This window comes from Sebastes umbrosus, chromosome 10 (assembly GCF_015220745.1).
Source record: "Sebastes umbrosus isolate fSebUmb1 chromosome 10, fSebUmb1.pri, whole genome shotgun sequence".
Lineage (NCBI taxonomy): Eukaryota > Metazoa > Chordata > Actinopteri > Perciformes > Sebastidae > Sebastes > Sebastes umbrosus.
This window is the reverse complement of record NC_051278.1, coordinates 25,710,540-25,828,101: the sequence shown is the minus strand read 5'-3', so window position 1 is coordinate 25,828,101 and position 117,562 is coordinate 25,710,540. Positions and strand designations below refer to the sequence as shown.

The following is a 117,562-nucleotide window of genomic DNA, read 5'->3' as shown; positions in this document are numbered from 1 at the left end:
CCACAGTAGAAATACAGACTGCAGCTGTAATTCATGTGCAGGTGTTTGTTAAACAGGTAACAGGCCACAGAGAGGAAACACTGCTGCTCTACCACTGATAATAACTGTGTTTTATTAGTATTAGATCGGAGGCCAGAGGCCTCTACTATGAAGCAGGATTTGGCATTATCGAGGTAACTTCAGGGTTAAGTCAGGGTTTTCTGTACTACGAAGATGGTTCACTTCTTACCGGGGTAGATCACCATGGTAACTGATGCTGAACAGCTAACCTGCTCCTGAGCAGGTTATGTTCCAGATAAGAGATCAACTCGTATAAAAGCACCTCCTGACCAATAACAGCTCAGTGCGGTGATCGTATGATAATATTACACACATATTAATTAGTTTAAGTCATAATCCAGGCTTAAATCAACACAGTTTAAACTGACAAAAGGACAGCTGGATTTATGCTGTGGGTGTTTATCGCTTTGATTTATATTTTTTGATTTATATTTTTTAACTTCCTCTTGAGTCCGTTTCACACCGCCACAGAGGGGGGATGCAGCTGAAAGAAGGTTGAAATAATGATAGATGCCACTAGTTTCACAGGGTAAAAAGATGAGTAATCTATTCATCTATTACACTCTTAATCACTATTTATATTTAGACAAGTACACTTTACTTTTGAGTATTCCGTTAAATTAACAAGTCTGTTAATTTACACATTCACACATCAGGAGTTTTTTCTTTTGCCAGCTGTTCTTCCTGCATTTGGCAGCTTCAACTGTGTTACTTTTAGTCTGGATTACGTGTTTAACTTCTTCGTATTTGTCTAATATAGTTTACTCTTTGTATAATGTGTCTCTCTGCCTGTCTGTCAGTAGACTTGTCCATGTCTGTGATTGGTCAGATGCTGAAAACACCGCCCCGTTCATGTGAATGCGCTCATAACCAGATGGAGAAACCCTGGGTTGACTTACTGAGTTGATAACCACCTTCGTAGGACCGTTTAGCGAGATCTCGTTTGTTAGGGTTAGTTAAGCCAGATAACGAGAAGATATCCTGGGTATGTTGAACTCGCTTCGTAGTACAGGCCTCAGTTCAGGCATAAACAACTGTTAAAGCTGACTGACAGCTGATCCAGCTGTGATCAGCTGCTGCTGTCATCAGAAATGGACTTCGCTTCACGTGACGCTTCAGAGGAAAGGACGTCTCATGTCTCTAAAAACATATTTCCTCTCTTCCTCTCTCCTCGTGTCTCTTCCTCGCATCCTCCGCTCGCATCTCCCGCGGGTGGGACTAAGACGCGAGGAGAGGAGTCGAGGTGAGGTATCGAGCCTTATAAAATCAGAAATGGGAAAGGCCCATTGTCTCTTTGTCAGAGGTAGTGATAGTGCTGTCCTGTTGTTGCTGTATCTGTATAGGGGTGTGTGAATCCGCAGAAGTACCACGTCAACCTATCTGTGGGATTCACTCACCATTTAGCTTCTTCTCTTCTCAGAGTCTCTTAGAGTGGGTTAGGTCTGTGTGGCCTGCCTTCGCTGGTTCTTTTGTTTCATTTATGTTCTAGTCAGCAAAAGTACCCTTAAAAAATGAGGAGGTAAAAAAATCATTTCTGTGATCTTCTGACATCTGATCTCATCAGCTTGAACACACCTTGGAAATCATCAATGCAATGTTTTGAGTTATTAAGCGCCTATTTTGCGGCCATTTTGGAAAATGGCTGCCACGTCCGTCAGGGGCCAAATTGGCAGCGCCCCGATATCTATATCTTTTCGTGACATATAAACCTACATCTGTGCCAAATTTGTTGCTTTTATTGCAAAATGCACAATTGTTCCGAATATTTCAGCTTAGTTGCCCCACTATTACATGAGATTTAGAATCTAAATCTTTTAATCTGGAAAGAACTTCGTACTTAAGTTTGACAAGTGTTATATAAATGATTATTATTATTACTACACTAGTTGCTTAGGTTACTTATCTCTACTTTCTTATGTAAAACGAAAAATTAAGCAGTAAAACAATGGCTTATGAGATTTCTTAAAAACAATCACTGCAGCCTCAGGAGTGTGTGTAATGTGTCACTAGCCTGTCTGTAAACGACTGCCAGTACAGCGGTCCGTTGCCCACACCGGGTTCCTGTCCCGGGTGAGGAAGAGTTTATGAGAAATGTGGAGCCATCACCAAAGCCTGAGGAGCCAAGAAATATTTTACAACTGAAAACTGAAATGTTTTCAAATGTGGAGCAGGTTTGAACCGAGGCTCTGTTTGTAAATGACGAAACATACTGTGCGTTCCAAAACCCATACTACCATACTACTTAGTATGCCAGAAAAAAAGATTTCTTATGTCCCAATACATAGTATGTCAAAAGCAGTGTGCCAAAAATACCAGGATATCGTACTACATCTGGTCACATTTTACAGTATGAAAGCCAGCATGCTTTTCTGGCTGTTCTGATCCACAATCCTCTGCACAGCAGAAATATTGTATTCATACTGCATGCAACAGTACGTACTTTGTAAGGGCAGCTGCAGTGTACTAACAGTAAAAAGTAAAAGTATGTGACTTGGGACGTAGTCAGTCGTGCTGCTCCTCGTCCTGGAATGAATCATAGCTTGATAACCCCTCCCTCCTCTTCCTGCTCTCAAACACAGACAGCTACACTGGGTCCTCCCCTCTTTCCTTGTTCCCTCCCCTTCAGATCGACAGTTTGAAGGTGGGTGTAACCGACATAACACATGACGATTACATCAGAGCTCAAACTAGTGTCGGTTCTCAGGAAGTGAAACTCAGACAGTCGTTGCTACTGAGAGGTGAAATGGCGCAGAAAGGAGTTCAGCTGGACCAGGAAACCTTCTCTTGTTCGATCTGTCTGGATCTACTGAAGGATCCGGTGACTACTTCCTGTGGACACAGCTACTGCATGAACTGTATTAAAAGCTTCTGGGATGGAGAGGATGAGAAGAAGATCTACAGCTGCCCTCAGTGTAGGCACACCTTCACACCGAGGCCCGTCCTGCTGAAAAACACCATGTTCGCAGTTTTAGTGGAGGAGCTGAAGAAGACTGGACTCCAAGCTGCTCCTGCTGATCACTGCTATGCTGGACATGAAGATGTGGCCTGTGATGTCTGCACTGGGAGGAAGCTGAAAGCCTTCAAGTCCTGTCTGGTGTGTCTGGCCTCTTACTGTGAGAAACACCTCCAGCCTCATTATGACTCAGCTCCGTTCAAGAAACACAAGCTGGTGGAGCCCTCCAAGAAGCTCCAGGAGAACATCTGCTCTCGTCACAACGAGGTGATGAAGATGTTCTGTCGTACTGATCAGCAGTGTATCTGTTATCTCTGCTCTGTGGATGAACATAAAGGCCACGACACTGTCTCAGCTGCAGCGGAAAGGACCGACAGGCAGAGAGAGCTGGAGGTGAGTCAACTCAACATCCAGCAGAGGATCCAGGACAGAGAGAAAGATGTGAAGCTGCTCCAACAGGAGGTGGAGGCTGTCAATCGCTCTGCTGATAAAGCAGTGGAGGACAGTGAGAAGATCTTCAGCGAGCTGATCCGTCTCATGGAGAAAAGAAGCTGTGATGTGAAGCAGCAGGTCAGATCCCAGCAGAAAAGTGAAGTGAGTCGAGTCAAAGAGCTTCAGGAGAAGCTGGAGCAGGAGATCACTGAGCTGAAGAGGAGAGACGCTGAGATGAAGCTGCTGTCACACACAGAGGATCACAATCAGTTTTTACTCAACTACCCCTCACTGTCCCCGCTCAGTGAATCTACACACTCATCCAGCATCAATATCCGTCCTCTGAGCTACTTTGAGGATGTGACGGCGGCTGTGTCAGAAGTCAGAGATAAACTACAGGACGTTCTGAGAGAGAAATGGACAAACGTCTCACAGACAGTGACTGAAGTGGATGTTTTACTGTCACAACCAGAGCCCAAGACCAGAGCTGGATTCTTAAAATATTCACGAGAAATCACACTGGATCCAAACACAGCATACACACAGCTGTTATTATCTGAGGGGAACAGAAAAGCAACATTTATGAGACAACAACAGTCTTATGCTAGTCACCCAGACAGATTCACTGCATGGTGTCAGGTCCTGAGTAGAGAGAGTCTGACTGGACGTTGTTACTGGGAGGTGGAGTGGGGAGGGGTAGGAGTTTGTGTAGCAGTCGCATACAAGAGTATCAGGAGAGCAGGGGGGTTGAATGAATGTTTGTTTGGAGACAATGATAAATCTTGGACGTTAGATTGTGACCAAGACAGTTATATATTTCAGTACAACTATATCAATACTCCCATCTCAGGTCCTCGGTCCTCCAGAGTAGGAGTGTATCTGGATCACAGTGCAGGTATTCTGTCCTTCTACAGCGTCTCTGAAACCATGACTCTCCTCCACAGAGTCCAGACCACATTCACTGAGCCTCTCTATGCTGGACTTTTGCTTTATAACGATCATGGAAACACTGCTGAGTTGTGTAAACTGAAATAGACAGAAGTCATTTAAGGGTTAAATTCTGTGTTTTAACTCTTAAACTTCTCTGGTGTCCATCATTGTTGCTGCAGAGCTGATTTGTGTCTGGACCGCAGAGGACCAGCCCTACAAACACTAAAGTGTGTCACTGACTGACTGACTGAGTGATGAAGTTACAGGATTCATCAGCGACTGTTGCAGGTTCCTCATTGGTTGTTGCTCTTTCTAAATGAAAAGCTGGAGAACAGTTCAGTGTTTATGTTTTCTGGGGATTGTGTCAGCGGTTCATTGAGTCATTACATCGTGCTGTTGTTGTGCATGTGCTATTGTTTATGTTCGTTTAAGTTACGTTACGTTGTGCTTCGTATTGTGTTACCACCGTGCATTCACACCAAGCAGGAAGCACATTAGCAAGCCACACGTCGCTACTGCGGTATGAACCCAAAATAAACACACTGTGCTGTGATTTAATATCAATAAACGGATCAAAATGATGCCGAAATAACGACATTATGATGCCGATTAGTAAAAAGACCGAATTCATGCTTTGTCGGGTCTGTCCGCAACACAGCAAGCAAACAACTTTTAAAATGCTTGTTTTCTGAACGGAGTTCGGATCGATCAATGCCAGGCTATGCTAACATTGTAGCTACTCCATCAACACTCAACATAACGTCATCAAGCCATAAATACGACAGCGACGTTGTTGTAAACGGATCAAAAGTGAAGCCGAAATAACTACATAATGATGCTGATTAGTAAACAGTCTGAATTAATGCTTTGTCGGGTCTGTCTGCAACACAGCAAGCAAACAACTTTTAAAATGCTTGTTTTCTGAATGGAGTTCGGATCGATCAGTGCCAGGCTATGCAGCTGCTCCATTAACACTCCATCTAGGAGTAAACACGGCAGCAACAACGTCAGTGATGACATAAACTTTGTAAGTATGTATATATTGTTACACACCACTTATATGATGAATGCTTTTGATACACATGCTTTAATAAAGAAATTAAATACTGTTAACCTTGCATACTGTATGTCATGCTGATACATTTTCACCTCGTATAAAATGTATAATATACTGACTAGTAAATGTTACCATTTACTATTACTGAATGCAATTTGCTTCATTATAAGTTGTCTTTCAATCAAACATTAAGATATAAGTGGGAAAAACCTTTCACAAAACATTATAGACATAACCACTGATTATTTGTGTAACAATTTAGCCACAAATTCACATCCTGACCACGATCCATCTCATGAGTTGTTCTGTAAATGTGTGAGTGTCTTCAGGTGGCTCCTTCCTGTGTCTGTTTCACTGCTCATGATGATCTTTGTTCACCTGAACTGATATTTCTCTGCCTGAAAATGTAAACTTCTCTGTGCTCTAAATGTTTGATGCATATTTGTATATATATAGACATATATATATAGATATTCTGTTCTCACCACTTTCTGTAAAGATATCTCGAATCATATTTATTTGTTTGGCAGACTAAATGTTGTCGTTCAGATCGACGTAAAAAACGAGATACTAAGATGTTTAATGAAAACTGTAATTATCATGATCATAATCAATAAGGAAATCATTATTCTCTGTTACATCGCTGAGATTTTGCTCAAACAGACTGATTGTGTGGATGAAAATTAATCTGTACGTGAAATCATTGAACAAGAGTCATTTAACAGACTTTACTGATGGGATGTGTGAACAAACTGAACGTTTCTATAATCAATAAACAAGAATGAACTAAGTCTTTTCTTCCTGTCTTTTTTCCAGGGTGTCATACAAAGCTCCAGGCTGCTTTGGATCAGGATCACATCCTGCAATTGAACCGTTTTGTCACAAATGCTTCAAAGTAGATCGTTAAATATGTGAGAAAATTATTATAAAGATGTTTAAATATTTCAGGACAGTTTATTTTGATAACTCCTTGTTGTCAGTCAGCTGTTTTTAACCAGTAAAAGAACAGAATTTGTTGTGAAATCACACTGGATCCAAACTTATTTGGTGTTCATGGTATTCAACATCCAAATCACTATTCCAATGCTTAGTCTGTTTATTTTTTATTTTATTATATATATATACATATATATATGTATGTAATAATTATGTATAAATCCCAAAATATCCCATGAAATAAGGATCAATCCCACAACATTATTCATATTTAACATTAATTATTATTAGTTATTCTCAGATGGATTTCGCTGTTTGTTGTGTGTAGAGGTGGCTTTACTTTACTGTTTAATTTCTGGACTACACCACACTGTCTTCTGTCTGAGTGTCTTGAATAGTGTATATAGAGTAGTCTTTGTCCAAATGAACCCGTAAAAATTCACAAGTGCATATTTTTCTCTCAGTTTGGGGCTCCGTCCTCACTAGGCGCCGTTTTTCTCACCCCAAACAGAGCTCTTGGGGATAGAGCCGCCCATTGAGGGCTGTGTGGCAGTAAGAAAAGCTGTTGTTGCCTCCTGTGATCACTCATTTTAAATATCAGCGTAGCCCATCACACAGTACGGCTGCTGTCATTAAACAGTATCAGATGATATTGTGATTGAGTAATGCTCAGCAGAGCAGCAGCTTGGGAATGACTGCTGGTCAGCAGGTGGTACTATCTACGAAGATAATGTGAAATACTTTTCCTGTGATCGTTTCTTGTGTTTGAAAGTGCTTCTGTCTCCGTATATTGACTGCTGAACACGTGGAGATTCTCTCAGAAGGCGCCGATTTGGACCACAAGAGGTCAGGAGTGCTCAGTTTTAAAGTGGTCTGAGGATGTTAATCCACCAATCTGACAGCCTGAACTCATTCAGTCAAAGTCCAAGCCAAGCTTTCACATCTAGCTGTTAGTCTGAAGGACATGAATGTCATCAGGACACTGAGCTCAGTGTCGTTTTAGCTGGAAAGCTGTTTTGTTGTTTAGTTCAACTGTTAAAGTTACCAGATACGCCAGGAATATTTTTGCTGACTCGTTTTGAGACTAACTTAAGTTTGGTATTGTAGTTTACATTTTACCAATGCTCATATTTTAGACTTCAGTGGACGTCAGGTAGAGTTAGCCCCAGTTTTAGCCTCAGGCGGTCCGCAAAGACCGATAAGTAACGTACAAATGCTAGCGTTAGCGTCTGTTTTCCCTCCAGAATGTAGAGGTTGGGCTTGTTATTTGGCTCGGTACGGAGGATATACTGTAAATTTACAGAATTTTCCGTTTTAGGATTAACAGATGTCCCCGTGAATGGTACGGAGGACATCCTGTAAATCAACAGAAATTTCCATTTTAGGGGTTGAAGAAATGTCTGTTAATTTGAGGGTCACTTGCCTCTCAGCAGGCTGGTTGGGTTCATTATCTCTGAGCAGAGCCAGCTGTGGAGCCTAATTGTCCCTGATGAGGATCAGGTGGTTGAAGCCTATATCTACCCCTGGTTTCAGTGCTCAGATGCTGACTTATTAGCTGCATCTCATTTCCCGATTTTTTGCCTCCTCGCTCCTCGATCCTCTGGCTGTGACCCGGAAATCGATCTCAGCGCTCCATCTTGAAGGACATCCCAATTCCTAAAATGCATCTTGAGGAGCGAGGATCAAGGAGGCTTGCCGGAGGAGCCATGAGCGAGGATACACCAGTGTATCCTCCAGGGTATCCTTCACGGAAGTTTTTTACCGACAAACATGCCCCCTTATTGTATATTGTTTCTTGATTGGATGCTGCGCCGATCGGTTTGATCTGATACACGTCAACATCACTGGAGTTTTATACCGGAGTGAAGACACATCACAGATTAAATGTTTTATAGTTTAGTTGTCTTCTGATTCACCATCTAGTTATAATCTGTGTTAACTGTAGGTGTGAACAACAAACGGACCATGTTGATGGTAAAGTGTTCCAGCAGCAGAATGACCTGCAGGATCTCTGCTTCACACACTGCTGAAGGAGTCTGTTACTGAAAGGGCTTTATAAGCCCTGACAACAAACGGACCTCAATCAACTTTCTTCATTTATTAGAAAGAATTTTCTTTTGATGATCTGTTATTTCCCCCCATTAACTTGTATTAAGTTACAGTTAAAGTCAGAGAGAGAAGGAGGGTCTGTCTTTTACACCTTTTACATCATTTATCCTCATTTCCATTCAGTCACATGAGGCTGATAATTCCTCAGCATCGGGTTTGATATGAGTTATATCATTTACATTTTCCCTGAAACATTCAGCCTAATACATAATTTCTAGTGTAAGAATATCAATAAATACAGACACTAATATTGAATTAATAATATAAAGTTATTGTGCCAGTAGAGATGGTTCCTGGTCCTCTAAGCAGGACTCAGTCCACAGTAGAAATACAGACTGCAGCTGTAATTCATGTGCAGGTGTTTGTTAAACAGGTAACAGGCTACAGAGAGGAAACACTGCTGCTCTACCACTGATAATAACTTTAGTGTCTTTATTAGTATTAGATCAGTTCAGACATAAACAGCTGTTAAAGCCAACTGACAGTTGATCCAGCTGTGATCAGCTGCTGCTGTCATCAGAAACGGACGCCGCTTCACGTGACGCTTCAGAGGAAACAACGTCTCATGTCTCTAAAAACATATTTCCTCTCTTCCTCTCTCCTCGTGTCTCTTCCTCGCATCCTCCGCTCGCATCTCCCGTGGGCGGGACTAAGACGCGAGGAGAGGTGTCGAGGAGAGGAATCGAGCCTTATAAAATTGGAAATGGGAAAGGCCCATTGTCTCTTTGTCAGAGGTAGTGAGAGTGCTGTCTTGTTGTTGCTGTATCTGTATAGGGGTGTGTGAATCTGCAGAAGTACCACGTGAACCTATCTGTGGGATTCACTCACCATTTAGCTTCTTCTCTTCTCAGAGTCTCTTAGAGTGGGTTAGGTCTGTGTGGCCTGCCTTCGCTGGTTCTTTTGTTTCATTTATGTTCTAGTCAGCTGCTTGGCAGCGGTGTTTTAGTTTTAGTTTTTTCAACTTATATTGAGTGTAGGGAGCCTTCCTTTTAGGCCTGTTTTCATTTGGTGTTTCCCCTCTCCCTTTGAATCGCTTGCGATTTTTGTGGTTATCCTTCGGGAGTAACTTTAAGATTCCCCTGGTCCGCAATTGCGTCCCTCCCCCTGTCCCCCTGATGGTTAACTTAACGGAAAATGTCCTGGTAAGGTGTGGTGGCTGATCAGCGCAAGACCTACGAAAAATAAGAAGATTTTCTAAAATGTCCCGTGGTACCAGTCCATCTATCCCCTCATTCACAAACGTTCAGTCCTATGTTTTCCCTAACAATGCAACATTATTTTTCATACTATCTGCCTGAATATACCTGTATTCTACCTCTGTCTGAAACGCTCCGCAAAACCAAGCAAACCAACAACGTGCGCACTTTAATCAAATTTCAATCAAATTTGAGGATCCCAAAGTGTAAACAATGTGCTGCAGTATGGCAATGGAATATTTAATTGGATTTCTTTTGGTAAAACTTCGCCTCCAGCAACCCGCTTCCTCAGTTCTTGTATCATGCTGTAACCCGTCCAGCGTTTGCTGTTATACAACAGTATATACATGTTTTTAAAGTGCTATTGCATATCAAAAAAATAAAACAAAGAAATGAATCCTACTGGAGTTGGCACCCTGCCGTGGTGGATAAGCTTATGTGTCTCTTTAACCCTGTATTACAACAGGAGACTGATCTAAGTTTCCTTATAAGTTCAACCAAGTCAGCTTGGTCACAGGTTAGAGACTGGACAAATAGCAGCTCCTTTGCTCAGATTTGAAGGCCACTGCAAAAATAAAACATTGTCATATGAACCTGAAGTTCTTACTCAAACTAAAATGTTCTCATGTCATCTCTGTTAGTTTTACTGCTAGCAATACAACCCAAGGTTCTACCAAAGTTCAGTATCACTTTAACTGTGATTAGAGGTTACTGGCGACCAAGAAATGTATCCAGCGTTATCTCTGTCAGTTTTACTGCTTTATTGGTTGTCATTCTACCATGAACGCATGGGGGTGAAGTTTGACCCTGAAGTGACCATGCTCCTTTTATTTGGTTTTCATGTTTTTCTCAGGTTAAAAGCTTTTAAAAAGTACCCTAAAAACATGAGGAGGTAAAAAAATCATGTCTGTGATCTTCTGACATCTGAACTCATCAGCTTGAACGCACCTTGGAAATCATCAAGAGTCATAAAATCAGTTTTCTGCAAAGTTTTGAAATATTAAGCACCTATTTTGTGGCCATTTTGGAAAAAGGCTGCCACGTCCGTCAGGGGCCGAATTGGCAGCGCCCCGATATCTATATCTTTTCATGACATATAACCCTACATCTGTGCCAAATTTGTTGCTTTTATCGCAAAATGCACAATTGTTACGAATATTTCAGCATAGCTGCCCCGCTATTACATGACACTTAGATTTATTTTTTTCATTTTTTTTCAGTAAATCTTTTAATCTGGAAAAAACTTTGTACTTAAGTTTGACAAGTGTTGACAACTACTTAGTATGCCAGAAAAAAAGATTTCTTATGTCCCAATACATAGTATGTCAAATGCAGTGTGCCAAAAATACCAGGATGTCCTACTACAACCTGGTCACATTTTACAGTATGAAAGCCAGCATGCTTTTCTGGCTGTTCTGACCCACAATCCTTTGCACAGCAGATATATTGTATTCATACTGCATGCAACAGTACGTACTTTGTAAGGGCAGCTGCAGTGTACTAAAAGTAAAAAAGAAAAGTATGTGATTTGGGACGTAGTCAGTCGTGCTGCTCCTCGTCCTGGAATGAATCATAGCTTGATAACTCCTCCCTCTTCTTCCTGCTCTCAAACACAGACAGCTCGGACACACTCAGTCCTCTTATTTCCTTGTTCCCTCCCCTTCAGATCAACAGTTTGAAGGTGGGTGTAACCGACATAACACATGATGATTACATCAGAGCTCAAACTAGTGTCGGTTCTCAGGAAGTGAAACTCAGACAGTCGTTGCTACTGAGAGGTGAAATGGCGACGAAAGGAGATCAGCTGGACCAGGAAACCTTCTCTTGTTCGATCTGTCTGGATCTACTGAAGGATCCGGTGGCTACTTCCTGTGGACACAGCTACTGTATGAACTGTATTAAAAGCTTCTGGGATGGAGAGGATGAGAAGAAGATCTACAGCTGCCCTCAGTGTAGGCAGACCTTCACACCGAGGCCCGTCCTGCTGAAAAACACCATGTTAGCAGTTTTAGTGGAGGAGCTGAAGAAGACTGGACTCAAAGCTGCTCCTGCTGATCACTGTTATGCTGGACCTGAAGATGTGGCCTGTGATGTCTGCACTGGGAGGAAGCTGAAAGCCTTCAAGTCCTGTCTGGTGTGTCTGGCGTCTTACTGTGAGAAACACCTCCAGCCTCATTATGACTCAGCTCCGTTCAAGAAACACAAGCTGGTGGAGCCCTCCAAGAAGCTCCAGGAGAACATCTGCTCTCGTCACAACGAGGTGATGAAGATGTTCTGTCGTACTGATCAGCAGTGTATCTGTTATCTCTGCCCTGTGGATGAACATAAAGGCCACGACACCGTCTCAGCTGCAGCAGAAAGGACCGACAGGCAGAGAGAGCTGGAGGTGAGTCGACTCAACATCCAGCAGAAGATACAGGACAGAGAGAAAGATGTGAAGCTGCTCCAACAGGAGGTGGAGGCTGTCAATCGCTCTGCTGATAAAGCAGTGGAGGACAGTGAGAAGATCTTCAGCGAGCTGATCCGTCTCATGGAGAAAAGAAGCTGTGATGTGAAGCAGCAGGTCAGATCCCAGCAGAAAAGTGAAGTGAGTCGAGTCAAAGAGCTTCAGGAGAAGCTGGAGCAGGAGATCACTGAGCTGAAGAGGAGAGACGCTGAGATGAAGCTGCTGTCACACACAGAGGACCACAACCAGTTTTTACTCAAATACCCCTCACTGTCCCCGCTCAGTGAATCTACACACTCATCCAGCATCCATATCCGTCCTCTGAGCTACTTTGAGGACGTGACGGCGGCTGTGTCAGAAGTCAGAGATAAACTACAGGACGTTCTGAGAGAGAAATGGACAAACGTCTCACAGACAGGGACTGAAGTGGATGTTTTACTGTCACAACCAGAGCCCAAGACCAGAGCTGGGTTCTTAAAATATTCACGAGAAATCACACTGGATCCAAACACAGCATACACAATGCTGTTATTATCTGAGGGGAACAGAAAAGCAACATATATGATACAACAACAGTCTTATGCTAGTCACCCAGACAGATTCACTGGATGGTGTAGTCAGGTCCTGAGTAGAGAGAGTCTGACTGGACGTTGTTACTGGGAGGTGGAGTGGAGAGGGGGAGGAGTTTGTGTAGCAGTCGCATATAAGAGTATCAGTAGAACCGGGAAGTCGCTTGAATGTTACTTTGGATACAATGATAAATCTTGGGCGTTAGATTGTAAACAAGACAGGTATATATTTTTGTACAACAATATCCAAACCCCCGTCTCAGGTCCTCAGTCCTCCAGAGTAGGAGTGTACCTGGATCACAGTGCAGGTATTCTGTCCTTCTACAGCGTCTCTGAAACCATGACTCTCCTCCACAGAGTCCAGACCACATTCACTGAGCCTCTCTATGCTGGACTTTGGCTTGATTATTATGATGACACTGCTGAGTTGTGTAAACTGAAATAGACAGAAGTCATTTAAGGGTTAAATTCTGTGTTTTAACTCTTAAACTTCTCTGGTGTCCATCATTGTTGCTGCAGAGCTGATTTGTGTCTGGACCGCAGAGGACCAGCCCTACAAACACTAAAGTGTGTCACTGACTGACTGACTGAGTGATGAAGTTACAGGATTCATCAGCGACTGTTGCAGGTTCCTCATTGGTTGTTGCTCTTTCTAAATGAAAAGCTGGAGAACAGTTCAGTGTTTATGTTTTCTGGGGATTGTGTCAGCGGTTCATTGAGTCATTACATCGTGCTGTTGTTGTGCATGTGCTATTGTTTATGTTCGTTTAAGTTACGTTACGTTGTGCTTCGTATTGTGTTACCACCGTGCATTCACACCAAGCAGGAAACACATTAGCAAGCCACACGTCGCTACTGCGGTATGAACCCAAAATAAACACACTGTGCTGTGATTTAATTGCAATAAACGGATCAAAATGATGCCGAAATAACGACATTATGATGTCGAGTTGTAAAAAGACCGAATTCATGCTTTGTCAGGTCTGTCCGCAACACAGCAAACAAACAACTTTTAAAATGCTTGTTTTCTGAATGGAGTTTGGATCGATCAGTGCCAGGCTATGCAGCTGCTCCATTAACACTCCATCTAGGAGTAAACACGGCAGCAACAACGTCAGTGATGACATAAACTTTGTAAGTATGTATATATTGTTACACACCACTTATATGATGAATGCTTTTGATACACATGCTCTAATAAAGAAATTAAATACTGTTAACCTTGCATACTGTATGTCATGCTGATACCTTTTCACCTTGTATAAAATGTATAATATAATGACTAGTAAATGTTACAATTTACTATTACTGAATGCAATTTGCTTCATTATAAGTTGTCTTTCAATCAAACATTAAGATATAAGTGGAAAAAACTGTTCACAAGACATTATAGACATAACCACTGATTATTTGTGTAACAATTTAGCCACAAATTCACATCCTGACCACGATCCATCTCATGAGTTGTTCTGTAAATGTGAGTGTCTTCAGGTGGCTCCTTCCTGTGTCTGTTTCACTGCTCATGATGATCTTTGTTCACCTGAACTGATATTTCTCTGCATGAAAATGTAAACTTCTCTGTGCTCTAAATGTTTGATGAATATTTGTATATATATCTATCTATGGATAGATAGATATATATTCTGTTCTCACCACTTTCTGTAAAGATATCTCGAATCATATTTATTTGTTTGGCAGACTAAATGTTGTCGTCCAGATCGACGTACAAACGAGATACTAAGATGTTTAATGAAAACTGTAATTATCATGATCATAATCAATAAGGAAATCATTATTCTCTGTTACATCGCTGAGATTCTGCTCAAACAAACTGATTGTGTGGATGAAAATGAATCTGTACGTGAAATCATTGAACAAGAGTCATTTAACAGACTTTACTGATGGGATGTGTGAACAAACTGAAGGTTTCTATAATCAATAAACAAGAATGAACTAAGTCTTTTCTTCCTGTCTTTTTTCCAGGGTGTCATACAAAGCTCCAGGCTGCTTTGGATCAGGATGACGTCCTGAAATTGAACCGTTTTGTCACAAATGCTTCAAAGTAGATCGTTAAATATGTGAGAAAATTATTATAAAGCTGTTTAAATATTTCAGGACAGTTTATTTTGATAACTCCTTGTTGTCAGTCAGCTGTTGTCAGTCAGCTGTTTTTAACCAGCAAAAGAATATAATTTGTTGTGAAATCACACTGGATCCAAACTTATTTGGTGTTCATGGTATTCAACATCCAAATCACTATTCCAATGCTTAGTCTGTTTATTTTTTATTTTATTATATATATATATATATATATATATATATATATATATATATATATGTATGTAATAATTATGTATGTAATAATTATGTATAAATCCCCAAATATCCCATGAAATAAGGATCAATCCCACAACATTATTCATATTTAACATGAATTATTATTAGTTATTCTCAGATGGATTTCGCTGTTTGTTGTGTGTAGAGGTGGCTTTACTTTACTGTTTAATTTCTGGACTACCCCACACTGTCTTCTGTCTGAGTGTCTTGAATAATGTATATAGAGTAGTCTTTGTCCAAATGAACCCGTAAAAATTCACAAGTGCATATTTTTCTCTCAGTTTGGGGCTCCGTCCTCACTAGGCTGCCATTTTTCTCACCCCAAACAGAGCTCTTGAGGGCTGTGTGGCAGTAAGAAAAGCTGTTGTTGCCTCCTGTGATCACTCATTTTAAATGTCAGCATTTCTACCACGCTATCATGAATTAGATATATTGTAAAACTACTTAAAAGCATATACAGGCTCTGTAGAGCCACATTCTACCCCCTGACTATAACGACACTAAGTGATGGTGCATGAACCTCCAGACTCTCGTCCGGTCGAAGCTTCTTTCGACTTTTGGGCTCACGTGGTGACCGGAGGAACTCATTCATCTGTTACACAGTACGGCTGCTGTCATTAAACAGTATCAGATGATATTGTGATTGAGTAATGCTCAGCAGAGCAGCAGCTTGGGAATGACTGCTGGTCAGCAGGTGGTACTATCTACGAAAATAAGGTGAAATACTTTTCCTGTGATCGTTTCTTGTGTTTGAAAGTGCTTCTGTCTCCGTATATTGACTGCTGAACACGTGGAGATTCTCTCAGAAGGCGCCGACTTGGACCACAAGAGGTCAGGAGTGCTCAGTTTTGAAGTGGTTTGAGGATGTTAATCCACCAATCTGACAGCCTGAACTCATTCAGTCAAAGTCCAAGCCAAGCTTTCACATCTAGCTGTTAGTCTGAAGGACATGAATGTCATCAGGACACAGAGCCATATCACAGTCAGATGCTGATCTAGCGGTCCTGAACCTCGTCATCGTTATCATTACTATGAATGCTCATTTTGATCCAGAGATTTCTGTAGAAAATGTGACCGATGGACAGTAGTTCAGACACTGCAGTGAGCTTAATGGAGATTGTCTGACCTCTTGACCTCTTGACACCGCAGTGTGCCTGCTGGGGGAGAAACCAGAGATATGGCGCCGACTGATGGCGACACGCTACGAGCTTCTCTCACTCTTCTCTTTATTTTAGCTCTAGTTATTAGTTTCTCAGCACAATCTACATCTTCCGCAGTCATTTATGACCGTCAGACTCTACTGGACATCAGACAAAATGTTCCAAACTTCTGCACAGCGCCTGCGGTACTGAAAGACATTGTTAAATCGGAGGTATCCTGGTACACCGGCTACAAGCGCCGGCACAGGCGCAAACGAGGAAGACGTGGCGGGCTACTGGTGAGACTAAGGCGCGGCCCACTTGGCCTCCCATCCTGAGCATTTTGCTAGCCAATATGCAATCCATTGGCAACAAGATAGACGAGCTCCACTGCCGTATCAGTGCCCAGTGGTACATGAGGAACTGTAGTGTGTTCGGCTTTTCTGAAACTTGGCTAACATCGGACACTCCAGATAGCGCCGTACAACCGGAGGGTTTCTCCGTGCATCGCCTGGACCGCTCGGGGGACGCGACCGGCAAGTCAAAGGGTGGCGGCGTGTGCTTCCTAGTGAACAACTCGTGGTGCACCGATGTGGAGGTAATTACCTACTCCTGTTCACTGGTTCTTGAACACCTCACTATCAAGTGCTGGCCTTTCTACTCACCGAGGGAATTCCCCTCTGTCCTGCTAACCGCTGTCTACATCCCACCCCAAGCCAACGCTGCAGTAGCTCTGGAGGAGCTCCATGGCGCTATCACTGGCTACGAGAACCAGCACCCGCAGGCCATTTCCATCGTGGCGGGGGACTTTAACCACTGCAACCTTAAATCAGTGCTACCGAAATATAACCAGCACGTCAGCTGTTCCACTCGGGGCAACAAGACTCTGGACCACTGTTACTCCACCATAAAAGGAGCTTACAGGTCTATCCCACGGCCTCACTTTGGGAAATCAGACCATTCTTCCGTGCTCTTGCTACCTGTTTACAAGCAGGAGCCAAAGAGGGAGAAACCCACCCTGAGGTCAGTCCAGTGCTGGTCAGCAGAGGAAGAGCTCAAACTCCAGGGTTGTTTTGAATCCACTGACTGGTCAGTTTTCAGAGATCCTACTAACCTGAGTGAGTACGCTGATACAGTTACTGACTATGTTAAATTCTGTGTGGACACCTGTATTCCCACTCGTACCATCCGCTCCTATCCAAACCAGAAACCATGGATTAACAGCAATGTCCGCCTGAGACTAAAAGAAAGGTCCGCCGTCTTCAAAGCAGGTGATGAGGAGCGTTATAAGGAAGCCAGGTACGAGCTTAGGAAGGCCATCAAGTCTGCCAAAAAACAACACCGGGACAAACTTGAACAACATTGTAACTGTAACAATAGGATTGTTGGTTCCTAGTTGTTGTTGTTCCGGGGAACTGTTAGAGTGTGACACAGACAAAGTAACGCTAGCTGGAGCTGAATTAACATGTGGACTGTCGTACTGAATAAAGTCACAAGTAAGCAACTGTAATGCTTTAACCGTCCAGTCTGTATGGTTAGTGAAGAACGGAACAGATTGAAACATGGTGGCAGCGGTGCTAAAGTTTAGTAGCCGTTAAATGAGGATAAGTGCTGCTAGCTAGCTCATTAGCATTGAAGAGGCTAACCGAACACGGCAACGGTGAGCGGAGAAAAATAGCTGACGTCGAGATGGAAGGACTGAAACCTCCGTCAATACTGATTTTGGACTCCAACAACCTTGCAAAGATATGGAAGAGTTGGAAGGAGGAGTTTTCACTGTACATGGACCTTACCATGCCCGATGCTGAGGAAAGTACAAAAGTCAAGCTGTTTTATTACATCATCGGAGAGAGTGGAAGAGAGCTCCTGGACACGCTGGCGAGGAGAACAGTGAGTTCAATGATGGCGCTATTTGACGGACACTGTAATCCAAAAGTTAACGAGACTGTTGAGAGATACAGATTCTTAGTGCGGAACCAAGGATTAGCAGAAAACATCGACAAATATGTCACGGACTTGAGAGTGTTGGCCAGTAGTTGTAACTTTGGAGACATTAAAGACACACTAATAAGAGATCGAGATGTGTGTGGAACAAGTAGCTCTGCAATGAGGGAGAGATTACTCAGAGAGGAGAATCTGACACTGGACAAATGCCTGAAAATTTGCAGAGCTGCTGAGCTATCAAGGGAGAACAGCAAAACACTGCAAGGACTGACAGTGGAGGAAGTTCATGCACTGAAATACGCCGGAGAGAAAAGCAAAGACAATGAAATCTGCTGTAAGTTTTGTGGTAAAACACATGAGAGAAACAAGACAAAATGCCCAGCTTTTGGAAAGAAGTGTAAAAAGTGTGGGAAAGACAATCATTTTGCTGCAAAGTGCAAATCAAGAGCAGAGAACAGCAGGAAATATAAGGCAGTGCATGTTGTCTCAGAACATGACAGTGATACATGTGAGGACATTATGACCATATCAGAAGTATATGGGGACAATGAGACAATAAACCAAGTGAAAGAGAGACATAGTCAAGGACAGCAACTCTTTGCAGGAATGATGATGGACAAAACACTGGTTAACTTCCAGATAGACTGTGGAGCCACCTGCAACATCATCCCCGTACATCTCCTAAACCCAGACACACAACTGGAGCACACAGAGAAAGTGCTTGCGATGTATAATAAGACCAGGTTATGTCCGCTTGGTAAATGTAAGGTCAAGATCAGAAACCCCAGAAACAACAAACTGTACAGGCTGGAGTTTCAAGTGGTGGACCAGAACAGCAGGACTCCTTTACTGGGCAGGAAGGCCAGTGAGGCCATGAAGTTAATTAAAGTACAGTATGAGAATATCCTGGCCATTGACAGCATCGTGAAAAAACAACGGTGTCCTGTAACAAATGAGGAAAAAAGTGACGAACACATGACGATGGAGAAAATCAAGAGTGAGTTTGGAGATGTATTCACCGGTGATGGATGTTTGGAGGGTGAATATAGCATTGAAATAGACAACAGTGTGCCACCAGTAAAACTGCCAAAAAGGAGAGTGCCAGTTTCGATGATGGCACCCCTTAAAGAGGAACTCAAGGATCTGGAGAAAAGAGGGATCATTGCACCAGTGGAACGGAGCACAGACTGGATAAGCAGTATGGTCTCAGTGGCAAAGCCGAACGGGAAACCGCGGATCTGCATAGATCCAAAACCATTGAATCGGGCACTCAAAAGGAGCCATTTTCCCCTTCCTACAATTGATGACATCCTCCCAGAGTTATCAAAGGCTAAAGTATTCACAGTCTGTGATGTAAAGCACGGCTTCTGGCACGTGAAATTAAAGGAAGAGTCAAGCTACCTCACCACATTCGCCACCCCATTTGGCCGGTTCCGTTGGCTGAGAATGCCGATGGGAATAAGCCCAGCACCAGAGGTCTTCCAGAGGAAGCTCATGCAAGCGCTGGAAGGCTTACCTGGAATACACATCATTGCAGATGATGTGTTGGTCACGGGAGAAGGATGTCTCAGGAGAGCAAGGGAATGTGTATATTGGCAAGGAATGAATGAGTACATAAAGACTTTCATCTCCAAGTGCGACATATGCAGGTCAGTAGACCCAAAGCAACAAAGAGAGACATTACACCCTCATGACATGGCATACAGACCCTGGGCCAAGGTGGGTACCGATTTGTTTTTCTTTAATAACAAGGACTACTTGATAACAGTAGATTACTATTCCAACTTTTGGGAGATAGATTATCTACCAGACACAAAGAGTAGTACAGTAATCAGGAAGCTAAAGGCCCATTTTGCACGATATGGGATACCAGATGTTGTTATCTCAGATAATGGCCCACAATACGCATCTCAGGAGTTTCAGCGATTCAGCCAGATGTGGGAATTTGAACACAGGACATCCTCGCCTGGATATGCTCAGAGCAATGGGAAAGCTGAGTCGTCAGTGAAAACAGCCAAGCGTCTCATGCTGAAAGCTAAGGCTGCGGGACAAGATCCATACTTGGCTATGCTGGACCATCGCAACACACCGAGCCAAGGTCTCAACACAAGCCCGGCACAGAGACTTCTGAATAGGAGGACAAGGACTCTGCTCCCTACCAGGGACACTCTGTTGGAGCCAGAGATAACAGACAACGCACATGGACTGATACACAATAGACAGCGACAAGAAAAATACTACAACCGCACTGCAAAATACATGGACTCTCTGAAAAAAGGGGACAGTGTGAGAGTTCAGCCTTTCGAGCCACATAAGGTCTGGAGAGCGGCGAAGGTGATGAAACCTGTAAGCCATAGATCTTATGAGGTGAAACTGGAGTCAGGTGGTGTTCTGAGAAGAAATCGTCGGCACCTCAGACGCAACATGATACAACCTCCACACCTACACAAACCGGGACTGTGGTACAGACACCACAAGCGGAAGTGGTAGAGCGGGGTCAGGTGGGACACCAACACCCTGTCACTACCAGGTCAGGTCGTCAGGTTACCAGACCTCACTATCTGAGAGACTTTACTCAGTGAGGAAAGCAGGGTTTCTGGACTCTGGCAAGGCCTCTGAGAAAGGAGTAATGTTTAAAATGTGATTTCTGCTGTTTGTTTTGTTACAATGTTAAAGAGGGTTAAGCTAAAGAAAGAAAAAAAAAAAAAAAAAGAGGAGAAAGAAAAGTGTAATGTATATGCACAGTTTATTTTATTACAATGTTTGGTTATGTATATCTGTAAAGATAATGTTTAAGTGTCACAGTACCCCAGAGAGGATAATTTTATTTGTTTCCAAGTGATAGTGGTATTAATAATTAATATTCTGACTGATGTTGAGAATCTACATTTTTTGTTTCATTATAATATTGGTCACTTAGTTTGAGTAAGAGACTTTACTTCAAAGAAAAAAAAGAAAAGATGTAACAATAGGATTGTTGGTTCCTAGCTGTTGTTGTTCCGGGGAACTGTTAGAGTGTGACACAGACAAAGTAACGCTAGCTGGAGCTGAATTAACATGTGGACTGTCGTACTGAATAAAGTCACAAGTAAGCAACTGTAATGCTTTAACCGTCCAGTCTGTATGGTTAGTGAAGAACGGAACAGATTGAAACAGTAACGACGGGGACTCGAGGCGCTTATGGCAGGGCCTGAAAGCCGTAACAGGCTATAAAACAAAACCAGGTGGCCTCACTAACACCACCGCTTCATTCCCTAACCAGCTGAACACTTTCTATGCCCGCTTTGAGCATGTCATGGAGCCACCAGCACAGGGACAAATTCTCGCTGCGGATACACGCACACTCAGTGGGACAACACATCAGGTGACAGAGGCTGATGTGTGCAGAGTTTTTAAATGTGTAAAAGCAGGCAAAGCTGCCGGCCCAGATGGCATTACACCTCGGGTCCTCATTTTTACAGACATTTTTAACCTGTCACTGTCTCTCTGTGTGGTTCCCACATGTTTTAAGAAATCCATAATTGTGCCTGTGCCCAAGAAATCACCTGCATCTTGTCTGAATGATTTTAGACCCGTAACCTTAACATCAGTGATAATGAAGTGTTTCGAGCAACTGGTTAAGGCACACATAAATAACAACATATCTGCCAATATTGACCCATCACAGTTTGCGTATCGGTCTAACAGAGCTGTGGATGATGCCGTATCACTGGCTTTATACACTGTGCTAAAACATCTGGAGGGAAAAAACACATATGTCAGAATGCTGTTTGTTGATTACAGCAGTGCTTTTATAACAATCATACCATCTCTTCTAGTATCTAAGCTGACAGACTACGGCCTCTGTAATTCCATCTGCAGGTGGATACAAGATTTTCTGACAGGCCGACTCCAGACAGTAAGAGTAGGAAACAGATACTCATCTACCACAGTTCTGAATACCGGTGCTCCACAAGGTTGCTGTCTCAGTCCCTTACTGTATGGTCTGTACACATATGACTGTGTGGCTAAACATCATACAAACAGCGTTGTGAAATTTGCAGATGATACAACAGTGATAGGGCTCATTACAAATAACAATGAGATGGCATACAGGGACGAAGTGAGGAACCTGATCATGTGGTATCACAACAACAATCTGTCCCTGAATGCGGAGAAAACTAAGGAGCTTATAATTTACTTCAGGAGAATTAAAACTGTTCAATCACCTGTTGATATAAATAACACTCCTGTCGAATTTGTCAACAGCTTCAAGTTCCTAGGCATCCATATTTCTGACTCCCTCTCCTGGGCCCTGCACATCAGCTGTGTCACAAAAATGGCACAACAGAGACTGTATTTTTTGAGGTGTTTAAAGAAACATGGTATGTCCACAAAAACCCTCATCAAATTCTACCGGTCCACAATAGAAAGCATCTTAACTGGATGCATACTGGTATGGTTTGGCAACATTACATCATATGACCACAAACTCCTGATGAGGACAGTGAAAACAGCATCAAAACTTATTGGATCACCGTTACCACAGTTACAGGACATTTACACCACTCGCTGCAGGAAGAAAGCACTTTGTATCATGCAGGACACAAGTCATCCAGCACATACACTTTTCTCTTATCTCCCTTCAGGGAAGCGCCTACAGAGCATTAGAGCTCGGACCTCTCGCCTCAGAGACAGTTTTTACCCTCAGGCGGTCAGACTATTGAACAGTAGCACTAAATGAATGCATAGCTGTGGATTGTTTTATGGATGTTTTAGGTTGTTTTATAATTTTATTCTTAGGTATTTTCTTATTTATTGTAGTATTTATCAACTGTACTAAAATATTTATAGATTTTAAGGGCTGAGAGAGAGCCAGGGTAAAACGCATTTCATTGCATTCACTGTACTTACACTGTACTTTTAAATGCATATGACAAATAAACTTGAAACTTGAAACTTGAAACTTGAAACTTGAAACGAAACTTGATGAGAGGTTACTGGCGACCAAGAAATGTATGCAGCGTTAATCTCTGTCAGTTTTACTGCTTTATTGGTTGTCATTCTACCATGAAGGCATGGGGGTGAAGTTTGACCCTGAAGTGACCATGCTCCTTTTATTTGGTTTTCACGTTTTTCTCAGGTTAAAAACTTTTAAAAAGTACCCTTAAAAAATGAGGAGGTAAAAAAATAATTTCTGTGATCTTCTGACATCTGATCTCATCAGCTTGAACGCACCTTGGAAATCATCAAGAGTCATAAAATCAGTTTTCTGCAACGTTTTGGAATATTAAACGCCTATTTTGGAAAATGGCTGCCACGTCCGTCAGGGGCCGAATTGGCAGCGTCCCGATATCTATATCTTTTCGTGACATATAAACCTACATCTGTGCCAAATTTGTTGCTTTTATCGCAAAACGACAATTGTAACGAATATTTCAGCTTAGCTGCCCCGTTATTACATGAGATTTAGATTTTTTTTTCTGTAAATCTTTTAATCTGGAAAGAGCTTTGTACTTAAGTTTGACAAGTGTTATATAAATTATTATTATTATTACTACACTAGTTGTATGAAATGAAAAATTAAGGAGTAAAACAATGGCTTATGAGATTTCTTAAAAACAATCACTGCAGCCTCAGGAGTGTGTGTAATGTGTCACTAGCCTGTCTGTAAACGGCTGCCCGTACAGCAGTCCGTTGCCCACACCGGGTTCCTGTCCCGGGTGAGGAAGAGTTTATGAGAAATGTGGAGTCATCAACAAAGCCTGAGGAGCCAAGAAATATTTTACAGCTGAAAACTGAAATGTTTTCAAATGTGGAGCAGGTTTGAACCGAGGCTCCGTTTGTAAATGACGAAACATACTGTGCGTTCCAAAACCCATACTACCATACTACTTAGTATGCCAGAAAAAAAGATTTCTGATGTCCCAATACATAGTATTTCAAATGCAGTGTGCCAAAAATACCAGGATGTCCTTCTACATCTGGTCACATTTTACAGTATGAAAGCCAGCATGCTTTTCTGGCTGTTCTGACCCACAATCCTCTGCACAGTAGATATATTGTATTCATACTGCATGCAACAGTACGCACTTTGTAAGGGCAGCTGCAGTGTACTAAAAGTAAAAAGTAAAAGTATGTGATTTGGGACGTAGTCAGTCGTGCTGCTCCTCGTCCTGGAATGAATCATAGCTCTTATTTCCTTGTTCCCTCCCCTTCAGATCGACAGTTTGAAGGTGGGTGTAACCGACATAACACATGATGATTACATCAGAGCTCAAACTAGTGTCGGTTCTCAGGAAGTGAAACTCAGACAGTCGTTGCTACTGAGAGGTGAAATGGCGACGAAAGGAGTTCAGCTGGACCAGGAAGCAATCTCTTGTTCGATCTGTCTGGATCTACTGAAGGATCCGGTGACTACTTCCTGTGGACACAGCTACTGCATGAACTGTATTAAAAGCTTCTGGGATGGAGAGGATGAGAAGAAGATCTACAGCTGCCCTCAGTGTAGGCAGACCTTCACACTGAGGCCCGTCCTGCTGAAAAACACCATGTTCGCAGTTTTAGTGGAGGAGCTGAAGAAGACTGGACTCCAAGCTGCTCCTGCTGATCACTGTTATGCTGGACCTGAAGATGTGGCCTGTGATGTCTGCACTGGGAGGAAACTGAAAGCCTTCAAGTCCTGTCTGGTGTGTCTGGCCTCTTACTGTGAGAAACACCTCCAGCCTCATTATGACTCAGCTCCGTTCAAGAAACACAAGCTGGTGGAGCCCTCCAAGAAGCTCCAGGAGAACATCTGCTCTCGTCACAACGAGGTGATGAAGATGTTCTGTCGTACTGATCAGCAGTGTATCTGTTATCTCTGCTCTGTGGATGAACATAAAGGCCACGACACCGTCTCAGCTGCAGCAGAAAGGACCGAGAGGCAGAGAGAGCTGGAGGTGAGTCGACTCAACATCCAGCAGAGGATCCAGGACAGAGAGAAAGATGTGAAGCTGCTCCAACAGGAGGTGGAGGCTGTCAATCGCTCTGCTGATAAAGCAGTGGAGGACAGTGAGAAGATCTTCAGCGAGCTGATCCGTCTCATGGAGAAAAGAAGCTGTGATGTGAAGCAGCAGGTCAGATCCCAGCAGAAAAGTGAAGTGAGTCGAGTCAAAGAGCTTCAGGAGAAGCTGGAGCAGGAGATCACTGAGCTGAAGAGGAGAGACGCTGAGATGAAGCTGCTGTCACACACAGAGGATCACAATCAGTTTTTACTCAACTACCCCTCACTGTCCCCGCTCACTGAATCTACACACTCATCCAGCATCAATATCCGTCCTCTGAGCTACTTTGAGGATGTGACGGCGGCTGTGTCAGAAGTCAGAGATAAACTACAGGACGTTCTGAGAGAGAAATGGACAAACGTCTCACAGACAGGGACTGAAGTGGATGTTTTACTGCCACAACCAGAGCCCAAGACCAGAGCTGGATTCTTAAAATATTCACGAGAAATCACACTGGATCCAAACACAGCATACACAATGCTGTTATTATCTGAGGGGAACAGAAAAGCAACATTTATGAGACAACAACAGTCTTATGCTAGTCACCCAGACAGATTCACTGCATGGTGTCAGGTCCTGAGTAGAGAGAGTCTGACTGGACGTTGTTACTGGGAGGTGGAGAGGAGAGGGGGAAGAGTTTATGTAGCAGTCGCATACAAGAGTATCAGGAGAGCAGGGGGGTTGAATGAATGTTTCTTTGGATACAATGACAAATCTTGGGCGTTAGATTGTAACCAAGACAGTTATATATTTTGGTACAACTATATCAAAACTCCCGTCTCAGGTCCTCGGTCCTCCAGAGTAGGAGTGTACCTGGATCACAGTGCAGGTATTCTGTCCTTCTACAGCGTCTCTGAAACCATGACTCTCCTCCACAGAGTCCAGACCACATTCACTGAGCCTCTCTATGCTGGACTTTTGCTTGATTATTATGATGTCACTGCTGAGTTGTGTAAACTGAAATAGACAGAAGTCATTTAAGGGTTAAATTCAGTGTTTTAACTCTTAAACTTCTCTGGTGTCCATCATTGTTGCTGCAGAGCTGATTTGTGTCTGGACCGCAGAGGACCAGCCCTACAAACACTAAAGTGTGTCACTGCCTGACTGACTGAGTGATGAAGTTACAGGATTCATCAGCGACTGTTGCAGGTTCCTCATTGGTTGTTGCTCTTTCTAAATGAAAAGCTGGAGAACAGTTCAGTGTTTATGTTTTCTGAGGATTGTGTCAGCGGTTCATTGAGTCATTACATCGTGCTGTTGTTGTGCATGTGCTATTGTTTATGTTCGTTTAAGTTACGTTACGTTGTGCTTCGTATTGTGTTACCACCGTGCATTCACACCAAGCAGGAAGCACATTAACAAGCCACACGTCGCTACTGCGGTATGAACCCAAAATAAACACACTGTGCTGTGATTTAATATCAATAAACGGATCAAAATTATGCCAAAATAACGAGATTATGATGCCGATTAGTAAACAGTCTGAATTAATGTTTTGCCAGGTCTGTCCGCAACACAGCAAGCAAACAACTTTTAAAATGCTTGTTTTCTGAACGGAGTTCGGATCGATCAATGCCAGGCTATGCTAACATTGTAGCTACTCCATCAACACTCAACATAACGTCATCAAGGCATAAATACGACAGCGGCGTTGTAAACGGATCAAAAGTGAAGCCGAAATAACTACATAATGATGCTGATTAGTAAACAGTCTGAATTAATGCTTAGTCGGGTCTGTCCGTAAGACGACAAGCAAACAACTTTTAAAATGCGTGTTTTCTGAATGGAGTTCGGATCGATCAGTGCCAGGCTATGCAGCTGCTCCATTAACACTCCATCTAGGAGTAAACACGGCAGCAACAACGTCAGTGATGACATAAACTTTGTAAGTATGTATATATTGTTACACACCACTTATATGATGAATGCTTTTGATACACATGCTTTAATAAAGAAATTAAATACTGTTAACCTTGCATACTGTATGTCATGCTGATACCTTTTCACCTTGTATAAAATGTATAATATACTGACTAGTAAATGTTTCCATTTACTATTACTGAATGCAATTTGCTTCATTATAAGTTGTCTTTCAATCAAACATTAAGATATAAGTGGGAAAAACCTTTCACAAAACATTATAGACATAACCACTGATTATTTGTGTAACAATTTAGCCACAAATTCACATCCTGACCACGATCCATCTCATGAGTTGTTCTGTAAATGTGTGAGTGTCTTCAGGTGGCTCCTTCCTGTGTCTGTTTCACTGCTCATGATGATCTTTGTTCACCTGAACTGATATTTCTCTGCCTGAAAATGTAAACTTCTCTGTGCTCTAAATGTTTGATGCATATTTGTATATATATATCTATATATATATAGATATATATATATAGATATTCTGTTCTCACCACTTTCTGTAAAGATATCTCGAATCATATTTATTTGTTTTTGCAGACTAAATGTTGTCGTCCAGATCGACGTACAAACGAGATACTAAGATGTTTAATGAAAACTGTAATTATCATGATCATAATCAATAAGGAAATCATTATTCTCTGTTAGATCGCTGAGATTCTGCTCAAACAAACTGATTGTGTGGATGAAAATTAATCTGTACGTGAAATCATTGAACAAGAGTCATTTAACAGACTTTACTGATGGGATGTGTGAACAAACTGAACGTTTCTATAATCAATAAACAAGAATGAACTAAGTCTTTTCTTCCTGTCTTTTTTCCAGGGTGTCATACAAAGCTCCAGGCTGCTTTGGATCAGGATCACGTCCTGCAATTGAACCGTTTTGTCACAAATGCTTCAAAGTAGATCGTTAAATATGTGAGAAAATTATTATAAAGCTGTTTAAATATTTCAGGACAGTTTATTTTGATAACTCCTTGTTGTCAGTCAGCTGTTGTCAGTCAGCTGTTTTTAACCAGTAAAAGAACAGAATTTGTTGTGAAATCACACTGGATCCAAACTTATTTGGTGTTCATGGTATTCAACATCCAAATCACTATTCCAATGCTTAGTCTGTTTATTTTTTATTTTATTATATATATATACATATATATGTATATATATATGTATGTAATAATTATGTATAAATCCCAAAATATCCCATGAAATAAGGATCAATCCCACAACATTATTCATATTTAACATGAATTATTATTAGTTATTCTCAGATGGATTTCGCTGTTTGTTGTGTGTAGAGGTGGCTTTACTTTACTGTTTAATTTCTGGACTACCCCACACTGTCTTCTGTCTGAGTGTCCTGAATAGTGTATATAGAGTAGTCTTTGTCCAAATGAACCCGTAAAAATTCACAAGTGCATATTTTTCTCTCAGTTTGGGGCTCCGTCCTCACTAGGGCGCCGTTTTTCTCACCCCAAACAGAGCTCTTGGGGATAGAGCGGCCCATTGAGGGCTGTGTGGCAGTAAGAAAAGCTGTTGTTGCCTCCTGTGATCACTCATTTTAAATGTCAGCGTAGCCCATCACACAGTACGGCTGCTGTCATTAAACAGTATCAGATGATATTGTGATTGAGTAATGCTCAGCAGAGCAGCAGCTTGGGAATGACTGCTGGTCAGCAGGTGGTACTATCTACGAAGATAATGTGAAATACTTTTCCTGTGATCGTTTCTTGTGTTTGAAAGTGCTTCTGTCTCCGTATATTGACTGCTGAACACGTGGAGATTCTCTCAGAAGGCGCCGACTTGGACCACAAGAGGTCAGGAGTGCTCAGTTTTGAAGTGGTCTGAGGATGTTAATCCACCAATCTGACAGCCTGAACTCATTCAGTCAAAGTCCAAGCCAAGCTTTCACATCTAGCTGTTAGTCTGAAGAACATGAATGTCATCAGGACACAGAGCTCAGTGTCGTTTTAGCTGGAAAGCTGTTTTGTTGTTTAGTTCAACTGTTAACGTTACCAGATACGCCAGGAATATTTTTGCTGACTCGTTTTGAGACTAACTTAAGTTTGGTATTGTAGTTTACATTTTACCAATGCTCATATTTTAGACTTCAGTGGACGTCAGGTAGAGTTAGCCCCAGTTTTAGCCTCAGGCGGTCCGCAAAGACCGATAAGTAACGTACAAATGCTAGCGTTAGCGTCTGTTTTCCCTCCAGAATGTAGAGGTTGGGCTTGTTATTTGGCTCGGTACGGAGGATATACTGTAAATTTACAGAATTTTCCGTTTTAGGATTAACAGATGTCCCCGTGAATGGTACGGAGGACATCCTGTAAATCAACAGAAATTTCCATTTTAGGGGTTGAAGAAATGTCTGTTAATTTGAGGGTCACTTGCCTCTCAGCAGGCTGGTTGGGTTCATTATCTCTGAGCAGAGGCCGCTGTGGAGCCTAATTGTCCCTGATGAGGATCAGGTGGTTGAAGCCTATATCTACCCCTGGTTTCAGTACTCAGGTGCTGACTCATTAGCTGCATCTCATTTCCCGATTTTTTGCCTCCTCGTCTCCTCGCTCCTCGATCCTCTGGCTGTGACCCGGAAATCGATCTCAGCGCTCCATCTTGAAGGACATCCCAATTCCTAAAATGCATCTTGAGGAGCGAGGAGCGAGGATCAAGGAGGCTTGCCGGAGGAGCCATGAGCGAGGATACACCAGTGTATCCTCCAGGGTATCCTTCACGGAAGTTTTTTACCGACAAACATGCCCCCTTATTGTATATCGTTTCTTGATTGGATGCTGCGCCGATCGGTTTGATCTGATACACGTCAACATCACTGGAGTTTTATACCGGAGTGAAGACACATCACAGATTAAATGTTTTATAGTTTAGTTGTCTTCTGATTCACCATCTAGTTATAATCTGTGTTAACTGTAGGTGTGAACAACAAACGGACCATGTTGATGGTAAAGTGTTCCAGCAGCAGAAGGACCTGCAGGATCTCTGCTTCACACACTGCTGAAGGAGTCTGTTACTGAAAGGGCTTTATAAGCCCTGACAACAAACGGACCTCAATCAACTTTCTTCATTTATTAGAAAGAATTTTCTTTTGATGATCTGTTATTTCCCCCCATTAACTTGTATTAAGTTACAGTTAAAGTCAGAGAGAGAAGGAGGGTCTGTCTTTTACACCTTTTACATCATTTATCCTCATTTCCATTCAGTCACATGAGGCTGATAATTCCTCAGCATCGGGTTTGATATGAGTTATATCATTTACATTTTCCCTGAAACATTCAGCCTAATACATAATTTCTAGTGTAAGAATATCAATAAATACAGACACTAATATTGAATTAATAATATAAAGTTATTGTGCCAGTAGAGATGGTTCCTGGTCCTCTAAGCAGGACTCAGTCCACAGTAGAAATACAGACTGCAGCTGTAATTCATGTGCAGGTGTTTGTTAAACAGGTAACAGGCTACAGAGAGGAAACACTGCTGCTCTACCACTGATAATAACTTTAGTGTCTTTATTAGTATTAGATCAGTTCAGACATAAACAGCTGTTAAAGCCAACTGACAGTTGATCCAGCTGTGATCAGCTGCTGCTGTCATCAGAAACGGACGCCGCTTCACGTGACGCTTCAGAGGAAACGACGTCTCATGTCTCTAAAAACATATTTCCTCTCTTCCTCTCTCCTCGTGTCTCTTCCTCGCATCCTCCGCTCGCATCTCCCGTGGGCGGGACTAAGACGCGAGGAGAGGAGTCGAGGAGAGGAATCGAGCCTTATAAAATTGGAAATGGGAAAGGCCCATTGTCTCTTTGTCAGAGGTAGTGAGAGTGCTGTCTTGTTGTTGCTGTATCTGTATATGGGTGTGTGAATCTGCAGAAGTACCACGTCAACCTATCTGTGGGATTCACTCACCATTTAGCTTCTTCTCTTCTCAGAGTCTCTTAGAGTGGGTTAGGTCTGTGTGGCCTGCCTTCGCTGGTTCTTTTGTTTCATTTATGTTCTAGTCAGCTGCTTGGCAGCGGTGTTTTAGTTTTAGTTTTTTCAACTTATATTGAGTGTAGGGAGCCTTCCTTTTAGGCCTGTTTTCATTTGGTGTTTCCCCTCTCCCTTTGAATCGCTTGCGATTTTTGTGGTTATCCTTCGGGAGTAACTTTAAGATTCCCCTGGTCCGCAATTGCGTCCCTCCCCCTGTCCCCCTGATGGTTAACTTAACGGAAAATGTCCTGGTAAGGTGTGGTGGCTGATCAGCGCAAGACCTACGAAAAATAAGAAGATTTTCTAAAATGTCCCGTGGTACCAGTCCATCTATCCCCTCATTCACAAACGTTCAGTCCTATGTTTTCCCTAACAATGCAACATTATTTTTCATACTGTCTGCCTGAATATACCTGTATTCTACCTCCGTCTGAAACGCTCCGCAAAACCAAGCAAACCAACAACGTGCGCACTTTAATCAAATTTCAATCAAATTTGAGGATCCCAAAGTGTAAACAATGTGCTGGAGTATGGCAATGGAATATTTAATTGGATTTCTTTTGGTAAAACTTCGCCTCCAGCAACCCGCTTCCTCAGTTCTTGTATCATGCTGTAACCCGTCCAGCGTTTGCTGTTATACAACAGTATATACATGTTTTTAAAGTGCTATTGCATATCAAAAAAATAAAACAAAGAAATGAATCCTACTGGAGTTGGCACCCTGCCGTGGTGGATAAGCTTATGTGTCTCTTTAACCCTGTATTACAACAGGAGACTGATCTAAGTTTCCTTATAAGTTCAACCAAGTCAGCTTAGTCACAGGTTAGAGACTGGACAAATAGCAGCTCCTTTGGTCAGATTTGAAGGCCACTGCAAAAATAAAACATTGTCATATAAACCTGAAGTTCTTACTCAAACTAAAATGTTCTCATGTCATCTCTGTTAGTTTTACTGCTAGCAATACAACCCAAGGTTCTACCAAAGTTCAGTATCACTTTAACTGTGATTAGAGGTTACTGGCGACCAAGAAATGTATCCAGCATTATCTCTGTCAGTTTTACTGCTTTATTGGTTGTCATTCTACCACGAAGGCATGGGGGTGAAGTTTGACCCTGAAGTGACCATGCTCCTTTTATTTGGTTTTCATGTTTTTCTCAGGTTAAAAGCTTTTAAAAAGTACCCTAAAAACATGAGGAGGTAAAAAAATCATGTCTGTGATCTTCTGACATCTGAACTCATCAGCTTGAACGCACCTTGGAAATCATCAAGAGTCATAAAATCAGTTTTCTGCAAAGTTTTGAAATATTAAGCACCTATTTTGTGGCCATTTTGGAAAAAGGCTGCCACGTCCGTCAGGGGCCGAATTGGCAGCGCCCCGATATCTATATCTTTTCATGACATATAACCCTACATCTGTGCCAAATTTGTTGCTTTTATCGCAAAATGTACAATTGTTACGAATATTTCAGCATAGCTGCCCCGCTATTACATGACATTTAGATTTATTTTTTTCATTTTTTTTCAGTAAATCTTTTAATCTGGAAAAAACTTTGTACTTAAGTTTGACAAGTGTTGACAACTACTTAGTATGCCAGAAAAAAAGATTTCTTATGTCCCAATACATAGTATGTCAAATGCAGTGTGCCAAAAATACCAGGATGTCCTACTACAACCTGGTCACATTTTACAGTATGAAAGCCAGCATGCTTTTCTGGCTGTTCTGACCCACAATCCTTTGCACAGCAGATATATTGTATTCATACTGCATGCAACAGTACGTACTTTGTAAGGGCAGCTGCAGTGTACTAAAAGTAAAAAAGAAAAGTATGTGATTTGGGACGTAGTCAGTCGTGCTGCTCCTCGTCCTGGAATGAATCATAGCTTGATAACTCCTCCCTCTTCTTCCTGCTCTCAAACACATACAGCTCGGACACACTCAGTCCTCTTATTTCCTTGTTCCCTCCCCTTCAGATCAACAGTTTGAAGGTGGGTGTAACCGACATAACACATGATGATTACATCAGAGCTCAAACTAGTGTCGGTTCTCAGGAAGTGAAACTCAGACAGTCGTTGCTACTGAGAGGTGAAATGGCGACGAAAGGAGATCAGCTGGACCAGGAAACCTTCTCTTGTTCGATCTGTCTGGATCTACTGAAGGATCCGGTGGCTACTTCCTGTGGACACAGCTACTGTATGAACTGTATTAAAAGCTTCTGGGATGGAGAGGATGAGAAGAAGATCTACAGCTGCCCTCAGTGTAGGCAGACCTTCACACCGAGGCCCGTCCTGCTGAAAAACACCATGTTAGCAGTTTTAGTGGAGGAGCTGAAGAAGACTGGACTCAAAGCTGCTCCTGCTGATCACTGTTATGCTGGACCTGAAGATGTGGCCTGTGATGTCTGCACTGGGAGGAAGCTGAAAGCCTTCAAGTCCTGTCTGGTGTGTCTGGCGTCTTACTGTGAGAAACACCTCCAGCCTCATTATGACTCAGCTCCGTTCAAGAAACACAAGCTGGTGGAGCCCTCCAAGAAGCTCCAGGAGAACATCTGCTCTCGTCACAACGAGGTGATGAAGATGTTCTGTCGTACCGATCAGCAGTGTATCTGTTATCTCTGCCCTGTGGATGAACATAAAGGCCACGACACCGTCTCAGCTGCAGCAGAAAGGACCGACAGGCAGAGAGAGCTGGAGGTGAGTCGACTCAACATCCAGCAGAGGATCCAGGACAGAGAGAAAGATGTGAAGCTGCTCCAACAGGAGGTGGAGGCTGTCAATCGCTCTGCTGATAAAGCAGTGGAGGACAGTGAGAAGATCTTCAGCGAGCTGATCCGTCTCATGGAGAAAAGAAGCTGTGATGTGAAGCAGCAGGTCAGATCCCAGCAGAAAAGTGAAGTGAGTCGAGTCAAAGAGCTTCAGGAGAAGCTGGAGCAGGAGATCACTGAGCTGAAGAGGAGAGACGCTGAGATGAAGCTGCTGTCACACACAGAGGATCACAACCAGTTTTTACTCAACTACCCCTCACTGTCACCACTCACTGAATCTACACACTCATCCAGCATCCATATCCGTCCTCTGAGCTACTTTGAGGACGTGACGGCGGCTGTGTCAGAAGTCAGAGATAAACTACAGGACGTTCTGAGAGAGAAATGGACAAACGTCTCACAGACAGGGACTGAAGTGGATGTTTTACTGTCACAACCAGAGCCCAAGACCAGAGCTGGGTTCTTAAAATATTCACGAGAAATCACACTGGATCCAAACACAGCAAACACACTGCTGTTATTATCTGAGGGGAACAGAAAAGCAACATGTATGATACAACAACAGTCTTATGCTAGTCACCCAGACAGATTCACTGCATGGAGGCCTCAGGTCCTGAGTAGAGAGAGTCTGACTGGACGTTGTTACTGGGAGGTGGAGAGGAGAGGGAGAGGAGTTTATGTAGCAGTCACATACAAGAGTATCAGGAGAGCAGGGGGGTTGAATGAATGTGGGTTTGGATTCAATGACAAATCTTGGGCGTTATTTTGTGACCAAGACAATTATAGATTTTTGTACAACAATATCAAAACCCCCGTCTCAGGTCCTCAGTCCTCCAGAGTAGGAGTGTACCTGGATCACAGTGCAGGTATTCTGTCCTTCTACAGCGTCTCTGAAACCATGACTCTCCTCCACAGAGTCCAGACCACATTCACTGAGCCTCTCTATGCTGGACTTTGGCTTTATTACGGTCATGGAGACACTGCTGAGTTGTGTAAACTGAAATAGACAGAAGTCATTTAAGGGTTAAATTCAGTGTTTTAACTCTTAAACTTCTCTGGTGTCCATCATTGTTGCTGCAGAGCTGATTTGTGTCTGGACCGCAGAGGACCAGCCCTACAAACACTAAAGTGTGTCACTGCCTGACTGACTGAGTGATGAAGTTACAGGATTCATCAGCGACTGTTGCAGGTTCCTCATTGGTTGTTGCTCTTTCTAAATGAAAAGCTGGAGAACAGTTCAGTGTTTATGTTTTCTGGGGATTGTGTCAGCGGTTCATTGAGTCATTACATCGTGCTGTTGTTGTGCATGTGCTATTGTTTATGTTCGTTTAAGTTACGTTACGTTGTGCTTCGTATTGTGTTACCACCGTGCATTCACACCAAGCAGGAAACACATTAACAAGCCACACGTCACTACTGCGGTATGGACCCAAAATAAACACACTGTGCTGTGATTTAATATCAATAAACGGATCAAAATGATGCCGAAATAACGAGATTATGATGCCGATTAGTAAAAAGACCGAATTAATGCTTTGTCAGGTCTGTCCGCAACACAGCAAGCAAACAACTTTTAAAATGCTTGTTTTCTGAACGGAGTTCGGATCGATCAGTGCCAGGCTATGCTAACATTGTAGCTACTCCATCAACACTCAACATAACGTCATCAAGGCATAAATACGGCAGCGACGTTGTAAACGGATCAAAAGTGAAGCCGAAATAACTACATAATGATGCCGATTAGTAAACAGTCTGAATTAATGCTTAGTCGGGTCTGTCCGTAAGACGACAAGCAAATAACTTTTAAAATGCTTGTTTTCTGAATGGAGTTCGGATCGATCAGTGCCAGGCTATGCAGCTGCTCCATTAGCACTCCATCTAGGAGTAAACACGGCAGCAACAACGTCAGTGATGACATAAACTTTGTAAGTATGTATATATTGTTACACACCACTTATATGATGAATGCTTTTGATACACATGCTTTAATAAAGAAATGAAATACTGTTAACCTTGCATACTGTATGTCATGCTGATACATTTTCACCTTGTATAAAATGTATAATATAATGACTAGTAAATGTTTCCATTTACTATTACTGAATGCAATTTGCTTCATTATAAGTTGTCTTTCAATCAAACATTAAGATATAAGTGGAAAAAACTGTTCACAAGACATTATTATTAGTAGTAGTAGTAGCAGAAGGAGCAGCAGCTGTAGTAGTAGAAGCAGTAGGAACAGAAGCAGTAGTAGTAGTAGTAGTAGTAGCAGAAGGAGCAGCAGCAGAAACAGTAGTGGTATTAGTAATAGTTGTAGTAGTAGTAGTAGCTAGAACCTTTAAAACTGTAAGTCGTTAGACAGAATATAGTAGATAGAGTTACTCTATAGAGATTTGATTTTGACTTTTTTAAACCTGTCCTGAGTTCCCTGCTAAGATACAGTTACCTTCTGGGGCTTGTGTGTGTTGATTTCACATCCACATATGGTGTAGTGTGAGCAAGCAATGCCAAGTTTGTCTGTTATTTATCAGGAACAGTGCTTTAGATTACAGTCCGCTATATTTTAAATTGTTCATTTTCTTGCTACTCTCTGTTGGGACCATGCTTGTTGTTCTCATTTTGAGTGAGGTGATTAAAAGGAAATTAGTTTTTCTGTAATTATTCTTGGGAAGTAGCCTAGTAAAAAAAAAGAAAAAAGATGAAATGTCCTAAATCTCTTGCTTTTTCATCAAGTACAGAAAGTAGTCTCCAGTGTTAATAATGTTAGTTTATACTGGCTTTGACAGATGCATAATTAATGAAATATGCAACACCTGTGTAATTAAAAACATCTGTCTCTTGTTTGTCCACATTACAGTAGCCTACTTTTACGCACTGACATGTGTACTGCATACTGCCAATGATTAGAATGGGATTGGTTATTTCTACCAGCCTGTCCATTGTTGAATCATGTATGCTGAGGAAGGTCTTAGAATAAAGTGAAATACTGCTTAGATCTAAGTGTGCGGATATCTTTTCTATCATCTTTTGGATGTACTGACATGTTAAAATGTTATTTTTTTGTTTGAAATCAACACTTTTCTAAACCAAACTAAATCATATTTATAAGTTAAACAACAATTATGTTAAACATAGCTGCAAGCGGTGATCAGTGGGGTCCAAACACAACTCTTTTCTTGTCAAGTTTCCGACTTTGGAAAATGGTTTGATCTAACTGTACCCTGAACTTTTATTTCTTCTTCAGCGCTGACAAGTGGGAAAAATATAGACGTGGGATCTAAGTAAAGCGAGGGCCACAATGGAAATAAGTCCTGTGGCTTTCTTGTGTTTTCCTTGATGTTCTTTTAGTTGTGCATGTACATTGGTGTTGCAACCATGTAAGTGTCTTTTTAAAATGAATTGTCAAATAAACAAAAAAAGGGCTGGATGAGATTAAGATGCATTACCACTAATAGCTATTTTATAACCTGCTCCTACACCTCACTCTTTATATGGATTCATGCTCTGGGAGGTGAAAGCGTCACCTTCTGTCCAGCAGAGGGCAGCAAAGATTGTGTATAAAAACAATACGCATGGAGACCCACACACCTTTATCACAATGATGAGAAAATGGAATAAAACTCTGCATTCGTGGTCAAACAAGAAGACTATATAAACTTAGTACAAAGTATTTTATTGTAAATGTTTGAAATACTACAGTACATTTGTGGTTATACTTCTGACAAAAGGGCTAAAGAAAAAAGTAACAAAAATAAATACATCTGCATTGAATAGAGAGATATGTGATGGGTTTTGGGAACTGTTATTGAATGAGTTCCATCTTTTTTATTTTTTTATTTGACTTGAGGAATTGTCTCTGACTTTACAATATATTGCTTACTGATTATTACAAAAAGTCAAGGTTTGCCTTCTTTCATTATTATATTGTCATGAAATGGCTGCAATAAAATATTAAATTCATACTGCATGACGTCTCATTCCTGGTCAAAAGGGCTTCTAAAGAGCTTGAAAGTCCATTTTCATAATGATATCATTCCTACGGTAAATTTTCACTAATTTTTATGACAGAAATACATGTATACACAGTATCTGTGGCATCTCAACCGTGTGCCAATGCAGGAAAGCAGACTGGCTTTCTGGGTATCATAGACCACAGAACGAACAGCAATAGATCATCAAAAGCTTCATCCTCACTTCTTTTTTTTCTTCACCAATCATCTCATTTGTTTAGTCAGAACAGTGGTGGTCACAACTGAAACTTTACACCTCCAGTGCAGGTATACAGAGGCACTGTCACTCAACACAGATGACGGAAAACAGGCCCCCCAAAGATTGTCATGGTAACAGAGCATTTGAAAAGCATCATCATCCATTGGTTCACCTCATGCAATGCAGAGCCCCAAGTGTGTTAGAAAATAACCCATAAAAACAAGTTTTAAAAGACTATTCAAAAGTGTAAAAATTACTTGTCTAGCAATAAAAATACTGCTTGTTCCATTTACATCCCAACATTTGAGTTTCTGTCAGTTTAGAAATAGTTTCAGACACTAATTACAAAAACAGTGGAATGAAGGAAAACAATGCCAATAGTGTCTTAAGTACGCAGTACACAGTGTGGCCTGGAAAAATAAGTGAGGGGGAATCCCTCTGTTGTAGATACAGAAAAAAAGTGCCAGAAAGAGTTCATAGATCCTTCATATTGTTTGGTCTGTCTTTGTCTCTTCATTTCAACAGTGTCCACCTCTTCCCCAGTCTGTTAAAGCCTGTGCGTGTGTGCGTGTGTTTTGGAGAGTTCTGGCAGACTGGAATGTGCGGGGGTCTTTAGTGTTTTAAGCCAGGGTTCTCTGTCTTGGCTTTATTCTGGGGTAGAGCTGTAAAAGAGACAACAAGAAGACATGTCAACAATGCACATTTGTACATAAAATAAACACGTTCGTCATCATTACGGTTTCAGTGACTCTGGACTCACCCCTAGGAGGTTGCGGGGAATGTACCCCTCGGAGTCGCCCATGCGCGCCCACCACCATTCGATCTCGTCCTCGTCTTCTCTGCGGACGATGGTCATGCAGTCTCCCTCGCGGAACAGCAGTTCATCTGAGTTTTCACCATTGTAGTCCCACAAACCGTAGACCACCCCCCTGTTCATGATGCCCATCTTCTCTTGCACACCTAAAAGGAAAACAGATTTAAAATAATAAGCACAAAAAGATTCCAAGAGTAGTGATTTTTTGACATAAACATAGACACTGGACAGAAAATCAAAACAGTAAAAGGAACAAAAGCATGTAGCAAAAAAAACCCCAAAAAAAACATAGCTTTCACTGACCATAGAGGAACTGAGAGCACTGGGTATAGCCCTCCTCCATCTCTTCACATTTATCAGCTGCCGTTTGCATGTCGCTGTAAGTCATAGCGAACACCGCCGCACCAGACTCCACCAGGAACTTGCACACTTGCACATTGTTGCAGGATGCAGCACAGTGAAGCGGTGTCCTACAATAGAGGGCGGGTGAGAAAGGAAGAGGAAGAGGAGGCAAGAACAGAGGAAAAGGGAGATGAGAAACACTATAGAGTGAAATACTTCATTCAATGACTGGATTTTGGTGATTGCAGTTGGAGCCACTATCAGGTTTCTGTTATTAACCAGCTCAGACTGAAGGATTATGTTCAGAGTTGAGTTGTAACCTAGATGTACCGCCTCGCGGTTATATGCCTCCGCCAAGCAATCAGGTTGCAGTTTACATCCATGTCTGTCCAAAATGTCAGCACTTCATCATTTTATCTTATTAAACATTTGTGTGAAATTGTCATAATTAGGATATGAACTCTTGAGTTATGGTCAAAAATGTGTTTTGTGAGGTCACAGTGACTTTTTGACAACTAAAATTGAATCAGGTCATCCTTGAGTTCAAGTAGAAGTTTGTGCAAAATTTTAAGAAATTCACTAAAGCCGTTCGTTCCTAAGATATCACGAGAATGGGACGGACATGAGGTCACATTGACCTTGACCTTTGACAACCAAAACCTAATCAGGTCATCCTTGAGTGGACGTTTGTGCCAAATTTGAAGACATTCCCTCAAGGCGTTCCCGAGATATCACGTTCACAAGAATGGACCGGACGGACAGACGGACGGACAGACCACCCAAAAACATAATGCTTCCGACTACGACTGTCGCCGGCACGGAGGCATAAAAACAATCGACCATGTCAGCGGTGAACTTGAACTTACCAGCCGTCACTGTCAGCAGCATTGACATTGACACCAAACTGAACCAGAAACTTGACAATCTCTGTATGTCCGGCACAGACAGCGTTGTGTAGAGCAGTGATTCCTTCATCGTTGGGCAGACTGGGATCCTCCACCTGTGATTGAGAAATCACAAGGGATGAAGGGAGTTTAATTTTCACAAATTGTGAAATATAATCACTACTTTTAGATATTTTAATCTAAACTTCTATGATGGTGGCCGACTAACACGGCAGAAAAACAAGCCAAAGAAACCACTTTTATAATTATTTTTTTTTAAACAATGTATAATACATTGGAAATGTTTAAAGTGGAAAAAAATGTCTTACTTCATAGATGATTCTCTGGACCAGGTCAAACTCTCCCTCCAGAGACGAGTCCAGCAGCAGAGCCAGTGGGTTGAACTTCACTCTCATGTTGTGATCGATGCGTTCAGAGTTGAGCTTGCGCAAGTTGGTCCTCTTTCCCTAAAGACACAATCATAACTGTGTGTCACACAAATGATCTTAAACAGCCATCACGATACAGAGAACAGAAAAGTTAAATCCAAGATGTGACTGCAGAGTCTCATCCTGAGGTCTGTCCACACTCTGTTGAGTTCAGTCTGGACTGAGAGAAGAGGAGGGACTTGTTTTCCAGCTCTAAGAGCATTGCTAATTCAGTTCAGCCAGAAACAAATTCACTTATCTAAAACCATGATTATGCAACCAAATGGGTCTTAAATGGAGGTGACAAAAGGGGAAAATGGGTCATAATTCTTATTTCTCATTGGTTTGTCCTTTTGGGGTAAAACCTCACCATAAACCCACTTAATAAGTTTCACTAAGGGCTTAACAATTAGAACATGTACAGTGGCGTTTATTTACAACACAGAATGCGGGAAAAAAAAGATTTGGTATCCGCTTAGAGTAAGCAGAAAGAGGCCCATTTTCTCCAGAAACAATAGCAGTACTTGATAAGGATTATCTAATTATATAACGTCAGACCAGGTCACTGCTGTTAACTGGCAGGTCATTAAAAAGTAGAATGTGCACTAGATGTAACTCATGACCTCCCCCTGTGGGACTAACAAACAAACATGTGAAGGGATTTATTTAAAAGCACACGTAGCACAGAAGCACATAATCTATACTGTAGAATCTGTAGACTGTGGTGACACAAACAAAGATAACTGAGAGCCAAATAATATTTGTGATTCAGCAGTTTACGGCGGTGATTCATACCGGTGGCAGAGTGACCTGGCCGGTGACCTCAGGTGCCTTCATGTTAAAGGTGTCCTCTCCCAAGCTGTCCTGCTCTGCTCCACTGGGGTACGGGGGTGGTGGGTATGGGGGGAACTCTTCCAGGAAGCCTTCTGGAGGTGGAGGCGGCAGGTTGACCATTGCGTCCTCCGAGCCAGCAAGGGGTGGCGGTGGGAAAAGAGCGTCATCTGGTCTGGGGGCTGGGTGGGATGGGGGAGGCGGGGGGATAATGTCTTCTCTCATTGGGATGGCTGAAGGTGGTTTGGTCTGTTCGGCAGGAGCTGGAACGAGGACATTAGCACTGGGGATGTGAGATGGAAGATGCCCTCCCTCCAGAATCTGTCCCGTCTCTGATGGGTGGTTCTCTGCACCACTCAGAGAGCCTGGAACATGTGAGCCCTCCGCCGCCTTCTCTGCTTCCCCAGCGTAGGTGGGAGTGGTTGGTGTGGTCACAGTCTCCATAGCTGCCAGTGTGGTCTTCTGGTAGAGGAGTTTCTGAATGTTGGGCCCCGCGGGACCCTCTGGTTCAGTGATGGAGCTGCGTTTCTTCAGGGGCCTCGGGGCGTTGTAGAGCTTTTTCCTCAGGGCTTCCAGGTCGCCATCGCTCTGATGCCTGTAGGGGTTGGAAATGAAGGGAAGCAGCTTGGTGGGACTGAGGGGCCGGGGGATGCGTTCTGTTTCTGGTTGGGGGCCCTCAGACGGGCTGGGACCCACATTGTGGGCTCCATCAATCTCATATTCTAGGCCAGGGGAGCGGCGGTCCATGTAAGGGTTCTCTGGATGTAGGGATCCTCCACCGGGGATCACTGGTTTACCATACACTACAAACAAAGATAGGAAACAAGTGTCAGAAGGGGGGTCTCTCATTTAATTACCTGTTTTTTGCTCTGTTTCTCTTAAATGTCTTTGCAAAATGATATTGTATACTAGCGTGGATTACATGAAAATACTCAGAACAGACTCAGGGCTGGAGAAAAATTTGTTCCATTTCGTTTGCACAATTCCAGTCAGAAGCAGCAGGTGCGGTTGCGTATGGTGATTGCGTTTGTAAAGGGAAGATGTAACAGATGGCTTAGCCTCTCTAGCTGCTCCTCTGGTCAGTGGCGTGTGAATATTTTCTTGTTGAGTTGTTGTCAGATTTACCTTACGGTGAATATCTCTCGAGTGACACAAGATAGTAATTCTTCACCCTTGTTTACATCGCGACTCTTATGTTTAGATTTGATATAGTCGTACCTTGTTTTTTTCACTCCAGAGTTAATCTTCAGATTTAGTGTTCATTCCACTCAAAAGGATACTCATATATGAGAAACTGATATGTACACCTGAAGATTGACATTTGTACTACGTATTCTCTTTGATTTTGTGTGTTTAATTCAAAGTGTGACCTTTTTATTTCTACATGTAAACTATCTAAATGCACTGTGTAAAGGAGAATGTTCAAGTTCAAGTTACAGCTGGATGTTCTCTTACCACTGACAAATCCATTGGTGCGGCTCTGAGACCTGTTGAGAGCTCCCTGCACAACCGGCTGGTGGAAGGGCTTCCCTGAGCCAGGCTGCTGCGTGTACATGGAGTAAATGGAGCTGGCCGCTAAGGTCTGGGGCTTACTCATGCTGGCGTCTTTGGAGGAGGGCAGCTCTGGGGTGAAGGGCCGTACCGTGGCTGCAGGTGGAGTGTCCTGCTTGGGGGGTAGAGGGAGTGTCTGGCTCTGTGAGGGTGGGAGAGGGGTGCGGCCCTGGGCAGCCTGGGGCTGCTGGCTGTGGGGCTTGGCTTTGGGGAAGGTACCCGTGTTGAGACCTGGTTTGCCGTAGGGCACGACACTGGGGCCTTTTGGTTTGGTGGGAACGGGAGGAGGCACCTTGACTGGAGCTTTGGGAGCAGACTGGAGGGATGAGACGAGAGAGAGGGAGCAAATTAGATGCCAGGGTGTATTTCTGCTGCTAATAAACAGAGATTTTTTTTTTCTTGTGAGGATATAAGGACAGCGTTTCCATTCCCTCTCACCTGAGCGTCCCTGACCAGGTCATCACTGCTCTGGTTTTTGCGGAGGGAGGTGGCGGGAGCCTCCGTTGGCTCAAACATGGAAAATGGACGCACCTTCCTGTCCCTCTTCAGTTCCGTCTCGTCTATACACAAACCACAGGTAAAAGGCAGTAGTCAGTTTCGTCTCGTTTTTCAGACAGTGTGATTTTATTGAAAGACAGAACAAAAGCCCCGTTGGAAAGCTTTTGTTCTGTGGCATTACTGTTGTCACAGTCCCAGGAAGGGAGAGGCTGTATGTGCATGTGGTTTTTGCATGTGGTCATGTCTCTTACCTTGCTCTGTGTTAGATTTGGAGTGAGAGGTCATTCGTGGCAGTGTTGAAGATGGACCATGACCGTTGGTGTTGGATTCTGGACCTGAAGAGCCCCAGTCTGCCAGCTTGGATGGCTGAAGGCCTGAAGGACCCAAAGGAGAGGAGGGAGAGAAGGCAAAAAAAAAAAAACAGAGGCAGAGAGTGTTTATATGTGAGCATGTACCATATAATTTGTACATAAAAATAAAGATAAAACAAAGCACCAGTACACATAGTGGAAACCAGCTTCAGCCATTATTTATCCAGATAAACACAAAGTTCACAGAGCTGTGTGTTATGCAGGGTCACACAGAGCAAACAATCATGGATTTTTTTAAGCATTTTGCCTCCCTCGTTATTCATCATTTCTTGTTTTGGTTGACTGACTAAGACCCAGCCAGTGGCCATGCATGTCCGCAGACATCCACAGTCAGAAGAGCTACAAAAGCATGGGGCTCTTGCAACTAGCAAGATTAGCATCACGTCAAAGATGGTAAAACATGATGATTTCCATCGCAGTGCCTGCAGACTGCAGTTAAATGCTCCCTCTCAAGAGGTGTTGTACAAATACACCGTACAAACCCACACACACTCATTTTGCAAACGAGACCTGATTGGGTTGGTCAGAATCCACGCAGAATGTCAGTTCAGCTGAAGGTTATGTATTTGTTCCAACTGACCCATTTAGAGCGGCAGGAAAAGAGCTGAAGGGAAAGCTCAACAAACACGCTTTAACAAACGGCAGCAAAACAAGCAAACAGGACCAAAGATCCAGCTAGGAAATTATGAAAATATCTCATCTTTTTTCAGAGAGAATCACTCTCGTGAAAAATAAACACAACCAAACAAAGCCTTTGAGAAGCACACACACAAACAAACACAAGTGTGTACCTTTTCTCTTAGCCCGCAGCTCTTTCAGAGGCTTAAGCAAGAACATGGCTTCTGAGGAAGATGCATTCAAAAAGACAAGAAAAACAAAGTAGCCTTAGAGCTCCAGATCTCCCTTTGCTCAAGACACGCTGTTGGCTGGGCCCAGGCCGGGCCCCCCCCCCCCAGAGGGGCCACGCAGAGACCAGCACGACCCCCAGGAGCCTGTCTGATACTATGCACAACGTCCCTGCTAGAGAAGAGCTGGGAACGGGTGTATATTAAGAGCAGATTCCTCTGCCTCCCCGCCCATCCCTATCTCTCTTCTTCCCATACTGCACATCAACTCAGCATGCAGAAATAATTGCGTGCAACATCATGACAGACTGGGAAAAAACCTGTTACTTTCACTTCCTGTATTGCTCTAAATAGGAAAACAAGAGCTGATGAGGAGGTGAGAGAGGGAATGAGGGAGGAGGGGGGGGTCCCCTTCTGCTGTTGTTTTGTAATGACTAATTTTGGTGTCGGATCATTCATTTTTAATAACATAAAAGCGCGCTGCTGGCCCACTATCCACCGGGGGACTGATTTATGGCTAAGTGAGCGAGACTAGAGATGGAGCGCCTGACAAAGAATTATTGAGAAAGAGGATGGCACAAAGAATATCTTTAAGCGGGATATGTTGCTCAGGTCCGTCACTGGTTGGGCCAGACTTCGTTCCCCTCCAGCACAAATGCTAACGAAGTCAGTGGGAAGAGGGTGCTGCTGGTGTAACAACAGCTTACTCTGTACTGGCACAAAGAGACACACGCTGTGGCAATCAAAAAAACACTGGTTCACTCACTGCAAAACAAATCAAAAGTTCTTCAGAAAATGTGAGGAGTGTGGAAGAAAGAGTCCAAAGGTCACGCTCATCACAACACACCATATCCAGGAGGTAACTAGCTACCTTCTGAGCTCAGAGTGACATCGCAACCAGCAGGTGTCCCAGACTCCTCTGTTCCTGCTGGAGGCAGGACAGTCTTGTCACATTTAGATAAAAAAAGACATACCAAATTCCATGATGACATTCACAATGAAACACAGGGAACAGTAGCTGAGGAGTCTTAAGAGGTGAACATCCTCAAATTTGCAGATGACACCACTATGACGGGTCCGGTCTCTTGTAATGACGAAACAGCTTACAGAGCGGAAGTCTCCTCACTAGTTGAGTGTTGTGCTCATAACAACTTAACCTTAAAACATCTCCAAAACCACGGAGATGGTTGTGGACTTCCGCCAAAACACAGATGAGCTTCAGCCCTTAGTTATCAATGATCAGGCTGTTGACAACTCAGGAAGTTTAAGGTATCAAAGGCAGGGATGTGTGATTTTTAAAGAGTGTTTTCTCACATTCTCTATCACATTGTGGTATGGAAACTGCTCAGCCGATGACAGGAAGGAGCTTAATAAGGAAGTGAATGCATCATCAAAAATCATTGCATGTTGTCCCTCTTCCTTCAGGAAAAAAAGTTGCGTAGTATTAAGAGCAGAACTACTTGTTTCTGTAATAGTACGTATCCGGAGGCAGTGAGGGCCCTTAACTCCTCATCATCAGTTCAGTCCATGAACTCAACTTAAACTGTATCCCCTAGCGGGTCTCTTAATGCACCAGACACGCATGTTTTAATTTGCTCTGTAAAAGTATTTTCATGTTTATGCTGATGTTTTATTCATCTTGCCAGAGTATTTTTGACATGTCCATGTTGATGTGTATTTGTTGTAATGTTTTTGTCTTCGTCTACCCCTCGTAAGACAAATTCCAATTAAAGATTCATTGACACGGTAATAAATTATTGAGCCTTGAACCTCGTCTCTGGCTGCTCACCTGTGCTGGCCTTGCTCTGTGGGTCGTGGGCTGGAAGGGTGGCAGTGCCGTCTGGGTAGGCTGGTTTCACAAGCAGGTCGTGCCTCACTGGGCCCCTGGGCATGGTGGACGACTGGATATATGGGCCGACCGCCGCCACACGAGACGGACCTGACTGCTGTCCAGCTTGGCCATCTGAGGGCACCTGTAGAAGAAGATAAATAAAAGAAAATAAGAGGAGGCTGTTAGAGCAACAAAGGTCAGTGAGAGTAATCTGAAATATAGATAATAGACAGCAGAAAGAGAGAACACACTATTCAGACAGTCGGATATGGATGACAAAATGCTAAGCATAACTGTATCTGATGTTTTTTTATTAATGATACAAAAAAACAGTTGAGATTGAGATATAGATAATATAGATATAGATATAAATTGAGTATCACAGAAAGCACGCTGAAATGATTGTTAATACTGAGGCACTAATCAACAACACTAAAAGTCTGAGGCTGTAATGTTCATTATAAAACAAAGAACAAAATGGTGCGATTGATGAAGAATGGTGAGAGAACTTTACTATTCTTAGATCCTTCACACTAGAGAGGCTAAAATGTAAACTGTGGCCTGAGGGTGGTGCCAGATTGGGCTATGTTGTTACTCAAATCAAAAGGATTTATTCTGGTTAGCGTGGAAGTGTTCAAAGATTTGTAAAGCAGTCTTCATTTTTTTTTTAAGTTGTGGGTGGTGCTAGCAGAATGGGCACTACAGTTAGACACTCGACAGAGTTTTTGAGGTGTAACTGTCATGAAGTGAAGTCTGGGACAAGAGGAAAGTTAGACCTGCTGGTAGGGCTTGATCAGGATTCTCTGAGGACCATGAAGCAACAAATTTGCAATCCACCAAACAGTAACTGGGATATTTTACTCTGGACCTAAAATGTTGGAATGACAGACCAACCTCGCCATCCTCTGAGCCCTGCCTTGAACCACTCACACTGGTATTTATATTTCTTAGCAATCGCTCGGTTTAGTTACTACTGAATAACCACATTGCTTCAAGAAAAACGCATGGATTACAGTTGCTGATTTATAAAGATTTAGCTTACCCTGATTTATTAAATATTCATACCCTCTCATTTTATTAGCATGGTGCTTTTTTAGAAAACATCATGTAGTGATTTTAAAGCAGCTGGGATAGGTGTGGGTTCTCCACCTTGGACAGGTGATGAAAAATCCACACTGACACTATGACCTCTTAAATCCTGTAGCTTAATGCCTTAGCTTGAGGCGTAATTAGAGAAATCTTGAAGTCAGTAACTCTGTCATAGATACAACATTTTACAAGAGAAATTAAATGCTGTTATGCTTTCTAAACCCAACAAACAGACTGATCAACTTTCACTTTAAACTAGGGTTAAGTACTTAAACCATCTTTCAAAATACAGCTCAACTTATCAACAAAACTTATCCTGCTGATGACATTATGACAAGCTGTCCTTTAAAACAAGATGTGGCTCACTTTGCCCGTCAAGGGTTTGAAGCAAAAATGGAATCTGATGTATCAAGTCATACTGAAGAGATCAGAAAGAAAAGAGATGCATTTATTCCGCTCCAATACTAGTTTAGTTACCTGAAGATGAGTGTCTTTTGAAGCCCTCTCTTTACCAGGATAGCCATTCTTGAAAAAACAAAAGCACAAACATGCAACAGCAGTTCAAAATACCAAGTAATCCCCTTTTTACCAATCTAATATGAGCCTTTTCTAAGTGTTTCCTGTCACTAAGATGTAGCGGGGTGACTCTGGGCTGGCAGTTCTCAGACTACCTCTCTTCAGTCAGTGTGGTCATACGTGCTTGCTGGGTGATGTCAGCCAGACGCTTGCTGTTTGGTTGGAGGACAGAGCAGCTTGGATGGAGTGTGTCTTTGTGCTAGTGTGAAAAAGGCCCACTCATTATGATTCTGGGCAGGAGTGTGGGTAAATCACCTCCTCACTAGGGCCTATTCAGGCCTTCATCTCTAAAACACACACACACACACACACACACACACACACACACACACACACACACACACACACACACACACACACACACACACACACACACACACACACACGCAAATACAAACACACACCTTTCTCTGTTCGGTTCCTACTTTATTATTCATGTCAAGGGACATCTAAACAGAAGTTGGGCTTCTTTAAAGTTGGATTAGGGTGCAAGTTGCTACTTTATCTAAAGGGCTTCCAGCAGAGCTTCAGAGGGATATGTTTAATATCCAATATAGCATTTATTATTCATGTTCCTTACTTATAGGTCTCTTTAGATCTTGTACACTGCATTTGCTAAGTAAACACTACATGCAGAAAACTAAGGCTATTTTTGCATCTATAACATATAAATATCTGATGGCACTGAATACAAACAGCTGTGTGATTTGCATTACAAAGTTATGAATCAGCATTATATAACGAAAAACAATCTTTTGAGGTTAATTGGTTGAAAGTTAATTTGGTTGAAAGAAAGAAAGTTAATGGTGAAGGCCAATGAGACGCCTTAATTATGTCTGAGAGGAAGTTGATCTGATCAGGAAAACATTATAAAAGAAATTACTGAGTAGAGGAGAGAGTAAAATGACTCATGTTTATAGGAGGCTAAAAACATGAAATCACCCATCATCTAATCAGAATGATTAGGTTTTCTTTTTAGGCCACCCGTACGACTTTGCTATCCATACACAAGCATTCAACCTCAAGCAGTGAACATGTTAATTTTTCTTCTTCACAAGTCTGTTGACTCTTATTTACAGTCCCATGGCAACCTGTGTTCAAAACAACTACAGGGAAGAGGAGAGAGGAGACACCAGGCGGCCAAAACTTTAACCGCTAGTACAAAGACTGGATTATTCAGCCTGCTAATTTCTAGGATGTGTTGAATCCCGCCATGTCTTTTATCATCAAATGTGTTTTGAAAAGCCAATGTTTTTAGTAGACGGTTGTACTAAACTGATTATTCGCCTTTTCCTGTTTTGTGCAGCCAAAAAAGATAGCATCTCCCCTGACATTCCTGCCTGTCTGAGATGTCAGCCTGCACTCATTACTCCCCTCTCATCTTCAGGAGTTGTTTCTGCCAAAAGGGGACTGAAAAGACAGCTGAGTGAAGAAGTGAGAGCGTAAACTCAGATGCAACTCTGTGACATGATCGAAACAATGATCAATCCCCACCAGCTGTCTTAGACAGAGAGATCAAAGAGTGGAAAAAGAACGGATAGGAGTGGACTCCTTCGAGTGAGGGGGTCACTAGGTTTTCCCACACGGGAGATAGCTTACGTTGGCATGGGTGAGCTCTGGATGCCAGGGCATCTGAGGCTTCCGGAGGTAAAGAGAGATACAAACATCCTTTAATGTGAGGCCACTAGGGGGAGCTCTGATCAAAACCATTTCCATCACTTATTTGCAGATATGAATGATACCGTCTTCTTGACTAAAGTCACAATAACAATTAAAGCTATGTGGACACCTTTCACAAAATACAAAATATGACACATGACGGGGTACTGTATCAGGTTATGTGAATGTTTTTTATGTTGTTGTGATGTGATAATACTTACAGGCAAGTTCTCTTTCTGCTGCAGCGCTGCCTTCTTCTTCCACAGCCGATCTCGGAGCTCGATGATCCGTTTGTCCATTGCAGCCACCTCCAGGTTGCGCTTGTTCAGGCCCTCTCTCTGCTGCTGCAACTTAGAGTTTTGATCCTGGTTGAGCTTGTTCCTCAGCTGACCGCCAAGAAGGACAAGACACAAGGACAAAGAGAAGAGATGCTCATTTAAAGCAAATATAAATATTTTGGTGTTGCATTTATTTTAGTCAATATTATTTCTGCATACCTGTAGCTCCTTGTAGAGGCGGTCTAGTTCAGCCACCGAGGTCTGGTTGTCATGGAAGTTGTCCATTTTGCCATTTTTGAGCAACTCCAGCTGTCTGCTGAGCTCCTCTACCTTGGAGGCAGCCATCACTAGCTCTCGCTGCTTCTGCTGGAACAGGTTGTTCATCTGCTCTATCTCCTCCACTGGAGGTAGAGAGAAGGTGTGTGAAGATGATGGAGACAGGGAGGTGAGAGAGAGAATATCATGAAGACAGGAAAGTCAAAATAAATAAAATGTTCCATGCGTCCAGTCATACAATATTCCGAGAAGGCATCACTTCATAAAATTCACTAACTCCATGAGCTTACCCAGTTTGCCATTGCTTTGGCGCTTCTGCTCCACCTGGCCCTTGAGGGCCCGGACCTTCTTGAGCCGAGTCTCCTGGTTCTCGATGTTCTCTCGGAGGCGCTGCAGCTTCTCCTGCTCAGAGGCCTGTTGCTGCTGACGCTGCTCCTGCTGCTTCAAGTAGCGCAGCCGCTGCTCCTGGAGAGACAAAGGAGAAGGAGAAAGGGCACATGGAGCAAAGGTCAGAAACTTATGAAACAGACACATCCCTGTTAACTTTCATTTATGAGTAATCCATGGCAAAGTATGCTGTCCAAGTGTCCTCAGGCAAGGCACTGAACTACACACTCTGGTAAGATGTTAAAGGCTAACAGTACAAGGGCTGATTTTATGAATATGATTCCCCCTGTAACTCCTGAAAGCGGTAAGGAATGCATTGTATTTCAACATGCCTGGTAAAATATGGGTTAAGAAAAACATTCTGTGGAGCTAAACAGTGTTAAATGTTCAAAACAAATAGTCAGTCTTGAACTATTACGCAGTGTGCTACACGCCCGACAGAGCTCTCCCAAACAGGTTCTAATATAGCACAACACAGTCTGTATCCGGAACAGTACCAGGGGATGTGTGATAATGGTAATGCATGTTTGTTTACTTGACGTGTATTTCTGACTTGTAAGTGTACACGACTGCATGAAGCTACATTCCTTGGCTCGCTAAACCATCCTCAGACAATAGTTGTTTGAATCCGAATGCTAAAGTGGATCAAGTACACAGGTTGCCTGCAGGGCATTTTTAAGCATATTTATTTAAACAAAAGAGAAAGAGAAAAGTTTATCTTAATACGGTACATATGTGTGGATCGGCAGAACGGAAACATTTAAACGTGCCTCATCAAAAAACAAAAAATGCGTAGGAGAAAAAATGGTCAGCCATGTATTTAATTATACCACGCCTGTTTTCTGTCAAATGTCTTTCCCACCTTCACCAATAAATCCTGAGCGAAATGAGAAACAAGTTCTAAGCAAGAAAAAAAAGAGATCTTCAAATACCAGGTGAGTCGTGTGCAGTGAGAATCCAAAGCAGGCAGCTGTCTCAGGCTTCTCAAATTATAAACACTACACCTACAGCCATCACAACTCATCTAACCTGTCCATCACAACCACGACATGCACTCTAACTTAGCATCTCTATTTCCATTAGTGCGCTAGCACTTTAGTACCTTTGTTTTGTGTACCATCTCCCCACTCTCTCCCAATAACCTCCTCTTTAATCTTGCTCCATTATTTTGTCTCTCCTCCTCTGGCTTTTACTTTCATCTCCACCACTTCTACCTCTTCATCCCCTGAATCCATCCATTTCTCTAACAGTACCCATCTCCCCTTTCATCTTGCTCTCCGTCTTTACGCACCTTGGAGGCCAGGAGCTGTTGTTGAGCATCTATTTGTTGCTGCTGTCTGGCAGCCATCTCTTGTAGTTCGGCCAGCGTCATGTCCATCCGGGGTGTCGCCACCTGGGAAGAGATAAAAAGAGGGAAAAAGGACGAGAAAAGAAAACACATTCAATCTTGTGTTGTAATACACGGTGTATGTTTGTGGGCCAACCAGGAAGTTAGCATCGCCCTGGGTTCCCTCGACAAAGAGACAATGGGATTTTTCAATTGGATTTTGGATTACTGCAGAAAATAAACTCTGTGGCAAACAAACGTTTAGGGTACAGACACGTTTTGTTCAGCAAGATAATCTTCACAAATGAATACCATTTTTATGATTTTTGATGTGTGAATGCAATCGCCAGACGTAAAAAGCTAACGTTAGGCTATAAATGAATTACACCACGGTCGCATGAACGATGTATACACAACGAGGCTGTAAAGGCTAACGAGTCGGTGTGATGACGTTTAGAAGTCTCATTTAGCCACTTGTTAGCAACCGCCTTTTTTAAGACACATAAAGACTCCAAAATTCATGTATAGGTATCAACGTATTTTATGTCGTAGAACAAAACATTAAAATATTTTACGCTTGTGTTAACTACAGACCTTATTTCAGGCATCTAACTAAAAACCCATTAAAAAAAACCCATTGACTTTGAGACGAGGGAACCGGAAGTTTAAGGGTGTCATTTAAGGGTTTTAGGACTCATTCCTGTAGCACTCTATACAAGACAACAAGCGTAGCCTTGAAGTCAGAAACGCAAAAGCAGCAAAAGCAAAAACAAACACATGTGGGGAGATTAGTGGAGCAATGCCTTTACCTTCCCATCAAAACCCTCAGTAGAGGACCAGTGTAGGCCTTTTTGTGATTTCAGGATTCATAGTACAACTTCTTTTTTTTTTAAAATCAAGTGACATTCTCAACTTGATGATTATATAAACAGTCATGTCCATGTTATGATGCACTGATTAATTTTTCATTTATACACTGCAGGGTGTTTTTGAATTGAATTAATTAGTACCCTTTAGCAAATCACCAAGTTGGCTTGTTGTTCAGTATAAGGAAACAAAAAAAAACAGGTCACAGAATTTGTTAATAATAAAATCTATGACCCAAATGACGAAAATGAAAGTACAAATGGAAATATCTTGGTGATGCTGCGCGAAAACATCTTCGACCTGCAAAGAGCAAAGGAAGCTATGACTGTAACTCTAATGTTATTCCAATGAGGTGCAGTAAAAAAAACTATATAAATGAGTTCCAGGGCTTTTGTTCTTCTTCTTAAATTAAAAATAACTGAGTGTGCAAACGTATGGATAAGGTGTTGTCATTAACTGGCTCAGGTAAAATATGTCATCCTGCTGAACGTATTTCAAATTGTCTAAAAAGAAGACATTCAAACTCACCCCGTTCTCCATTCTTCTGTCTGGTGGACCCTTCACTCCGTTCCTCTTCTGGTCTGAGCCTCTTGACCCACCTGAGTAACCAACGAGACACAAGACTCCATCAGACATCACAATCTACTGCAGATCTTCATCTGAGGCGACTGCCTCCATTTAGTCCAAACCCAGAAACAGCAAACCGAGCAAACTATTGGCCTTAGCAGACAACTGTGAGAAACAACTGGAACTTCCCCCTTGCCTTTTTGCCTGTCACTGTCTCTGAAAAACAAGGGTATACGCTGTACGGCTTCCTCTGGACTTGCTGCAGAGGAGATTGTACATCAGTAGACGGCTAGGCAAAACAGACCGGCTAGTGCTGAATGATCTTAGCTCCTCTGGGAAACAACTGGGATCAGTGTTCTTTGTGACTTGCAGTAATCTCAGGATTTAACCTAATACATAACCGTCTGGCGGAGGGTCCCACAACTGTGTGTGTATGTGCTTGTCTGTGTACATGAATGCACTTATATCCAACCATGCCATTTGACAGCTCAGAGTGAGAAGGCGGGGGGGAAGGGGGGGGGACCAAAGCCCTTTAGCTTGCATAATGGTTTTAGATGACCCTTGACATACAGCATGCATGTTAAATACATGCGCTGGTTAAGTGATGGTTTGAACATAACACCGTGCTAAGGCACAATAAGTGACTAGAGTGTGAGATTACTTGGCTAGGTCAATTCAGCAGAGAATACATTTGTTCTCTGACCTAGTGAGAAAGAACACGCCTGTACAGCATCAGGAAGTGGGAACATTTCTAGGTACTCCAGGCAGGGCCGAGTACAACAGTATTCCCATAAATAATATTAACAGCACAGAAACAGGAGACCAAATGTACCTGTCCTTACTAAAAGTATGGTAACAGAAACAGTTAATACAGAACTGTGCTGCAAACACTGAGCCGAGCTATGCTAACAGTGTGGGAAAACAAGAGCAGGCTAAGATAACAGGAAGGGAAAACAGCCATCTAATCCCTGGGCCAGACTCAAGCTGTGAGGGGTAAAAGAGCTTAGTTACGCAACTGGGAGCTGAGAGGATAGCGCACGACCAAAATACTAGAGTTTTCTGTGTTCCTAAGAAAACTGAAAAGTAACAGGCTTATGACGATGTGACTGCCTCCAACAGTACGGCTAAATGAGGCTTGTTCGAGGATTTGAGGCCTGCTAATGTAAAACCCTTTCCTGGATATAGGCAGTACCACCTCCAAACCTCTGCAGTGTAAGAGGAGAGGTCGTCTGGTTCACTCGCAACAGGCTGTTAACGTAAATTTCCTTTTAACGCCAGAGTGGATGTGTGTACGTTTAGAGGCTACAGGCATCTCTGGAGTTTACTATATTGGTGTCAAATGTCTTTTCTCCGGGGATTGCCTTCAAACCATGACTCCGCCGTGATGTGAGAGAAGTGACCATAGAAACTAGGGCTTTCAACCGATTAAAATATTTAATCACGATTAATTGCATGATTGTCCATAGTTAATCGCGATTAATCGTACATGTTTTGTCTGTTCGAAATGTACCTTAAAGGGAGATTTGTCAAGTATTTAATATTCTTATCAACATGGGAGTGGGCAAATATGTTTGCTTTGTGCAAATGTATATTTGTTATTGGAAATCAATTAACAACACAAAACAATGACAAATATTGTCCAGAAACCCTCACAGGTACTGCATTTAGGATAAAAAAATATGTTCAAATCATAACATGGCAAACTCAAGCCTAAAAGGCAACAACAGCTGTCAGTGTGTCAGTGTGCTGACTTGACTATGACTTGCCCCCAAACTGCATGTGATTATCATAAAGTGGGCATGTCTGTAAAGGGGAGACTCGTGGGTACCCATAGAACCCATTTTCATTCACATATCTTGAGGTCAGAGGTCAAGGGACCCCTTTGAAAATGGCCATGCCAGTTTTTCCTCACCAAAATTTTGCAAAACTTTGGAGCGTTATTTAGCCTCCTTTGCGACAAGCTAGCATGGTTGATGCCAATGGATTCCTTAAGTTTTCTAGTTTCATATGATGCCAGTACCTTCACTCTATCTTTAAGATGGAGCCAGCATACAACCTAAAAATTGCAAGTTGCTTTATGCGTTAAAGAAATTAGTGGTGTTAAAACAAGTTTGCGTTAAAGCGTTATTATCACGTTAACTTTGACAGACCTAATAGAAACCCTTGCTCCTGCTTCATTGTCTGTTGTATGTGCAGTTGGGCTGTGCGTTGGAGATAGACACTTACCAGATTCTCTGCTAGGGGCTCGATTGTGACGCAGAAAGAAGCGCACCTCTGCCCTGTGTTGTCCCCATCGTTGGAGCACATCCAGCATCCTCTCCCCGTCACCTACAGCTCGCTCTGCAGACAGAATACATAAATACATCAGCGCTCAGGTGTGAGAAGAAAACACAGCCATAATTATATTTACATTATCATTACATTTAATTTGACACAGTTAAAAAACACGTGAAAATACCAATGTAGGTCAAATGTGCGTGTGAAGTTTGCTTAATAAAATCCTGTTTGAGCACTAGCCTGACACTGCAGGCCTACACTTTCACCGGCACCATCTGCATCTAGTTGATCTTTCTGAGTAATGACCTCGGGGAAAACAACTGTGATGTGTGTTGTCAATTGTTCTGGCTGGTACTGAGCCAAAGGGCTCATCATCCATTCCTCAGACATTTTCTTCAACCTGCTTAAGACCATTTCATTACACAAATGGACTGACACATTACAGTCAAGTAGAGGTCAATGAAACTGATCTATTATAATGGCATGACTGCAAAACAAATCAGCAGACTGATGTAATGTTCAGGTTATTAATAGCTTTACATCTAAATATGATGCAAAATGCCACTGCTGTTTTTTCAAGGAGAGTCAGCAGTGGTCTGTCTGCAGAGAGAAATGGCTGCAAAATGAGACAATCTTTTCAGACTACTTGTGGAAGTACTCAAACACAATAATTGGCACTTTCTTCACTCTTACGGCAACGTCACCATGGAAACAGCTACGAAGCCTGGCTCCTTGAGTTTTGATTCTGAATACCTCCTGACTCTCAGAGATGGGGAAAAGGGGGAAGGCATGAAATCTCGACCCCCCCCTCCTCCCACCTGAGAGATGTGGGAGATGTCTGAGTGCCTCTGTTTGTTACAGGGATTATGGGCTCTGCTTCATTTGCATTGCAGGCCCAAAAAGAGATAAGCCCTTCAAAAAGAAATCACCGAGCAGTTGACCACACAGCTAATCTCCATATATGGTCTACTTCAGAAAAGCAATTTCCCTCTAATTAAAAGGAAGACAAACAAGTGTCTGCACACTGACTCCTGTCCCTTGGGATACATCCATAATATTCCACAACCAAAACAACATGTGACGGAAAATCTCCTGTTCTTCATTGTGTGTAGATGGGAAAGGGTAAGGGTAACACTGGGTGAACTAGCACCGTCACTCACCAGATCCACGCCACATCTCAGACAGGTGGCAGTCGGCCTCTCCCGGCTCCTTGCACAACTCCACCACGTCCCGGCACAGTGTCTCCGGGGTAACGGGGACCTCAGTAAAATGCTGGTCATTGTTACTGAGGTATACTGTCAGGAACATCTGGGGACAAGGGAGGGGGGGGGAGAGAGAGAGAGAGAGGCAGATTAGATAGAGAAGTTAAATAACAACATAAGATAAAAGGAGTGTGTGTGCTTAACGTGCCCTTTACAGACATGGAATACGTAACGTTGTTGGCTTCATCTGTTTAAGTGATGGCGTTTTGTCAGTCAGACATAGGTCACTTTACATTAATGGTGCTAAATGCGATTTCTATTGCCTCCCCATGGCTCTCAACATGGCGGCGGCTGAGCCGGCGGCTCGCAGCTAACAGTGTTAACAGTGAAAACTACGGCAATACTGTTGACAGAGCTAACAGTGTTTACCTGGGGGGGAACCGGAAGGTGGGTGCTAGTGCTACGCTTCCGCAATGGCGCCGTCGCTCGGGACGGTGTTAACAGCCGTATGAGAGCAGTGCAGAGCGGCGGCCGTGAGCTAGCCAGTGGGGCACACACATGCACGAACATGCACTAAAATGTGCATGTGTGGCCGGCCTGCCCGGCTATGTCAACAAAGCACAGAGAAGCTTGAATTACAACACACAGACGGAGAGAGACTTCATTGCTCAGGTAGCCATTACTCCTCTATATCTATCTCTTATCTCTGTTCCGTACAGCTTTATTCAAACATGGCAGCACATTTACAATTCAAACTTATTTTGTCACTGAAGCATTAATGACCATCGTGAGCACGAGGGAAACTCGCCACCACCTTTGAAATTACACTACTGATAGACTATTGGCCAGATTATTATTGATTGAGATAACACATTTATTGCAGTCATTTTAGGAGGCGGTACAAGACATGCATTTAATCTCTTTCTCTCTCTGCATGTTTCACCTTGTACTGCTGCAGCCTTTACGTTAATCCGACAACATTCATTTCAGATTTGTATCGTGTTGAAAGTGATACGGACATGTTACTAGGTCCGAACTAATAAGCTCGCCAGAATAATTATTCAGACGTGAGGGTGACATCTTAAATTGCATCAGATTACCATAAAGGGGTGTGTGTGATAGCAGTATCTGTTTCCCAGCCCTCATTCCTCTGTGTCATCGGAGAAATCAGAGGCCAGCTCCCAGAATGCCATTTCACCCCCACGCCATCTAACTGCTAAATAGTGCTGTCACCACTGTGAGAGATCCCTCTATCCAAACACACACAAATACCCCTGCCAAGCACTCTCACGGGACCGACCACTGAGGACTCTGGAGACGCTGGATTTGTCAGTGTGTGACTGACAGACGGTAGAAACTGGTTTAGGACTATCTAAAAAGAAATGGACTATCTCAATGAAGATGTCACTGCTGAAGTGGAATTTCAAAACCTTCAGCTACTGCAGAAAACCCCCCGATACTGAGCAGAAAATTGAGCATCCCAAAAGCTGTAATTCCTGTCACATTCCAAACTGAAACTATAATATAATATAATTAGGGCTGTCAAAGTTGACGCGATAACGCGTTAACGCAAAATTGTTTTAACGCTACAAATTTCTTTAATGCAATCGATCTTTTGGAGGTTGTAGCAGACTTAGTTTTGAAGCTATAGTGAATATACTGGCATCATATAAAACTAAAAAACCTAAGGATTCCATTGGTACCAATGTCATACTAGGTTGTCTGGAAGGAGGTTAAATAACGCTGCAAACTTGCGCTAAATTTTAGCAAGGAAAAACTGTTTTCAGATAGGTCCCTTAACCTCTGACCTCAAGATATGTGAATGAAAATGAGTTCTATGGGTACCCACGAGTCTCCCCTTAACAGACATGCCCACTTTATGATAATCACATGCAGTTTGGGGCAAGTCATAGTCAAGTCAGCACACTGACACACTGACAGCTGTGGTTGCCTGTTGGGCTTGAGTTTGCCATGTTATGATTTGAGCATATTTATTTATGCTAAATGCAGTACCTGTGAGGGTTTTGGACAATATTTGTCATTGTTGTGTGTTGGTCATTGATTTCCAATAATAAATATATACATACATTTGCATAGTGTAGCGTATTTGCCCACTCACATGTTGATAAGAGTATTAAGTACTTGACAAATCTCCATTTAAGGTATATTTTGAACAGAGAAAAAATGTTGCAAAAAAAAAGAGAAAAAAGAAAAAAGAAAATTGCGATTACTCAGGATTAATCACGGACCATCATGCGATTAATTTGCGATTAAATATTTAATCGTTTGACAGCCCTAAATATAACATTAACATTTTACAGGAATTCTCAATCAATACTACAAGATATTGTTTATCTTTATAGTTATAATAATAGGCGTTGGGAGTCCAATTTAATAAAAGAAAGAAGGCCTATGTCAAACTAAAGCCTTGACAGTCAATTTAAAAATACACGCCCTGGAGTGAAATGTCATTTTCTGTCTATGCTATACTCTAAAACCTACAGCATACAAACACTGACAGTAAACATGAAAGTGAAAAACGGCGTCTCTGTGTAAACATTTACAGATATAAGAGGCTTTTATGCTCCCATCTGTAATCTCATCACACGATAGGACGATAGGAGAGTAAGAGCTTTGATAAGGCTGTAATAAAACCAACATTATGACATAGGTGTCCTGGGGCATGGCATGACTTCAACTTATTGAACCTAGCCCAAAAGCAGCAGCCCGAGAACTAGAATAACCTGGAAAGTGTACAGTATAATTGTTGGAATAGTATTGTTTGTGTCCTAAACTTCCAGGTTGGACTGTCAGATTTTTCTATTCTCAGTACGCTGCCGTGAACGACCGTGCCTACAGGGGCCACGGTGGGAACATCAGGTCAGCGGGGTCACGAGCACAAAGGGCTTGGGGGGGCCGAGCAGCTGCAGCCACGGTGCAGAAACAAAAGTATTCGAGTAGCTTTTGAACTGTACGGTGCACCGAGCAAAAGCACAACAGCCTCAAGATAAGTGGCTTTATTCCCCTTTTCTTCTTCAAATGAAGCTTACTGAGTGAGGGGGCATGTGACGCGTTTCCTCTGAAAATCTCCTTGGCAACGTACACAAGGTTTTTGTTTTTTTCCCGGTGATGAGGTGAAGGTGGAAACAAGGGGGTAGCGGTCTGACTCAGAGGACCTGACTCAACTGGTTTGTTCCATAGGGATGTAAATGAAAGATCCCCATCAATAGAGCGAATCAGCACAGTGAGTCATCCATCAGTAATCTACAGTAGAAAGCTGTAAACAGACCCTGTGTTTCTCACCGGCCATAGAGGAGCTAACAGCTCTGTGGTGAAAGACCACCCTGGAGAACAAAGCCAAAACCAAGACTTTTCCTTTCCTGTCTGCTTATCAGAATAATTTTACTTTTGTGGTATGTAGCTGTGAACTAAACTGGAATCAGCTAACATCATAAATTACACTGTCAGGGCCAGTAATTAAAATAAAACGTCAACTGGCATCAATTCCATGTATATATCATGTCTTCCTTAAGCAAAAAAAAAGCCATTCAGAGCTCAGCGCGGAGCAGCTGCCGTCATCACAACTTCCCAGCAATGTAGGACATTCAAATGACCCTGTTAATATTTGGAGAGTGAAAGAGAGACAACAGAGCGACGGGGGAGGGGTGGGGCGTGAGAGTGAGGAGACAGGGCACATCGATGGGAGGGGAATGGACTCTTGGGGTTGGCAATGCCTACACTAAAAGCCAATTCTCTTCAGCACTAAAGTTAATGATCCAAGGCCACCACCACCACCACCACCACCCAGTCCAAGCCTCCATCTAGATGAGCTAGCAGTCTTTGCTGCTGACCTTCATCCACCTAATGCATACGGTCACTGCTTATAGGCTAAGATTTTGCACACATGTGCAACATATACATAATTATATAAACTAATCAGGCCAATTTTCATACATCTTTGCATATTGATATTGCTTTGGGAATATTAAAAGATGCAATCTTAATAGCATAATAATTGATGGCTGACTTAACACAGCAGAAGATCCACTTTGACTTTCCATCTTTATCAAACCAGTGTGCGAAACAGATATAAATCAATATGAAGAAAAGTCTCCATAATGTCCAGCCCTACTGTAAAGCCTCTGCTAGCTTGATTAAGAGGAACTGCTTTAAGGACCTGACACACCAAGCCGACGGTCGGTCGTCGGACAGTGGGGACATCGGTGTAGGGTGTCCCGCACCGTCGGCTCTAGTCTGCCCGTGTTGGGAGTTTTTTCGGCAGTGCCAGTCGATGAGAGAAATCACTCTGATTGGCTGTTCAGCTTAAGCAAATCAGTGCACAAGAAGAGAAACGGACGTGAAGAAAGCAAGCCAACGAGTAAAGTCAAGAGGAAAAACACAGAAGGCTCTTCTCATTCTTTATCTTCATCACATCTGATCATTCCAGTACACGGATATTTTCACTGCAACATGGCTATCTGAAATGAAGCTAAGTGGTGAGTGAGAGTTGTGTGAAAATGGTCGGCAAACGCCACTTTGTTTCATGTACATATCATAACAACGACTTGTATATCCGCCGTCCTCTGTCTTCTGGTTTCCCTTTTTTGAATGACAGATACAGACTACCGTGACCTGCTGGTGTGGAGAGTTATTTCATCTCACGCAGGCACAGAACGTACGTGGTAGTTGGCTGTCGGCTGTAGTCTTTGCGGTGTGTTCGGGCGCAACTTTTTGACCAAACAAAGGCGACGTGAGGCGACGCAGCTGGCGGCCTTTGTTGCCGCAGTGCACAAGACAGTTCTATGATGTCGGGTTGGTGTGTCCCCAGCTTTAAATGATCTACCTAGACAGACAGGTGAGAAGAGTGCCCTGGCTCCCTGTTTTGACTCAGCCAAACAACTTCAGAGTTCATTAAATATTCATAGATACAACAGCGAGTAAAATTAAACAGCTCAATAACAACCTGATATTTAAAAACAGACAAACAGGAACGCACAGCAGCTCACCAGAAAGCATCGTCTTAGGTAGCCTCACACAACCAGGGAGCTGAGCGGTACCAATTTGGATTGTACATGACAATGTTTGACAAAAAATGTGCTATACTTGCCTTCTGTCTATCAAAGTGGATGACAGGAGCAACTGCTGAATTGCACTTCCTGCCTACCTGAGACAGGGCAAAGAGATCGCCCTGGGGAAGGAGAAGGGGACGAGCTGCCTCTGTGGCTGCTGCGGTTCGCGGTTATAACGATAGATTTCTAATTCCAGCACAGCTAAGTCAAAGCTGTCTCCCGGGGTTCGGGACTGGTGTGACGGCTCAGAATTGCAAACTGACAATTATAGCCGGCGCAAAGAAATGTGGCCGTTAACGCTGCAGCCTGCACTGTAGATGGTTTTAAAGCAGAGCAGCTATAAGGCTAGGTCATTGGGGCTATATCTCAGGGATTAAGTTAATCCGCTATATAAAAATATAGCCTTTCAACAGACCACTGGCTCAGTGTTACAATAGTAAGCTTAAGCCTTAAGTTTAAATATCCTTCTGGGTAGCCAAGGCCCAAGAGTATGCAGGTGTTCATTCTCATAACCAGATCTCACAGTTCAGTGCCTGGTTTATGGGGTTTAATTAGGCACTGCAGTGACTTGGGTAGAACAAAAAACTACAGTCTTGAGGGTCAATAAGAACATCTGTTCTAATAACACATACAGGAGTGTGTCTCTCTCAGAGATGAAAGGCTATAACATCAAACCCACAGACAAAAGACACTGTAATAAGAACACATCTTAGAGAGAGAGAGAGTGACTGCAGCTGGCAGCACGTACTTGACCTGCCCTGTGGAAAAGAGCTGAGAGGTTGAGAAAGAGAGACGAGAAAAAAGATATACTGTAACAGTTGTTCTGGGTTATTGCATCGAAACAGGCTTCTCTGTCAAAGATACAGTCCCTGTAGGGAGGTGCAGGACTATTATGCAATAGACAGCTACAAAGCCTACGGCCCGTAAGATGCTGATTTGGCCCTTTACTGTGTAATTTGGATACCTTCTCCCATTAAAGCCAGAGGGGCCATGGAGCAGATGCCATTGATTGCAGTCCGGAGGGGAACAGGCTTTTCCAGCCTCTCTAGTTGTTTAGACAGAGGACATGGAGATGACTTGAGTTTAAAGATCAACATTGTACCCGTAGCCAATTACAGGAAGGAATGCTGTGTCGGTGTGTGTGTGTGTGTGTGTGTGTGTGTGTGTGTGTGTGTGTGTGTGTGTGTGTGGCACTCCCACTGATCGTTCAGATAACTAACACATGCACTGCAGCAATAGAGTCGCAAAGTCTTGATGCAAATGAAGTGGGCAGGTCCAAGGAAAATTAAAAAAAAGTTAGAAGGTTGATCTTTTGACGATGTTACTTCAAGCACGCATATCAATCAACCACCTTGACACTTCACTCTCTCCTTGTGAGGGTCAATTCCACTGCATTAATCTCTCAAGATCATTGTCCAAATGCAATTGGTCCCATATTGAGTTAAGAGTGATCAAAACTGTCTGCCACTGCAGTTTCCCGTTTCCAAGAATAGACCAACCACAAGGGATTGTACTGTAATGGAATTACTCTGCAATATCAGGATAACTAGCATATGAAAGCCCATCCCGTTACGAAGAATTCACATCAATACTACTAAAAACACCCACAGCAACGACGGAAATAATTCATTACTTTAGCAATGGCATTGAAAAAAATCCAATTACTGTTCCCCGTAACATCAGCAAGTGACTAATTTTCTACACAAATCAGTTTTTACAATAATAGTACCTTTGTTTTGGTTCCTGAGGTTTCTGTCTTTCAACGCTGACATTTCGGTGTCTCTTTTTCCTATACACACACACACACTATGGTTATAACTGGAACTGCAACAAGATTATTTTCATTACCGATTAATCTTCAAATTATGTATGTCAATAACTGATTTATTGTTCACATTATAAGTATAATTCTTTGTCATATCATGGGTTGTCTATGTTGTATTTTCATTATGTGGTTATTCTGTACACACGACATCTATTGCACAACTGTCTGTCCTGAACATGGATCCTCTAACGTTGCTCTTCCTGAGGTTTCTTCGATTTTTTTCCCTGTTAAAAAGTTTTTTGAGGGAATTTTTCCTCATCCGATGAGAGGGTCGTGCTGTAAAAGTGAGAGGGTGTCGTATCCTGTACAGATTATAAAGCCCCCTGAGGCAAATTTGTGATTGTGATAGTGGGCTATACAAATAAAACTGACTTGACTAGGAGCCCAAAATGAATGCTTTTTTAATCTAACTAAGAGTCAAAATACCCAAATATAGTACATTTTATATCGTACAAAATAGAGGAAATACTCCTAAGTCAGAACCACAAAAAGTTTGATATTTTTACTCGAGAAATAACTTGAAGTTATTACTCAGTTGTCAGAATTATTAATTTTCTGTCAATCCACTGATGGAGTAACCGTTCCAGCACTATTTCAACGCAATAATCTGTTTTGGGAGGTTGTGAAGAAGCCTGCTGTTGATTTGAATTTAAAAGTTTGCCCTTCATACTTCACGCTTGAGTGTGAGGGGAACAAAAAGGTTACCTTGCTCTGTAGTAAGTAGAATTAAATATATTTTAAGCTTGTCATAGTGTTGCATGAGTCTAACATAACCCATGCATATCGTACTGTGTCGCTACGGTCCCAGGTTGACCTGATTTCAACCTCCTGCTGATAAAAGAGTGAGAAATATTCATCAATTATGTTAATTTCTTAGTAGGTAGAACTTTGCTTAGGTGAAGACCACAGTGTCGCATACTATAAACAAGCTAAATCATTTCAGTGTGTGTTAGATTCACAAGGGAACAACAATTTCATATTAAACTTGTTCCAAAGATAAAAGAGATCAATATCCGAGAGTGTGTTAATGAATATCGTGCAAAACACACCAATGAAGTTACAGTAGTACAACTTTATATACATCTTATAAATAGTAAAGCAAGTTCTGACTGTACTCCTGCCTTAGAGGAGAATGGATGTAGTCGGATCAAATGAGAGAGTGTCAGACAGGCTTGATAGAACACACTGGGATTGACTACAACATATACACAACATCTGATCTAATGCCTATGCGAGAAATGGGACAACTGGAATGTGGATAGTGAGAGGCAGGGTGACAGCAGGAGAAGATAACCGGGGCTATATCTTTGACCGTGCCTGAGGGGGTCTCACCTAAGAGGCTGCTGGACCTTCTGTCCACACACACTTTCAATTACATGTATTGCTGTGGTAAGCAAATGAGTCAACCAGGTCTTGTTGAGGGAGTCACCTCTGAATGTGATTACAGCAGGTTTGTAAGACACTGCAGCATCGTCTTCGTCTCCGCCGTTCTCCCCGCCACAGCTTCAAGAGTTGACACAGTTCCAGCATAGCAGTCCTTCAAAAAGGCGAGGCAGCAGAAAACTCCCTAATGGCTTTATGCATTATTCCTCTTCATCTCTCTTTCACTCTCTCTCACTTTCTCTATGCTGCATTTTAGGGGGGGGGGGGGTTGAGGGGGCGAGGGGAGAAAAGGTCAGGGGTGACAAACAGGGGAACGCAGGCAGAATCAGAAGGCACAGTAGCCTCATTCAGCTGCAACATTTAGAAAAAAAACCAAGCAGCTTTTACAAGCTGAAGCTGCAGCGGGCTGTGACTCTTCGATCAGGACAACCTCTTCTCTCTGTCTGCACTGCAGTACTTAGCCTATCACTTTATGATCTGCGCTCTCGCAATAGTCCTCCATTCCTACATGATGAGAGCATTCCTTCAACTTGTGCTTATCTGAGAGATAAGGGAAATGGCAGTCAAAATGATGTTGAAGGGAGAGGATGTATCCTCCCCCCCCCCCAAAGTCTTCTTGACAGCTGGAAGAAGTAATTCAGAGTAACAAGGCCACAGCAAACTGGAGGCTGTTACAGATCATACACACAGACTTAAATTACCTCAAAGTGCTATATAAATAGTCTGTCGGCTAGACTGTTGCATGGAAATTTACTGTATGCAAAACTATCTTTAATCAACACTTATTTCATGAGGGAAAGTAAAAGCCAAGCGATTCAAAATGTGGCAGACACTAATTGGCTTCCTAAAAAAATGCCCACTGAATGATGTGTTTGTGGTGTTTAATCTGCCATATGCAAAAGAGACTTTGACGAAGCAGGAGAATGGGTGATTAGAGGAGGCAGAGTACTAAACCAATGCAGGAAGTTTTTCCAGCAACCCTTTTTTGAGACTCAGGAACATTCGGCACTTTTTGTCCGGAGGAACCAGGGTCTAAATTTAGTTCCTGGGCAATAGTTTCTGTCCCCACAGAAGTCCCTGGGCCAGAGGTATAACTCACAGAGCAGCAAGTACTGGTTTCCAGTAGTATCAATATTTGGATTACAAATGATTAAAAGGTTTGACATTTAAACAAACCAGAAGAACATCCGTTCAAACATCAGTTGCACAGCAGTAAATTATAAAGAACTATGTAAGAAATGTATTGTTGTCTTGCTATATGCAAAAAACTCTGTCTCCAAAAAAGCTCTTCTTTCTGTTATCAATCTAATTTACCATTATCTTCATATGTGGTCCAAGTGCAAACAGGATCCAAGAGAAGCAACTTTTGATTCCTGACTTAGTTCCTGCTTTACCTTAAGCTGGGTTTTCACCAAAAGTTCCTGTGACTTTTAGTCCCTGGAACTACTTTTCAAGGAACAAAATGGTTCCTTCAGCCCTCTGTCTGTCTGTCTGAAATTAGTCCGCTGACATATGAAAAAGCAAGGTAAACACACTGCCTTAGGTTTTGTCTCATTGCGACGATATTTACTCCTGCATAGTATTTACGGATGCACGTTGGATGTAATGAATGAAATGCAGCAGAGGAAAATGAAACTAAGAGCGTCTGTCTCCACAGTAAATCACCTGTACTACCTTGTTAATGAATGAAGCGTTAAACGAGTTGAAGCCGATGAAGCAGCGGTGCTGTGTGTGTGTGTGTGTGTGTGTGTGTGTGTGTGTGTGTGTGTGTGTGTGTGTGTGTGTGTGTTTTACCAGTAAGCGACGGTCATCCCTGCAAACTCCATCTCAAAAGTTCCGGTACTTTCAGAAAGTACTACCCTCCAATCAGGGCCTTTTTGGGTGGTAAAAAGGCCCCATAAAATGTCCCTGAACCTTAATTTAAACCCTGGTCCCTGCGGTCGAAACGCAATGAGTTCCTCAAAAGGTTCTTAGTTCCGGGGGAAAGTTCCTGCGCTTGAAACAGGGCTTTAGTTCCTAGGACTATTTAGTGGAAAGGGGCCACATGTTTCCTAGAAGGCTGATTCCCAGACCACTATGGGTACATTTCTGAACCATGGCCTCCCCTGTTCCCGATGGCTGGACCAGTGTTTCAACCTTAAACAATGCTGTCACAATGTCCTCTCTGCTTGAAAAGAGGTCTTTCTGGAGTGGTACCACTTTAATGTGCAATTCTGCTTTTCACCTGGATTCCTCACAGATGGGAGTCACTCAATAGTCCATGGTAGGTAAGTCGATACCTGCTCAGGTGACTCGGGTGTGCCTCCTCTCAGAAACCAGGCTAATGTGATGCTAATGTGTGGCATTAGTGCACTGCACAGTCTGACAGTGTGTATCCAAGAAAATTACTTAAAATATCGATTGTCTCAGCAAATATTCTTTGTTCTGCCCTCAGGGCAATTTGGCTTAGTGTACAATATGTTATAGTACTCAGTGCTATGAAGACAATACAGAGATAAAAAGCTTGCTGTGTTGGGAGCAAAGTGTCAAGACTGTATTTTTTTACACCAATCTTTTTGGTTACAGACACGATAACTCTTCTTCTTCATCAAATAAAAGTCAAAACACTGCCCTTGAAAGTCCTTGGCTATCACTGATGACGCTGCTTACATAACCACCACGTACTCTCCCACAGACTAAACACAAAGCCTGTGGTGGCCACAGAGAAAGCCTTCTCGGGTTTCTGTTGACACACACAGCAAAATCAGGCTTCCCAGAACATCATCACGTTTTCCCACCATCAGAACACCGCCACAAAGTCTAGCGGCAGCGACATTTGTTGCGGTGAAACTGAGACATTGTACAAATGTGTGTGGTCAAAGAATGCAAAACTAAATAATGCAGAGCGTACAACAACAAAGAGTATCTGCTTGAAAAATCTACACAGTAAGCAACTCCTGTCATGGGAGAGGAATGAGGAAGTGATATGTGCCTGCAACATTTGAAATCTTGCAGAAACTTTTCCCCGACTGATGTTAACAGGTTTTGGTTTCTGTGTTTTTATGTTGCCAGGGTAGCCTATTGAATATATAATTCATCTTGACAAAAAATACACAACAATGAAATATGAGCTAATAAATCAGCAGAGACTTCAAGCCTAAATGTGGCATTAATAATAAGTGTCTGCAGAAAAAAGCCTGGTTTAAGTAGAGATAACAGCAAATCAGGGGCAAATGAGTTATACCTATGGTTCAATAATGGGTGAGTATCCCTTATCAGGGTGCTGCCACAACACAGGCTCACATACACAATGTGCTCTAAACAACGCGCTGTTAAAGAGTCCCAGCAGCTCATTGTGTTCAGGAAACAGTGACCCCTTATTTACCATCCAAGCCAGTAATTACGACACTACATTCTCACTACCCCCGAGCCCCTGGCCTGTACAAGCAGGGTCATGGGCTATGGGTGTAATTTCCAAGACAATACCTCACATCAGACATGGCTATATAGAGGCCATTTTGTGGTTATCAGGCAAACGCCAGAAGCTGTATCTCATTCAAACACACACACACACACAGATATATTCTCGGGTGACAGGATTGGAGTAAAAGGGGGCATTTACCAAGGTCTCGTGTGGCCTATAAAGAAACAGATCTTGAATGAAAACATGCAAGGGTGACATTTTATAGTGGCGCCCACAAGAACGGAGCTTGGTGATAACAAATGACCATGTGCCAGCAGCAGACTGAGGTCATGCACCAGACAGGAGTCATCCAAATACGATTCTGTCTCCACAGCTAAGATGAGATTAATTCACTGATCAAGCTGTTTTACTGGAAGCACAGGTCTGAGCAGAGACGGGTATGATTAGTAGAAACTGAGCAGAGGATTACACTGGATTGTTCATTAGTTGTTGACCTTGTTATTATTAAATAAAGTGTACCTGTGTGTTGCAAAGCGTGTGATGTAACATATTTGTTCACCAGACAGAATGGTCCAGAATTAACCAGAGAAGTTGAGACAAAAACACCAAATACTAGTGTTAACATTCAGAATAATGACCGTCCTTTCCTCTATAAACTAAACATCCTGGCAACTAGTGCTGAGCCGGTATTAGTTTTGAAACAAATACTTTATTACGCTATTAGCTGATCAACAGAATATTATCATTGTTATTATTTCCACTATTTCAACAACAGATTAATTATTTAAGTCAGTTACCAAGATGAAATGCCAACCATACTCTGGTTCCAGCTAGAGCTGCAACAATTGATCTATTAATCGATTGGTTGTCAACTACTGAACGAACTGCAAACTATTTTGATAATCAATTGGTAATAAAAAATAATCGGTTTGAGTAATTTTTTAAGAAAAAAAAGTCAATTCTGTGATTCCAGCTTCTTAAATGTGAATATTTTCTGGTTTCTTTACTCCTCTGACAGTAAACTGAATATCTTTGAGTTAAAACATGACATTTGAGGACGTCATCTCGGGCTTTAGGAAACACTGATCGACATTTTTTCACCATTTTCTGACATTTTATAGACCGAACCACTAATCGAGAAAATAATCAGCAGATTAATCGACAATGAAAATAATCGTTAGCTGCAGTCCTAGTTCCAGTTTCTACTTTTTTTCTGCTTTTCTCTGTTTTATATTATTGTAAAGTGAATATCTTTATGTTGGTACAACAAAGCGAGCAATATAAATACGTCACCTTGAGCTCTGGGAAATTGTGAAGGGCATTTTTCATTACTTTATGGCATTTCATTGAATAAACGATTAATCCAAATAAATATATTGACAAATTAATAATGAAAGTATTTGTCGGTTGCAACCCTACTTTAGGGCTGGGCAATATATCAATATTATATCGATATTGTGATACGAGACGAGATATCGTCTTAGATTTTGAATATCATAATATTCATAAGTGTTGTCTTTTCCTGGTTTTAAAGGCTGCATTACAGTAAAGTGATGTCATTCTCTGTTCTTTTATTTGTCTTTTCCCACTTAGTCATTATATCCACATCACTGATGATTATTCATCTAAAATCTCATCATGTAAACATTTTTACTTTAATAGTCAACCCTACAATATCATTTCAATATTGATATCGAGCTATATGGTAAAAAAAACAACATGATATTTGATTTTCTCCATATCGCCCAGCCCTACCCTATTTGCCATGACATTTTCAGGTAAATAAATTCTAGACAAATTAATTTTAGCTGGGTTAAATGCTTAATAGTTACCAATTCAGTAAAAACTTCTTTGAGCTTTGCTCTTTTACCAGCAAGCAGGCAAAGTCACAACAGAGAAGTAAAACTGCATTTTTTAAAAAAAGATAGTAGTATTTCTATTTGTCGGGAAGGTTATTTCTCTACAGTGAGCCAATACAGGCAGACTACTGTTTGCTGCCCTCTCTCCATACATCAAAGAAGTGCTGAGAGATAGAGGCTTTCACTGCAGCAGAAGCAATAGACCCCTGATGATGATGAGGATGGTGATGATGGTGATGACATGGCAGGAGTCCAGAGCTGAGGTTAGCGTAGTGCCATCCAGACTTGGCAGGTGCCTCTTGCTTTTGCTGTGTGTGTTGTGAGCAGGATGGATGTGTGTAGGCTATAATACTAACAGAGCGTAACAATAAATGCATCTACAGTTAAGTTAATGACTAGCTTACATGATTTAAATGGGGAATATCAACATCTGCCTTCCAAGAGGCAATTCAGAGTCCCTACATTTAACCACATCAGGCTAAAGACAGCTTTTGTCCATCAGTCCATCTTATTGCTAAATAATAATGAATGTGCTGCTAAAGACATGTAAATCCAGAGGACAGATGGTAATTTTGTAATGGGTTATGTATGAATAACTGGATGTGTTTTGTCTTTTGTCTGATGGGTCTTACTTGTCGGTCTGTCTGTCTATGGTAACAGTATGTCTATTGTATGTGTACTTTTTTTCTCAAACTGAGCTGCCTATGGATGCAAAATGAATTTATATTGAATTTAATATCATTATCATATCATTCTATGATATATATGAGTTAATAGAGGAGAAGTGAGAAAGGGGGTAGGGAAATATAAGTTTTACTTCTAACTACTTCTTTTCGTACACTATTACTCTTGTTTTGTTTGTTATTATTTTGTATCTGTTTTTATTTATTTTATGTTCGAACTAAAGTCTTTCATTCATTCATTCAATTTCAGTGCAAACTGACAATAAATGCATCTACAGTTAAGTTAATGACCAGCTTGTCAGGTAAATGTAAATTGTCCCAAGACTGGATATAGACATTAACAAGGCATTTTGACGCAGGGGACTTATGACTGGTTACATAAGATATGTGTGTGGACTAATATCCCAGAAAACAAACAAATGACATAGCTTCTAAGCACACACACGCACACAGCTGTCACAGCTAATCAACTTGACAACAGTAGACACACAAACTAGCAACCGCATCAACTTGTCTATTTAAACGTCCAGGTAACTCACAGTGGGAACAATGCGGTGATATAATGTCGAAATATTAAGCCACAGGACAACGTTGAAACTTGTAGCAGAGTAAATAAAGGTGCAAACTCACCGGCATCATCTTAGCTTCGTACCGCATTTAGCTCACCAACACAGCATGAATCCTCCACTGAAGCAGCGGCGACGAGAGCTGGCGATCACTTTATAATCCACAGAGACTTAAACACCCGCGATGGGAAAGGCTACTTTCTCCTGCTTTAAGGGTCCCGTCCTGCGTTAAAAACACACAGCAAAGCAAAGCGTTACTTCAGGTATCCAACCAACATGTACATAACACAGTAACGTTAGTAGAGTCCGTGTGGAGGACCTGTTGCAACACATAACAAGGCCTAACTTCACCACCACACTAAAGTTTCCCTTGGAGTTGCTGTGAGCAGATAACTTTCACACGGCTCGTTAAGAGCGAGAGGCAACACTAAAAACTTCCCTGTTTAACGAGTAGACTACAATTAAACCAGTTTATAAATGTAAGCGGGTATTGTTTGACGTTTCTTTAGGTTGTGCTTACCGGAGGACGCCGAGGTGATCCGCCTGAAGGTCCGTTGACTGACAGCGTTGCTCGGCAGCTCGCAGCCTCTCCCAGAGTGACGTAGAGAGGGAGGAAGCTCGCTCCAGATAGGAATTCAGGCTCCGCCCCCTTCAGGAGCAGAGAACCAGTGATGGGAAGTCCGGCTCTTTTTAGTGAGCCAGGTCATTTGGCTCAGCTCACCAAGAAGAGCCGGCTCTTTCGGCTCCCAAACGGCTCTTCATTGTACCACTTCTAGTGGAGCCATAGGTGAGAGTTGGGCAAGTAGTGAGAACCAGTGCCATTAGTCCATCCTGGAGGATGTGGCTGACTTCTGAAACAAAGGTACAACCTCTACCACTAAGCCCCTACACCTATGGCAACAGCAGCTATTGATATCTACAACAGTAGGCCTACAAGCCATTTGAGCCATGCAAACACCACAAAGCAAAGGCTCACCGGACAGCCAAAAAGTAAAAAAAAACTTATTGGAGGATATTTAAGCTGTAAAAATTAGATAGCATACCAGAAAACATATAATTCTACATCACAATCATTCAAATTGACCAAGTACATGCATTTCTTTAAGAAAAAAATTCTCCGCGAGTAAATTTTACAGCCATCTTGAAAAATGGCCGCCATATTGAAGTTAAAAATTGTTAAAACTATCAAAATAAGATCCAGCATGCTAGAAAACACATAATTTGACACCAAGATCACTGAAATCGACCAAGTAGATGAATTTCTATGAGAGAAACCATTAACGGCAGGTCAATTTGGCGGCCATCTTGAAAAATTGCCACCATTTCGGATTTTCAAGTGGCTGATCGTTTATATTTGCTAAGTGACCCCTTGGGAATCATCATGCCGAATTTGGTGCTTGTATCACTATTTGCATGATTTTTCATCTATCCGCTCCACTATTCTGCCTTTTTATAATTCAGCCAAATTTAGCGCTGTTTTGACCTATGATTAGTACGTGTGCACATATATCAACATATATATGCCGAGGGTAATTTAGTTTATTTATTGACTACACTGAGGGCGTTTTATATTTTGATAATTTATTTATTTATTGTGTTGAGTTGAATGTCCCAAGGTCTAGAACAAAGCGCTACAGGAACAGCTTTGTTCCAGCTGCAATTGTTCATTTAAATAAGTCCTAGCAGCTTTTGCACATATTTATGGCTTTTGCACATATTTATGGAAAGTTTATCCCTTTTTCATTTATTGTGTCTTTTTTGTCCTGATATTTCAGTGTTTTTTTTCTTTATATTGTTCTTGTGGCCTTCTTTTTGCTGGGTCCTGATCCCAGTAAGCCTTTGAGTACTCCTTGTCATGTTTTTGGTATGTCTGTCTCTTGTCTGTGCTCTACCTTATTGTCAATACGGATGTCATCCTCTATTTTTGCTGCAAAACAAATCTACCTATGGGTACAAATAAAGTCACCTGAATGTGCTACTTATTTTGTACTGTAATTACCTTGTGCCTTTTTCTACCTTTTTTCTTTTCTTAAAGCTGACTCGGTGTAAACTGCTCAGAATTCCAATGCACTTAGGTGCAAATGGCAAATAAAACTCTTGAATCTTGAATCTTGAATCTTGAATATCACTTAAATTATTAAATATAATTATACTAAACCTTATAATTTCCAGAATATCAAAATTTTACATGTCGCTTCCTTTCCGACTGTCACTCATCTTGTCTGCTATTCGCGCACCGCACTCCTCTCTCTTTCTCTCCTCCTCTTCCTCCTGCTCTGTACCTGTAGACCATCAGCGCGCCGCCCACCCCCGCCCCTCCCTGCTTGATCCTTGTCTGTCATCACCTGATTGGTCGCACGGACGTCATTAACACAACATTCAGTCACAGTCAGTGCATAGAGTGCCCGTGGCGCGGAGAAGATCGTCCTATTATTCTGCCTTGAATTAATTAAAGAAAAAAAAAACGGACGGCTCTCGGACAGGAGCCGGCTCGCATCGTTCACTTAAAAGAGCCGGCTCTTTGAACCGGCTCGTTCGTGACCGATACATCACAAGTCCGGAGTAAACACTGCCCTTTACACTCACTTATAGGAAATAAAAGTACATTTTCACTTAAGTATACTCTAGGTCGACATTATTCACTTGGATAACAATATTCTTAGCAGTAAATGAAACTTACATTAAAAGCAGAGATCAACCTGAGTTGAATCGGAGACAAGTAAGAGGTCTAACTCTGCTCGTATTTGACAAGTTGAAAGCTAAAGTTGAAGTGGGTGGAGTTATGGCAAAGTGATCCTTAAAAAAGTAAAACTTATGGAACTTCCATACTTTACATGTAAACCTTTAACATTTTTATGTGGAATTAAAATACATATTTACAGAGTAAGTTATGTGTATTTGCAAATCGCCCTGTATTTTTGTAGATGTGACTTTACACAACACAAATACAAAAATACATGTTTGTGGGTAGTGAAATATATGCAGATAATTGTACATATTTGTGAATTGTCTTCTGTGGATTACAACTATTATCTACAGATCTGCTGCGGTACCAGTTGGACAAAATTCTGTTAACAAACAGGAGGAAAATTACAAATGTCATGTGGCCCATAAATCCACAGGAAGCGATCTGCAAATGGCAAATATCATTCCACGTGTAGAAATAGATGCACAAATGCGTAAATATCACTTTACATGTAAACCTTAAAATATGTATTTACAGAGTAAGTTATGCGTATTTGCAAATCGCCCTGTATTTTTGTAGATGTGACTTTACACAACACAAATACAAAAATACATGTTTGTGGATAGTGAAATATTTGCAGATCATGGTACACATTTGTGGAATGTCTTCTGTGGATTACAACTAATAAAGTCCAATAAAAACTTCCATACAGAGGTAGCCTATACTTTTTGTCATATCTCACAGGTGCTTTATTCTGTCGTTCCAAATTTCCAGTACTTTATACCCCAGGACCCCAATAGAACAGATAGATAACATGTTTGCCATGGGTCCTTATTTAAAGTATCACACACTATCAGGGGGTGGGGGCAATCTGTCATTCGTTTTGGAGGAGACAGACACAGATGCAGCAGACAGTTTTTCTTCATGTTCTGTAATTTCGTTTTACACAATATGCAAATTAACTGTAACTTTCCTAAAATGCATTACAATTTTGCTATGATGGTTGTTTCTTACAGTAGATTATTCTTGAGGTCCCCAGGGACCCCAATTATAACAAATATGTTGGTAGGATGAAAGGATGAAAGAAGGTTAAAGTATGACTGTTACACTATTATACATTATATCATTAGATTAAACCAGGATTTTACTGTTGTAGTGGGTTGAGGTGAAGCTCATATTTAAATATTTTGTATAGGACTGCAACTAATGATTATTTTAATTATTAATCTGCTGATTATTTCCTCCATTAATTAAATTTCTGACATCTGAGAAGCTGGAACCATGAAATTTATTTGCATGACAAATTACTCAAATTATCAAAATAGTTGCCAATTAATTTATCATGTAACAGTTTGATAGGAGTCACATTACGGTTTAATTTATGACTTGTCAAATAATTGAATTAGATGATGTTTGACAGATTGACTCCATTTACTTTTTAATAGGGTTTGGTATACATCCAAATCTTCATTAACTGGCCTACCTATAAATCCATCTGAAATGTTAAAAGATATGTTCATATTTTTTCAATGGTATCTTAATACAATACTTTTATGTACAATGAAAGGGTTGTTGACTGCTATAACTGTTCCCTCTGTCCATATTGACTATGAAGAGAATCCTCTCTAAAGCAATTTCAATGTAAGATAACATTTTTTTATTTATTTAATATTTATATACATTTTATTCTGTGTAACATAACTTTGACAGTCTGAATTGGACAAATCAAGTGGGTATCTTCCACCCTTTTTGGTATGAAATTCCCTTTTTGTGCTTCAGTGGACAGTTTTTCCTCACTAAGCCACAGCAGAGGGATGGTAACGATGATACTGTTTTAAGACAGACTTGAAGCTATCCTTTAATTCCCCATATCTTCATTTAAATTATGACTAATATGAAGGCTGAATTACAAAGCAGGCAACTACCCCAGGGTTCCCGAGATCCTGAGACCCTGAAAGCTCCAGCCTTTACTGTTTGTGTCAACTACTTTGTGCTAATTTAATGTACAATTTGTTTGGGAATATGCGTTTTTCACAGAAGACATTTTGACATGGCACAGTAGAAAAAGCACAGGTGTAGATAATACAACTAATTATGTCTGACTTCCATTTAGCCGCTTCGTTATTGTGCATGCAGGTTCACTGTCATGTTTACTGATTACAACAGAGCTATCGTTAATGTTAGTAACACCTGCGTTTTTACTAAGATTACAAGTCACTAAGTCCTATAGCTGGATTCTTCTAGATGTTTGCAGGGGACAATATAATAAGCACATCTCTTGGTGATTGAATCAATTTGACATTGTTCTTTCAAATTTGACCTTCAGGCTGTAATGACTACAATTCAGAAAACAACTGCTTGCTAGTGAGATAAGAGGACAATCTACTATGGAACCCTAACACATACAATATAAATCAAATAAATGATACACTATAATATAAATACTTCTATGAATAAATAGAGCAAGATATAGGCTATAAATAAACCAGTAAATTGAGAAATAATTTGATGAGCTGAAAGGTGTGGGGGTGGTTACTGGTGACTCCGCTCCGCTGTCATGAAAAGTGACATTAGGAAATAAGTGTCTTTGTGAAAAAAAATGCCATTACTGAATAAAAACAGACTTTTGAAAAGGGCATTTTGAAATAATAAAAATAATGAAATTTAATTTCTATAAAGAAAATGATGAAATAACATTTCACAATGAGCTGAGGTTTAATAATGTATAATTCCACAATGTATTGATTCATGTATGTAATTTATGTATTCATAAATATAGATTCAAGATTCAAGATTCAAGCCCTTTAGTGTCATTGTGTAGTACAACTTAATTAGATTGTGACAATCCCATAGGTGCTAATGAAAAGATAATACAATAATGAAAAAGTCCAATGTAAATATAAAAAATATAAAAAATAATACAATATAAAATATAAAAATACAATATGTATATTGATGAGATGACAGTTTTGCCAGATTACAGTATAGATAATATGTATACTGTATATAATATAATAATTTATTTCATGATGTCTTGTGAAATAAGATGAACACTTTGGGGCTACATAGGTTTACAGTATATATATATAACATTACAATAAACATATATATAATATATGTTTATATATAACAACAGGATTAAATCAGATTATATATATATATATATATATATATATATATATATATATATTATCTATACTGTAAACCTCTGGAGCCCCAAAGTGTTCATCTTATTTCACAAGACATCATGAAATAAATTATTATATATATATATAATACAGTATAAATAATATATATATTATATATATGTTTATTGTAATTTTATATATATATATATATATATATATATATATATAGGTTATCAGATTTTATTTTTTAACTCAGAAGTGATTTCTCTTTCAGTACATATAGACGATCTTTAAAAAAACAAAAAACCTGTCGCTTTGACTACAACTCCCAGAATCCTCCAGTCTACGGCGAGCCGAAGGTTCAAACCAGCAGGCAGCACATTGTGAGCACGTTGGTTAACGTTACCTCCCTGCAGCGCACAGTACGCAGCTCACTGTCGTGCAGGTGTTTTGCATAAGGGAGCTCGTTGCTTTCTGCTTTAACACAGTGTTGCTACCTGAAGTCATGGCTGACCAAGCGGCCACCATGTGTGAGCAGCTCATCAAAGCTGTGAATGTGATGATGGACGCAGAAACCGGACAGATATACCGACTGGAGGCCCTGAAGGTAGCATCGTTATGCCTCAGCCAGCTAGCTGAGAGATAGCTGAGCTGGTCATGTACTGTAGCTGTTGTGAAAGTAGATCTGTGTAGCTGAATAAAAAGTATTGTATCGGTATTAGTGAGTAACAGTTCATACAGTTTGTGTGGGTTTGTTAACGTTAGCTACATGTGCTAATGGGGAGATGCTTTGTGAGCTAGCCGGTGTGCCATGATGATCACCTCACCACCACATCTGTCCACTCACCTTCATTCATTCATAGAAAAGGCAACATCTGGACTAATATGGATAGTCTTATAGAGGGTTATTAAAGACATAGCTCTACGTCCAACTAATGTTATTGTAGGTTAGCTTCATGCCATTTAAGTGATATATATACTGTATATTTGTTTTATCAACTTGTCCTACCATTTTAACACTTCTATTATTATTATTGATATGTTCTGGGATGTTCTGGTTTAGCAGTTACCATATTTGTTTTACTTTATTTATCTGCTTTTATTGTCTGATGTTCTGTTTTAACAGTTACTACCATATCTTTTACTTTATTTACCTACTTTTATTGTCTTGTGAAGCACTTTGTAACATCTGTTTTGAGAAGTGCTATATAAATAAATGTATTATTATTATTATAAATGTTTATTGTAATGTTGCTGATGCAGCTGTAGTAACACCGATACAATACACGTATATTAAGTATTATTTTTAAAGCTTATAAAACTGTTGTTTGTCTAGGGTGTCTTGTAATATAACCAGCTTTCTTTTTCCACGACAGTTTTGTGAGGAGTTTAAAGAGACGAGCTCCTTCTGTGTCCCATGTGGCTTACAGTTAGCAGACAAAGCCCAGCCAGCTGTAGTGAGACACTTTGGTTTGCAAATCCTGGAGCACGTCATCAAGTAAGTGTAACATTGAGCACATTAAGTATAACAAACAATTGCATGATAAAAAAGCTGCATATTTGAAAGAAAGCTTTTATATTTCTTGCAGGTTCCGATGGAACAACATGCAACAACAAGAGAAAGTCCAGCTGAAGGAGTGTGCCATGCAGCTGTTATCAACTGTGAGTGTGATAGTAATATGCTGTTAACAACATGATGAAACTTAAACTCTGTTTCACTATCACCGTCTTTTCTGACACCTGCTTTGGATCTCATCAGGGTACCCATGCTATCCTGGAGGAGGAGAGCCACATCAAAGATGTCCTGTCACGAATCACTGTGGAAATGATAAAGAGAGAATGGCCTCAACATTGGCCAGATATGCTGAAAGAGATGGAGGCTCTCACTAGCCATGGGGTGAGTAACTTATATGGTTCATATAGTTTGTTACTGCAGTCGTGACCTTTGCCAGCTTGCGTGACATTTGAGTACAATTAATAGTCATAACTCGCATGCAAATAAGTTTCAGTGGAGGATTAGTCATGTTCATTTTCGTTTGGCTTCATCATTGGCAATTGTGGGGTAAGTGCAGCAACTATGAACCTAAATACTTTACACTTGATTATTTTATCAGTACAAACTGTATTTTTTGGCCAAAAGATGCAGCCCTTTAATCCTGTTGTTATGGGTTTATTAAAGGCAGACGTAAGTAAATAAAGGAAAACTACTTGTGCCTTTCCATAGGAGGCGCAGACAGAGCTGGTGATGTTGATCCTGTTGAGGCTGGCGGAGGATGTGATCACCTTCCAGACGTTGCCCACCCAGCGACGCAGAGACATCCAGCAGACGCTCACCCAAAACATGGAAAGCATCTTCAGCTTCATGATGGCCATTCTGCATGTTAATGTGGAGGACTACCGCAAACTGGTCAGTGGGGTCTCAACTTTTGTTTTGTAGTAATAAGTAGCATTACGATGAATTTCTTTTGATACGTTGTTATTTATATTGCGGAAAGTAAACATTTAACAGTGAAGACATTATAATTAGGGCCGTCAATCGATTCAAATATTTAATCGCATGATGGTCCATAGTTAATCGCGATTAATCGCAAATTAATCACACATTTTTTATCTGTTCAAAATATACCTTAAAGGGAGATTTGTCAAGTATTTAATATTCCTATCAACATCGGAGTTGGCAAATATGATTGCTTTATCCAAATATATGTATATTTGTATTATTGGAAATCAATAAACAACACAAAACGATGACAAATATTGTCCAGAAACCCTCACAGGTACTGCATTTAGCATAAAAAATGTGCTCAAATCATTACACAGGCAAACTCAAGCCCAACAGGCAACAACAGCTGTCAGTGTGTCAGTGTGCTGACTTGACTATGACTTGCCCCAAACTGCATGTGATTATCATAAAGTGGGCATGTCTGTTAAGGGGAGACTCGTGGGTACCCATAGAACCCATTTTCATTCACATATCTTGAGGTCAGAGGACAAGAGACCCTTTTGAAAATGGCCATGACAGTTTTTCCTCGCAAGTTTTGAGTGTTATTTAGCCTCCTTTGCAACAAGCTAGTATGACATGGTTGGTATCAATGGATTCCTTAGGTTTTCTAGTTTCATATGATGTCAGTATATCTTCACTCTAGCTTTCCACTGAGCCTGTTACAACCTCAGAAAGATCAATTGCATAAATGCGTTAAAGAAATTTGTGGCGTTAAAACGAATTTGCGTTAATGCATTATTAACACGTTAACTTTGACAGCCCTGATTATAATATTTATCTTATTTGTGTTTTGTTTTTTTTAATCCAGAAAGGGTCACCCGGACATGAACTGCAGGTGAGAAAACAACAACGCTGCATCTCTGCTGTAAAATGAACCTCTTATGAACTTGATTACTGAACTTTATTTTCCACACACACAGGCCAGAGCTCACTGTCGAGTCGCTGTGGCTACACTAAACACCCTCGCAGGCTACATAGACTGGGTGTCTCTGGTGCACATCACCTCCGGGAACTGTCACCTACTGGAGATGTTGTGTTTGCTGCTGAGCGAACCGGAGCTGCAGCTGGAGGCAGCAGAGTGTCTGCTCATCGCTATCAGCCGGAAGGTGAGTCGCAGGGAAAACAAGGTGTTGAAAGGCCATAATGCAGGGGTCTCCAACCCTTTCTCCTCTGATTTGACAAAATGAAAGTGGCCGAGAGCTACTCATTGCAACAAGTTGTACATCGCCAATAGAAGACATAATTTCTGTCTTACTTTTATGGTAATTTAATAACATTTCCGGTAACGCAGTCATCACTTCTATTACAATACCGCCATAGGCGAAGGACTTTTTGTGTTTCTTTAGGATGTGCGCCACTAAACGAAGCCTCTGTTGCTGCATTTGTCTTCTTCATCAGTTTGGTAAACAGACTGTTGTCTTTTAAGCGTTGTTTTCAGCTACTTTACCTTCTCTGTTCATAGACTCTTACCAGACGGAAAGATTAAACAGGTTTACAAAGCAAATTTGTGTTATTAAATGTATGCACATATGCTTTGAACCTTTAGCAAGCCACTCAGAAACGGGTAGCGAGCTACCGGTAGCTCACAAGCTACTTGTTGGAGACCCCTGTCATAAAGCTGGCTGTAAAGAGATTATTCTTTCAGTCAATTTTTTTCATCTCTGTTTGTCAAACATTTACTATGATGTCTTAAAAATCACCATATTTGAATAGAATTTGTTGGGAAAGTTGGGCCTTAAGTCATGGAAAGAAGTGGTGCAGATTCAGAGCAATAGCGCTTCCATGTGGCTAAATGAAGATATGCCTTATCATTAATTATAGAACTGTAGATCAGATGAGTCACGCTACAGTATGCTTAGTTACAGCCTACATTAAATAAACAATAATAAGCCGCCATGTGTAATCAATTGTGTCATTCTGCTGCAGGGCAAGCTGGAGGATAGGAAGCCATTCATGCTGCTGTTTGACGACGTCGCCATCCACTACATCCTTTCTGCAGCCCAGTGAGTACAACTGCTTCTCTAAACCACCCCCCTCCTTACAGGCTTCAACCTGCCATTGTTACTGTTATTGAGCGGTTTGTGTCTGTCTGGTTACAGGTCAGCAGACGGACTGGCAATATGTAAGAAATCCTCTGAATCACAGTAAGTAATGTGACCGTGGATGATGATGTAAAACAGCCATAAAAACACACAGTTTATTCAGTACATCTGGCTGTGACTTACAGTCCTGTGTGTGTTTACCTTTTTAGAGCAGTGGAGGTGGTGGAGCGGCGTTACATCTTCCTGAAGAGGCTGTGTCAGGTCCTGTGTGCTCTGGGAGGCCAGCTCGGCTCATTAGTGGTGAGTTTGTCTTAATTTGGCCCCACATTAATTCCTGTGTTCACATGGTTTTTTATCACACACACATTATGTAAAATTACAGAAAAGCAAGTCTCAACAGTTTAGACTTTTTGTTTAAATGTCATGTTCTCTCCACAGGGTTCAGATGTAGAGGTCGAGGTACCTGCAAATCTCAGCAAGTACATGGAAGCCTTTTTAGCATTCACTACACATTCCAGTCAGGTGAGAAAACAAAAGTTTTTGGTGGACTTTACTTCAAGCTTTCACCACTAAATCCCTTTGTTAAAGGGGCTCTATGTAAAAAAAATCTGAAATGACTTGTTAACAGTGACACCTGTGGGCGTTACGTTAACATCAGTCAGCGTCGTGTTGCTCGCACTTGTGCTCGCACTGCGTAGATGTGAGCGAGCATCGGTCAAAACAGTGAGGCAACACACATGAGACTGAGCGTTATTGACAGCTAAAACCACAATATCACTATATATTTCACATGCTTGGTAGTGATGTTAGCTTACCACCTGTCCAATAGGAATTTTGCCAGCTTGGGGTCTGTTTTGATACCCAAAACCAAATGAAGGTCACTTCATTAATTGAAGGCCCGGCTGATGTTGATCCTAGTATTCCCCCGACGTCGGTAACATTCCTGTTTTGCAAGATGGGGTTCAATAGATGTGCTTCCGTGGAGTTTGTGTTGGGATCTGAATTGTGGTGGGGTGTTGGTCGTTTGTTGGCATTAGTGGACTCTATTTCTAACCAAACGTTAGCTATGATTGCACACTGTTAGCCATGTAAGCAGAGCTGGAAACAGTAAAGGCACTCTCGAGCATGCATGCCGTCACATCCGTTGGATTTTCCCGGAAAAAACGTCCCGCTTTCTTCACATTAAAAGCAGTCTACAGGCTGATAGAGGAAACCCAGAAAGTCACAAAAGGTCTCATTTTTTAGGTTAGGTTACGACCTGTTCACACATTGGCAATAAAAAACACAATTAAAAAAAGTTTCAGTAAAAACTTACATACAGTACCTTTTAAAGACTGCATTTGAATCAGTAGAATATGAATCCTTCAGCTGTGTATTTGTCTCTCGTTATTTTTTTTCCTGCAGTTTTTAAAGTCGTCCACTCTGGCTACGTGGGGAGCTTTGTTCAGACATGAGACTCTGTCGAAGGACGCGGTTGTTGTGGAGATGGCCATCAAATACCTCAGAGCGTCTATGACCAACCTTGTCAAGGTGAGACACTGATGTCAACGCTACCATTCCTAGTGTACATGAAAGCCAGACAGGTGTAAAAAGGTTTTGTCTTTCTCTCCAGACTGGATTTCCATCTAGAAACGACAGCCCAAGTTGCGAGTACTCCCGTGTGGACTTTGACAGCGACGAGGACTTCAATTCGTTCTTTAATTGTAAGGATTCAGCTCCACTTTGCTTAAGATCAGTACTCTTTATGTTATGCCTTGATGTTTTTCACAATGCATGCTCATGCTCAACAGCTTTCCGAGCGCAGCAGGGAGAGGTGGTGAGGATTGCATGTCGCGTTGTCCCTCTGGAGGCTTTCCAGATAGCAGCAGAGTGGTTACAGTATCAGATCGCCAGCCCTATCGATACTGGGGCTAACACATGTAAGTGTTTCTCCTCATTTTTGACAAACGTTGGGGAGGTTTTGTGGTGGGTTTGGTTAATTTAACATGTCAAATATGTAGCATTATGGATCTAAATTTGGGCTTAGAAAGAGTCCCAACTGGTTAGATTTATTAGAACAATTCCCACTCAGGTATGTGTGTGCATGAGCAAAATATGTTTTTGACCTTTTCTGACCATTCAATTGAAGGACTTTGTTATACTAAGCTAAAAAAAACTTGTTTAATTTACATGTTGATGGTCATGGATTCTTACATGCAGCAAATCAACTTGACTTCTCTCTCTGCACGTCACCAGCTAAGACTGCTGAGGGCCTGTGCTCCCTCCTCTCTCCATCAGTGGTCCAGTGGGACGCAATGACCGTCTTCATGGAGTGTATGGTCGCGCAGATCTTCAAAAATCTGGAGGAGGAGGTAACGGGAAACAACTTTAAGTAACAGAACAAAATCGTTTGAGAGAAATAAGTTGATTATAGTGATGTGAAGGTTTGCCCCCCTCTTCCTTCTGCCTCTTACTGTGTAGAAGTTGCCCATAGATCAGAGCATGGAGCTCCTGCAGGCCGTGCTCAACTACGACACCAAAGATCCGCTCATCATGTCCTGCGTGCTCACCAACGTCTCTGCCCTCTTCCCGTTTGTCATACAAAGGCCGCACTTCCTGCCACAGGTCCTCTACAAGGTCAGCTGAGTCGTCATTGGTCACTGCACATTATTTATGTGTATTATATACCATACATGTATTAGTATTAGGGCTGCAGCTTTCAATTATTTTAGTAATCAAGTATTCTACCGATTATTCCATGGAGTTATTGGATTAGAAATATGTTTGCTTTATTATTAAAGAGCTATAGTAAATATATAAAAGAGGAAATAAGACAGGTCTCTTAAAATGAACAATTAATTGGTTTCCTTTTTAGAAAAATCAACATTTTTGTTGCTTGTATTGCATACTAATAATATCTGTCAAAACTAAACCAATTTAGTGCATTTAAGTGCAATATTACATTCTGGGTTTTAAAGAAAACATTTTCTGAAATGCAAATAATAATAAAAAAAAAGAATAATTTCAAATTACTTTTAAAAATGTGTTATGGGCTAGTACTCCTATAGGTAGTATAACATATATATATAACTATAACCTTAACTGATCAAACTGTGCTTATGTGTTAGAATTCAGAATACTAATTAATTCATATTCAGGGATCTTGCTCCCTGCACGCTCTCGCTGCACGTCTCCCCTGCGGACTGGGGCTGCACGAGTCTTCCAAACCGATCAAATCATATGGGCACAAAACCCGCTACAGGAGATACAGTTTATCCACTATTACGAATACACGGATGTCTGTCATCTTATCAATCGTGATGTTGTTTCGCCAGAAATGAGCGCATAAACGAAGCTTCAATGCTGTATATATCTACAAGCATATGGAAATGGATAATATAAATATAAAGTGGTTTTATGATGATCAGCGGTAGTGATTTAGGTAGTTTTCGAGTTGTGGAAGATATTTAAGTTTGGTGTGCATCAAATATTTTGGTTTTGATTGTTAGTGTGTCTGATGGTAGCAATAGAATTATGGTCAAATCATAAGGTAACAGTTCCCTTAGTCACATCATTTTGCATGTATTATGTTGCTGCACCTGCAGTTTCAGCAACAAATATTAAAATTTACTTTGTCTCGGTTAATATCAAGTATTTGACCGTCCAGTATTTTATTCTTTTGTCCCTACAGCTGTTTAAAGCTATCACATTTGAGGTTGGTCAGGAAAGTAAGGTGAGTTGCCTTCACAAAACAAAATATCTGCACTTCCTCCTCATCTGCCTTCTTCATCCTTTATGTCCAAGACCAAAAATATATATTCTCCAACTGACATCTTCTTCAGGCACCTCGGACACGAGCGGTAAAGAACGTGAGGAGGCACGCCTGTTCTTCCATCATCAAAATATGCCGGGATTACCCACAGTTCATCTTGGTAAATGTCCATGCATCTCAGTTAGAGTAAAACGACATAGATTATCATTGCTTTCAGTTGATGGATTTTATGGACAAAATGTGTACCTAAAGCACGACGTACTGATGAATAGGCACGAGTAAATGTTTGTGACTGTGACATAATTACATTTTTTCCTCTCCAGCCTTGTTTTGACATGTTTTACAATCACGTGAAGAAGTTGTTCTCAAGCGACGCCACGCTCACTCACATGGAGAAGTGTTCCCTGATGGAAGCTCTGGTGCTCATCAGTAACCAGTTCAAAGACTTGGCGAAGCAGCAGGCTTTTCTAGACGAACTGATGGCTTCAGTGGTTGCAGAATGGACCTCGGATGAGATGAGGCAGTGCGTTTGATTTCTCTCCGTTTCGGTCACATTGTACATGATGTGTTATAATGGCATGACAGAGTAATGGACTGTTATCTCTTCTTTGTGTTTCAGTGTGCTGTGGGACCCTGCTGTGTTCCTGTCTTATGTTGGCGCTGATCAGGTGGTCACTGACCAAAGTAAAGATGCAGACACAGCGGGCCTTAATAGGGGGCGGGTAAGTGTGTAGGTGTAGACTGAGTTAGTATGTGAGGACTGTAGTATTTCTGTCACTGGGCTTTTAGAGAGGTTGTACACTGTTGAGGTCTATGTAGACGTACTTCGTTCACACTAATGTATCACACTGCATTGGGAAAAAAATAAACTCAAGTTAACCGCTGAGTTCTCCAGACTTGACGTGTTTTTAACACTGCAGCAACTCAGAGGGAGAGTCCCTAGTCTTATGACTTATGGACACATTAGCAGAGAATATCTCAAAAGCCCACGTTTTAAATTTTGAGGCCTTTTTTGGAGTTTTTATTTTATTAATCAACAAGACTAGAACTCTACAGCCATGCTAGCGGCTCAGTGAGACATGTTTTAGGCGCAGCAGTGCTTTGAGCTTAAAGAGGACCCATTATGCTTTTGTGCTTTTTCCCTTTTCCTTTAGTGTGTTATATAGTTTTTTTGTGCATGTAAAAAAAAAAAAGTTACAAAGCCCAAAGTCCACAACAAAGGGAGTTACTCTCCCCCCACAGAAACACTGCTCCTGAACTGAAACTCCTGAAACGCCTTGATTGAAGTCCCGCCTTTTCTTCCGTAACATGGTGATGTCACCAAGTAACACTTTTGCATAATGCCTGCCTGGGGGCAAGTTTGGCACACCCTCGAACAAAGCTAGTTAGAGCAGAGCTGGAGCGGAGTCTGAAGAGTTTGGTTCAGTTGACCAATCAAAACAGAGTGGTCCAGCTGACCAATCAGAGCAGACCGGGTCTTTCGAGAGGGCGATACAGGAGGTCAAACAGAGCGTTTCAGACAGAGGGTGAAAAGAGGTGCTGCAGCACAGCCGCTATGAGAAAAGCAAAGCATTTTTTGAACATTAAAGCATGTAAACATGTTCTAGTAGAAACCCAAAATACAAGAATGCACCTGAAAATAAGCATAATAGGTCCTCTTTAATGCTAATGTTGGAATGCTAACATGCTATTGTCATCCTTAGAGTTATGTCGCTAGCGTGGCTACAAATTGCTTTTAGTCGGCTATAATAATGTAACAATTATTTAACTGTGTCTTCCTTTTTGACCTTCCTTTAGTTGGGTTTCTGCTTGTACGCCATGTTGGGGGTGGTGAAGCGGGCACGCTGGCCTGCAGACCTGGAGGAAGCCAAGGCTGGTGGCTTCGTGATGGGCTACACCCCCGCTGGAGCTCCCATCTACAGAAACCCCTGCACTGCCCAGTTTCAGGTTATACTGCCCAACCTGCTGGCTCTGATCAGGTACGCCAGTCGGTTGATAACGTACCTCCTTTTTATACCAAAAATGTGTGTTCAGCCATTTACACATGGGGTACAAACACGGCAACCTTTTTTCTTTGCCACACTACACGTTATAGAAATGAGTCTGACATAGGTGGGACATTTATGTGGGTCATTGGTGTAAAGTATGTCTAACAGTGTCTCAGTAATACTTCCTGCTATTATACTGATCTGTCTCTTTTCTTCACTCCTCACTGCAGGACTAACAACAGTCTGTTCATGCCAGAGAACATGGCTCGTCTGAGTGAGACTTTCTCCCGGGCCCATGAGGTGATGGATGCAGAGAAAAATGTGGTTCTCGGTAAGAGGAGTTTTCTGCACATGCTTTTTTTTTTTTGCCCATTACTGAGCCATCATCTGAAAAGATTGTGGTTAAAACCTTCTCATTATGTGCTTCCTCCAGGTCTCTCTCAGCATCTTCTGGATATCTATGACTCTCCTGTGTACAGAACCAACCTGGAGCGGATGCAGGGATTTTTCACCACGTTGTATGACAACTGGTAAGAACTTTCCCCAAAACTTTTCTTTAGTATTGTTTATACCTCCTATGCTGCTGCTGATTAACTTCTACCTCCTCTCCTGCTCTCTATACCTCCGTAGCTTCCACGTCCTGGGAAACGCAGGTGTGTCCCTGCAGCAGGAATTCTACTCCATTGAGAGGTTGAGTGAAGAAATAGCTGGCTCTGCTTTCGTCTCCCTCGACCATGTGCCTGACCACAGACTTCGCCCTATGATTCATATCCTTTTTTTGCTTTTGCTTCATTTCATTTACCAGTTTTTTTTTTTCTATTTCCTGCACTGGTTTGATGCGTAGGCGTAAAAGATCTTTCTCCTACACTCATTTTAGACTCATACTACTCTACATGAACAAAGCTGAGCTGTTGCTTTTATGTTTACACGGAATTTCCTTAACAAGTATACGGGTGTTTGTGAGGCAGATGGTGCTATCGTGTCCTCAGGAGTACCACAACAGTCTACTCTGCCCCCTGCTGGGACCTCTGTTCGCCTACATGCAGCAGGTCAGATCTCCACACTTCCCATTCTGTAACACTTCATCATTAATCTTAGATACATTTTATTCACTCATCCGCTGTTGTTTTTGTTGCCAAATCTCATGGCCGCTTGCTTCTATTTCATACTACAGAGACTCAACGTCAAGTGGCAGGTCATCAACCAGAGGACCTCTGTCAAGTAAGTTGTGGGATAGTGTTTGTATCTTTATGTTTTTGTGTATCAGGAAGCTGTTAATGACGTACTTAATAAAAACGGTGTGTTCCTTTACTGTAGGTCTCCCCTCAGTTGGGACAGCTTTGATTGAGTCACAATGGAGGCTTAATTGAACATAGTAATTGAACACTTAAGTTTAACATGAATGCCCCAAATACAAAATCACAATTTACACTCTAAAGGCCTTTTCACACCGGGGACAAAAACGTAAAAATACGAACTGAAAATGCAAAATATTATTTGGCGATTTTCTGCGTTCAAACTTTTCACACTGAGGTCGACACGAATATTCGCGTTCCGTGCATTCCACTGAAAAATTTAAGTTTCACACCATCAAACATTCATCAGTGAATAAGTTGTTTTTACTATAATAAACCCACACTCAACTCACTGGAGATGGGTTCGTTATTATTCTAAGTGTGCAGATCTGTGTAGAAAAGTTACAATGAGGTCTCATTTCCTATAAAGCATGCTATTGTAACGAGTCCAAATGCTGAGCTTATTGCACTGGTTTTCATCATTCATGACTGGATTGGATCAAATGTAGACTATGTTTTTATTACTACGTGACACACGGCCTTTAATACAAGGCTTAATGGTTTATAATGGTTAGCTTACCTCCGGGGCTCGGAGAGATTTCTCAAGGAAAGACAAGGAAGTCCATATGCCTCCGTGCTGGTAATAAAAATAATATGCTAATAATAATAATAAGGCTGTACCGAATAGTTTGAAGGATCCCTCACACACACAAAGAGCGACTTGCCGGCTGGCATGCACCTGAAAAGGTGGCGGTCTAACAGAATTCAGCTCCATCCATAAATGTAGTTATGACACTGACGTCTGAGAAAATCTATTGATCCTGTGATCAAAAGTCATTAGTTTATTAGTCGGTGGTTCGGTGTGGATAGGCTCATAGAAATCGATGGGTTCAAATTTTTAAAATGACGTGTGACTTATTCACACACATTACTTGCGTTTGGCCTGAAAAGCAGGAGAACAACAGAACATTTGAATGTAAAAGATCTATGAAACAGAGGGAATCTTTTATTTAGTTCAAAACAAGCACAGCTAAGAGCTCTTCCCAAATCACTCTAAAGTCTCTATTGCATATACTGTATGTTTAATTATTTGATCCCTCTCAAACTGGATGTGTGGACTTACTGGTAACCTGTTTGTGTTTTTAGTGGCGAGGATGAGGAGGAGGTGGTGTGTCAGGACAGCCAGGTGACGCAGGAGATGTTGGAGGAGCAGCTGGTGCGCCTGCTCAGCAGGGAGGTGCTGGATCTTCTCAGTAAGTTTCTGCATTTCGACTGACTTCTCCTATTTCCATACAAGTATAGCAAACATTATGTTACAAAGACATAGAAGTGAATTATAATCTGACAACATACAAAGGCGTGGTTAAACATCAGATGAACACACATTTGATTTAATGATAATTTATCACCTGAGAATGTTGCCATAAACAGATTTTGAAATAAATGGAGTTAGGGATTCAACAGTGGACGAATTGTATAAAGTAGCATTGCATTGAGTACTATGTGCCAGCCACTTTGCATTTGCTGGCATAAGTATTGATTAAAAATAAAATACGTATTGCAAAAGCGAGTTATTTTTATTACAGTGATGTTACACTTGTTTTATGATGGCAATATAATGTGCCTGTCTAAACCCACCGTAAAGCGCATGAAGTGAAGCGAAGCCATTATTCCTTAATACTGCTAATGCACTTGAGTCATGTGGTATGGTTGTGTTTGTGCCAGCTACACAAGCTAAAAACAGTTTGAGAAGACATCAGGAAAGTGCAATTATCAGCCATAATTCCTGGATAGAGCTGAGACTACATATTGTGGTAGATAAGGCTGTTCCTTCTAATAGGATATGTATTATGTGAATAACAAAATCATTTACCTCCACTGTGCACTCCCAAACTGAAATAGCCAAGACACCGGGCTATGGGGGGGGGATTTTTGATGTTGCGTATTGAGAAGGTACTTAAATATATGGGGTGTATGATTTTCAGCATATAGCAGACAACTGCCTGATCAGCTTTTACTCTAAATCTGAGTGTAAACTGGGGAGTCAAGTTATTGTGGGCCCATAATACTTCTCTTCTTCCTTCTCTTCTAGCTGTGAGCTGTATTTCAAAAAAAGTGCCTGAACAAGCAGCAAATAAGGAGGAAATAGAGGGTAAGAGTCCAATTTAAAATGTTTGAATCAATAAGTTGTTTGTTTTTATTATTATAAGATTTTTAGAGCTGTCAATTGATTAAACTATTTAACCGGAATTAATTGCAAATTTTGTATCTGTTCAAAATGTACCTTAACAGGACATATGTAAAGTATTTAACACTCTTATCAACATGGGAGTGAGCAAATATGCTTGCTTTATGCAAATGTATGTATATATTTTCTATTGGAAATCAATGACCAACACACGACAATGACAAATATTGTCCACAACCCTCACAGGTACTGCATTTAGCATAACAAATATGCTCAAATCATAACATGGCAAAGTCAAGCCCAACAATCAACAACAGCTGTCAGTGTGTCAGTGTGCTGACTTGACTATGACTTGCCCCAAACTGCATGTGATTATCATAAAGTGGGCATGTCTGTAAAGGGGAGACTCGTGGGTACCCAGAGAACCCATTTTCATTCACATATCCAGAGGTCAGAGGTCAAGAGACCCCTTTGAAAATGGCCAAAATATACATTTAGTACTTCAACAAAACAAAGACCCACAATCTTAATGACAACGCAAAACAAGACATCGCTTTGCTTGACATGTGCTCTTGTAGAGGAAGACATGATGGATTCCGCGCAGATGGCACCTCCTGCCCAGCCCACAGAGGAGCTGACTGAGCTGGGAAAATGCCTGCTGAAACACGAGGTCAGCCGGAGACGCACAACATTCGCACAGGACGGCAAGGTCACTGCTGTATATAAACTCAATGTCTCTCTCTTTCTTTTTCCAGAACATCTACATGACCCTGCTGACCCTCTCCTACACCTCTCTGTCGTGGAAGGACACCACTAACTGTCACCGCACTGCTTCCATGGTCTGCTGGACACTTCTGCGGCAGGTAGCGCATTCAACGCAACCAGCGTTCAATATAAGCCTGGATCTTTTTCTTATCCTTTCATGTCACACTTTCCTTTTAAAGGATAAGGCTGGCCATATTCTATATTTTTGTTACTGTCCACAAATCCCATGAAAAGATCAGAACCAACAGTACGTTAGTCCGTCTCTCAAAACCGTCTGACTTCCCCTCCCTGTCTGTGGCTCTCAGCACCAGGCCCATTCCTTCCTACTGAAGACGTAAGTCTTTAAAAGCAGTACACAAGTATATGCTTAAATTTTTTATTAAGGCTAAATAATTCCCTGAAACAGCAGGGCACTGTAGCAAATAGTGCATAGTGCATTTGATTTTAAATAGTTTCTTTGCAACAATGGAAGCCTACGGCACAAAGGAATAAGCTACTTCAGGCTTTGGATACACAGGAAATACTTGTCATGTATTTTCATTTAAATCTTTGCCACCTTTCTGACCTCTAATGTATTTGTATCCCTCTTTAATGCACTCTTTTTGCCTTTTTTTAATGAATTGAATGTTTCAGTTGATACTCATCACCTGTGACTTGAAAGCTGGCTGTAAAAACACATATTTCTAAAGTGTTTCGTCCCACATTCACTCTGTGTCTCTTCAGGTCGTAGGGGGTAATCTTCTTCCCGAGGCGGTCACATGGTTCTATACCAGCGTTCTTCGGGGCCTTCAGGTTCACGGGCAGCATGAGGTCTGCAACTCTACGCTCTCCCAGCTGGCAATGGTCATCTATGAAAACCTGGTGAGGATAAAGGCAATAATCTCTGCCATACCTGCTTTTGATTTCTCCCTTTGTTTGATCAGTTTTTCCTCCAAGAGGAAAACCGTAGGACTGTAACTAACCATTATTTTTTATTTTCGTTTAACCTGACCATTACTTTCTTGATTGTTTTGTCTATAAGATGTCAGGAACAACTCTTTTTTTATTTCTTTATTTTTGATTTTATTTCATTTTACCTTTTAATTTTCCAGGATAGTCCCATTGAGTTTTAAAATCTCTTTTATGGGGGAGTCCTGGCCAAGATGGCAGCATAAAAGTTTCACACATAAAAGCACAAATAACAGACATACAACAAACAGCAAATTGTATCAAGCAGTTTACATCATATCTGACAAAGAAAAGCAGAAAATCGTCGTATTTGGGAAGCTGGAATCTGTAAAAAGTTTGGATTTTGGCATGAAAAATAACTGCAAACGATGAATCAATCATGAAAGCAGTCTCTGATTAATTTGCTCGATTGACTAATTGTTTCAGCTCTAAAACTCATATAGTACTGGGGATTTCTAGATGAGTAATATAGCAGTTTCATCTGTGGATCTTTGAAGTTAATTCCTGAGAATGCATCTCTTTTAATCTCCTTGCCTGTCCGTTTATCTGTCTTAGCGGCCTCGCTACGTAGAGCTGAAAGCAGTGATGACCCAGATCCCAAACATCAGTGTGGAGGCTCTGGAGCAGTATGACCACAGGCTCCTGGACCCCAATGCCCAGAAGCCTGGAGACAAGAAGAGGAAAGACCAGTTCAAGAAGCTCATTGCAGGAACTGTTGGGGTAATACCACATTTTAGCCACTAGAGAGCGCTGCTTCTCTATTATATCCCACTGTAGACCGCTCATCAGAAGTGACCAGAGACACCGGCCCAACGGTGCAAGTCATTACTCAGCAGTGTGATTCTGGCTGTGCTGTAAATCTTCTGTGTGCGGCAGCAAAAAAAAAAAAAAAAAACCTGTGCAGCAGCTCAACGGGGCCGTACAATCTAATGAAATTCGTTCTGGTAGATCTCGGTTAGCTCTGTTTAACCTCTCCTCTCTCTGTCCCCCGCCAACAGAAAGCTCTGTGCCAGCAGTTCAGGAAGGAGGTTCATATCCGGAATCTTCCATCGCTCTTTAAAAAGCTGAAGCCAGACAAGGATGTGACGAGCAGTGAAGCACTGGGCCTGGAAGCTCTCTTCTCCCCGGAGAATAACACCCTGTAGGAACACATTGTGGTTTCTAATGGACTTCATACTGGCTGAAGACGGAGTTGTGTGTACAAAACAGGGTTTCCGTCACCATCCTCCAGCTGCGGCTCCACCTAACATAACTGTCAACACTCCTGTTTATCAGTAGGTCATCTTTTATCTCAACCCTCGTTGTGCCACAGCACCACTCACACTCAAAAGTAACATCTTTCCAGGCAAGTATCACAGTAGATCCCTTTAAATCCTACTGCACACTTCTTCTCCATTCCCTTGCTCATGCCAATAAAGGAGGTATACGAGCTATGGAAATGTATGTTAAATATCAGATTAAAAATGGTCTGTTTCTGTGTCGGATTGTGTTAAGAGACAATCTTAGAATAGCAGACTAACCATTCATATTTGCTCTGCAGCAGAAGCTTTATTGAGCCACAAAACTATCTTGAAACAGGGCAGATTCTGTACTCTGTTGCTTCACTTTGGGTCTTTTTCATTTTAAGGGGCAATATTTGCCTGTTACCCAGCATCATGCACACTAATCATGTCAGATTTATGAATCAAACTGAGAGCCCAGCTGTGGATTGATATTCAGCATTGAAATTGACATCTAATGATATCCAAACAAGCAAATTATAGCCAATAGCTGCACAAATAGCCTGTTAGGAAGGAGTGTGTGTGCTTGTGGAGAGACGGAGACCTTTTTGTACTTGTGAAATCTTAATTTCAGAGGTTAGTGTTGGTAGATATGTTGTGTGACCGCGCTGCTGCTGTAGAGGCTGTCATATTCCGGGTCACGAAGAACAAAAATAAGTTTGGTACACGTTTCTTTATTTGCTGTAATTTCCTCTGACTGGACAAGCTTGAATGCAGTCTCTAATTCTGAAGGATGTGCTGAAAGTACCTCAGGTGCGACGATCCCTAAGACGGGGTGAAGATGCTTTATGGAAATATACCCTAAGAAAAGAAAAAGCCGCTGAATTATCTTTTAATTGATTTAGGTTTTTGTAGATATAAATATGAACAGCTGTTTTCTAATTTGCTGATATTACACAGTAGTTGGTTCAGGCAGTGGTAGTTCGCATTTTGCCGGTTCTTCATATCAGCACAAGCCCAAGTAGTGTTTTGAATTGCTTATTTAATGCAGAGCACATATCATACTACAAATACTACAGCCACATATTGTGCCAAAACACTCACGGTAGACTTTGACAAACGTGACGAGACAATTATGTCTGAAAAGCAAAACCTAATGAGATATAAATTTCATAAAGATTATTTAAAGGTGGAATTGATGTGTAGCTTAATCCAAGTCTTTCTGTTTTCTAGCTGTTCAGTTGGTGATGATATTCTGTTGTTGTTTTTTTGTTTGTACTGGTTTTGCCAGCCATAAGGAAAAAGATGAACCAGCACTACATTCCTTCATTGTCCAAGGGATTGTTTTTAAGCATAATTTGATGGGTGTATTTTGCTCTTATGGAGCTGTCACGGTAGAGAGTGATTTGTGTTGTGTTTTGTAGACTCAGAGCAAAAATAACTGGGAGTTATTTTTGGCTTGGAGTGAGCCCCCTTTAAATGCATACAGACTGGTTTGTATTTCAGATATTTCACATCATACTTGCCCAGATTTCCCCATCTTTGTGATGATTGTGTGTTCACATGTGGCCATTTAAAAAAAATAATGCTTGTTCAACACTAAAATGTTCTGTACAAAGGAGAAAATAGGATTTTTAAAAGTGTAGTTTGGTTTATATTTTGTTGTTTTTAAATAAAAAATGATTGATTTCAATTTATCTAAAAATTTCTTCTTTTGATTTTTTTGTATTTAGAATAAATAATAAAGTAGTAAAAAAAAAAGAAAGTTATTTCTTAACTGCTACGGATGGGTATGGTCACACATTGGGTCTTAATAATTATTTGTTTTGTTTTGCATATGCACCATTTTCAACATTTTGCAAAATGACCAACATGGGCACCTATAGTTGTAAAGATAAATTGGGGTGAGATAAAATCCTAAAAGGAAAAAACAAATACAATGTGGAAAATAATTTATTTTAAATAAATTATGCCTTCAGAGGAGCATAAGCTTATGTTTCATTTTCCTCCTGTGGCCATATTTCTTTTAAATTATTATTATGGTACTTCCAATAATGATAGTCGGTGAATCTTTACACTGACATAATTTTGAATGTTTTTATTAACCACACCTAAATAAAATTGTGTATAAATATACTGACAGATCTTCAGAGCCTTCAAAAATTAAATACGGTATTTCAACAGAATACAAAACTGTAAAATCATATTTCAGACATAAGTTCGTTGTTTCCCTAGTTAGTTATTACTTTTTTATCTTTTAATAATGTTTTATGTGTGCAATGAACAAATTTTCACCTTTTTTTTTTTTTGCCATGTCTGCATTTTCTCCCCATCATGCTACCTCAATGTTTTTTGTTTTTTTTAAACATTTCAGTAAATTTGGAAAGCTTGAGTTTTGTTGCGTTTCTGGATCAAATTTGGTCTATTCTGTAATTATTTGATACCTGCCATTGGTGATGAAAATGATGATGGTGATTCATAAGTGTCCCAAATCTCTGTACTAATCACTAGTGTACCTTTTAGGGTGTATATATATATATATATATATACACAGTATATATATATACATTATATATATATATATATATTTATACAGTATATATATATATACATTATATATATATATATATATATATTTATACAGTATATATATATATGCAGTATATATATACATATATATATATATATATATTTATACAGTATATATATATACATTATATATATATATATATAATATATTATATATATATAATATATTATATATATATATATATATATATATATATATATATATATATATATATATATATATATATTAACAATATTTGTAAAAGCAGTTCAGACTCCGAGTCGATAGGGGGCGGTACGGCGCTGCTGTAAAGTAGCTTTGGTGTATCCCAGTGAAGAAGAGCGGTGTTCGGTCATGGCTGCTGTCATCTACCGGTGGTATGTTATGATGTTATGTGTTATTGTTATTATAAATTATTGCGAATGACTCTATTAATGCGTGTAGATTTAATATTCATTAATATTCGGATGTTTGTAACGTTACCAAGAAGTGTTCAACGCACACAGACAGCCTCCTGAAAGATTACAGTCGGTAAGAAAACACCAGACCGCTAACAGTTATCTATCAGCTATCTATCAGTAGCTGGACCAGCTGAGCAGCTGTTGGCTGAGCACAGAGTCGTTAGATATAAAGAGGTACATGTGTAATGTGGTGCAGTAAAATACTGCTATTCCTTGTGTCTTTGTATGTGCATTCACCCACGTTACTGTCGCTACTTAAGTACAATTGTTGAGGTACTTTAACTGAGTATTTCCATGTTATGTTACTTTATACTTCTACTACTTCCACTACATTTCAGAGAGAAGTATTGCAGCGTTACTGTTTACTCCACTGCATTTATTTTGCAGCTTTATTTACTAGTAAGAATTTTTATTTTTTTAGTTCAAAGTCTTTTTATTGGTATTCTGTACAAAATCCAATAAATCACAAAAATAATTGTATAAACAAATTATACCCCAGCCCCCATCCCTATAACAATATAACTGCACCATTAAATAAGCAGAATTAATTTCATAAACAATTACATTTATAAATATAAATGAATTAAATCCGATAGAGACATAAACGAAACATATGCAAAATAAATAAATAAATAAAAATAAAAAAAGGAAAGGACCAAAAACACAAAAAGATAAGTAAATTTAAAATTATAATAAATACATAATAAAAAACTAAGTATAAGTTGTGAATTAAATGTATGTATGAGATCTTTAAACCACATCCTAAAGGTTGGAGGATACTTCTCCTTCCATTTAAGAAGTAGAAGTCATCTAGCTATAAGAGAGATGCAAAAGCTATCATATTCTTTTCCTGGTGACTAAGATGTATGTCTTGTGGTGCTACTTCAAATACTGCAGTAGTAGCAGAAGGTTCTGCGGGTACTTCCAAAACATCTGAAAAGGTTTTAAATATTGACTGCCAGAAACTATTTACTTTTGGACAGAACAGATGTGAAAGGGTGGCTGGAGCTTGCCTGCATCGGTCACACATTGGGTCGATACTGGGCGTGAACTTACTAGTAAGAATTTTGCACACAATACATCTGTTTTAATCAGTTTGTGAAATATGATGTATTGTTACAAATTGAACTACCCCAAAGTTTATAAAGAAGTTAAATTAGCTCCACTTCTAGCAGCTATAACATTAAAATGCTGCATCAATAATATAACACTGACAGGGCTCCAGTACTTTTACTTTTGATACCTTGAATACATTTTGTTGATAATACTTTTTGCATTTTTTTGTTGAAGAAAAATTGTGAACGCAATACTTTTACCTGTAATTGTGTGTGTGGACATTGTTACTTTGACTTATGTAAATGATCTGAATTATTTTATACCATTGCTCTTATGTAATGAACTGTCATTGCTGCTTACTATTAACAATCCTGATATTCTCCTTGTACTAAGTTGGCTTTCAAAGTTATTTAAAAAACATTTTTTCCACAAATATCACATGGCTATTCAACATGTTCTGTATCTGCTTGTTTCTGTGATTAATTGAACCTCAATCATGATTAGTAAACTCATTTTAAATGGCAGTACCATTGCATCAAATGGAGACTGAACCTAATATACAGTACTGTATGTATCGATTTACAGTACATTGACCTGTGACTGACATATTTGATATCTTTGGAAATTGTACTTTCTACAAGAATTTCAAGTTTTAAAAGCTTAATAGCTGCATAACGTGTTTGTAATGGTTGGTTCTTTATTAAAGCATGGATTAAGGTATTTTGAGTCTACCTGACTTGTAATTTAGAGCTGAAACGATTAGTCTATTAAGCGATCAGTCGTTTGTCAGAAAACTGTTAATTGTTCAAGTCATTTATCAAGTAAAAACGCCAACCATTTCACCGTTTCAGCTTTTCAGATGTGAGGATTTGTTGCTTTTCTCCCATATATGACAGTAAACTGAATATCTTTGGACTGTTAGTCAAACAAAACAATGACAGCTTTGGCTCTGGGCTATAATGGGAATATCTAACTGTTTTAACTATTTTTTTTTAACCTATTAATTGAGAAAATAATTACTCAATAATGAAAATAATCATTAGTTGCAGCCCCACTGTAAATTATTCTTCCTGTCCATACTGAAGAGATCCTTTCCTAGCGCACAAAACAAACAAACAAAACCCTGCACCCACCTTCAGTATGCTGTCTCCCACCCACGCTATACACTGTGTCTCTGGATTCTGGATAACCAATGCTTTCAAGTACAGCAAAGAAATGTCTTTTGTCTTATTTTACAAGGAAAAAGATCCAAAGAACAAAACTCTGTAATTGCTTCCTTTCCAGTAATCCCCATTTTCCCCCATGTCTTCTAGGGCCCGTTGCCCATCCGGCAGCACCACACTCCTCCTACTTTGTCCATCACTGCTGCCTGGCTGCAAGATCCTCTCATCAGCGTGACTCTGCAAACTTGAGCTCAACATATTCCTCGACATTTGTCTGCAACAACCCACAGTACATTACGTGATGAGATTTACAAAGATGCAATATCGGAAATTTAAACCTCTAGCAACAATGGATGAAAACAGACAACTTTTTTCTTGATCATACATAAAATAATTGTCAATACATAATCCAAATAAGACTGCATAAAGTTGCTCACCTGCTATCACTCTCAAATTTTAATTCAGTGACTAACGCTAGACAGGAAGTAAATGTTAGTTGTTAATATTTTCTGATGCTTATCCGGAATGAACAATAATTAATTTGAGAGGCAATGATATTAATAATTTATTGTTAACCTTCTTCTAGAGTGATTTATGTTACTGGAAGGTACAAACATTGACTGCTCAAGAGGAAAAACAAGATTCTGAATTACAAAAAAAGAAAGAGAAATAAAAAATTCACTGCTTATAAAATGTATTCATTATCCTTGGATTTTGGCTTGTTTGTTTTCAACATCATTCAATCAGTGGAAATGTTTTTTTTTGCTCAAGGAAATGTCTAAATAGTTAAAAACAAAGTACAACTATGAAACAAAGTAACTGATTGCATGTCAGAGGCCCCTTTGGCAGCAGTTGCAGGCTTGATTGCATATAGATGGATCTGTAGTTTCACTATGCGTCTTTGGAAAACTGCTCAAGCTCCATCAAGTTGCACTGTGGAGTCAAGTCCTGCCACAAGTTTTCAAAAACTGATTGTCGTCTGGACTCTCATTTGGCTTCATGTTTGGGGTAGTTGTCTTATTAGAGACTAGATGTGGCGTTTTTACAAACTGAAGCATGACTTCCTCCACGATCTCTCTGTATTTTGCTGCATTTATTTGACCCTCTACCTTCACTAGCCCTTATGGCCTGCTGCAGAGAAGCATCCTCGCAGCATGGTGCTGCTACCACTAGGCTTCATGGTGGGGATGTTGTGCTACTGTTAATGTGCAGTGTTTAGTTTACACCAAATATTGCATTTAGTATGATGAGCTTGTAGCCGCTTTTGCGACCCAAATGCCTTTGTCACACAGACTCAAAATGTTTTGTGGACGGCCTGCTCAAGGCAGATTTACAGCAGTGCAATTTGATATCCCTATTTCAAGGGATATTCAATGTCCTGGGAATTTTGTTATATCATTCCCCAGACTGATACTTCTCTGTAGTCTTTTATGTAATGGTTTAGAATATTCCCTTGACTTCATAATGTAGTTTTTGCCAGGAAATGTAGGCCTACTAGCCAGCTGTTGGTCTGTAAATAAAATCACTTGATTACACACAGGTGACCTCCATTCAGCTTAATTATGTGGATTCTAAAAACAATTGGCTACACAGTTGGTGAATGGCTTAGTATTTAAAGAGAGTGGACACCTCTGAATTTTGTTAATATTTTTATAGTTATATTTTGATATTTAAGTATTTTTTGTGTTGAACAGTGTGGAAAAAATATATACAAACATTATAATTGTGTCAGTATAATAAAACAATGAATGGCAATACTGTTGCAAATTTGGTATTTTTATTCGACTCTTTAAATAAGCAGTGGTAGAATGTAACTAAGTATTGAGTTGTATGTGTATTTCCATTTTCTGCTCCATTTTTCCCTTACTTCACTACATTTCAGAGGCAAATATTGTACTTTTTACTTCATTACATATATCCGACAGCTTTGGTTACTAGTTACTTTGCAGATTCAGAATAATAGTACAAAATATAATCAACTATTAAATTATTATAGGTTAAGCTACCCAACAATATATCAACTCTATATATTTTCATTACTGTTAAATTAATGAAAATTAGTTCCACACTTACCAACTGCAACATTAAAGTGGTGTAGTACATATAAATGCATCACTAATTATAATCCAGTAATATAATATATGTGATATGGGCCATTCTGCAAAATCAGTGTTTGTCTTTGATGCTAATACTTTTACTTGAGTAAGATTTACAGGACATTAACTTATAACACAGTATTTTCATACTGTAGTATTCAATTACTTAAACTTAAAATATCTCAGTACTTCATCCACCACTGTAATTTGACTAGTTTTATGAATTATGTGTAGAATATTGTTGTAATATTAATTCAATCAGCACTGCTCCCAGTAGACCACTTACACTTACACACCAAAAACTGACAATAACCTGATATTTTTCAGGTGGAATTTCATTCATTCATTCATTCTCACTGTGCAATATCATTTTCCACTTGTGCTACTTTGTTAATAATCAGTTTATTGTCAATACTGTATATACTGCTCCTTTTTTTATACTTCATTCTATTTAAATGGTTCATATTTTGTTACACTTTGTTTAGCTATTTTTTTTTTTACTGTGTTAGCTGATGCATCTTGTTTTTTGCACTATCCCCTTTGCTGCTGTACACTGCAAATTTCCCCACTGCGGGACTGATAAAGGAATATCTTATCTTATTTTATCCTATCTTACCATGACATTTAGGCTTGTGGGACTGACAAAAAAATCATGTAGTTTGAATATTGTTTATGTTGCCTGAAAGACTGACTTGGAACCTTGCTGTATTCCTCTTAATAGATAAATAAATATTAAGTATTTTTCCCATACCTCCTAATTAAGTCTATACATTTTTCCAGTCAATTAACATACACTGGCTGGTTTTCCACCAGCAGCACCAGCTTCACGGCAGCTTCGCAACGCGGTTGCCGCGCAACACAAGTTTGTGGTCTGAGTAGTGTTAATGAGCAGAGAGGAGAGACAGGTGTGCATCTCTGTAGCTAGTGCGGTTTAAACCGGCTCTGAACGCGAACACAGCCACTCATAACCTTTAGCCTTGACTCTTATTAGTAACTACAGAACAACGTGTTGTGTTCAGGATGTTCGTGTGGGTTTGTATTATTGTTTGTGCGTCAGTCAGTCGCTTTATAGCCGGCGGACAGGTGATGGTCGGTCGGCCACGTGGAGTCCCGGTAAACAGCACCGGTGTTTTAACCGCAGCCCGGTTCGCTGTGGGAGAGTTCAACAAAGCCAACGCAGACGACCGGTTTGCTTACAAAATTGTGAACATAACATCGGCCGAAATGCAGGTACATTTTAGAGTCATGGTCAAGAAAATGTTATACCATAAACTTATGATGTCTAAAATGAGTCCTGTGTCCTGCAGGTGGTCTCAGGAATAAACTACATACTGGACATGCAGCTGGGACGCACAATGTGCAGGAAAAACGACACCGCTGACAGTGAACCATGTGCTTTCAGCTCTGAACACAAGGCAAGTTCAACATTTTCAGAAAAAAAGGCACCCAAAAGCTCCACACAAGTGCAATTGTGCTCCCTACTTCTCTGCCCCAGTGCAGTCAGTGTGTAAAGTGTTAAAGTCAGTGTGTAAAGTGTTAAAGTCAGTGTGTAAAGTGTTAAAGTCAGTGTGTAAAGTGTTAAAGTCAGTGTGTAAAGTGTTAAAATGATGCACTAATTTGCCATTTATTTCAGGAACTTCAGTGCCACTTCATCATTACAGAAGTCCCTTGGGAACATACACGTGTACTTACTCAAAAGAAGTGTCACCCATAGTGTCACCTATAATCATTGTGACTAATATTGTTCTGATTGCTGCTGGTGGTGGTGTTGCCAAGTAAACCGTTATCCCTGAACTGTTTTAGTGTGTGTTTCATAAATGGAGCTTATTACTATACTGCCCACACTTTGTATTTCTGCTTGTAAACCAGTGATTTCATTGGCTCTCAGATATGCCACTTGTTCTAACACTGGAGTTGAATAAGTCCAGTGACCTGCACTCACACATTGCATTGTATAGGGCGAAAAAATGGCATAATTATTCCAGTGAGTGACCGGCGCAGCTTTACTGTGCCTCGTCTCTCTGTGTGTGTCCTGGCAGCTGTAAGGCTCTGGTTGCGTGTCAAGCTCGGTCAGACACATGGCTGCTAAACGGAGACGAGGCTGCACCTCTTCACACTACAACCCACGGTCTCCAGAAGGGCTGTGCATGGAGGATTACAGGCATTTTCAGATTACTGCTCAGCAAGACTGAACTGTCTGCCGCTCTGACCCCCTTTTTTTTTTCTTTTTTTTTTTTTTTTCTTTAACAGGGGGAATGGATAGCTCATTGATAATATACAGATAAAACACACAGTAGAGGGGGGAAAATCATGTCAAATAATGTATCAGGATATGTGAGAGGGTGTAGTTTGTGTGGGGCAGCAGTGGCGTGTAATTTGATCTAGTTCAATTTCAGGAGTTTTTCCCCTCTCAACCACTTTTTTGCATCTCTCTTAACAAGAGAAGGAAATGAAAGAAATTGTGATTAGTGACTGATAAAATATGTCTTAATTGTTCAAATAACAGACATTGCTCTGTGGTGTGGGGGCAAAAGGGGCCGCGTCAGGTTGGCTTTGATTACAGTAAACAACCGCATGGATAAGCGGTTACACACACACACACACACACACACACACCCCTCTCACCCAGCCCATAATGTCTCTAATCATGGATGTCTTAATCAAACTGAGCAAAACATAAAGAATTGGCTGGCACTGTGGATTAGGTAGCAGGGGTTAGGAATGTGGGGGAAGGGGGCTACTCCTCAACGTAGGATGACTAACATCGAAGCTCTGGTGCCAGGAGTATGCCCTGTCCATCTGCCATTCCACTCACCCACCCACCCACTGACACACTAACAGGTGCGTGCACGCAGATACAGTACACGTGTGTTTTCTGTGCACGCGCTCCTCCCATACCCCACCCCACACTCTGGTCCTACCCCTGTCCTCACTTAGCCTGGGCAGCAGATGGTGAGAGGGGCAAGGCTTGTAGCCCCCCTCCCAACTCCAAGCCACCAGCCCATCACTCCCTATTTTTTTTCCCCCCACGAACACCACCCCACCCCTCTTTGTGTTGTTGAAGAGCCCGAGTGTTGAAAGGCGAGCCCCAGCTTGTCCCCCCCACCACCACCACCACCCCAAATCCTTGGCTGGCTGCCATTGGTGGGACTCAGTCAGGTGTCCTAATGCTTCAGTTAGGGGAGGAAACGCTGGTTAATCTGCCCATCGCGTGCCACCGGCCATGGCCTGGCCTCTTTGTGTCTGGCACCCCTCTGATCAGTCCCTCCACCCCTTCATCTGTCTTTCCCCCGTCTCTTCCAACCCAGTTTCTCTATACCCCAAGACAGTGTCATCCTTTCTTAAAGAACATCCCGTCTTCCTCTTGGGATGTGTTTTTAACCACATTCTTTATCAGACAAATCCTGTAGTTTTGACAGTTGTACTACCTTGTTGTTGATGGATTGGACTATTTTATTATCCTACCGTCATTAAACCCCTTCTCTATTTTGTGCTGACTCATCACAGGCATCCAGTATATTCCTGCAAATGCGCCTTACAGGAAAATTGTTGCTTTTGAATATTACACCATTCTGCTTTATAACTTATAACTCTACTGCTGCTCATACAGTTTTCAGCTTTCAGTGCATACCATGTGTTGAGATGTATAACTCCAACCACTTCCATCTTTGTCAATCTCAAGTTATAGTGAATCATTGTGAAATAATGCATTCTATCAAAGTTGCTCCTAAAGAAATACTTGAAGTTAATACTAAATTGCTACAAATTAAATTGAGGTACTAAAGCATCAATGTACTTAAGAGTGGACTGAAATCCACATCTCTTGTGTAGCTTTATCATCTTTTCTTATTTTCGTATTTTGCTCTCGATCTTTCCTGCATCATATAGGTGAATGTTTATCTCATTATACAGAGGCAGCATCATCCCGTAACTCCTGGAAGGTGCACAGCTCTGATTAGGATGAATGATGCTTGGATGCTACTTGGAGGAGGCTGATACGGTGCGGTTGCATAACCAGAGCGAGGTCATTACCATTTGACCCCTGCTGACCTCCTTTTTGATTGACCCTGGGCTTGGTCACCGCTTCAGAGCACAGGCAGGAGTATAAGGTCAGAGTTCAAAGTATCCTCAGCTGTGCTGTCATGGAAACAGCAGCATGTGCTCTTCTGATGGTCAGTTTTAATCTGAGGACAGTGGTTCAGTTTCATTTGCTGTTATTTTGTCTCACCTTTTGAAAGGTTTGGTGTTTATTGTACTCCTTTTTAAAGCTGCAAAACTACACTTGTTTTTATATGGCTACAGCTACAGCTAAACTTAAGATATTAATCTTTGTGGGCTGATATCAGATTTGGAAATACATCATACAGATAGATGTAACAGTTCCTAGTGTAGTACTGATGCTTCCTGGGTTGTTTTGGGGATTATATGGCTGCAAATTTGCCCGGTTGACGCAGCGTTGTGAACTGCTCCTTACATTTTACGGATTAGTTCTTTGTGCTTTTCTTGCCATTTTAGCATTTTTACATGTTTTCTTGGGGTTTTCCATCGTGTGCTGTGTGCAGCATAGTATAAATCTCCCGTCTTCAGTGTTGTGACCAAAGCTTCGGGATCCGCCATTGTGGTCAATCGAAACACACCCGTGGTTTGTTTTTCCACTTCCTGTTTGTGACCGTTGTGAAGGGTTTCCTTGCAATCAGTGCTGCGGCAGGGGGGGAGAGAAAAATCAATACTTTCAATGTAACGTGCGGCCAATGGAATAAGGGAATGATTTATGTAGGGATGGCTACTCCCCGAATCAGATGGGATTTGTGTTTGGTGGCCGGATGAGTGGAGGGGAGGAGGGGTGGTGGCACAGAGACCCAGAGCAAAAAGAACTATAAAAGGTTAAAAAAAAAAGTGTGCTTCACTGCTGTTGATCGTGGCACCACTCCTCTCCTTCTCCCGCTGTCCCTCTCCTCTCTTTTCATCTCTCAAACACACCACGCTCTCTGACTGTCCCGCTTAATCTTAGCGCTGTAGTATTATGAGACTAAAGACCAACGGGACGCACACACACACAGCACGCAGCACGCATACACACACCAGGAGTTTAGCAGGTTGTGGACCACCAGCCAGAAACAACATATGCCCCATCTCGTCTCCTCTCCAGATTAACGGGAGCATGTTAATATTACCGTACAGTCAGAGAGGAAGGGATAGGGGCAAGGGGGTAGGGAGGGGTGGGAGATGAAAGGTAGAGGGAGAGTGTAAGCAGACAGACTGAGATTCAGAGGGAAGCGCAAGGTAGGAGGAATGAGAGCAAGTCTGCGAGGGAAGGAGGTTGAGAGCAAGTCTTGGAAAGAGACAGAAAGATGGAAGTGTGGAGGCGGGAAAGAGCGAGAGAAGCGAGGACATAACAACCATAGAAAAATGTGTGTTTGCTTTATTGCAGTGGCCCCACCTACCCCTCCATCCTGTTAAGGAGGCACAGTCCTAAGGAGGAGGGGTAGGATCCCCTCCCTCAGCCACCGACACACACACATGCTCGCTCTCTGGCTCACACACACACACTCTGCTCCGTGAGGGAGCAGTCGCTGAAGAGCTCTGGATAGACCATGCAAGGTTCTGCAGGTGTCCCACCCTTCTCCCATCACATGGATGCTTTAGAAGGTACTGTTTCCATTTGTTCCTTCCTCCTTTCTGCCATTTACCCCAATTCTTCTTCAGTTTTCTTTGCTTTGCTGTTTCTTCCTTCTTCGCTCGAAGATTTCCTCTCTTCATTGTCCGGAGTAATCTGCGAGCCTCTGCTGCTTATATGTTTGTGTGAGATTGCATGTGCGTTTGTGTGAGGCTGAATGCATGCTCGTGTGGTTGTTTACAAGCTCTACTGTAGCCGCAGGTCAGACAACTTTAGTAGAGTGGATTCTATTAGCTACATGTGTTTCAGCTCGATTGAATTTTATTATCATGTAATACCTTTTCAAAACTAATTTTATGGGGGTCGTGGCTTTGGCTGCTTGTTGGATTATTTAGTCTCGCCATTTATTATTTTTATTGGCGCTCAACTCTTAAGGGTGGAGGGAGACAAAGCGCATTATGAATGCTCTGTGTACACCCTCTATATGCGTATTCATGATGTTTGGGTACAGGCTTTCAGTCAAGTCGAGTCTATTAGAAATACGTGGCAGCTTTTTTTTACAATAAAAGCAAAATATTTCATTTTTTTGGATGTGATAGTGATGATGGTGAGTGTGAAAGAGTTGGAGGTGAACATAGTGGAGTTTTTTTAACATGAACATTGTCACATTGCCCAGAATTTGTTACAGTAACACAATAATAAAAAAACTATGAATCAGTTGAGTTGAGGCCATGCTGCATATTGTTGGTCTTTTCATCATAAAAAAGTAGATTTGTTTGTCACATAGAAACTTAATAAGTAAATGTTGAACCAGATTATATGCTTTGTTTGAGAGAAATAAGGGACATGGCATCGAAAATGGCTAATAATCCTATAACATGGAGTGAGTGAGTGAGTGAGTGAATGAGTGAGTGAGCAAGTGAGGGAGAGCACATGTCCTGCATGTAACGTGCTGTATTGGCGAGCACCCAAAACACCCCTCTTCTGCTCATACTAGAGATGGAGGTAGAGGAGCAACACTCTTCTAATATTACTATGAACATTTATTGTTATATGCAACCGAATCTTAAGTTCTAAATTTGTTATAATTCTACATTTAACATCCCTTCCATTTTATGCGACATATTTACAGGGATGACTAAGCTTAAATGCGTAGTTATTTGGGTTAGTCTACCCCGAGAATTTCTTAAATTAATTAAACATTTGTCTCACTTTCCTAGCTTTTGTGTGCTTGCTTAAGACGCCATTATGACCGTACATTCTGTAAATGACCAACAATATTGAAGTTTTCAGGACAGCCCTACTCGTATTGTCTATCAGTAGTATTCAGAATGTGTCCAGGTCATCACATCCCTGTTTGGAAATTAAATTGGTGACCATTTGTTCAAACAGACCTGACAAATAACCTCCAAATCCATCCTGCAAATCTGTTCCTTCCACAATATCTCCCCCCTCATCCCTTTCTTCTGCTCATCCTTTAGGTTAAAGCAGTGTCCTCTCTCCACGACCCCCCTTTTTTTAGGCTTATATTGACCTGTTAATAGTATTATCCACAGAGCGTGTGGCAGGGCCGGGGTCACATCCCTCTAGGGTTTGGATGGTCAGCCCTCTGGCCACAGTTTGGTCGGAGAGCGGCCAATAGGACCTAAGCTGTGGTCATCCTTCAATCTAGCTCCTTTCACAGCAGAGGTCACGCGAGTCAGAGGGTAATAAGTTTAACCCCTCGAGGGGTGAGGAGTCAGAGGTCACAAACAAGGCAATAGGGAGAAGGTTTGCATCATCAATCAGTGGCACTCCTGGTTATATCTGTGCATATTGATGACACACGCTCCTTTCTGCCAATCTCATTTGCATGGCTTCCTAAACACAAAGGGCAGCCATTATGATCATATCAATGTGAACAAAAATAACATTGGTATTGTGAAGAGGCTCTTCCAGCTTATACAATAATGTTTTTTTTTAACCTTTCTTTGTGTCATTTTAACACACTTCATTATGCAGACATTTAAATAAGATCCTGATTAATGTTTGTAAATGCCATCCACTTTTATAAATGGTTACGCTGCTCAGTCCATTTCCCCCAAAAATGCCTGTACAAAAGAAAACATGTTCTCTTTGCAGGAATCAGGTGTTCTGTTATCTTTTTATTACTGCTTTAAATGTTTGTCTTGGCTAAAAAAAAAAAATTATTTCATAGATTAAATGTTGTTAATAGAAATAATTTTAACCACTAACGTACTAATTTATCCAATATGTGGACTGGTTATCTGCGTTTGTAGCTCTTGCTACACCCTTAATACCATGCTGCATTGAATGTGAACCGCTGAACACGAGGACCATATCAATATTTTGATCTGTTTTTCTTGTTAGGGAAAACTAGTAATCATTGTTTTACGACGGCTTTATGTGAATGATCATCGGTTTATTTGTAGGGGTGTGGCCTTTTTAGTGCACTTCCACAATGTTTTGCTAATGTACATCATCTCGGCCTCGCAGGTGTCTTTAAATACATGGCACTATTCAGCCTTTAAATGGGATGTTATTAAAATAATGCCCCCCAATGATCGTGTGACATTTCCTTAAATTCTATCGCAGATGAGCGAGTGTATCCCTCCTTGTAAATCTGAAATGGTGCTGTGCTGATGTTTCAGCATCTCCCAGAGGTCTCCTCTCCCTGGCTGATGTTAGCGATGTGTCAGCATTAAGCTAGGCCTGCCTGCTAGGCTGCTGGGGCCGTGGTGGCGACCAGCCCAGCCTGGCCAAAAGCCAGACCAGACATGTCTTGGCACCAGACAACAGAGACGTGACAGGATCAAGGATTGGGGGGGGGGGGGAAATATGCTCATACAGTATGCAGTGTTGTTGATCCATGTTACCAACAAAGTGCAACGATACTCATATTATTCACATTCCTAAAGGATTTTAAAAATTAAAGATTTTTTTTCCCCCTGTTTTTCTTATTTGATTCAACAGTGAACCACGAAGGGAGAAAGAAACGATGGGAGGGAGCAGAGGATGAAAGAAGACATGCGACAAAGATCCCAGGTCGGACTCCAAACGAGGATGTCGTAGATGCATGGTACGTTCCTTCCTTCCACCAAATGAGCCACCACGATTCTCCTGATGTGTGTTACTTTAAGGGAGGCTCCACATGCACATTACATAAATGGGTTGTGGTGCATGTATGTTACACCGAGCACACTATAGGATGTGTGCATGCCATTAAGTGTGTGAATAAGAGAGATGTACATGTTGCTCCGTCAGCTATTGCACAGACAGAGACCATCAATCACCAATGCATGGTGAGCCGCATTGCTCTTTTCCCGGTCCCTCAAGTCCTTTCTCTGGGCTGGAATTACACAGCATTTTACCTGCAACACTGCATTTTTTTTCCGGACTTTGTCTTAACCCTGCACCGTAACTCAAGCAACACATTTGTGCGGCGCCATGTCTTTTTAAACTATGACGAGAGGTGAAATTTTATGGTCTAACTTATAAATCAGCCCCATATGCTGTATACTGTTTCTATCAGGTTTTTGATTCTCTAGTTGCAGTAAAATGTGCACAAGGTGAAGTCTGTAATGTTCCACGCTGTCTTAAAATAACAGTACGAGTACCACGTATGTTATTGCAGGCCCTTCCCTTGCTGCGACTACTGTATGCCTTTTATTAGCCTCACAACAAGGCTTCTCCGTGCCTGCTTGACATCTTGTTTGCCTACATGTACCTGATGTCAGTTGTTAAAGAGCTCTGCGTGCACCTCACCCCCATATGAACTACCCGTTTCTTTAGTCCTTATGTTTGACCACTAGGCACATTCTTCCTATGCCTTGTATTTTCCTTTTTACCACTTACTGTATAGATCTAATTTTGTAATTTATATGGTCTCTCAAAACTCCCTCATTTGCTGTTTTGAATTATGTAGAAAACTTAACACACTTCATCAAACAAAGCAAGGACACCATCAAATTAGCTCTATGGTATGGGCAAAAGCCAGCTGTATTTGATCGATGAGTGTTGAGACCTTGGGCTTTGGATAAGACTTGAGGGTGAGTATGCTGAGGGCTACGGTTTTGGAGAGCGCGTGTGATAATCAGCAGGTGGACCGGTTATTGTTGTGATAAGAGCAGGTTGATCAATCATGCAGTCAAGGTCTTCTCCTTCAGACAGTTTGATCAGCTGAAAGGTTCACGTCATATTTATCTCCTGAACTACAACAGTGGCTAACTTAAATAGGGTAAAAACTTCCCTGCCTTTCTAAAACTATTCATATAGGTTTAATATATTCTGTCTTTGTTAAGGGTGGAAACAATCTTTTATTTCTATTTCAGCCACTTAAAATGTATAGAGTACTAGAAAATAAAATAGATAAAAATGTATAAAAGGAATGTGTTTAGTGTATTGTAAAGGGGGTAGAATTGTCTATTAAGACACCTACAGATGTTTTTTTTCCCAGATGAATGTAGAAAGAAACCTGCCCTCTGATGGGGTCTTACTGAAGTGATGCGGTGCCCGGGTTGTCAAGAAATGCTCTTTGTAAAGGTCACATATTACTGCTCGCTATGTTGTGATGCAGCCAATAAAACAGCCAATAACTGACCCTGTGAAACATGCACTAATTAGAACGTTTTGTCAAGGGTTTTATCCTCACGATTGAAAATATGCCATTTAAAGAAATATAAAATAATCCTACAGCCTCGTTGATGAAACGGTTTAAACTACGCTCTTAAGTAATGACTTAACCAGGAACCCATAATTGAGTAGTTATTAAAAAACAGACATTGATAAGCAAACTTATGATTAGATATGAAGTTCCTTCTGCTTATGTTGGGATCTGCAAGTTTGAAAGTATACATCCCTGTGGCCTGAGGTGAGCCATGTGCTAACATTCATAACGCCTTCATAGGCAAACAGTAGATACAGTAGTTAACCCACATACTGGTACCGTGTAGGTTACCACACTGTTAGAACTGCAGAGAGGAGCACAGAAGACTCTTCATTACAAAAACCTTCTTTTATGGCCCATTCTTCAACATGACTCAACATTTTAAAAAGCGAAGTGTTCAAGTTTATAAGGCAAGTTGATTATAAAGAGTGCTGAAATTTAATATTACGTGATCACATTTTTGTTCTGTGTATTTTATGAGTCAAAGATAATCATACCATGGGAACTAGTTTATAAATGTGCCCCGTGTTTAAGAGCATATTGTTTTAGGGAGAGGCTTTGATTGTTCCTGATTAAGCTTTGTAAAACCGAGTTGCTACTTCATGTAAGATTTAGTGATACTGTATTTAGGTAAGGAGAGATGTTGATGAGATGGCGAGGCCTCATTCGGCGCCGGTGCCGTCTGTTAAATCAAGGTGATGAACAGGGACATTGAAATGACCAGAGGCCTATAACAGAATGCTCCCTGGGAAAAGGCCAGTCCTCCACCGGGCCTAAATCGACTCCCCTCTCATTTACATGAGACATAAATTCACATTTAAATGGCAGAAAATTGCTCGGGTGGCTGATACACTGGGGCATATGAAATTATAATTGTAGTCAGCCGCGTGTATGTGTGTGTGTGTGAGGGTGATATAAGATTGAAGAGATGTGTGGAGGAATTATGTTTCCAATAACTGAGATGGGATGTAAATATGGTCAGGAGGACAGTCGGTAGTCTGATGTGCTATCGGCCCATTTCATCTGAGACTGCAGTGCAGGGGCTAAATGGCAGCCAGTGCCACACCGAACGAATGGCAAATCAAAACTGCTCTCCACAGTACTATAGAGAAGTGTTTTATATGAAATTAAGTATCTAGTCTAAATAGAGTGTTTGGCTGCCAGCAGATTGTTTTTGTATAGGTAAGAGGGACGCAACTAACAACTGTTTTATTATTGATTCATCTGCCTATTATTTTCTCGATTAATCTCTTGGTCTGTAAAATGTCCAAAATATTTCAAAAACATTGGAAAATGTCCAAGATGACGTCTTCAAATATCTTGTTTTTTTTCTATCAAAACCAAAGATAATCAGTTTACAGAGATATAAAAGAGAAAAGCAACAAATCCTCACATTGGAGAGGCTGAAACCAGAGACTGTTTGGTATTTTTGCATAGAAACTGACTTTTATCAAAATAGTTGTTGATGAATTTTCTGTCGGCCAAATAATCGAACAATCGACTAGTCGTTGCAGCTCTAAAGATTAGTAACCCTGTTATATTAAAGCCCATGACCACTCACAAAAAACATGGAACTTTAATGCAAGACTAATCACTGAAACAATGATAACATCACTTTAGTTTTATATAATACACATTCTATAAGTTTTCATGTGCATCTCATTGTCCTATATTTGACATGGCGTAAATGGCTTGTACTGTAGCAGACCTCGTTGTGCCCCCTCCTCATCCTACTGCCCATCTTTCCCTCCCTTTCTTAGTACAGTTTTTTTTTCTTTCACCTCTCGTCTAACGGAAAGGCTGGAACAAATACACATGTCACATCAGTTCACCGAGATCCCAATTGTTTTTAGCCAGCGTGCACCTCCTGAGAGGTCTATGGGTTGACTGTGTTTCTCAGCATGGCTTCGTATACGCAACCCCAACCCCACATCATTTCACACAGCTCTTGCACACCATGCAGGGCATGCACTCCGATGTACAGACTCATACATTGTACATGTACATCTGCATTTCTCTGCATTCACTCTCGCACACTGTTTTCTATCTGAATCTCTCCACATGTCATTCAGTCCAAACTGGACCATCAACAAACAGTACAATATGGCTCACCAGGAGGCCCCTCACAGACCTGTTTCATAATTTGGGCTGCTCTGTCCATTGTATCGGCCTCCTTTGATAAATTTACCTCCAACTGATACAATGCGTCAGTCTTTTTGTCTGAGGAAGACAATTGCTTGTACAGCGTAGGTCCAGGGCCTTAATGAAGTGTTAAAGCTACTGGGCACAAAGGTCGTATTTTGCTCCTAACATTAGATGACAGCTAACGGAGCAGACAACTCTGTGAAAGGATGGAGACTAAAGTTCATATGGTGATATCATTATTTTATTGTTCGGTGTTGTATGTGGAAGTCAGTAAAGCGTAAAGCAAATTTGTTCAAAACTGAATTTGAAATAGCCATTGATGAGTCACAGTGAGAGGCTAACTGAAGAAAACAATGAGGATCAGGATCTTGACCTTCCCATGCTATCTCTGTCCTTAGCTAAAGACATGAATGGTAAAATATGGGGTTTGAGTAGCATTATTTGCTGAATCAAAACCTTAAAATTTTTTTTTATTGTGTTAAGGACTTATTTGTAGTCATTGTAAGGTCAGGGGTCACCAGTATTAGCTTAGATTGACCATTTTGTCCTTCTCAGTCTTTTCTCCCTCCCTTTTCAGTACTCTGGCTGTTTTACTCTTTATTTTCAAGTTTAACAGCGGGGCTAGTCGAAACACAAGACAGGTGTAGGCAGAAAGAGAGATACAACATAAGATTATTTAGTTTTTTGTTTTTTTTAGGTTATTAAACGTATTAAATTGCAAATACATTCGCAGCAACTTTTATTAGTCTTCAAAGAAAGCGGTTTTGCACGTTTCCTTTTGAAAACCAAATTATGTGGCTTACAAGCACAGTTATTGTTTGCAAAGCAGCCTGGTCAGCCTAAAGGTGAGCCTTTTACTGAAGATGATATCAGACGAGTAGAATAATCTTACATTCTTCCTTAATAGCAGCTTTGCATGATTTTTTTATGCTAAAGTGTTGGGGGGACAGGTTGGGGGGGGCCTCATGATGTTGGGACAGATGGCATTTAGCTCTAGCTGTGCCGAGCTCAGTGGGACCCGAAGCTTAAGAGGTTAGGCCTGTCAAAACCACTCTGTTCATTCACTGCCTAACAAAGTGTGGACTGTCAGCCTGTTCCGTTTAATAAACTTAAGATTTTTCTTTTGTCAACGCCGGAGCAACACTTTGCAACTCGATGACCTGAATATCCCAACATGCATGGAGGCTCAATGGAAAAGATGGCACCTCTGGCCAAAGACTTTCCAGAAATGTGTGGACATATGTCTGATTTGGTCAGTTAAACCGTAATAGCTGATAGTGTTTTGTTAATTAAAGACAATGAGCTTGGGTCATGGGGCTTTTTCAGCAAGATGTATGCGTGATCATGATGAATGTGTCGACCTATTACATGAAACATGTGTTTCGATAGAATCCAGCATTAAGTGACTGTCTAAAAAACCTCAAGGATAAAAGGCCAGTCAGTATCATGTTTATCTCATATTTTTGATACACCAGTGCAACAAATCTCAGCATAAATTACATAATAGCTTACAGTGTAAATGCAGACAAGAAACACTGGGAAAGAAAAGTGGGATGACATTGAACAAAGTTATTAGGCTAGAATCAAACTGGGATCGCTGTGGTTATGTGGTATTAACCCCTAGGCCTCCGGGACGCCCCATATTTAGCATTTTTGTGCCACACTTTGAATCTAGTCCACATAAAATGTGACATTTTCAAAGCATCACACTTAACCACAAGAGGGAGACATACTGTAACATGCGGAGTGATTCTTGACCATACTGTACATTGCCCACACAGGACCACACTGCTATTCTGCACTCGAAATGCCTGAAGCACAACAAATACATACTTGTGTCAGAATATCCTAAACTCTCGTGTGATCGTGAGTAAATATGTTTAATTTCACCATCTCGCCTCCGCTCTCTCCCCCATCTCTCAATTTGTTTCAGTGTTTGTTGGGGTCAAAGGCTGAAGGCTGGTGAGTGGTGACCTGAGCGAGAGGCCTGGGTGACATCTGACCTCTAACTGGGTGTGTGGCTGACCCTGGAGGATACGGCTCAACAATGGGAGGCACGTGCCTTGGCCTTGTCACCATGGTAACACGGGACCTTTTGGAACGGTAGGGGGGGTCGGGTCAAAGCTTGGTCTTTATCCTGATCGGTGTTAACCTTCTGCTGCCAATTTACTCTTAGAGATATAACAGCGTACAGAACAGGGGGTGTGTGTTTTTTGTGAATGAGTATGAGAGACGGGCCACGAGTGAAGAATCTGAAGGGCTGACTGGGTAATCTCTGCAGGCAACTGTGATGGTGCTTTAAATTCTCACAATCACCTGGAGAGATTCTGCAGTTTGTCTAATATGCCTTAAAAAACTCAATAACAAAAAAAACATGAATTCTTAAACATGAATTAATTAAAACATTAGTTATGTTTTTAACAATATGTTAACTGTATTTCATATTCTCTCTGTCACAAACCATACAAAGAAAAGTCTTTGTCTGAGCAACACATTTAATCTTAGTGTTTTCTGCAACATGTCAGAAGGAGACCAAATTGTTTACCAAAGGTTGGCTCAAAAACTGTCTGCCTACGTGAAACGGCAATCAAAGAAGATTTCACGCTCTAGCTTAAGGTAATGATCATTGCACAATGGAAGAGATGTTGCCATGTGACACTTTTGCTTAATCTTTTTATGCCTCACCGTTACAAGTCAAAACAGTTAGTGGTTGTTTAAAAGAAGAAAAGGAGGCCGATTATTGAATTACAGTCTTGAATGAGGGCCAACAGGTGCAGTTCACCTGGAAGAAAACGTGTTTCACACTTTATACTTTGCGTCTTTGGTGCTGTGCAAGCTGCTTGCTCGCCACAGATAACCACCGCCACCCTGATCCTACATTCACCCTGCAACCCCCCTTCAACACAGCACTATACCCATATATACTAAATATTACTCTTCAGGTTCCATGTAATGTAATATTTGACACATCTGCATGTTTTTTCTTCATCGCTACTACCAATCCTCCTGTCTCTGGCCTGAGTCCTTTCCCCGCTATTACCCCTCCTCCACCTCTGCTTTTCCTGTCTCATCCCCTTCTCCTTGGGTTCTGCTGTGTTTTGGTGAAATCTCAGCTGGCAACTGTGAGTCGTTCACTAGCTGCTCTCACAATGGCCTCTGGGATTATGCTAAACACAGCGCCTCGGCTGCTCTCCCCATCGACCGGCGTCAGCGACGCCCTTTGGAGCACGCAGGAAAGAGATGGAGGGCTCTCAATGAAGATGTCACTGCAATTACACAAGCGCGTTTCACAGACACCCTCTCGGTCTGCTCTTCCTCCTCTCGCATCCCCCTTCCCCACTTTTTAAGAAAATTTCTTTTCGACGGTCTTTTGAAGTGCAGCCTCATCTCTTGCAGCTCTTTCATAATGCATGCCCATTTTGAATTTGCATGAATTCACTTTCCAGATGCTACTGCTGCCATCTTGACTTACAATGATGTGTACTGTACAGTATCTATTGAATTATCGTCGCATGAAAAGAATAATAATGGCTTGTTTTGATGAGTTTGGGTTATTTCTCTATCACTCATCTCACCAT

The 117,562-nt window shown here is 41.2% G+C and overlaps 6 protein-coding genes and 1 long non-coding RNA gene across 11 annotated transcripts; 6 read left to right on the top strand and 1 right to left on the bottom strand.

Annotated features, from left to right (window-relative positions):
• The first annotated feature begins 2,675 nt into the window (after positions 1-2,675).
• LOC119496143 (tripartite motif-containing protein 16-like) lies at positions 2,676-4,495 on the top strand. The gene has a single exon (XM_037783257.1). The coding sequence runs from the start codon at positions 2,804-2,806 to the stop codon at positions 4,478-4,480; it is 1,677 nt and encodes a 558-aa protein (XP_037639185.1). The 5' UTR covers positions 2,676-2,803; the 3' UTR covers positions 4,481-4,495.
• A 6,893-nt stretch (positions 4,496-11,388) lies between these two features.
• On the top strand, positions 11,389-13,133 carry LOC119496142 (tripartite motif-containing protein 16-like). The gene has a single exon (XM_037783256.1). It carries the CDS (start codon positions 11,457-11,459, stop codon positions 13,131-13,133), a length of 1,677 nt encoding a protein of 558 aa, XP_037639184.1. The 5' UTR covers positions 11,389-11,456.
• An 11,279-nt stretch (positions 13,134-24,412) lies between these two features.
• LOC119495754 lies at positions 24,413-34,806 on the top strand. Its single transcript, XM_037782514.1, has 2 exons — positions 24,413-26,096; positions 33,010-34,806. Exons 1-2 carry the CDS (start codon positions 24,426-24,428, stop codon positions 34,804-34,806), a joined length of 3,468 nt encoding a protein of 1,155 aa, XP_037638442.1. The 5' UTR covers positions 24,413-24,425.
• Positions 34,807-36,025: 1,219 nt separating this feature from the next.
• Positions 36,026-37,232, top strand: LOC119495501. The gene is made up of 2 exons (XR_005208502.1): positions 36,026-36,734; positions 36,766-37,232. It is a non-coding gene; the product is annotated as an uncharacterized LOC119495501 (long non-coding RNA).
• A 224-nt stretch (positions 37,233-37,456) lies between these two features.
• On the bottom strand, positions 37,457-72,356 carry tp53bp2a (tumor protein p53 binding protein, 2a). Of its 4 annotated transcripts, none has more exons than XM_037782018.1 (21): positions 72,218-72,356; positions 71,762-71,920; positions 56,868-57,015; positions 55,657-55,770; positions 53,392-53,462; positions 51,961-52,062; positions 50,573-50,747; positions 50,226-50,407; positions 49,950-50,114; positions 49,669-49,707; positions 47,971-48,018; positions 46,363-46,546; positions 43,609-43,731; positions 43,298-43,419; positions 42,764-43,175; positions 41,273-42,111; positions 40,379-40,516; positions 40,032-40,165; positions 39,127-39,293; positions 38,770-38,969; positions 37,457-38,671 (listed from the first exon to the last, which is right to left on the bottom strand). In XM_037782018.1, the coding sequence occupies exons 2-21, from the start codon at positions 71,786-71,788 to the stop codon at positions 38,630-38,632; spliced, it is 3,432 nt and encodes a 1,143-aa protein (XP_037637946.1). In that variant the 5' UTR covers positions 71,789-71,920; positions 72,218-72,356; the 3' UTR covers positions 37,457-38,629. The 4 variants fall into 4 exon arrangements, with proteins under 4 accessions (XP_037637946.1, XP_037637947.1, XP_037637948.1 ...); XM_037782019.1 differs by lacking the exon at positions 72,218-72,356 and adding an exon at positions 63,708-63,767 and having other exon boundaries at positions 71,762-71,876; XM_037782020.1 differs by lacking the exon at positions 49,669-49,707.
• A 5,502-nt stretch (positions 72,357-77,858) lies between these two features.
• Positions 77,859-95,916, top strand: LOC119496013 (exportin-5). Of its 2 annotated transcripts, none has more exons than XM_037783014.1 (33): positions 77,859-78,118; positions 78,888-79,009; positions 79,101-79,173; positions 79,271-79,408; positions 79,736-79,918; positions 80,823-80,849; positions 80,935-81,120; positions 81,941-82,017; positions 82,114-82,158; positions 82,266-82,356; positions 82,495-82,578; positions 83,461-83,586; positions 83,669-83,759; positions 83,847-83,975; positions 84,292-84,407; positions 84,520-84,672; positions 85,727-85,768; positions 85,878-85,967; positions 86,131-86,330; positions 86,427-86,529; positions 87,605-87,786; positions 88,026-88,126; positions 88,229-88,325; positions 88,426-88,562; positions 88,747-88,844; positions 88,970-89,016; positions 90,237-90,343; positions 91,183-91,242; positions 91,857-91,948; positions 92,034-92,141; positions 92,767-92,904; positions 93,547-93,711; positions 93,990-95,916. In XM_037783014.1, exons 1-33 carry the CDS (start codon positions 78,017-78,019, stop codon positions 94,134-94,136), a joined length of 3,657 nt encoding a protein of 1,218 aa, XP_037638942.1. In that variant the 5' UTR covers positions 77,859-78,016; the 3' UTR covers positions 94,137-95,916. The 2 variants fall into 2 exon arrangements, with proteins under 2 accessions (XP_037638942.1, XP_037638941.1); XM_037783013.1 differs by having other exon boundaries at positions 84,517-84,672.
• A 6,513-nt stretch (positions 95,917-102,429) lies between these two features.
• Positions 102,430-103,389, top strand: LOC119495859 (cystatin-like). The gene is made up of 3 exons (XM_037782747.1): positions 102,430-102,786; positions 102,864-102,971; positions 103,190-103,389. The coding sequence occupies exons 1-3, from the start codon at positions 102,577-102,579 to the stop codon at positions 103,268-103,270; spliced, it is 399 nt and encodes a 132-aa protein (XP_037638675.1). The 5' UTR covers positions 102,430-102,576; the 3' UTR covers positions 103,271-103,389.
• Positions 103,390-117,562: the final 14,173 nt, after the last annotated feature.

Coding starts and splice junctions, on each gene's coding strand:
- LOC119496142 (XM_037783256.1), top strand. CDS start 11,457: ATGGCGACGAAAGGAGATCAGCTGGACCAGGAAACCTTCTCTTGTTCG.
- LOC119495859 (XM_037782747.1), top strand. CDS start 102,577: ATGTTCGTGTGGGTTTGTATTATTGTTTGTGCGTCAGTCAGTCGCTTT. Junction 102,787..102,863: donor TAACATCGGCCGAAATGCAG/GTACATTTTAGA, acceptor TGTGTCCTGCAG/GTGGTCTCAGGAATAAACTA. Junction 102,972..103,189: donor CTTTCAGCTCTGAACACAAG/GCAAGTTCAACA, acceptor CATTTATTTCAG/GAACTTCAGTGCCACTTCAT.
- tp53bp2a (XM_037782018.1), bottom strand. CDS start 71,788: ATGCGGTACGAAGCTAAGATGATGCCG. Junction 53,463..55,656: donor AGCCCCTAGCAGAGAATCTG/GTAAGTGTCTAT, acceptor TTGGTTACTCAG/GTGGGTCAAGAGGCTCAGAC. Junction 46,547..47,970: donor CAAAAGACACTCATCTTCAG/GTAACTAAACTA, acceptor CTTCTTCTACAG/GTGCCCTCAGATGGCCAAGC.
- LOC119496143 (XM_037783257.1), top strand. CDS start 2,804: ATGGCGCAGAAAGGAGTTCAGCTGGACCAGGAAACCTTCTCTTGTTCG.
- LOC119495754 (XM_037782514.1), top strand. CDS start 24,426: ATGGCGACGAAAGGAGTTCAGCTGGACCAGGAAGCAATCTCTTGTTCG. Junction 26,097..33,009: donor CTGAGTTGTGTAAACTGAAA/TAGACAGAAGTC, acceptor CCTCCCCTTCAG/ATCAACAGTTTGAAGGTGGG.
- LOC119496013 (XM_037783013.1), top strand. CDS start 78,017: ATGGCTGACCAAGCGGCCACCATGTGTGAGCAGCTCATCAAAGCTGTG. Junction 83,760..83,846: donor CTTCAATTCGTTCTTTAATT/GTAAGGATTCAG, acceptor CATGCTCAACAG/CTTTCCGAGCGCAGCAGGGA. Junction 86,530..87,604: donor CGGGCCTTAATAGGGGGCGG/GTAAGTGTGTAG, acceptor ACCTTCCTTTAG/TTGGGTTTCTGCTTGTACGC.